Below are 144,179 nucleotides of genomic sequence, written 5' to 3' on the forward strand. Positions count from 1 at the left end.
CGTGCAAGTGAACGTGCACGTCTGTTTGCCAAAGTAGAACCAGACTCAAATGTTTTATCGACCAAATTCTTTGTTTTCTTTATGGTATAATTTTGGTGGAAGTTAAAGACAAAAGATAACAATTTGATTTACATATAAATTGAATAAAAAAAAACAAATCAGATAAATCTCCAAACAATCAACTTGTGGATACTCTGCATGATGTGTTATTTTCATGCTGATTTGTAGAAGATTCTGCACTCCAATCATTCTAATTTTTTGCCTTTTGATTTGTTACTTCAAAACTCCCATTTAAAGTGGTCAATGGGGAGGACCAAAGACTGAGATTGGTTTGTAAATTGACAAACCTATCTCGATAAATGGTTTGGTGAAAACATCAACAACTTGTGATAATTGTCATGTAATGTTATCTCATCATCATGTCTTGCATCTGATTTTCCAGGTCATGTGACATATGATTATGGACATCGTAACTTGACCTAATTTTCCATGTAATGCTATATAATTGCGTTTGGTTGTCTTGATTTATTGTTAAAATATGATTGGATACGATAAAATATGACATGAATTTTGCCACATTTGATCTACTTTTTGGTGAATCGCAATAATAAAACTGATACTTTCACATCTTATCTTGTCCCTTAATTTGTATGAATGATATATCAGTATAAATGAAACTAAAAATGTATAAACGGAGATGGTAAGAAGCTATCCTGATCCACTAATAAAGAAACCACAAATAAACAAATGGAAATAAATGTAAACCCACATGTTCAAAATCTATCCTGATCCACGATTATTGTATGATCAAAATCTTAAACAACAAAGAAACTCATTGTAGCATTCGAAACCCACATGTTCAACTATGACAATAAATGTAAACGAATTACAACAACATCGATGAGGTAGATTAGCCAATGAATGTCAAATTTAGTTAGAGAGAGAAGGCACAATCATTCACATTCGCGATTAAAAAAGTATAGTACTTCCATACTATTGCCTATTTCATTTATTTTAACTTATTTTTTATTCTCTTTTTTATTTCTTTGTTATGCTCATCCATCATTCATTAATAAAATTTTATTAAATAAAACTATACTAATATACCTAAAATACTTGTGCTCTTGCCTTTTATGGCTTTTACGCGGCTCCCTTCCACTCTTGTGCTCTTGCTTCTAGAGTGTAAGCTTTTGGTGCCGTTTTTTTTGTACATTTGTCCTAAGCTATCAATATATTCTTACCTTTACCAAAAAAATATACCTAAAATACTAAAACATGTAATAAATATAAATACTAAGCATATATTGTACATATGTATATATTATAGGTTAAAAAATTTAAATGCATAAATAAAAATAGAAATAGTTAAAAATAAAAATTGTTGTTATTTTTTTGTTATTTAAGAATTTATATTAAAATTCAAAAAAATATTTATAATTAATATTTTAAATTATTAATCTAAGAAGTTTGTTAATCAAGAAATATAGGTTTTATACTATGAATATAAGATATCCTATTCATCTTTATCTCACTTCTCCAATAGGGTATTTTTATCCGGATTAGATCTCCTTTATATCCGACTTTATTTTGTTTTGGACAAAACACAACATAGGATAGAATAAATTTATTCGGGCTGTACTGATCACTATCCCACAATCAACGTTGTTTTCAATTTCCAACTTTTTGTTCATTTTTGTCCTTTCTCGCATGATTAGAGCTTCATATACCTTACTAATTCAAAGCTGAAAGTATCAGTTATTGATCGTGGCACTTTAAATTAATTTTCTCTCTACAATTTTTTTTCTGATTATTTATTTATTGTTTTTTGGATTCATGTAATAGCTGACTTAATCTAAAACAATTCAGTGTCCTCATTTACTCATTTACCCAATCCTTTTAAAATTGCGGGCCATTAAATACTTATTAAGCTAGCTGACTGATGAGGTTTCTTCCTTTGACCTACAATTACTTCTTTCTTTTTCCATCTGCACAATTTCGTCATGCATGACGTTTGTGGTGCTGACATGTGTCTGGTCTGACCACCCCCATTTTTCGCTCCTCTCTGACTCATTCTTGCGGGATGTACAGATTTCGCAATAATGCAGCTCGAGTGTTTGATGCTTTTAACTGCAAGAGAGGATCATGATAAGGTTATGCTCTGACTCCACATCATCTGGGTTGACTGTCACGCCCCGGACCCCGAGCGCGTGCCCATCCCTCTCTGGTCGATAAAAATTTGCGACTTCCCGGACGAGTCGCCGACCCTTTCCATTTTATTGCACATGCGGAAGCGAAAAGAAATCCCCGACAAAGAATCATCTCGGGATAGAAAAGCGAGGATACGAATTCATAAACAAACATGCCTTTATATATACACCGAGTCATGAACACAAGTCTATGGCCAAAAGACTACAAAAGACTGGCCTTCCAAAAGAAGCGGTCCTAACGACCTACACTTCCGATCACCTCCTCTCGGCTCCAGTCCTCCACTCGACGACCCCGAAATGTTGTCCCACAACGGGGTGAGATATCATCTCGCCGAGTCTAAGCTCTAAACCCCAATTAGGAGGGAAATACGCCAAGAAGCGTCCTAAGCACGCAATCACACAATCAAGGAGACTCACCTCGTCTCAGATCCACCCTGCAGGTCAGTACAATTTATCTCACAGACAACACGAGAGCATGAGCAACAAATAAGCTCCAGTAATTGAAACGCCACACTCAATTAATCATGCATTCTTAGTTTTGATCTCGGCATATAGCACGGCCTACTCTCAGTTCGGCGGTCTTCTGGCATTGCCAGGCTTCGTCTCACCCCATTGAGCACGGCACGTCTCTTTATCAGACGGCTTTCCCGAAGGAGCATAGGGTCCCGAGAATCAATCTGCGACCGGCTTCCGTTGTCCGGGGTATCCCAAATAAGGATAACGTCCCACCAATCAACAGCAGGGACGATTTCTCATAACCATCACACGATCACTCAAATATGGCCTGGGCACCGTGCATTGCACTCAAATGCTTCAATTAAAATGGTGAGCCCGGCCTTTTTTCTTCGTATTAGAAATTCACATGAAATTACTCGTGTGTGGGTACACGGTCAACTTGATCCGAAAAATTGATATTCCTCCTTTTTGAAATCCCACTATTTCATATAGTACTAAAAACCATTTTCGGTGTCAAAACCCGACACCAGGATTTTCGAATAAAAATTGGAAATTCACAATTTTGGAATTAAATACCAAAAATCCAATCGCACTCAATTTGCATAATTTAGCACTCAATTGCGAAATTAACCATACCATTGCAATCAAGACGAAATTCCGGTCACCGGCTATCCCTACCTAATTTCCGGAAAATAATTAATAATTAAATAATTACTGAAATCAATTAAATAAATCAATTTAAATTCTACAAATAATAACCTAGGCCAAAATCATTGAATTAATAACCAATATGGACTCGGAGAAATTCCCGAACCCTTCTAGATAAATAGTACAATTTGTTTAGGCCTTAACTAAACCATGCTAACCACCTAACATGCTCAATTAAATAATTCAATTTCTAATTTAATCTAACTAGCCACCTAATTCCTAATAAAATAAATCTAACACCCTTAAACGTCATTAACCTACTAGCGAGTTTAGAGTATAAACTCACCGGTGTATCGCGAAAACCGGTTCGCGCGATGACGACGCGACGACGGCCGAAATCTTAATTTTCGGCGGTGTCGGCGAACTCGGACCGGGCCTAAAACGGGCCCAACACAACTCAGCAAGGCTGAGTTTAGGTCTTGGGCTTCTACAAGCTGCTGGTCGCAGGCTTGGGCCTTCTTCTTGGGCCCAAAATGGGCTGCTAAAACCAATTGAACTTGGGCCTGAACTTCAAAGACTGAATTCTGCTGGGCTGATTCTTGTGGGCCAGACTTGCGTGAAGATCAACGGCGAAGGAGCAGCTGCTTCGCTTGGACTTCACGCGGCTGGATTCGTTGGCAGAGGAGACCGAAGATGCTGAGCTGCTCGCGGACGGTGGGCAGACAACCAGAAGACGCACGGTAGCAGCTTCGCTTGGTCTTTGAGCTGGCCGAAATCCACAACGTTGAAGTCAGTTGGTTGACCAACTCTGGTAGCTGGAAGACACGTGGGCTAGCGTGGCAAAGGGGAACGGAGGAGAAGGCGAGCTGGCTTCGCTGATCTTCGGCGGACGCATGGGGATTTCTTCGGTGGGTTTGGAGTCAACAGCGGTGGTCCTTCGCTGGGGGTTCTGACCGAAGAAGCTGAAGACGCGTGGACTGGTGAAGATGCGGACGAGAGGAGCTGCTTCGTGGACGTTGGTGGGGATACAACAGCTTCAATCTTCGAAGGAACGAATGGAAAAACAGTAGAGGCAGCTCGAAAGTGGATTGGTGGCTGAGAATTGGTGTTGGTTTGGCGAAGGTGCAACGAGGAAGACTAAGATGAAAGAAGGCAGAGGCGGTTCGTTCTTTAGGAAGGGGAGTCGGCTTCAATCCGTTTTAAAAGGAGACAGCAAAGGGGAAAGAACCGGTGAAGATGACATGCGAAGGAAGATGAGCAAAAATCCAAGCAAAATATCTTCAACAATTAATGCTTGGTCCCCCCTCTTGCCTCAAACCTTATCTTATATTTCCTCAATACTTTCTAGTCTAAAATCCACCAATTAAACCCAATTTTGAGGCTAAAATCCAGTCCTCCTCCTTAACTCCGAATTTTACTCACATAGCTTCAATCTCTTTGACAAATTCCTCAAATTTCATATCCAATGTTGATGAAGAAAAACCCATATAATATTCTATACGTCCCCAATACCCTATAGCTCGGCTTGGAAGTTAAAACTCGCTTAAATTCGGCCCGTACGAATTTCCATTTATTTTCCACGACATCCGAATCGGATTTCCGTAAAAATCTCGGAATCTCTGAAAAATCTTCGGAGGATGAGTCGACGTTCCTAAAATAGGTCGTGACACCACAGAACTTTCAATTTCTGAAATCGGATTCAAATTCACGATTAATTTCAATCTGGCGCGCTTTTAGCGTGACCTAGTCTACCGGGTCACTTTTAGGAATTTTTGGTACAATTGACCCGTGATCGATTTATCTCGAGTCACAAAGTACATCTTCGACACATTAGCGACTCTCAATTGTCGTGAAAATCTCGAGGAATCAAATACGAGCACCGGTACCAAAACGATAGAAAAATCGGTCTAGTGCCGATCGATGAGTATTTTGAAATCGGGTGGAATCACCCACACTCGATCACATATCTCAATCGAATTGACCTATCTCCGATCTCTAATCGATTTCGACAAGGTCCGTAATGATCTCGGCAGATGGACACGGTCGAGTAGTCGATTCCTGGTCGAATTCTCAAGTCCATTGCATTTAGATTCCTTAATTGCTTTCCCAAATAGACCAGTTATCTCGTGAGTGGCCAACTCAGAGAATAGCACTATAGACGCGTCGACGAAAAGCCCGATTTATTTAATCAAAAACAAATCTGAAAATTCAGGCTGTCACATTGACTATGAAGTTTCTTGGACATACCCTGCTTATAAGATGAGCATATCTGATCTGTCACGCATGGTTCAGGAATGAAGAGCATGCTGCTGGTGTTCGGGCTCATAGAATGTTAAAGTCATCAGTGATTTACCGTTCTTATGTTCCGGGATTCGCAAGATCAGTCCTTAGTTTTGAATATCGTTGCTTCTTCTTCTAGTTTCATTTTTATATGCCACAATCTGGTACTGTCCCCCAACATGTCTTGGTAAATTGTCTGGTGAGATCTTATCAGAATTTGGTCATCCTATGAACTTACAGGAATTGCTATATGCCTGCTAAGTAGAAAGGAGAACGTCAAATTTCGATAACTGCAACAAAGGTTTCATGCAAAGTAAAGAGGTAATTTTTTGGGAAAATTTGCGTTGAAAGCTCTAAGTCGGCACCAAATAAAATCAAGTCCTCAACCTTTTAAGTGGTTTGATTAAGGCTCCATTCGTTTCGTATAAAAAAATGATTTGGAAAACATTTTCCTAAAAATAATCACTTGTTTCGCTTAAAATAATTAATTAATGAAAATATTTCATTTTTTGATGGCAATTTATGCTTAAATATTTTCGCAGAAAATGAAGTCAGAGACTTGATAGGACCAATTGAAAGGTTTCATACTCAATTGCTTTCATACATAAGATCTAGGACTTATGGGTTTCAACTCTCCCAATCTTTTATGTATGATGAGCCATATCCAAAAAGCTGAAGAACACGCAACATAATTTCACAAATTAAATTTCATATACCAGTTTTTGCATCTCTAGCATAATTTCATTTGCAATTGTATTTTAGCCATGAGCAAAATTTAGTGGCCACCATCGTGGGACACATTAAGGGCGCGTTTGGTAACGATTCATTCTCTTAATAATTTCGATCATAAATAATTATTTTTCATTATGTTCTTGGGAATAATTTCTAAGCATTTTAAGCCGCTTGGTAGCTATCCAAAATTTTTGATTTTGGAATAGAATTGTGTTTGGTACCGTGCTCAAAATTTCTACCGCAAGTCATTTTCTTTTAATTTTTAAATATATATTTTTACTTTTTCCTTTTTTTCTTTTTTTTTTTTTTTTTGGCAACCTCACCGGCGCGTCGCCGACCCTCGTCAGTCGAGCCTCATCGGCAGCTGGCGAGGCTCGGCAAAGCCCGCTTGGCCACCGGTGAGCTCGTCGAACCGGTGGCGTGGCGGCGGACGGCAGCGGACGGCAACCGCGGTAGTAGCAGTAGATGAAGAAGAAGAAAAGGGAAAAAAGAATAAGAGAATATGAGCTTGATTCTTAGATTTGTTCTTGGAAATAATAATCAACTTTTTTTTAATTTTTGATTCTATTCCAAATCTACTTTTGGGAACAAAAAATATAAATTTATTTATGGGAACAAAAATTTTACCAAACACGATTATGTTCCAAAACTACTCTCGAAAAAGAAAAAAAGAATAGAATCTAGCACTGTTTGATTGGTTACCAAACAGGCTCAACGCATTAATAATTGGGTTAATACCCTAAAAAACTGCAAACTAGTACACATATGACAAATTTACCCCAAACTATTTTTTTGACCATGAAAAACCCTAAACTGGTATATCTGTAACAAATTTACCTCGACTAACTATATAAAAAAAAAAAAAAAAATAGACCATAACCTAGGTACATTTATGACAAATTTATCCCAAACTAATTTATTCGATCGCAAAAAACCTCAAACCATTAAATTTGTGACAAATATACCCTTCTCTAATTTAATAATTTGACTGTAAAATTTAACAAAAATTAACAGAGGGTAAATTTGTCACAAGTATACCAGTTTTGGGTAAATTTGTCAAAGGTATACCGGTTTGGAGTTTTTAGAGGTCAAAAAAATAGTTTGGGGTAAATTTGTCACAAATGTACCAGTTTGAGATTTTTAAAGTATTAACCGTTAATAATTTATAGCAGAAAGTATTGATTTAAAAAGAAATTTATTTCCATTAGGAAAATGAGTCAAAATGCATCGATTCTCGATCCCGGCACTTTAAATTAGTCGTTTTGTTGACTCATGTCATATCCGAGTTCACCTAAAAACTTAATCTTCTGTCTCCATGTACTCATTTACCCATTTTTTTCTAGATTGCATGCCATTAATTACTTATGAACCTAGCTAATTAATAGGGTTTATTCAACCTATATTTACTCTTATTTCTTTTTCTCTCTCACTAATTCTTCGATCTTGCGGTAAAGCGGCGCTTGTGTTTTATGCCATTACGAATATAAACATTCCTCCAAATCAAATGGTTTGACTATGCAGCTTCTTGGACATACCCCGCCTTTCAAATGAGCATATTTGACCTGTCACGGTTTAAGAACGAGGTATATTCCATATGTGTTTGGGCTCATGGATTGTCAAAGTCATAGCTGATTGGCATCCTTATATTCCCTGACTCGCTGGATAAGACCTGTCACGACCCTTTGCCACTTTCTTTTGGTATTTTATTAGTATTGGGAGTTTGGGTTCATAGAATGTCAAAGACATTAGTGGTTGGCATTCTTATATTCCGTGATTCGCAAGATTAGACCTCGATGTTAGATATTTTAGCCTTTCTTCTGGTATACTACTCTATATTCCACTACTTGCTGATGTCTGCACCGTGTTATTGGATTCTAATTAAATTTTCCCCCTAAACCTGCGGTTGCGCCTTGCTATTCTTAGTTGCTAAGTTCTACCATCTAATGCCATTGCCTTAACCTTGAAGTCTCTACATGATTTTGCTATGTCGTGGATCAAATCAGTGACTCAAGTTTAATTGGTGCTGGGTGAAAATATGGGTGTGAGTTTAACACTCTTGAAATGAATTTGTGGTGTGGAGGCACAGATTCACTTAATTGATAAGGGCGTAGAGGCAATGATGTGGAACAGAGCTGCTTCCGTATGCATATAATGTTATTTTTTTGTGATGCAGTTTTATGAACATATCACACCGATTGAACCGTATTGATGCCTGAGTTATTTTATTTCTATATTCACTTTTTCACGAGAAGCCTAATGAACAAAGTTGAACGTTGCTAATTCATTCCAAAAGAGGGATTGCCTTAGATATCTTGACCTTGGTTCATTATTTGGGAAAGTATTGCCTATTTGACCAAGGGAAGAGAAGAGACATAAGACGTGAGAGAGAAGCATGCGCCATATACCAGCCTAAACTACTCAGTGGTCTCATGCTCGGTTACTTGAAAAGGCAACAATACTGTGCCAAATCAGATGTTTGCGGGCTTATATAAACTTAATTAACTGACATATCTCTTACTTCCCCTGCCGGCCACAAAAAAATGAGTTACTTTATCAGTTCAACGTTCCTCGTGCAGCAATGATTAACTGACCCCTGCCGGCCATAAAAAATGAGTTACTTTGTCAGTTCAACGTTCGTCATGCAGCAATGATTGACTGACCCCTGTCGGCCACAAAAAATGAGTCTACTTTACCAGTTCCGTGTTCCTCTGGGGCAAGCTTATGAATGGCGTATTTGATTGCTTCATCTTCATTTGATACCAGTACCGTTGGTCTATATATACGTATAAGCATATATAGCATTCCAGTTTTTCTTCGGAGTTGACATTTGTGCCTACACTCTCACATATGGCTGAGCTAATTGGAACAGAATCAGATGGTGCAGATTCCATTAGAAATGAGTCATCAGAGCTAGAAAGGAGCCTGAGATCATCATTTCGGCTTCAGGGATCGAGTTTTCGAAGCACTTCGGCTATAAGCACTACAAAAGATGATACCAATGATGAATATGATCTCCAATGGGCTGCCATTGAGAGGTTACCAACTTTTGAGCGGTTGAGGTCGTCACTGTTTGAGTGTGAGATTGATGGAAGGGCAGTTGATGATAAAGGAAAGAAAGTGGTTGATATTTCCATGCTTGGTGCATTGGAACGTTATTTTTTCGTAGAGAAGCTCATCAGGCATGTTGAGAATGACAACCTTAATTTGTTGCGCAAGATCAGAGACAGAACGGAAAAGTAAGCTAATTCTTCTCCTCTTGATAATGGGAGTTGCATCTATATTCAGAAAGTCGAATGGCTATGGAGTTACCTGGATACATTAAACCTGTGGCGGCATAAAAGATTTGTGCAGACCTAAGCAGCATGAGACCCCAAAAGTTCATTAACAGATGAAAACACTTCTGTTCATAAAATGTGTTCCAATATACATGCTTCTATTTGATCTTGGTAAGAGGCCACACCATGCCTGCCCATTTTGGCCAACTTATTTGAATGAGGTTTTGCTTTCTTCTTGCTTTTTTCTTTCCTCGTTTACTTCCTCAAACTCATCCCATGGGTGTTATTTTTCATGTAGTAAGGAAATAATTGCTGTCAAACTGTCTTTGACAGGGTTGGTGTCAAATTGCCCACCGTAGAAGTGAGATATCTGAATTTATGTATTGAAGCAGATTGTGAGATAGTTCAAGGAAAGCCCCTGCCTACTCTCTGGAATTCCCTAAAGAGCACGCTTCCTGTGAGTACTTTTTTTTTTGGGGGGTCGATTATAGTACTACTGTAAGTATCTTTCTTGTGGAGTAGATTGTAGGAATTCTTGCCTTTCCCCATTTTTGAACAGGCGGCTAAATATTAAAGATTGAATTTATTTCATGTGAACTGCTTTCCAACATGTATTTCTATGCCATCGGCAAATATATTTGCAAGTTCTTTAACTCCTGTCATCTGGAATTTGGTTTTTGTTTGTGTACAGATGCATGTTCTTTCTTTTATTTTTTGAGAAAAAAATCAGGCTAAGAAGGAGCTTGTCCTTCTTGAAGAGATTAAGTGTTACCGATAATTTCTCACGTTTGTTCAAATATACTATTGCCAATTAGAGGCTATATTTTGGAAGTGCGGCAAAACCATGTACATCTCTATGTTCTGATTTGCCAAACACTGCTTTTTTGTTCCCATGCCCATTCTTTCATCCTTCTGCTGCTGTAACACTCATCCTGTAATACTTTAGTCTGTCATAAGACTGAACTACTCCTCACCGTTTTGTGTGTTGCAGAAAAATTTCAACAGATGTTTTTGGCATCATGTCAATTTACCTTAAATGGTTGGTGTTTCCTAACAATTTACTAATTCAAGTAAATTTAACATCTTGTCCAGGGTATTCCTGCAATGCCAGGTTCAGAGTCACGTAAGGCCAAAATAAGCATCATTAAGGATGTCGGTGGAATTATAAAGCCTGGAAGGTTTGTTATCCTGTTACAGCTCTTCCAATCCCATCATCTCTGGGAAATTGTGCCTCACCCTTCATCTTTAGGCAGTCTTAGTGTCTTCAACTATTTCATTCACTTCACCCACCAGTAGGTAGTTGTGATGGTTCAGAGCTTGGGCCCGGTCCTTTAGGTGCTGTCCGGGCACGGGGGGCCCATGGTGGAGTCCTCAGTTACAAAAAAAAAAAAAAAACTATTTCATTCACTTCTAGCTGCAATTGTTTGCATCACCTACACTCAAATTAATATCCAGACTTGATGTAGGTTGTAAAAGGCTAATTACTTAGCTTTTACAATGAACTTTTCCAAACTTGAGCATAACCTCATCACCCACTTCGTAGCAAGTGATGAAGTTTGTGAGCATTGGCCGATTCTTTATATTTGAGAGGAGCGCCAAACTTTGGCAATTCGCATCGTACTTGCCCACAGTGGAAAGTTTATGAAGTTTGAGAAGCTTGCTAGCATAACCTACCTTTTAACGGGAATGGTTATCTGACGTATTACCAATCTCATTATCACACCTGCAATTCAAGAAGATTATTGTCCTAACAGTTTTAAGAGAGCAGCACAAGCTTGATGATAGAAGAGTACATAATATTCATTGTGCCTTTTCTTGCCACAGAATGACTCTATTGCTTGGACCGCCTGGATGTGGGAAAACTTCCTTTCTAAAGGCTCTTTCAGGGATTCTAAGCAAATCACTCAAGGTTTTATGCTCGCTCTATGCTTAAGAACTTCTATCTCAAACTGCACTAGGCTTAAAGGCAATACCAACTTACGGCATGTATGGTTTACAAATGACATGTAAACTGAGACAGAATCATGCTCAAGGGAACGCATGCTCATCCAAGTTCTTCTTTATATAAAAAATCAACATCAGCATCCTAGCAGACATGGACTCAGCGAGTTTTCATGAAGTCAACACTGAGGCGTATTGTGCTATTCTATTTGATGAAAGTGCTTGGAGGGTGCTGAGAAGTGAGAGATAATATTGTGTGCATTTGTCTTCTTTGCATTTTGTAGCTAATTGGAACAGAACTATTCTCTAGTCTATGGTTAATTGCACAGAACTTGAAGTTCGAACTAAGCGAATTGAGTACTGTCAAAGCATCTGGAATCTCTTATTAATCTGTCTTTGAGTTTAATATTCTCTCCTTTTCCATCTCTTATCTGACAGGTCACTGGAGAAATAACATATAATGGCCACAAGCTCGACAAGTTCATCCCCCAAAAAACGTCTGCTTACATAAGCCAATATGATCTGCACATTCCAGAAATGACCGTGAGGGAAACACTGGACTTCTCTGCCCGTTGTCAGGGTGTTGGAAGCCGAGAAGGTGAATATCCTTTGTGAAGAAAAAACTGATTTAGTATTATTCAATTAAGTTTAATATATACACATCAAAATAAACCCTAAAATTCCTAAAGACCAATTTACCTCTGTACCCCTAACATCCTTCAAAGTGGTTTTTGTTGATGCTGGTTTTGGATTTGTCACTTGGATTCTGTGTTAAATGATGGTCTTCTTGGTTTTTCTGGTTGCTAAGATATCATGATGGAGATCAGCAGAAGGGAGAAGGAAGCAGGAATTGTTCCAGATCCTGATACAGATACTTACATGAATTATGACAATCTCAATATTTTTCTCTCTACCCATTATAAGGTACAATTTGAGTCTCTGTTTTGATGCTGGAAAAAAGCTTCGAATCTCAGCATTGAATTATTACTAGTTGTAAATCATAGTTTGGTTATTTTCTGGAAGACAAATTCGCTTTTGTGCTGTATCATATAAAAGAGGATATAAACTGATTTTCTGCATTAAAATGTAATTTCAACAGTTAAGTGGTGGGTAACAGTGAGTTTCTGAGCTCTTCTATTCCTTCTCTGCCGAGGAAACAATCTTTGAAAACTGGGATGGCTGGGATGTAACATTTGCATTAGATTGTTTCTTAGCCAGGTTACTAGAAGTTCTACTTTGAGTGTGGTGCAACTAGTGCAGTTAATAGTCACAGATTCCACTGAAACATAAATAACAAGTTAAAAAGTCCAACTCAAAAGCTTAAGCTGTTAGGTGGAGGAGACTACATGAATAAAAAGAGTATTTAGGTCTATGCATATTCATGTGGAATTTGACCAAGCACATTTACGAAAGAAATAGCACTGGCTTTGATATTATGTTGAGAGAAAAAAAAAATTGAACTGAATGCTTGATTAGGTAAATATGACTCCAAGCCATCTATTTATAATGAATCCAAGAGGCCAAAACTACTATATCACCATTATTGTTTCCATACATAAAATTATAAAGGAAATGGACAAATATGCTCCCGTCGGCCAAATACTCTCCACTCGTTAAGACCATGGCATTGGCTTAAGGGACGGAATAGTGTGCGTAGCATAGGCGGAAAACACAGGTTTGAGTCCCCACACAACTTGTTCAAACGAACCATGTTGGGGCCACCGACCCAGTCTTGGGCTTGTGTCTCACTTGATCTATTGGAATGATGGGGGGTACTTGATGTGTCCAACCAATCCAATGTGAGCTCGTTATGATAAAAGGAAATATTGGCCACTTCTAGAACTTTTGTCGACAATAATCATGTCTCGTTTACCAGGCAATTGCTCTCAAAGGACTTAAAAGAACTCTTCAGACGGACTACATTTTAAAAGTAAGCTCTTTTGACTGAGTCGACAGTTAATTAATTTGCTGTAAATCAAATATTTAAGCAGAAACTTCCGTCTTTATTTCTTCAACTTCTTTGCAGATCCTAGGGCTGGATATCTGTGCAGACACGTTGGTTGGAAATCCCATGAGAAGAGGAATCTCAGGTGGTCAAAAGAAAAGATTGACTACAGGTAGTAGAAACACAGAATGCAGCAAATCTCATCAAGAATAAAATTCTATGTGATTGAAGTGAAACGATGTTTTACTATCATTTCCCAGCTTGGCTACTTAAGTTTCCAAAATCTTATCTGCGAAGTCAACTTTCTGGTAAAAATTGTACAGCGGAGATGATTGTTGGCCCAAATAAAGCTCTATTCATGGACGAGATAACGAATGGCTTGGACAGTTCGACGGCCTTTCAGATTGTTTCTTGTCTTCAGCAACTAGCACATTTGACAGATGCCACTATACTGGTTTCGCTTCTTCAGCCTGCCCCAGAAACATTTGATCTGTTTGATGACCTTATTCTGATGGCTGAAGGGAAAATCATGTACCAAGGTCCTCGTGACCAAGCTCTAAAGTTTTTTGAGGACTGTGGATTCAGGTGTCCTGAAAGAAAAGGGGTTGCCGATTTCCTCCAAGAGGTAGCAAACACTCAGCAGATTGTGCACTGCAAATTAGCTACGTTGGTCGACCATTTATTACGTTGCCTGCTGATATGCAGGTTATATCAAGAAAAGACCAAGCACAATATTGGCAGCGTCCGGAGCTACCATATAGCTCTATGTCAGTCAATATGTTCTGTAAAAAGTTCAAGGAATCTTATTGTGGGATGAAGCTAGATCAGGAGCTTTCAGACACATTTGATAGGTCCAAAATCCACAAAAATGCTGTTTCTTTTAATGTATACTCTCTGTCCAGATTGGAACTTCTGAGAGCATGCATGGCGAGGGAACTTCTTCTCATGAGGAGAAATTCTTTTATCTATGTTTTCAAATCAGTACAGGTCAAACTAAACTCTCATACATCTCTAGCAGCTTTATGATGTATATCACTTTCAACGTTCATGCCTATAATAATCTAATTTTTAATCTATCTCCCTGATTCTAATTTCAAAAAGGACCTTGGAAGTTGATTATTGCCATTGCATCATGCAGCTCATTTTTATTGCATTTATCACGATGACTGTATTCTTGCGGACTCGGATGGGAATAGATGTTCTTCATGCCAACTACTATATGGGCTCTCTGTTTTATGCACTAGTCATACTCCTCGTTGATGGATTTCCGGAATTGGCAATGACTGTTTCGAGGCTAGAAGCCTTCTATAAACAAAAGGAGCTGTACTTTTACCCTGCTTGGGCTTATGCAATTCCAGCATCTATACTGAAACTTCCTCTTTCACTGCTGGAATCTGTGGTTTGGACATCTCTTACATATTATGTGATTGGATACAGTCCTGAAGTGGGCAGGTAAGTTTTAATGTGAGAGTTCTTCAGTTTAGGACCTTTCATTACCTCACCTCCATAACCTTCTTTTACATTTCATTATCATCTGTAAGTTTTACTACCATTTTACTCATAAGCCAGTGCTTCTATTGTTTTCTGCTTATTTATGCAGGTTCTTCCGCCAATTATTACTTCTTTTCTCTGTTCACTTGTCCTCAATATCCTTGTTCCGTTTTCTCGCCTCAATCTTTCAAACTGTGGTTGCCTCCACCGCAGCTGGTGGTGTTGCATTACTGATTTTGATGCTATTCGGTGGTTTCATCATCCCAAAATGTAAGGATGTCAGAATTTCTATTTGGTTTGATCCTGGATGTATAAGTGTGGCTTAATATTTCGCTTTGTTGCTGCAGCCTCTATGCCTGCTTGGTTGAAGTGGGGTTTCTGGGTCTCTCCACTAACATATGGAGAAATTGGACTTTCTGTCAATGAATTTGATGCTCCACGATGGCAAGAGGTGAGGGCCTTGTAGAAGTGAGAACAAGTATTTGGCTCCTGTAGCTCCTTAAGTTGCAGAAATGCTTAAGCACTTCTATCTAGAAAAGTAGTCTGACATGCTAGCACTCTTGGTCAGCTAAACTGGCTTGGCTATTCAATGTCTTTTGTTTGTGGTGCTCTGAGTATGCGGGCAAGACACAAGTCCATCTGTTTATAAATCTGAGGGCTTCACTTAACAAAAGATGTTGACAATCTTTACATCCTATGGTCTCATTCTTGTAATTTCTCTGTGCTACCTTCTTGCCTAAGATCAGTGCATCTCTTGATGTTATAGCTTCCAGTTACTTGACTTTGATACAACACAATTACTGGATCAATGATAATATCAGCAAGACAAGTATTTGGGTACTCGTATTCTTTCAGAAAACAAAATATCCTCAAAAGTGGGTACAATTTTGTAATCAATAGGAAAAACTAACTTCCTCTGCATTTCTCCATGCATTTTAACTTGTTTTTGCTTAAATGAATCATTGATTTAACTAACTTTCTTCTTCATCTTTTTATGCAAGTGGATTAGTTCTTACTGTTAAACGTATATTCACAGATACTGTCATCAAACACTACAGTAGGGAGTGCAACCCTTGAAAGCCGAGGACTAAACTTTGATGGGTATTTCTTTTGGGTATCAATCGGTGCCTTATTGGGATCTACTTTAGTGTTCAACATCGGTTTCACTTTGGCCTTAAGTTTCTTGAAGCGTAAGTTTGTCATTTCTGCATCTGGACCTCACTTTTGCAGCAATAGTGCCAAGGGTGTTCACGAATCTTTTTAAAACTTACAGCTCCAGGATCATCACGTGCTATCATTTCACGTGAGAAGTACTTGCATAGTCGTGAAACTGAAGATTCTCATGACGGCATAAAGCATGAAGGGACAAAGAAAGTTGCTGCTGAAACTATGCAAACAAAAAATGGTCGATTCCGGAATTCTTCCTCACCCAATTATAGTCACGCAATTATTATTTTTGATGTTTCTTTAAAATTATTAAACCAACTTCTGTATTTCAAACAGGCAGGATGGTGTTACCTTTCACACCGTTGACGCTCGTTTTTAACAATCTGCAGTACTACATAGACACCCCTGTGGTAACCTGGAACTCCTCTTTCCTCCTGAAGTTGCAAGATTGAACCTTTCAGATCCAATAAATGATGATGTCTCTTCTCACTACATTCTCCCTTTTCGAGTTTCTCAGGAAATGAGAGAACGAGGATTTGCACAGAAAAGACTGCAACTTCTATCTGATATCATAGGCGCATTCAGACCTGGTATTCTTACTGCGTTGATGGGTGTGAGCGGAGCTGGGAAAACTACTCTTATGGATGTCCTTTGTGGGAGAAAAACTACCGGCTATATTGAAGGAGAAATAAAAGTTGGTGGTTATCCCAAGGTTCAAGAAACATTTGCAAGAATCTCCGGTTACTGTGAGCAAACAGACATACATACCGCACAAATCACAGTGGAAGAATCTGTCATATTTTCCGCATGGCTTCGTTTGGATCCTCAGATTGACTCAAAACGTAAAATGGTAAGATTACAGTCCTGGCTTCTGATAATTTGCTTTATTGAGCTACCATCAGGACAATCATGAATTGCCTGTGTAGGAATTCGTTAATGAAGTCTTGGAGACAATCGAGCTTGATGGAATAAAAGATTCTTTAGTGGGCATACCTGGCATTAGTGGTCTATCCACAGAGCAACGAAAACGACTCACAATCTCTGTAGAGCTTGTTGCAAATCCTTCCATAATCTTTATGGATGAGCCTACAACAGGACTTGATGCTAGAGCTGCTGCGATTGTCATGCGAGCAGTGAAGAACATAGTTGATACAGGAAGAACAATAGTTTGCACCATCCACCAACCCAGCATTGACATATTTGAGGCTTTTGATGAGGTAAAGCGTGTTAATCTATATATGTATACACACACTATCTCCATCAGTTGGCTTTCTTCCAACATGCTAGAACGATTAAATGAATAGGTTTCATATGGATCACAAGTGAAGATAACAGTATTGAATCACTAGAACATGTTAAAAATTTTGAATGTGCATGTGCGTGCGGAAGCATGGTTTTGGTATTAGTTATAGTTTTTTGTTAGTGATGTTGTGTGTAAGTATATGATATAATTTGTAGTGGATGGACAAGGGATAAACTATGATAATTGAAGGACAAAGAACATGGGATATGGGAAATAGTTTCATTAGTTGGATAAAATAATTTTACAATAGTTGAAGGAAGTGTTGGTGGAGGAGCTTCATGATATGGAGTATTTTCTCATACTCCTCTCACTCTCTTACATTTGTTGTTTTGCTACGCTCCCCCTCTTTCCTATTTATAGAGACTAAATACAACATTCTAGAATAATGTGGAATGTTGTCCACTTAGGCTTATTCTAGGAAATTCTAGATTGTAGTTCTTCTAGAGACTTCTCTTACATGATTTTCCTCTTTCTTCCAGAAACTTCATCTAGGGAATTCTAGAAGTTTAGCAACTCTAGGAAATTCTAGAAAATGGATCACCATTTCCAACACTCCCCCTTGATCCATTTTTAGGATACTTCGGACATTGTATCATAAAGTTGCTGACATACCTTGAAATCTCTCTTCTAATTTGTCCCATGCCTTTTGTGTTGTCTTCGTTCCACGATCCCTTGTATCCTTTTGTCAAACCACTTGCACTTGCCTTCGAATGTGCATGTCTTTTCTTTAATGATATCCCATATGTCTCGAGGCATCATAGTTGTAGTTGTTAGATCGGGCTTTGGCTCTGGCTCTCGTAGGCTTTGGCTCCGGCTCCGGCTCCGACTTTGGTTCTGGCTCTAGCTCCGGCTCTGGCTCTGTTGGCTCTCACTCGGGCTCTAGCCTTTTTAGTTGAGGATGGTGAGGACAAACGCCCATAACCATCCGATATGGCTGGCTTTGATACCATGTTAAAAATTTTGAATGTGCGTGTGCGTGCGGAAGCATGGTTTTGGTATTAGTTATAGTTTTTTGTTAGTGATGTTGTGTGCAAGTGTACGATATAATTTGTAGTTTAGAAGTTTAGCAACTCTAAGAAATTCTAGAAAATGGATCAGCATTTCCAACAGAACAGAATCTTATTTTAATTTCATTAAATAATGGTAGCTCTTAAATCACTATGAGCAGAATCGTATTTTTATTTCATTTTGATTGAAGAAAATCTTTAAAAAAAGCCACATCTTAGCCGGTAATTTCTTGTGTAAAAGATTTTAGTACTTCTGGTTAGATATTGGAAGGCCTAATCTCTCTCTCTCTCTCTCTCTCTCTCTCTCTCTCTCTCTCTCTCTCTCTCTCTCTCTCTCTCTCTCTCTCTCTCTCTCTGAGCAGTTGGTTTTATTAAAAACTGGTGGACGGCTGATTTACTCAGGACCCTTGGGACATAACTCAAGCGAAATTATAAAATACTTCGAGGTCAGTTTGATGCCCTAACACAAAGATTTGAGAATTGCTTCCATTTCTTGAAATGTAATTTGACTACATAATTCTTATCAAAACAACTGCTAATAATTAATAGCTCCAATAAACAACTTCTGTTGGACAGAGTATTCCAGGGGTGCCAAAGATTAAGAGCAACTACAATCCAGCTACATGGATGCTAGAAGTGACTTCTACCTCAGCTGAAGCTGAACTTGGGATTGATTTTGCTCTAATATACAGAGAATCAACATTATATGAGTAAGTTCATCCTCTACTACTATTGAGTGCCCAATAACAGTGTGCACGCTTGATAATTTCCTGAGATGGTCCATGATATCCTGCAATTTTCTATCATAGTCAACATACGGCAATGGTTTCTTTGGTCTTTTCCTTCAGGCTGTATAAGCTCCTGGAGTCTTAAGATTTTAGACTGAGGGAGCTGATATGCCATATCATGTGTGAGAAGCTTAAGTCGTTAAGTGAAGACGTGGTTAGTCTAGTCTTTTTTGTCTAGTACTAAGCATGGAAATTTAATTGGGGAGGCAAATGGGGCCTTGAAAGATTCAAACTCAGTAGCTCCAGCTGTGATTCTAGTTAAGATTTTGTAGAACAACTGCTAACTGTTCTTAAAGCTTTAGCTGTTTGATGAAGGCGTGGTTATTATTTGAATATTCTAACACCATATATATGATAATCCACAGCTTTGTCTGCTGTATCTTGACCTTGCCTTCCAGTGTCTCTAGTTGTCTTCGGACTTAACCAGTGTTCTTGCTCCGATCTCAGTTAACAGATGTGAAGTTTGATCGATCCATTGACAAAATCCATTTTGATCAACCTTTTGTTGTTTTTGCTTCCAGGACCAACAAAGAACTTGTAAACAAGTGGAGCACTCCACCTCCCGGTAGTAGTAACTTGCACTTCACCTCCCAATTCTCGCAGAACAGCTGGGGACAATTCAAGTCATGTCTCTGGAAGCAGTGCTTGTCCTATTGGAGAAGTCCTCCTTACAACTTGATGCGTATCCTTTACACAATTGCCGCGTCTTTTCTGTTTGGGGTACTGTTCTGGAAGCAAGGGAAGAAATTGTGAGTAACTATCCCTCTCGGTTAATTTGAGACTTGAGTCTGCTGGAGTTTTGGAGCACAAGCTTATTGAGATGATCTAAGGTCTCTATCTGGCTAACTGAACTAACACTTCTCTCATCTTTTTAGCATCTAATCTTCAACAAGGAAGAAGTAAAAGCAAAGTGCATACCTTCTAGGCTGGCAATTGTTTGGCTGGGTTTTTCAGTTATAAAAAGTTGCATCGATTGGCACAATTAACTAGCATATATTCAGTCATATAAAATCATTTATTTTCTTATTTTTTTATTTTATGATCTGGTATGGTTAAGAGCCTGGAATATCTCCTGACGCCATATCCTCTTGTTGATAGAAACAACCAGCAGAACTTATTCAATGCAATTGGTTCGACGTATATAGCCGTTATCTTCTTGGGCATAAACAATTGCTCATCAGTACTACAGTATATTGCTATGGAACGGACGGTCATGTATCGTGAGAGATTTGCAGGGATGTACTCTTCATGGGCTTTTTCACTAGCACAGGTATAGAAATCTTGGAAGCTGATTGAGTAGGTTAATGTAGTAGTTAGTTAGGATTCAACCTTCTTAACAGATGCACAAATATAGTTCAATAGAATATTCCAAATTCTCAACATGTTATAAGACATATAGAAAGAAGTAGAACAATTTAATCAGATTGTATTGCTATGCTGATTTCACAGGTTGTTGTTGAGATACCATATATACTAGCTCAAGCAATTATATTTGTGATCATCACCTATCCGATGATCGGTTATTTTGGGTCAGCATACAAGATTTTCTGGTACTTCTATGTCATGTTCTGCTCATTGCTGTCATACAATTACCTCGGAATGCTGCTCGTGTCCCTGACACCAAATTTCACGGTGGCTGCAATTCTACAATCTGCCTTCTATGCAAATTTCAATCTTTTTGCTGGGTTTTTGATCCCAAAACCGGTAAGCCATCTGTGTCATTGACCATAGTTTTATCTATTTTTCTTAGCTCTTTGCACAAACATTTTGTCCCTTTTCTTTTCTTTGTATATGTGGAGTACCAAATTATGAAGTTCATGAATCTTACAAGATATAGATATCTTATGCATGTATCAGCAACTACTAATTAAAACTATTCCCTACATCTCAAAATTTAGTGCTTAGGGAATTAATAGTGCTCTACTATCACTGTGGCAGAGAATTCCAAAATGGTGGATCTGGTTGTACCATGCGTGTCCAACATCATGGGCACTTAACGGTATGCTAACTTCGCAGTATGGAGATATTGATAAGAACATATCGGCATTTGGAGATACTAAAACCGTGGTGGCCTTCTTGAAGGATTATTTCGGATTTCACCATGATCAATTGTATGTTGTGGCGATTGTCCTTGTCACCTTTCCTGTTGTTCTAGCAACTCTTTTCGCGTACTGTATAGGGCACTTGAACTTCCAGAGAAGGTGACGTCATAATTCTCTATTAGTATCACAGTGTAAAATTTAGTTGTATAATCCTCAAAACTAGTTGAATAAAGTGAATAAGTTTTTGTGACATTGGAGTGGCCGCATTGAAACTGTTAGCATTGTGGATATAGAAGTGTGCTAGTTCCAGTATGGCCAATTTGTATAAAGTTTCGAGGAGGATTCAGTGCTAGACAATATGGACTATTATTTCATGTGAAATCTCTCCAAGTTCTTGGAACTCTCTCTTATCGTCAATTTGTGGCAATGAAGGAGAGTGGGAGTGCCTCTCTTGGCTTCAGCCCCTTTTATGTCATGTCCCGAATCCCGAGCGCGCACACATCCCTCGATGGTTGATAGAATTGCGACTTTCCCAGGATACGTCGCTGACCTAATCATTTTATGTACATGCGGAAGTGAACTAATAAACTTCAGACAACAATCAAACACATAAGATAGGAAAGTAGGACAACCAGTTAACACAAACCACACTTTATAAACACATCAGGTTTATATACAAAAAGATCTAGACTCAAAAAGAAGCTACCAGACTAACTCTACCCTACTTAGGATTCGGGTCTACTATGACACCATCTGGGATGTCGATGTCTAGAGGGTCAACTACCTCTACTTCGGGCTCCTTAGCCTCGAGCAACTGGTTCGTTGCGATATTTGCAATAATATCGACGTCCACGACAGGGTCGAGCACCATCTCATACTTGGCATCGATGGTAGGTCCATCAAAACCATCTAAGGGGCCCTCCCGAACCCCGTCATACCCATGATGGAACCACGCTTTGAATTGATGAGGTACCAACTGGGGTAGGCCCTCATCGACTCAAATGGTGGTAATGACGGGCCAACGGGTCCAAGGGGACCCATGGATAGGGAGAATGGTACGCTCGGTCTCTGCCTCTCGCAACCACCCAAAACGGATAGGTCGCACCTCCATCTAAGAACCTGTAAAAATTTAAACCATGACGGGATGAGATAAATTCAACGAGCTACACCCTAAACCTTGATTAGGACGAGAATTCACCTAAAGGCAGCCTAAACACGCATTATATAAGACTTACCTCGCCTCAGCACCTCCCTACACATTAGTATATCGCATATATCATATGTAAAAGCAGCACGTGCAAACCATTAATTGGAACACCTCATATCATATATTAATTAATCACATGGGTTCCGATTATAAGGCCAAATTGTTATAACACGTGATGTTCCGTGCCACACAATTTTGTCCATTAATCAAGTGCGGCTATTTCAATCACTCAAGCGTGTCCCAATTATTTACAACCCACGGCCACAGCCAACTCAATAGTTGGTGGTTATCCAGCATAACCGAGCGTTGTCTCGCTTTGTCGGACACGGCAACATCTACATCTAGAAGGCATTCCCACATGAGCATCGGCCTAACCTCCACTATGACCGGCATTTGTTGACATGGGGCATTTGAACTTAATCAAGTATCGTCCGACACAAACGCATCGTGACGATTTCCGATAGTGACCACACGCGCATCCATGCTCGGCCAAGAACATCATACTTTGCACTCAAATACTTCTATTTCAAATAATGGACTTGATCAATTTTCTTCATATTAAAAACACCGAGTAAAATAATTGTGCGCGGTCACACAGTCAAATTGAACCATAAAGCGTGACATTTTCTCTTTTCAAAAATCCATGATTTTATTTAGTACCTAAAATATTTTTGGCGTCAAAATCGACACCCGGTATTTTTCTAATTAAATACCAAAAATTCCTATTTTTGAAAAAATAATTCAAAAATCATTACGAAGCACTCAATTGCACAAATTAGCAATCAACTTCACAAACCAATACAACCATGACGATCAACGTAAAATTCTAACAACCGGCTATCCCGGTATAATTTACACTAATTAAAAATTAAATAAATAAATTGCAAATTATTTAAATTAAACCCTTAATTAACCTACCTAAGCTAATATAACCACTTAATTGAACTAATTAACTAATCTACTAAGCTAACTAATTTAATCTAATTAAACTAACTACATAATCTAATTAATCCCTAACTAAGCTAATCTAACCACCTAATTAATCTAATTAACCAAATAAATAATTACACTAACTAAATTAACCTTAATCCTAATTAAGCCTAACTAAACTCCCTTAAGTGCAATTAGTCCCCTAATTAGAGCTTAGGATGTTAACTCACTGGTTAAGCAAGCTAACGGGTTCACGATGACGATGACGCGAGGGCGACCAAGACCCGGGCCTACAACGACACCAAAGGAGGCTCGAAAAGGGCTGAAATCGGCCTAACATGGCTCAGCCCAAGGGTTGAAATCTGGTTTTGCTTGAAGGTTGAAGAGGCTGGCTCAAGGGGCTAGTCGAGCTCAGTTTGGTGGGCTAGACCGAGCCGAGGCTGAACGGATCTGGACGGGGGCAAGCGGTTGGTCAACGGCGGCAACAAGCTGATTGTTGTTGGCCGAGCGGGCAACCAGGCGGGCGCGGGGACGACAGTGACAGGCAAGCTGGAAGAGCTCGAACAGTTAGGCCGGTGTAGTCACGGAGGAGGAGGTGTGAGGGCGGTGGCTAGTGAAGTGGTTCGGTGCAGGAGATGGCAACAACAACAAGTAGAGGAGATGAAGAAGAAGAATAAGAAGAAGAAAGGAAGAATGAGCTTAAACAAAAGTAGATGGTCAGCTGGCAAGGGGGATACGCACAAGGGAAAGAAGAAGGAAGAAGAAGGGAGAGAGGGGGGGGCAAAGGGTCTTGAAAGTCTTTGCATGAACCAATGAGATTTAAAGAGAAATATCTCATGCAATGGTCACTTTGGGCACAAAGTCTTCTGCCCTTGCTAGCTAAGCTTCCTCCACAAGCCATTTTCCCTTCAAAATCTCCACAAACATAGCCAAATTGAAGTCCAAATGCAACAGCCCAGCAGCCCTACGAATTTCTTCATTTTCTTCTTCAATTCCTCACTAAATCAACTCAATTAGATGGCCAAAATTGCTAGGGAGGTTGCCCATACCAATTTTCACAATCTCCTTCACAAACCAATCCACTTTGGTAGCCAAAAAGTCCCTCAATTTTGTCCATCCGAATTTCCACCATTTAATTTGCTGATTTTGATTTTTCTGCCAAAATTATGGGCTCGCCTAAAATTCTTCAAAGGATGAGACGAAATCCTAAAAATAAATCGTGACACGCTCAAACTTTCGATTCTAGAAATCGAGTTCAATTTCGTGGTTAAAATCGATCGGGCGAGATTTTAGCGTGACCTAACCTACCGGGTAGCTTTTAGAAAATTTTAACACCTTTAACCCGTGGTCGATATTTTTCAATCCACATTTGTGCATCTCCGACTCATTGGCGACTCTCAGTTGTCGTAAAAATCTCAAGATTTCAATTATGGACACTAGGTACATAATCAACAAAAAAATCGGTTTAGTGATGTATTTTGCAATCATATGGAATCACTCATAATTTAATTACGTGCTTATATCAAATCGACCTATCTCCGGTCTCTAATCGATTATAACGATGCGTATTGACCCTTGCCGATTAGCACGGTCGAGTAATCGATTTCTGGTCGAATTCTCAAGTTTGTTGCGTTTATATCCCTTAATGGCTTCACCCGATAAATTAGTTATCTTGTGAGTGATCAACTAAGAGAAAAATGACCATAGGCGCGTTGATGAAAAGCCCAATTCATTTAATCGAAACGGGATCAAAAATCAGGATGTCACATTTTAGGTCTCCAATTGTTACACAATGCAGCCACTTCTCCAATTATGAGAGCTTAGAGAAACAAAAGTATGGCGCCTTTGAATATCGGTATGATGCTAAACACCCACATGTCTGTGATAGAAAAAAGTCTGGATCTATAATGATAATGTACAGATAAAGTGAAGCTAACTAAAGCAACTATGTGTCCAAGCATGACAAGAAAATGTCAAGTAAAGAAAAGGCGGTGAACTCTGAAGATGAAGTTTAGAGCACAATGATAAGCACAAACTGGTTGTTTCCGATGCAATTAAGACAGACATCCAAGTGGAACAGGCCAAAAATGGGATGTGAAACAACATTCTTGGCACTCTTGCAACACCAAATCCACAGATATTGGCACACAGTTAATCAGGTTTGAAGCAGTAGAATCTGCAAAGGGACAATAATGAACATAGGAAGAAAAACAAAAACAAAAAAGGCGCGTCATTGTCATCTCCAGAAAACATAAGACCCTTCACCATTGGATGTTTAATCAGAGTAAGCACTGCCTGTCGGGCAATTGTGTCAGTCTCTCATTGCTCTCATTCTGCTATACTTGTCGAGCAATTTGAAGTGTTCATGGTCTGTAAATCACATACGTCATGGAGAATTGACTTAAAGCTAATTTTGCTGCAACTGCACTAGCCTCTTCCATTTTCTCTCTGTTCTGTTTCTTTTGGTGGCTGCTGCACTACACTTTATTATACAGGCACATGTTTTCTAATTACAGTATCACTACCAATTTCATGAGGAAACATAGAATCTTTGCGACTCGTTTGTTTCCTCAGCTTTTTTACGGATGTTGGAAATTGTCTCTCCGATGCCTCCAGTTTTTCCTCCTCTGCCTTTAAATTTGCATTCATTGACTCTACTTCTTCCCTTAAATGTTCAGTTTCTTCAAGTAGTTTTGTAACAGAGGGGTCCTCTTCATCAGCTCCAGTTCGCCTGAGGAGAAGAGATGGCCAGATTCTTTTAGTAATTTTCCAGAATTTTCAGACGTACGGAAATAACTTCATAGATAGTTTCGCGTGCTTACACTTTTGACCTTTGTGTTGAAGATGACATCTACTGTGTTTGCTACATTGTTTATGATCATTGATGCACTGAAAAAATTCATTTTCTTAAAACTCACATTACCCTCCAATCCGTCAGCTTCTCTCTTTGTTACTCATTCATCTGAACCTCTTGTTTAAAGCGCAACCGAGGTTGTCTTAGAAAGAAAGCAGCTATATGATGGTGGTTTGCAGGAGATACAGCACATTTGAAGTGACAAACTAACTGGCATTCGCTACAATAGTGGACCCACAAGTCCGGGTTTCTGTCCAGTTCAGAAATCATGCATTAGTATTTGCCGGAATCATCTTCACTGGAGGACTTATCTAGGGTTACCAGATCGATGTGATGCTTACTTTTTATAGTCTGTGGTAAGTGAAAGCCTATCATGGTGAAGGTTGAAGTTGCCTCGGGACAATGGTGGAAGTCGACGATACAATGCACTGCATGTAGCCAGCCTTATGCAGACAAGACTTGGTCTTTGGTTATAGAGAGGATGCAAATCGAAATTCACATTCTATACAATAAAAGCTAGAGGTGAAAGTGATTAAGGGCGCGTGATATGTATTCATAAAAATGATTAATGGTAGTTAGGGTACAAATAGAAATGTAATTATATACAAATATCATTATACATACCAATCGCACATTAATTTCGCTTGCCTGCTGCTCCTGAACTCATCATAGTTTTTAATTCCAGAGTAGGAGAATATAATAAGAGCAGACTTGTGACATTCTCTCTCCTGAAATTGGGATCATTTGTAGTGTTATACAAGGAGAAGATTGCCTCGGTTCAACTTGATAATACCCAGATTTCAAGAAAATCATCTCAGAAGTGTTCTGGGGCAATTCGACTTTGACGCCTTCGTATCTGCAGCAACATGATATACGCAGGAATGTGCTTTGAAACTATAGCATTGTACACCATGTATGTATTGTACTGTTGTAGAAGAAGCGTGTCTTGAAAACATATTGAAGTGGTTAATGACATGAAAGGTAAAAGAGTCGATTTTGGATTAGCCAAACAACATATGTCGCCTTGTAACACTTTCTGATACATTAATGTGGGATGCCAAGAGAAATGTCAATGAGGCCCATTTTAGAACACCCACGTGTTAATTGGCGGTTGACGATCCAGCCCCGCCATGTTGATAGATGAAAAATTAATAACTTAGTAGTGGCGGCGGGAAATTACGAGGCACTATAAATCTCAGCTTCTAGCGCTGAACTCTCTCTTTATTTTTGTTTGAAATTAGTGCACTAAAAATACTAAAACTTATTACAGAAATGCAATTAAGTTTTAAAACTTTCAAAAAATGTAATTAAGTGCTAACATTTATTAGAAAATGTAATCAATTCCTAAAACTTTCAAAAACTACAATCAAGTCCTAAAATTTATTATTAAAGTATAATCGAATCTTAAAATTTTCAAAACGTGTAATTAGCGAAATGACTTGACTGGACCAATTCAACAAAATGTAAGACTTGATTGCATTTTAAAAAAAATTTTATAATTTAATTGTACTTTTGTGACAAATTTTATAACTTACAATGCACTTATCCCTTTGTGTTGAGAAAATATTTAGTGATTTGCTCTCACCACGTCATTAGCTAACGTGGCAAGCTTTTTTTGCTTCCATCCAATTATAGCTTGATCCATATTTGCTGATATGGAATTAAATAAAGAATAGAAATTCTCTCTTTCCACCACTTTCTCTCTCTTCCTCGTCTGTTTCTCCTCCGTCCACGCCACCTCTTGGGCTTGACCTTCACACCTCACATCCCAAAATTTGGCCCCGTTTCGAATATATAAAATTGTTATTTCATCGATGTGCTTATGGTTATTATACTCGAAGCTGACTACTCACGAATTAACTAATCTATTATGTTAGACCGTTAAGGGATATAAGCGCGACAAACTAGAGAATTCGATTAGAAATCGACCGCTCGACCATAATAATCGGCAATGGTCAATACGAAACTATTATAAATCGATTAACGAATGGATATGAGTCGATTCAAGGAAAGTACGTAGTCAAATTGCGGATGGTTCTGCACAATTGCGATATTCGTGTCAAACAGCAATAATCCGATTTTTTATCGATATTATACTCGGGACACATAATTGAAACCTCGCGATTTTATGACAACCAAGGGTCGTCTACAATTCGAAGATGCACAAACATGGATCGAAAATTATCGACCATGAGTCAAACATACTAAAATCCCTAAAAGCTACCCGATAGGTTATATCGTACTAAAGTCGCGTTCAGTCGATTTTAACCATGAAATTTAATTCGATTTCGGGAATCGGATGTTCAAGTATGTCACAATTTATTTATTGGATATGGTCTCATCTTTCGGCAAATTTTCGTCGAGTCCGAAAATTTTACGGAAAAACAATTTTCGAACAAAAGAAAAATAAAAGGGAATTCAAATTAAGAAGCCAATTGGGATTTGGCTTCCCAAAAAGGCTTATTTCCAAAGTGTTGTGATTGGCTAGATTTCTCTTATTTTCTTCCTCCTTTCTCTCTCTCTTTCCTCTCTCTTTTCATGCCTGCAACCCCTCCCCACCAGCAGAACAGCCCTCAATTTCTCTTTTCCCTCACACTCACTCTCTTCTCCCCCACGCTTCTCCTTCTTTCCCTTCTGCCATTCCCTTCTTCTCGTATACCCCCTCCCCCACCAACGGCAGCCATCCAGCTCCTCATCTTTTGCTCACCCACTGCCACATCCAGCAGCTTCATCACTGCTTCACCACTTCCACGCCATCTTTTCCCCGACTCCAGCAGCACCACGTCCACCACACAACCGCCTCACCAGAACTCCACTAAGCAACCACCACCCTCACGCCAACATCACCACCGTCACACAGCCACCTCACCAACTCCAGCACTTCCCCACATCCCCACTTCACCGTTCAGTCATCCCACCAGCAGCCGAGCCCCCCCCCACCCCCCTTTCCTCACGCCACACCACCTCATCTCCAGCACCCATCAGCCCTCCACATCCAACACCACCACCAGCTCACCGTCCGACTGTCCAGCACTGCTGAGCAGCTGCCATCCACCAAGACCAGCCCAAGCCGAGCTAAGCTCCCCCTTTGGCCGAGAGCTTGTGGGGCCGACATCGCCACCGTCGAGCCTCCGTTCGAGCCATGGTTGTCTCGTGTTTTCGTCGCCATTGCGTTACCGTCACCGCGAGCCTGCCGCCGTCAAAAACCGTGGTTTAACTCCCTAATCATTGATTAGACCGTTAATTGCCCTTAGGGGTAATAGATTAGTGCTAATAAGGATTAATTTTAGTTAATCCTCGATTAGTGTTAACTAAGCTTTGTTAGGTTAGTTAACCTTGGTTGGGTTAGTTAATCCATGGTTAACTAACCTAATCGTTAATTAACCTTAGTTAGGTTAGTTAACCATGGTTAGGTTAATTAAGTTGGATTAGCTTAATTGATCGTAATTTACTTAATTAATCACAATTTATTTAATTAATCATAATAGGTTAACCATGGTTAGGTTGATTAATCTCGGATTGATTTATGCGTGATTTTGATAGCTTATATGTACCATAATGTGCAATTGATTGCTTGATGGTAGTTATTGATTTTTAGTATAAAACTTGGTTTTACGGGCCTTTAAATGGAAAAATGTCAGGTGTCGGATTTTGATGCCAACTTCTATGTACTATGTAAAACCATGGAGTTTTAAAGTAGGAGCGTACTAAGTTTGATGGTTCGATTTTGAATACGTGACTACGCACGATTATTTTACTAGGATTTTTAATAAGGAAAAAAAATTGGTTAAGTTCATTATTTGAAAACAAGGCATTTGAACGCAAAGTATGGTGTTCTTGACTAAATATGTGCTTGTATGATCACTTAATGGAACCTATCACCCGACGAGAGTTGGGGGCGATGCCCAATTTTTATCGGATGCCCGATAGGGGTTCAGAAGCTGAGTTGCGGTTGAGGCCAGATCGATGCTCCTTTATGGAATGCTGTCTAGGTGGGGGTTCTAGATGTTGCCATGCCTGATGGGGCAAGACGATGCCCGGTTATGCTGGATGACCACCGACTTTTGAGTTGGCCATGGCCGAGGGGTCGTAATAGTCAGAACACACCTAAATAGTTGGGATGCTTTGCGCTTGATTATGGAGCAAAATTGTTAGACGTGATATGGGACGTGCCATAACGGTTTTACCTTATAATCGAGACCCATGTGAATGTTTGGAGGGTGAGAATTATGTGTTCTAGTTATTGATTATGCTTGTTGTATTTATAATGACATATGTGACGCGCTAATATGTAGGGACGTGCCGAGGCAAGGTGAGTTTGTTTGTGATGCCTATTTAGGCTGCCTCCGAGGCGAATTTGCGTCTAATCAAGGGCTTAGGGTTTAACTCGCTGAGATTTTATCTCACCCCGTCGTGGTTAAACATTTTCAGGGCTATAGTGGGGAGATTTGCTGAGTGCGTATGTGGTGGGCACGAGATGCGATACCTTTTGGCTAGCCCTGCCGCTAGTGAAGTTTAGGTTGACCTTGATCCTTGAAGGTTTTTGAGAGGGTCGATAGAGCGTGGCCGTAGAAAGGCTTGTACATATTAAACTTCCTAGGCATAACAATGGATAAATAACGAAGTTGTTTTCAACAACGTTTGTCGTGTTTTTACTATTCCTATGTTTGTTTGTTGACAAGGGGTTTATTTAATTCGCTTCCGCATGTGCTTAATTGAAAAATAAAAAGAATGGGTCGGCGACGCGTCCTGGGACGTCGCATTTCAATTGACCATTGAGAGATGTTCGAGCGCTTGGGTTCAGGGCGTGACAGTAAGCATAATTAATAATTAGAACACATTCCATAATATTCATGCACATTGTCAACACACGTGTTTCAATTATTATGACTTCTCAAGCCATGGCCAATACAATAGTTGGTAGATTTTTGGGATAACCGGGCATCATCCCACTCTATTGGGCACGATGTTGTCTAAAACTCTTGCCTAGACGGTATTGCATAAAGAGCATTGGTTTAGCCTCAACTACAACTTAGCATTCGGACTCCTGCCAAGTATCCGATAAACATCGGGCATTGTCCCCAAACTCCCATTGGGTGATGGGTTTAATTAGGTGATCACTCAAGCATGCCAACACTCAAGCCAATTTTATTTGCCATCAGTTAGCCTAATGCAATAATGTTTGTGCTCAAATAACAAACCTCGGAAAATTTTACACTTAAAATTGTGGTAAAATAATTGCACGTCTTCACATACATAAAATCAACCTGCTAAATTTTGGACACTTTCATTTTAAAATCACATTGCCCCATTTAGCATGTAAAACACAATATCCAAACACCACACCTTCAAATTTGTCATTTTCTTGCCAATAAAACCTCCTTTAAAAAAAAAGTATTTAAAGTTTACAACTTGGACAATCAATATCATAGCGTAACAAGCTTGATCAACAAGAATCATGCATAATTTCATCCAATAAATTAAGCATAAATTTCTACTTAACATTAATTCGTCATTAATTTGCACTAATCACAATTAATTAGCTTCAAACATGAAAAAAAATAGGCTAACGGTGATTAATTACACTAACTGCGATTAATTAAGACTAACTGTTATTAATAATATAACTATAATTAATCAAGACTAATCATCATTAATTAATATAACTACGATTAATTAAACTAATTGGGATTAATTAAATTAAATTGCAATTATTTAAGCTAACCATCCTTAATTAAGACTAATTTCAATTAGCCTTAATCTAATCCACCCTTAACCATAATTAAGGCTAAACTATAATTAACTAACACTAACCGCCATTAACCTAACTAAACTTACCCATAAACGCAATTAACTCCATAATCAAGGATTATGAGTTAATTCATGGTTTTTCGATGACAATGAGCTCACAAAGATGGCGACGCAATGGCATCGAGAACGCAACATTCTTGGCTAGAATGTAGACATTAACAGTGGTGGCTCGGCACTTGAGGCTCATGGCCTCCTTAGTTTGGGGCGACTTGGCTTGGCAGTGGTGAGGACTAATAGAGAGAGACAGAGAGAGATTTTTCAAAAAAAAAATATCATCATTGAAATCCTACAAAATCCCCAAAGTCCTCCTTAAATTGCTCTCCTCTATTCACTTATTTCTTTTGTCATTTAGTCCATAGTCATTTCACACACTTTTTGACCAAAAATTCCAAATTTGCTCTGGGGCATGTTTGCTTGAGTTGGACTTGAAATGGGCTTGGTGGGCTTGGCTTGGCCCACTTAGGCCCTCATGGCCGAATCCCGTGGGTGTGAGGCCTATTGGCCTTTGCTTGGGCCAACTTCTCTTTCCGATTTCCAATTCTGGATCGATTAGTCCTTTTTTTTTTAAAATTATAAACTTGTTGATAAATCGTAGATAAATGAGATGACGTCCAATAAGTTAATCTTGAAATACTCGAAAGTTTGATACCTGAAATTGAATTAAATTTCACGGTTAAAATTAATCATATGTGACTTTAGTATAATGAAATACTCGAAAGTTTGATACTTCTATCAAAGTTCATTAATTGACTCATAACACGTAGAATTGACCATTGTCAAATCGAATTAAATTTCACGGTTCAAAATTAATCATATGTGACTTTAGTATAATCTAAACTATCAAGTGGCTTTTATGCATGACATTCTCAATAGAAAAAAATCAGAGGAAGACAGATTGTCGCAAGGATTGAAGGTTTTTGGATGTTCTATACGTGCTTCATCAGTGCTTTGCTCGCGGGGGAGAGAGAGAGAGGAAAAAAAAAGGGGGGATTTGGGGGTGTTGGAGATTTGAATGTGATGTGATGTTGTGCGGGAGAGTGTGAAATGGGCCGGGCCGGTAACGGCCCATCAGACTAGCCTGGCATGGCCCTCATAGTGGCCCAGGCCTGGGCCCGCCCATGCATTTAATGGGCAGGCCCGAAACTTGAACGTGATGTGATGTTTCGGGCTTTTGTTTTGCAACTGTGGTTCAAGGACAGAAAGTCACCGAACGATGTTTCTGAGATCACCACTGTCCAGAGCTTTAGTACCAGGAGAATATTGTTCCTGTTACAAATCTGAGATTATAATTGCCGAAGTTCTCGGAAATGGCTGTAATGGTAGTTGCGACTAGCAATGTTCCGGGACTGAGTTCGCTGGACACCTGCCAGATTTTGGGTCGACGGGACTTTGGGATTTTTTTTAGTGCTTTGAAAAACCTTTCTTTTGACATAAAACTCACTGGAAATGGAGTTTGGCAAAGAGATGCGACACGTCTAAATTCGATGTCTTACTATTCTGTTTATAGCAGCAAATTTGGTGCTTGTGTGACCCTTTTGCCGATCCATAGTGGACGTAGTAGTAGTAGTAGTAGTAGTAATAATAATAATAATAATAATAATAATAATAATAATAATAATAGTGGAGTTTTAGTTGTGGTTAGATGACACATAAGTTGGAGTTCAATTGATGCTTTGTTGGTGACCACACATTTTAAAGTTTAAACTCGATTCGTTTCACAAAATATTAATGAGTTAGAAAATATCATATTAAAAGTAACTTTTTGTATGGCCTGAATTAATTAGTCAATAAAAAATATTTCATTATTGACAATAATTTATATTTAATCATTTTCATCTAGGATGCAATTTTTTTTTTATTTGTTTATTTTTATTAGCAACATAATTAATTATTTTTAAAAGTATATTATCCAAATCATTCACTCTCTACAAAACAAATACACCCCAAATTATAATTACAAATGTGTTGTTTTAGCCTCTCTTTGTGTAATATTTTTGGCAAAAGCATTGTTAGTACATAATTGGTGTTCAATCCCTTAGAGAGACAAGTGTTGCTCACTAGTAGGCTACTAGTGAGACAAGTGTTGCTCACTAGTAGTAGCAGTTTATTCACTTCTTTTCTTTAAAATTTCAGATTTATTTAACCCACAATGCGACTCTTACGAGGGGTGTTCGATGCAGTGATTTTGGGACCGTATTCTTTTGGTACGAGTTATTGGGCAAGATGTACATGTTATATTTTTATGTACATTGTTGTTTTTTAGAAATAGATAGTTTTAGGAAATGATTTTTTTTTGTATTTCCCATACCCTAAAATGTTGAAACCAATTAGGGCGTTCGTCGTGTAAAGTTAACCCGAGGCTTTAGCCTTTTCTGGACAGACAGCCAAGTCATCCCTTTCCCTGGTGTGGATTTATGGAGCGACACTGTGACTCGAGCCTAATGTTGTGAGCTCTTTATGATGGCGTTCAGGGAGGAATGCTAGCGTTGATATCCCTGCCTCTTTATTTATTTATTTATCTATTTAAAAAAAATTAGGGCTAAAAATCGAGCAAAGGTGACCACATAAAGTGGCAATTTAGTGTTGACTTGGAGCTTGGAAATAGGACCCACGAGAACCTTTTAAAATAGCAGAATTTATTTAATCGAGTCACGCGGTAGACTTCCTTGTCGGTGCAAATGCCATGAAAAAATCTTAAATTTTCGGCTGGATATCACAGTATCTGATCTTATGCCAGTCAAGCCTTACGCCAATCTAGACTTCATCTGGATCTATATATATATTTAAAATAATTACTTGTATTACCTAAAATAATTAAAAAAGTAGAAAATGTTTTAATTGTTGACGGTGATTTATATTTTAAACATTTTCATTGATGGTGAAAATATTTATTATTCATTCATTTTTGTAACAGATACAAGTTATCAATGTTCTAAATTATCTATTTTGCAAAACAAACGGAGCTTAATTTTAATTGTTTAATACATGCATTTATGTGTATGTACTAATTTTACATAAATATAAGATGAAAGACACTAATTTTAATTACTAAATACAATATATCGCGACAAAATACACTTGAATATTCAAACAAACGAGTCGTATTCATAATCCCAAATAGTGTGTCCCATGCCATCTCGTAAATCAATTTGGTAATTTGGGTTTTGCATCTCTAGTATTATTCAATTTGTACATGTACTTTAGGCACGTACGTCAATGGCAAATACACGTGCAATCACATGGCCGTATGAAAAGAAGTTGGAGGCCACCACCGTCGTGGGATACGCTAACGCATTCATTTGGCACGTCTTGCAATTTTAACATTATCAAGTGAAAATTGAAATTTCTTGTCCTCTTTTGTCCATAATTATAAGTTTGTGAATCTATTTCTTGTTTTTTTTTCCGAGCTAAAAAATTAATTTTCAAGATATTTCAAGGATAGGAACAAACACAATCTTGATAGAATTCTTGCTCATTTTTATTTTGAATTAATATCATTAAAATTTCAAATCGGTGCCCAATGATACATTTATTCAAAACGAGATGAAAATCCTCAATTGGTAACCAACTCAAGTCAACACTCCATTAGTTGTTGGATTTGAAATGAATGGTAGATTGGGATTAGGCTGCTAATTTGTAATTTCTCATGTGACAAAAATTAGTTTATGATAAATATGTTGTTAGAATCAATTTGAAATTTTTAATTGTATTAATCCTACGAGTTTTGCGGTTACTTGGTTTTGATGGTCAGAATGGTAATTCATGTCGTGGCATCAAACCTGTATTAATCTTTATTATATTATGCAAAAAATTATAACAACTCAAATTTCGATGCGTGTTAAAAAATTGGATGGTGGTTGGAAAAGCGAGTAAAATATTTTAATTTTATCAATTTAAATTAACTTTGTTCGAGTCAGTCTTGTACAGAATCTCGTCAGTTTCTATAGGTCATGTCATATTGTGTCGGTTTTCGGTTCCCACCCAAATTTTCTACTTTTTTTATGAGATTGGAATTTGGAAGCCATTGACTACTCATTAACCGACCAATAAGGTTTCTTCAACCATGAATTACTTCAATTTCTTTATTTCATGGTTCCCAATCACGCTACGCAAGACAGCTATGATGCCGCCAAATGTCTGGCCAAGTCCATTTTTCAGCTCTCTCATTCCTCTGGCATACAATTCATTGGCATCTCCAACACTGCAGCTCTTGCGTTTGATGCTTTGACCCAGAGAAAGATCATCCTGCTGCTGATCTATCGTTATCATCCCTCCGCCTCAACTGGGTTGACTTTTGAGGCATTTCCCTGACTTCTCAGATGAGCAGATTTGAACTGTCAGGCTCATAAATGGTCAAAACTCATCGGCGATTAGGAATTCTCAATATATGGTTGCTTGCAAGATTAGACCTTATTTATATACAATAAACATGAATTACGTTATAACTCCGTTGTTTTGCGAAAAATAAATAATTTGTTTTTAAGATCTATCATTATCATCCCTCCACCTCAATTGAGTTGACTTTTGAGGCACTTTTGGGGATACCCTGGCTTGTCAGATGAGCAGATTTGAAACTGTCTGGCTCATAGATGGTCAAAATTAATCGGTGATTGGGAATTCTCATATACAAGATTTGACCTTCTTTATATACAAGAAACATTAATGACGTTATGACCCCGATATTTTACGAGAAATAAATAACTTATAAAATGATTTCTTAAAATGATGATTTATATTGCTTGAAATTATTAAATAATGAAATACATTTTTTGTTTATTTATTTTATAAGCGATCATTTTTTAAATTATCCATTTCACGAAACAAATGAAGCATACATGTATGTGTCTATCAATGCTCATATACTTATTTACATACATATAAGATTTAAGACCCTAATTTTAATTACTTAATACAAAATATTGCGACAAAATGCACTCGAATATTAAGACAAATGAGTCATATTCAAAATCCCAATAAGTGTATACTACACAATCTCATAAATCAATTTCGATTCAGGTATTGCATTTCTAGTATTATCCAATTTGTACATGCTTTTTAGCCACGTACGACAATGGCAAGCAAATGCAAATACGTGTGCAATCACATGGCCGTATTAAATGAAGTTGGAGGCCACCACCGTCGTGGGATACGCCAACGCCATCATTGGCATGTCTTGCAATTTTCACATTATCAAGTAAAAATTGAAATTCCTTGTCCTCTTTTGTCCATAATTATAAATTTGTAAAACTATTCCCTTTTTTTTTTTTGCCGAGCTAATAAAATATTTTTATGAAATCTACAAGATATTTCGAGGAAAGAAACAAAGACAATCTGGATAGTATTCTTGCCCATTTTATTTTGAATTAATACTGTTAAAAATTCTTGATCGGTGCCCCCACGACCCATTTATTCCAAAAGAGACAAAATCCTAAAAGCTAAATGGTACCCAACCCAAGTTGACACTCCATTAGTCATTTGGATTCGAGATGAGTGGTAGATTTGGATCAGGGTACTAATTTGCAATTTCTTATGAGAAGAAATTTAGTTTTAGGATAAATGTGTTGCCATGATCAATTTGGGAATTTTAACTGTATTAATCCCTCATTTGGGGCTACTTGTGCTTATTGGTGAGAATGGCTATTCATGTTGCAACATCGAGCTCGTTGTAGTAATCTTTATCATCTTATGCAAATCTTATAACATCTCAAATTCTAATCGGTGTTATGAAAACCTTGCATGAAATTAAGCCCGTCCGAGTCACGTCCCGTGCGAAATTTCATTGATCTTTTTTATATGTCATGTTATATCGTGTTGGGTTTTCGTTGCCACCCAAAATTTCTACTTATTTGTGAGATTGGGAGCAGTTAACTACACATTAACCGACCTTAGGAATAAGGTTTCTTCAACCATGAATTACTTCAATTTCTTTATTTCATAATTCACAATCACGCTATGCACAACATCTATGCTGCCGACAAATGTGTGGCCACCTCTATTTTGCAGCTCTCTCAATCTTCTGGCATACATGCACTGGCACCTGCAACACTGCAGCTCTTTCGTTTGATGCTTTGACTCAGAGAAAGATCATCATGCTGCTGATCATGATATCATTATTATCCCTCCACCTCAACTGGGTTGACTTTTGAGGCACTTGTGGTCAAAGCTCATCGGCGATTGGGAATTCTCATATACCCTTGCTTGCAAGATTAAAACTCAAGCTTAAAATATTGTTGGTTGCTTTCTTTTGGCATAATACTTGTGATGGTCACTATCAGCTGATGTACCCACCATGTCATTGAATTCAAATCAATATTTTTTCCCCTTCCCTGTCAAGAGAAAATCCGCAGATGTACGCTATTTATGCTTGGGGATCATGGAGTTACTAGTTCATTTCAAAAAATTTCCCATAGAAGGTGAGGGGGTGTATGCACCCAATTTAAGTTCAATTATATTGGTTTTCTTGAGCTTGGTCTAATACTTGGGAAAGTATCTGCCTATTTGACAAAGGGAAGAGAAGAGATCCACGTTGTCATGACTTGGTCCAATGAAGGTGGCAAGCGGTCGTCGAGGCCAGAGGGTTTGGATAAGGAGCGGCTCTTGGTAGGCTTTTAGAATGACGAAAGAGGCGGGATAAAACAAATTATGCATTGAGCATGAATTTGCCAATTGAATTATGAATATTTTCACTTTTTGCCAATTAAGTCTATTCGGCTAATTTTTGGCATGAATTTGCTAATGTGGGTAGATGTTATTATTATTTTTATAAATTTTTATTTTTTTTGATATTTTTATTTTTATTTTTTCTCCTTTTCTTCCTCTACTAGTTGCCCAAACTCCAGCAACCGACCAAAGGCTATGATTGACAAGGGGCAACCTCGAGCGAGGCTTGCCCTCGCTAGGATTTGGCGAGGTATGACCTCGTTAGCCCTGGGAGAGGCTCGTCCTTGCTGGATCTTGTGAGGGCAAGCCTTCCTTATGGTCGGCGAGGCCACCCCTCACCTACTTTGGGCAAGGCCGTGCTTCGCCCTCACTTGCCTTTGGTGAGGGTCACCCTCATTAGCTTATGGTGAGGCTTGACCTTGTCTAAGGTTGGCAAAGTCGTCACTCGCCAAATCCCAATGAGGCCCACCCTCGTTGGCCTCCGGTGAGGCTCAACCTTGTTGAGTTTGGCATGGGTGAGCCTCGCTTGAGGCCGACTCTTGCCAGTTGTAGCCTCTGGTTGGTTGCTGACGATCGCCAAGGTTGGGCGATCGGTAGAGGAAGAAGAGGGAAAAAAATTAAAATATAAAAAATAATTAAAAATTCAAATATATATTAAAAAGTAGTATGGCCAACTAGTGTCCATATCAGAAATTTTTTATCAAAATTGGCTAGATGGACTCAATTGGCAAATGCGAAAAGGTTTAGGATTCAATAGCAAAATTGAATGATTTAGGATTGAATTGGTAAAAGTGCAATTGGTTTAGGATTTTTGGACAATTTTTCCAATTTAACTATTGGTTGGAAGTGTTTACAATAGCAACTTATTTGATAAATCGGCTTCATTCAACTGCACTAGGTAACTGAAGTCCACTTTTGGTCTTATTCAAGGACCTTGATTACTCATTACTTTGAGGTTTGGCTCTCGTTATTATCCATATTTACGCAACTACACAATGAACAAATTTGACAAGTGTTCTTTGCCGGGCGTATTTTTGGGATATAGTGAAAAACACAAAGGATATCATTGTCTTCATCAATCTACTTGAGTGTTTATATATCTTGACATGTTTTTATGAGCATTTTTTTTTTCCTTTTGCCTCTTCTTCTCAGGTTACTTTTATGACTAAGGGGGGGCTATTTCAATGGAATTCAACTTTAAGTCCATCAAAGACAAAAGCTTCCAGTGATCATTGGACTATACCCCAACCCAGTCAAGAAGTTGATCAAAATGATCAGATCTTAACCGTGCAAGTGAACGTGCACGTCTGTTTGCCAAAGTAGAACCAGACTCAAATGTTTTATCGACCAAATTATTTGTTTTCTTTATGGTATAATTCTGGTGGAAATTAAAGACAAAAGATAACAATTTGATTTACATAGAAATTGAATAAAAAACAAATCAGATAAATCTCCAAACAATCAACTTGTGGATACTCTGCATGAGTTATTTTCATGCTGATTTGTAGAAGATTCTGCACTCCAATCATTCTAATTTATTGCCTTTTGATTTGTTACTTCAAAAATCCCATTTAAAGTGGTCAATGGGGAGGACCAAAGACTGAGTTTGGTTTGTAAATTGACAAACCTATCTCGATAAATGGTTTGGTGAAAACATCAACAACTTGTGATAATTGTCATGTAATGTTATCTCATCATCATGTCTTGCATCTGATTTTCCAAGTCATGTGACATATGATTATTGACGTAGTAACTTGACCTAATTTTCCATGTAATGCTACATAATTGTGTTTGGTTGTCTTGATTTATTGTTAAAATATGATTGGATATGATAAAATATGACATGAATTTTGCCACATTTGATCTACTATTTGGTGTATCGCAATAATAAAACCAATACTTTCGCATCTTATCCCGTCCCTTAGTTTGTATGAATGATATATCATTATAAATGAACCTAAAAATGTATAAACAGAGATGGTAAGAAGCTATCCCGATCCACTGATAAAGAAACCACAAATAAACAAATGGAAATAAGTTCCATCAATAAATCCATGATTATTGTATGATCAAAATCTTAAACAACAAAGAAACTCATTGTAGCATTCGAAACCCACATGTTCAACTATGACAATAAATGTAAACAAATTACAACAACATCGATGAGGTAGATTAGCCAATGAATGCCAAGTTTAGTTAGAGAGAGAAGGCACAATCATTCACATTCACGATTCAAAAAGTATAGTGCTTCCATACTATTGCCTATTTCATTTATTTTAACTTATTTTTTATTCTCTTTTTTATTTATTTGTTATGCTCATCCATCATTCCTTAATAAAATTTTATTAAATAAAACTATACTAATATACCTAAAATACTAAAACATGTAATAAATATAAATACTAAGCATATATTGTACATATGTATATATTATAGGTTAAAAAATTTAAATGCATAAATAAAATAGAAATAGTTAAAAATAAAAATTGTTGTTTTTTTTGTTATTTAAGAATTTATATTAAAATTCAAAAAAATAATCAATATTTTAAATTATTAATCTAAGAAATTTGTTAATCAAGAAATATAGGTTTTATACTATGAATATAAGAGATCCTATTATCTTTATTTCACTTCCCCAATGTGATATTTTTATTTGGATTATATCTTTTTATATCCGACTTTATTTTGTTTCGGACAAGAACACAACATAGGATAGAATAAATTATCATTGTCATGATGGCACCAGATTTGCCATGTCATGCTATCCCACAATCAATTTTGTTTTCAATTTCCAACTTTTTGTTCATTTTTGTCCTTTCTCGCATGATTAGAGCCTCATATACCTTACCAATTCAAAGCTGAAAGTATCAATTATTGATCGTGGCACTTTAAATTAATTTTCTCTCTACAATTTTTTTTCTGATTATTTATTAATTTTTTTTTTGGATTCATGTAATAGCTGACTTAATCTAAAACAATTCTTTGTCCCCATTTACTCATTTAAATCCTTTTAAAATTGCGGGCCATTAAATACTTATTAACCTAGCTGACTGATAAGGTTTCTTCCTTTGACCTACAATTACTTCTTTCTTTTTCCATTTGCACAATTTCGTCATGCATGACGTTTGTGGTGCTGACATATGTCTGGTCTGACCACTCCCAATTTTCGCTCCTCTCTCACTCATTCTTGCGGGATGTATACGGGGAATTTATCCGGCTGCTATCATCCCAAGATGCGCGCCCTACTACTATAGGGAAGTAGAGCTTGGTCAAGCCGGGGGTGGGGTGAGTAAATTCCCCGTTAGGACACCCCCCCCCCCGGCGGATTATTATTACTGGGTTTAAGGTCTTCAGTTGACTCCGACGGACCCCCAGTGTTTCACGCCCCCTCCTGGGAATTTTCCCTGGGGGAGGTTCCCTCACATGGGCTTGAGGGAAGCAATTTAAAGACCTACTTATGTCTAACCTAGCTGCTATCATCCCAAGATGCGCGCCCTACCAATGTAGGGGAAGTAGAGCTTGGTCAAGCCGGGGGGTGGGGTGGGTAAATTCCCTGTTGGATCCCCCGCAGGTTGTCATTATTGGGTTTGAGGTCTCCAGATGACTTCAACAGACCCCAGTGTTTTACGCCTCCTCCTGGGAATTTTCCCAGGGGGTGGTTCCCTCACATGGGTTTGAGGGGAGCAGTTTAAAGACCTACTCAAGTTTAGGATTTCGCAATAATGCAGCTCGAGTGTTTGATGCTTTTAACTGCAAGAGAGGATCATGGTACGGTTATGCTCTGACTCCACATCATTTGGGTTGACTATGAAGTTTCTTGGACATACCCTGCTTATAAGATGAGCATATCTGATCTGTCACGCATGGTTCAGGAATGAAGGGCATGCTGCTGGTGTTCGGTCTCATAGAATGTCAAAGTCATCAGTGATTTACCGTTCTTATGTTCCGGGATTCGCAAGATCAGTCCTTAGTTTTGAATATCGTTGCTTCTTCTTCTAGTGTTTCATTTTTATATGCCACAATCTGCTACTGTCCCCCAACATGTTATTGCATTCAAATCAATTTTTTCCCCCAACCCTCTCGAGATAGCCTGTGGTCGTGCCTTGCTATTATTAAAATGCTGCGTTCAGCCATATGATGACATTACCTTAGCCCTTGAAGTCTCTCCTTACTATTATTAAACCTTAGCTCTTGAAGTCTCTCCTTACTATTATTAAACGCCACGGCTATTCATTTTTATAAGTGATATAAATGATAATATTTTTTAAATTATTTATTTTTCGTGAACAGAGCCTTAGTAGCAAAATGGCCGAGTTCGTGACTTGATAAATTGTCTGGTGAGATCTTATCAGAATTTGGTCATCCCATGAACTTAGAGGAATTGTTATATACCTGCTAAGTAGAAAGGAGAACGTCAAATTCGATAACTGCAACAAAGGTTTCATGCAAAGTAAAAAGGTAATTTTTTGGGAAAATTTGCGTTGAAAGCTCTAAGTCGGCACCAAATAAAATCAAGTCCTCGAGCTTTTAAGTGGTTTGATTAAGGCTTCATTCATTTCGTAGAAAAAAAATGATTTGGAAAACATTTTCTAAAAATAATCGCTTGTTTCACTTAAAATAATTAATTAATGAAAATATTTCATTTATTGATGGCAATTTATGCTTAAATATTTTCGCAGAAAATGAAGTCTGATACTTGATAGGACCAATTGAAAGGTTTCGTACTCAATTGCTTTCATACATAAGATCTAGGACTTATGGGTTTCAACTCTCCCAATCTTTGATGTATGATGAGCCATATCCAAAAAGCTGAAGAACACGCAACATAATTTCACAAATCAAATTTCATATACCAGTTTTTGCATCTCTAGCATAATTTCATTTGCAATTGTATTTTAGCCACGAGCAAAATTTAGTGGCTACCATCGTGGGACACACTGATGCATTAATAATTTATAGCGGAAATGACACCGAGACCCTTGGAATGCCAAAAGTTGGCACAAATAGACATTTAAATACCAAAAATTACGAAAATGATACTTAAGTGCTAAAATTGGAGCAAAATAGATCACTTAAGTATTAATCCGACCAAAATGCTAATATAGTGATTTTCCAGCGAAACAAATGCAAAACGACATCATTTTGTACTAACATGTGGTAAAAAATTAATATAAAAATAATTAAATAAAATTTAAAACTAAATTTATTATTAAAAAAATTTTTTTTTTTTTTTTTAAAAAAGAGGCTACTAAGGGTTGAGCCCTCATTGCTATCGAAAGGGCCGGCGATGAAGGGGAAGGTTGGCGAGGGTCGCTGGCCCTCACCCAAATCCGGCGAGAATCGGCAACCCTCACTTGATCAAGCCAAAGGCCGCTACTCGCTAGGTGACCCCTAGTAGGCGGTGGCCCTTAGCCGGCCCGAGTGAGAGCCATTGACCCTTGCCCCAAATGGGGGAGGGCTCGCGGCCCTTGCCGCCCTGCCACCGTCGACCGGCTAGGGTCTAGTGACCCTAGCCCCCTCCCCCTTCGTCACCAGCCCTTCCTAGCGACGACGGCAAGGGCTCGGCTCTTGCATTTTTTTCATTTTTAAAATTTTTAAATTTAATTTAATTAATTTTTATATTAATTTTTTATTACATCAACATCAAAACAACGTTGTTTTTGCATTGTCTAGCCACGTCAACATGTAAAATGATGCCGTTTTACATGCACTTCGCCAAAAATTGCAGACATCAACATTTTGGCTGGATTGGTACTTAAGTGATCAATTTTGCTATGATTTTGACACTTAAGTGTGACTTTCATAACTTTTTGCACTTAAATGTCCATTTGTCCCAACTTTTGACACTTGAAGCATACTTTTTCCTAGCTGAAAGTATTGATTTAAAAGAAATTTATTTCCATTAGGAAAATGAGTCAAAATGCATCGATTCTCGATCCCGGCACTTTAAATTATTCGTTTTGTTGACTCATGTCATATCCGAGTTTACCTAAAAAGTAAAAACTTAATCTTCTGTCTCCCATGTACTCATTTACCCAATTTTTTTTTTTCTAGATTGCATTCCATTAATTACTTATGAACCTAGCTGATTAATAGGGTTTATTCAACCTATAGTTACTTTTATTTCTTTTTCTCTCACTAATTCTTCGATCTTGCGGTACAGCGGCTCTTGTGTTTTATGCTATTGCGAATATAAACATTCCTCCAAATCAAATGGTTTGACTATGCAGCTTCTTGGACATACCCCGCCTTTCAGATGAGCATATTTGACCTGTCACGGTTTAAGAATGAGGTATATTCCGTGTTTGGGCTCATAGAATGTCAAAGTCATAGCTGATTGGCATCCTTATATTCCCTGACTCGCTGGATAAGACCTGGACTGTAAATATTGTGCCACTTTCTTTTGGTATTTTATTAGTATTTGGTGTTTGGGTTTATAGAATGTCAAAACATTAGTGGTTGGCATTCTTATATTCAGTGATTCGCAAGATTAGACCTCGATGTTAGATATTTTAGCCTTTCTTCTGGTATACTACTCTATATTCCACAACTTGCTGATGTCTGCACCATGTTATTGAATTCAAATCGATTTTTCCCTCTACCCTCTCAAGGTAATCTGTGGTTGTGCCTTGCTATTCTTAGTTGCTAAGTCCTACCATCTAATGCCATTGCCTTAGCCCCGAAGTCTCTACATGATTCAGCTATGTCGTGGATCAAATCGATGACTCATGTTTAATTGGTGCTGGGTGAAAATACGGGTGTGAGTTTAATACTCTTGAAATGAATCTGTGGCGTGGAGGCACAAATACACTTAACTTAATAAGGGCGTAGGGGTGCACCCCCCGCAAGGACGTGGAACGTGGCTGATTCTGTATGCATATAATGTTATTCCTCTGTGATGCAGACTATGAATATGAACCACATTCGCAAGAAGCTTAATAAACTAATTCATTCCAAAAAAGGAGTCGTCTTAGTCATCTTGAGCTTGGTCTATCATTTGGGGAAGGATTGCCAATCTGAAGAGGGAAGAGAAGAGAATTAAGAGGTGACAGAGAAGCACGAATTCCATGCCGGCCTAAACTACTTAGTGGTCTCATGCTTTGATTTGGAAGAGAGAGAATGCAAGTCGCTAGAATATGAAAGTCAACTCCCCAATTTGGTTACTTGAGAAGGCAAAATACCATGTACCAAATCAGATCTTTGCGGGCTAATTAAAACTTGATTAATTGACACGACTCTCGTGCTTCCTCTACCGCCCACAAAAGACTTGTAAATTTATCATTTCCACGTTCCTTGTGCAGCAAGCGTATGAATGAGATATTTGATTACTTCATCTTCATTTGATACCAGTACCGTTGGTCTATATACATGCATAAGCATATAGCATTCGAGTTTTTCTTCAGAGTTGACATTTGTGCCTACACTCTCACATATGGCTGAGCTAATCGGAACAGAATCAGATGGTATAGAGTCCATTAGAAATGAGTTATCAGAGCTAGGAAGGAGCCTCAGATCATCATTTCAGCTTCAGGAATCGAGTTTTCGAAGCACTTCGGCTGTAAGCTCAACAAAAGATGATACCTATGATGAATATGATCTCCAATGGGCTGCCATTGAGAGGTTACCAACTTTTGAGCGGTTGAGGTCGTCACTGTTTGATTGTGAGATCGATGGAAGGGCAGTTGATGATAAAGGAAAGAAAGTGGTTGATGTTTCTAAGCTTGGTGCGTTGGAACGCCATTTTTTCGTAGAGAATCTCATCAGGCATGTTGAGAATGACAACCTTAATTTGTTGCGCAAGATCAGAGACAGGAACAGAAAAGTAAGCTTATTCTTCTTCCCTTGATAATGGGAGTTGCATCTATATTCAGAAACTCGAATGGCTGTGGAGTTACCTAGATAAATTAAATCTGTGTGAGCATAAAAGATTTGTGCAGACCTAACAGCATGAGACCCCAAAAGTTCATTAACAGAGGAAAACACTTCTGTTCATATAATGCATTCCAATGTACATGCTTGCATTTGATCTTGGTAAGAGGCCACAACGTGCCAGCCCATGTTGGCCAACTATTTGAATGAGGTTTTGCTTTCTTCTTGCTTTTTTCTTTCTTCGTTTACTTCCTCAAACTCATTCCATGGGTCTTATTTTTGGTGTAGTAAGGTAATAATTGCTGTCAAAATGTTTTCCACAGGGTCGGTGTCAAATTGCCCACCATAGAAGTGAGATATCTGAATTTATGTATTGAAGCAGATTGTGAGATAGTTCAAGGAAAGCCCCTGCCCACTCTCTGGAATTCCCTAAAGGGCATGCTTCCTGTGAGTACTTTTCTTCTTTTTTTTTGGTCGATTACAGTACTACTGTAAGTACCTTTCTTGTGGAGTAAATTGTAGGAATTCTTGCTTTTCACCATTTTGTAACAAGCAGCTAAATATTAAAGATTGAATCCATTTCATGTGAACTGCTTTCCAACATGTATTTCTATGCCATTGGCAGATTTATTTGCAAGTTCTTTAACTCCTGTCATCTTGAATTTAGTTTTTCTTTGGGTACGGATGCATGTTCTTTCTTTTATTTGTCCTTCTTGAAGAGATTTAAGTTAAGTGTTGCTGATCATTTCTCACATGTTTGTTCAAATATACTAGGGCCAATTAGAGGCTATATGTTGGTAAGTGCGGCAAAACCATGTATATCTCCATGTTCTCATTTGCCAACACTGCTTTGTTTGTTCCCATGCCCATTCTTTCATTCTTTTGTTGCTGTAACACTCATCCTGTAACACTTTAGTCTGTCATAAGACTGAACTACTCCTCACCATTCTGTGTGTTGCAGAAAAATTTCAACATATGTTTTTGGCATCATGTCAATTTACCTTAAATGGTTGGTGCATCCTGACAATTTACTAATTCAAGTAAATTGGAACTTTTTGTCCAGGGTATTCCTGCAATGCCAGGTTCAGAGTCACGTAAGGCCAAAATAAGCATCATTAAGGATGTCAGCGGAATTATAAAGCCTGGAAGGTTTGTTATCCTGTTACAGCTCTTCCAATCCCATCATCTCTGGGAAATTATGCCTTACCCTTTGTGTTTAGGCAGTCCTAGTGTCTTCAACTATTTCATTCACTTCTAGCTGCAATTGTTTGCATCACCTACACTCAATTTAATATCCAGACTCGATGTAGGTTGTAAAAGGTTGAATACTCAGCTTTTACAATGAACCTATCCAGACGTGAGCATAACCTCATCACCCACTTAGTAGCAAGCGATGAAGTTTGTCAGCGTTGGCTGATTCTTTATATCTGAGGGCAGTGTCAAACTTTGGCAATTCGCACCATACTGGCCCACAGTGGAAAGTTTTATGAAGTTTGAGAAGCTTGCTAGCATAACCTACCTTTTAAAGGGAATGATCATCTGACATATTGCCAATCTCATTATCACACCTGCAATTCAAGAAAATTATTGTCCTAACAGTTTTACAGAGAGAAGCACAAGCTTGATGATAGAAGAGTACATAATATTCATTGTGACTTTTCTTGCCACAGAATGACTCTACTGCTTGGACCACCTGGATGTGGGAAAACTTCCTTTCTAAAGGCTCTTTCAGGAATTCTAAGCAAATCACTCAAGGTTTTATGCTTGCTCTATGCTTAAGAACTTCTATGTCAAACTGCACTAGGCTTAAAGGCAATACTTACCGCATGTATGGCTTACAAATAACATGTAAACTAAGACAGAATCATGCTCAAGGGAACATATGCACACCCAAGTTCTTCTTTATATAAACAATCAACATCAGCATCCTAGCAGACATGGACTCAGCGAGTTTTCATCAAGTCAACACTGAGGCACGTTGTGCTATTCTATTTGATGAAAGTGCTTGGAGGGTGCTGAGAAGTGAGAGATAATATCGTGTGCATTTATTTTCTTTGCATTTTGTAGCTAATTGGAACAGAACTATTTTCTAGTCTATGGTTAATGGCACTGAACTTGAAGTTCGAACTAAGGTAATTAAGGACCGTCAAAACATCCATAAGCTCCTATTAATCTGTCTTTGAGTTTGATATTATCTGATAGGTCACTGGAGAAATATCATATAATGGCCACAAGCTTGACGAGTTTATCCCCCAAAAAACGTCTGCTTACATAAGCCAATATGATCTGCACATTCCAGAAATGACCGTGAGGGAAACACTGAACTTTTCTGCCCGTTGTCTGGGTGTTGGAAGCCGAGAAGGTGAATGTCCTTCAAAGTGATTTTAGATCTGTCACTTGGAATCTGTGTTAAATGATGGCCTTTTTGGTTTTTCTCGTTGCTAAGATATCATGATGGAGATCAGCAGAAGGGAGAAGGAAGCAGGAATTGTTCCAGATCCTGATATAGATACTTACATGAAGGTACCTTTAGTGACAATCTCCCACTTTTTTCTCTCTACCCATTATAAGGTACTATATGAGTCTCAGTTTTGTTACTGGAAAAAAGCCAATTTGAATCTCGGTATTGAATTATTCCTAGAAGCTGAAGAGCTGTAAATGATAGTTTGGTTGTTTTTCTGGAAGACAAGTTTGACTTTTGTGCTGTATCATATAAAAGAGGATATAAACAGATTTTTCTGCATGAAAATGTAATTTCAACTGTCAAGTGGTGGGTAACAGTGAATTTCTGTGCTCTTCTATTCTTTCTCTGCCAGGAAAACAATCTTTGAAAACTGGGATGGCTGGGATGTAACATCAGCATTAGATTGTTTCTTAGCCAGGTTACTAAAAGTTCTACTTTGAGTGTGGTGCAACCAGTGCAGTTAATAGTTACAGATTCTATTGAAACATAAATAGCATGTTAAAAAGTTCTAACCCAAAAGCTTAAGCTGTTAGGTGGAGGAGACCACATGAATATAAAGAGTATTTAGGACCACTCATATTCCCGTGGAATTTGACCAATGTGACTCCAAGCTATCCATTTATAATAAAGCCAAGAGGCCAAAATTACAATATCACCATTATTGTTGCCATACATAAAATGATAAAGGAAATGGACAAATATGCTCCCATCGGCCAAATACTTTCCACATGTGAAGACTATGGCATTGGCTTAAGGAATGGAACAGTGTGCGTAGCATAGGAGAAAAACACAGGTTTGAGTACCGCCACAACTTGTTCAAACGAACCCATGTTGGGGCCACCCACCCAGTCTTAGGCTTGTGTCTCACTTGATCCGTTGGATCGATGGGGTATTTAATGTGCCCAACCAATCCAATGTGAGCTCGTTATGATAAAAGGAAATATTGGCTACTTCTAGAATTTTTGTGGACAATAATCATGTCTTGTTTACCAGGCAATTGCTCTCAAAGGACTTAAAAGAACTCTTCAGACAGACTACATTTTAAAAGTAAGCTCTTTTGACTGAGTTGACAGTTAATTAATTTGCTGTGCATCCAATATTTAAGCAGAAACTCCTGTCTTTATTTTTATTTCTTCAACTTCTTTGCAGATCCTAGGGCTGGATATCTGTGCAGACACATTGGTTGGAAATCCCATGAGAAGAGGAATATCTGGTGGTCAAAAGAAAAGATTGACTACAGGTAGTAAAAACACAAAATGCAGAAAATCTCATTTAGAATAAAATTCTATATGATTGAAGTGAAACAATGTTTTACTATCATTTGTGAGCTTGTCTACTTAAATTTCCAAAATCTTATCTGACAAGTCAACTTTCTGGTAAAAATCGTACAGCGGAAATGATTGTTGGCCCAAATAAAGCTCTATTCATGGATGAAATAACGAATGGCTTGGACAGTTCGACGGCCTTTCAGATTGTTTCTTGTCTTCAGCAACTAGCACATTTGACAGATGCCACCATACTGGTTTCACTTCTTCAGCCTGCACCAGAAACATTTGATCTCTTTGATGACCTTATTCTGATGGCTGAAGGGAATATCGTGTACCAAGGTCCTCGTGACCAAGCTCTGAAGTTTTTTGAGGACTGTGGATTTAGGTGTCCTGAAAGAAAGGGGGTTGCTGATTTCCTCCAAGAGGTAGTAAACACTAATCAGATTGTGCACTGCAAGTTAGCTACCTTGGTCGACCATTTATTAAGTTGCCTGTTGATATGCAGGTTATATCTAGAAAAGACCAAGCACAATATTGGCAGCATCCTGAGCTACCGTATAGTTATATGTCGGTCAATATGTTCTGTAAAAAGTTCAGGGAATCTTATTGTGATATGAAGCTAGATCAGGAGCTTTCAGACACATTTGATAGGTCCAAAATCCATAAAAATGCTCTTTCTTTTAATGTATACTCTCTGTCCAGATGGGAACTTCTGAGAGCATGCATGGCGAGGGAACTTCTTCTCATGAGGAGAAATTCTTTTATCTATGTTTTCAAATCAGTGCAGGTCAAACTAAACTCTCATACATCTCTAGCAGCTTTTATCATTTTCATTTTCAACGTTTGTGCCTATCAATCTAATTTTTAATCTATCTCCCTGATTCTAATTTTAAAAAGGACCTTGGAAGTTGATTATTGCCATTTCATCATACAGCTCATTTTCACTGCATTTATCACAATGACTGTATTCTTGCGGACTCGGATGGGAATAGATGTTCTTCATGCCAACTACTATATGGGCTCTCTGTTTTATGCACTAGTCATACTCCTCGTTGATGGATTTCCGGAATTGGCAATGACTGTTTCGAGGCTAGAAGCCTTCTATAAACAAAAGGAGCTGTACTTTTACCCTGCTTGGGCTTATGCAATTCCAGCATCTATACTGAAACTTCCTCTTTCACTGCTGGAATCTGTGGTTTGGACATCTCTTACATATTATGTGATTGGATACAGTCCTGAAGTGGGCAGGTAAGTTTTAATGTGAGAGTTCTTCAGTTTAGGACCTTTCATTACCTCACCTCCATAACCTTCTTTTACATTTCATTATCATCTGTAAGTTTTACTACCATTTTACTCATAAGCCAGTGCTTCTATTGTTTTCTGCTTATTTATGCAGGTTCTTCCGCCAATTATTACTTCTTTTCTCTGTTCACTTGTCCTCAATATCCTTGTTCCGTTTTCTCGCCTCAATCTTTCAAACTGTGGTTGCCTCCACCGCAGCTGGTAGTGTTGCATTACTGATTTTGATGCTATTCGGTGGTTTCATCATCCCAAAACGTAAGGATGTTAGAATTTCTATTTGGTTTGATCCTGGATGTATAAGTGTGGCTTAATATTTCTCTTTGTTGCTGCAGCCTCTATGCCTGCTTGGTTGAAGTGGGGTTTCTGGGTCTCTCCACTAACATATGGAGAAATTGGACTTTCTGTCAATGAATTTGATGCTCCACGATGGCAAGAGGTGAGGGCCTTGTAGAAGTGAGAACAAGTATTTGGCTCCTGTAGCTCCTTAAGTTGCAGAAACGCTTAAGCACTTCTATCTAGAAAAGTAGTTTGACATGCTAGCACTCTTGGTCAGCTAAACTGGCTTGGCTATTCAATGTCTTTTGTTTGTGGTGCTCTGAGTATGCAGGCAAGACACAAGTCCATCTGTTTATAAATCTGAGGGCCTCACTTAACAAATAGATGTTGACACTCTTTACATCCTATGGTCTCATTCTTGTAATTTCTCTGATCGACATTCTTGCCTAAGATCAGTGTATCTCATTGATGTTATCAATTCCAGTTACTTGACTTTGATACAACACAATTACTGGATTAATGATAATATTATTTGGGTGCTCGTATTCTTTCAGAAAACAAAATATCCTCAAAAGTGAGTACAATTTTGCAATCCATAGGAAAAGCTAACTTCCTCTGCATTTCTCCATGCATTCTAACTTGTTTTTGCGTACATAACACGTTGATTTAACTTTCGCTTCATCTTTTTATGCAAGTTTTGAACTAGTTCTTGCTATAAACGTATATTCACAGATACTGTCATCAAACACTACAGTAGGGAGTGCAACCCTTGAAAGCCGAGGACTAAACTTTGATGGGTATTTCTTTTGGGTATCAATTGGTGCCTTATTGGGATTTACTTTACTGTTCAACATTGGTTTCACTTTGGCCTTAAGTTTCTTGAAGCGTAAGTTTGTCATTTCTGCATCTGGACTTCACTTTTGGCTCAGTAGTGCCAAGGGTGTTCATGAATCACTTTAAAACTTACAGCTCCAGGATCATCACGTGCTATCATTTCGCATGAGAAGTTCTTGCATAGTCGTGAAAGTGAAGATTCTCATGACAGCATAAAGCTTGAAGAGACAAAGAAAGTTTCTGCTGAACCTATGCAAACAAAAAATGGTTGAGCCCAAAATTCTTCCTTGCCCCAATACAGTCACACAATTATTATTTTTGTTGTTCCTTTAAAATTATTAAACAGCTTCTTTATTTCATACAGGCAGGATGGTGTTACCTTTCACACCATTGATGCTCATGTTTAACAATGTGCAATACTACATAGACACTCCTGTGGTAACCTGGAACTCCTCTTTCCTCCTGAAGTTGCAAGATTGAACCTTTCAGATTTAATAAATGATGTTGCCTCTTCTCACTACAACTCCCTTTTCGAGTTTCTCAGGGAATGAGAGAACGGGGATTTGCACAGAAAAGACTGCAACTTCTCTCTGATATCACAGGCGCATTCAGACCTGGTATTCTTACTGCATTGATGGGTGTGAGCGGAGCAGGGAAAACTACTCTGATGGATGTCCTCTGTGGGAGAAAAACTACCGGCTATATTGAAGGAGAAATAAAAGTTGGTGGTTATCCCAAGGTTCAAGAAACATTTGCAAGAATCTCTGGTTACTGTGAGCAAACGGACATACATTCCCCACAAATCACTGTGGAAGAGTCTGTCATATTTTCCGCTTGGCTTCGTTTAGATCCTCAGATTGACTCAAAACGTAAAATGGTGAGATTACAGTCCTGGCTTCTGATAACTTGCTTTGTTCAGTACTATCAGAAGAATCATGAATTGCATGTGTAGGAATTTGTCAATGAAGTCCTGGAGATGATCGAGCTTGATGAAATAAAAGATTCTTTAGTAGGCATACCTGGTGTCAGTGGTCTGTCCACAGAGCAACGAAAACGACTCACAATCGCTGTAGAGCTTGTTGCAAATCCTTCCATAATCTTTATGGATGAGCCTACAACTGGACTTGATGCTAGAGCTGCTGCAATTGTCATTCGAGCAGTGAAGAACATAGTTGTTACAGGAAGAACAATAGTTTGCACCATCCACCAACCCAGCATTGACATATTTGAGGCTTTTGATGAGGTAAAGAGTGTTAATATATATATGTGTGCACACACACTCACTATGTCCATCAGTTGGCTTTCTTCCAGCATGCTGGAACGGTTAGATGAATAGGTTTCATATGGATCACAAGTGAAGTTGACAGTATTGGATCACTAGAGCAGAATCTTATTTTAATTTCATTAAATAATGGTGGCTGTTGAATCATTATGAGAAGAATCGTTTTTTTGTTTCATTTAGATGAATAAAATATTTAAAAAAGCCTCATGTTAGCCAGTAATTTCTTGTGCAAAATATTTTAGTATTTCTGGTTAGATATTGGAAGGCCTAATCTCTCTCTCTCTCTCTCTCTCTCTCTCTCTCTCTCTCTGAGCAGTTGGTTTTATTAAAAACTGGTGGACGGCTGATTTACTCAGGACCCTTGGGACATAACTCGAGCAAAATTATAGATTACTTTGAGGTCAGTTTGATGCCCTAACACAAATATTTGAGAATTGCTTCCATTTCTTGTAATTTGACTCCACAATTCTTATCAAAACAACTGATAATAATTAATAGCTCCAATAAACAACTTCTGTTGGACAGAGTATTTTAGGGGTGCCAAAGATTAAGAGCAACTACAATCCAGCTACATGGATGCTAGAAGTGACTTCTACCTCAGCTGAAGCTGAACTTGGCATTGATTTTGCACAAATATATAGAGAGTCAACATTATATGAGTAAGTTCATCCTCTGCTACTATTGAGTGCCTAATAACAGTGTGCATGCTTGACCATTGTCTGAGATGGTCCATTATATCCAGCTATTTCTATCATAATCAACATAGAGCAGTGGTTTCTTTAGTCTTTTCCTTCAGGCTGTATAAGCTCCTGGAGTCTAAGATTTTAGATTGAGGAAGCTGAAATTGTTGTTACTGATCAAAACAGAACACAAACTTGCGTACGTCTTGTGCTTAAAAAAAAACTGTCGAGTACAACCACTAAATACAAAACAAAAACTGCTCACGTACGTGCAACACATAACTGCACACAAACGTGCTATTAACTTCCTAGAAAATAACAAAAACACTAAATACATAACAAAATGAACCTGGCTGTTTTTTAATAAAAAAAAAAACAGAGTAAAACAGAGCATAAAACAGAACAGAAAACAGCAGAAAACAGAGTAAAAAAAAACAAAACAGAAAATAGCAACTGAGACATTATAATCCAACAAACTCCTCCTTGGATCAGTTGCTGCTGCATACTCCAATTTGCTTTCTTAATACTTCAAATCTTCCAGCTTGAAGAAGTTTTGTGAACATATCTGCAAGCTGATCTTCAGATCTGCAATAGACCAACTTAACTTCGCCACTTTGTTGCACCTCACGCAGAAAGAAAATTTTGACTTTGAAATGCTTGGTTTTGCCATGGAAAACTGGATTCTAAGATATTGCTAACGCCGCCTGATTATCCACATTAACTTCAATGCAATCACTAGAATTCAACCACAGATCCTTCATTATCTTTTTCAGCCACAAAGCTTGATTTGCAGCTGCAAAGAGTGCTATAAACTCAGCCTGCTGTGGATCGAGTTACAATCTCTTGCTTTTGGAACACCAAGAGAAACAAGCAGAACCAAAACTGAAACAATATCCGCACGTACTCTTCATGTCCTCTATTGAACCAGCCCAGTCACTATAAGAAAATCCTTGCAAATTAAATTTCTGACATTTCTTAAACTTCACACCAAAGAACAATGTTCATTTGAGATATCTCAATACCCTTTTTGCTGCAATCAAATGTAACTGACTAGGACTACTCATAAACCTAGATAAAACACTCACAAGAAATAAAATATCTGGTCTGGTTGCTATAAGATACATGAGACACCCAATCAGACTTCTATACATAGAAGCATCTACTGCATCCGTTCCATCATTCTTCTGCAGCTTTTCTTTAGCAGCCATATGAGTGCTTACATTTCAACAATCTTCCATCTGAAACTTCTTCAGAATTTCCTTCATGTATTTTTTCTGACAGATGAAGATCTCATATGAAGCCTGTTTGACTTCCAAACCCAAAAAATAAGCCATCTTTCCCAAGTCTGACATCTCAAAAACTGCAAATAGATCTTGCTTCACCTTCTCTATCAATTCCATATCATTATCCGTCACTAATAGATATCTACATAAAGTGACATAATTACAACACTGTGATTCACCTTCTTGACATAAAGAGTGAACTCACTTAAGCTTTTTACAAAGCCAAAATCCTGCAAATATCGATCTATCTTCCCATACCAAGCTCTTGGAGCTTGCTTCAGTCCATATAAAGCTTTCTTCAACCTGTATACACTCTCTTCTTGCCCTTTGATACTGAAGCCTTCAGGTTGTTCAACAAAATCTCCTCCTCAAGCTCTCCATTCGAAATGCAGACTTGACATCTAACTGAAATATAGGCCACCCATTCTCTCGCCGCAATAGCTAACAAGTAGCCTTATTGTATTAAGTCGTGCAACAGGAGCAAATGTTTTAGAATAGTCTACTCCCCATACTTGTGCATAGCCTTTCACCACCAGTCTAGCTGTGTGTTTATTGACAGAACCATTAGGATTAAGTTTTGTTCTAAACACCCACTTAACCCCAATCACATTCTTATCAGATGGTCTATCAACAAGCTCCTATGTGTGGTTTTTCTAGATCATTGCAATCTCCTCCTGCATTGCTACAATCCACCTCTGATCCTCCTTAGCTTCCACAAAGTTAGATGGTTCGAGCATTGCCACATTGCTTATTTCATAGATTTCAGCAAGTGACTTTGTGCCCCTCACTGGTAAATCATCCACACTGTCTTCCAATCCATCTATAACTTCATCAACCTCTATATATGTTGCAGGTTGTTTTTCGAACTGCTGCTTTTCTGCACTCTTTCCTTCCATCCAATTCCACTCATCTTCCTCTAGAAAAATAACATCTCGCTACAATCACTTTCCCCCGTCATAGGGTGAAAAATTCTGTAAGCCTTTGATTGGAGATTGTACCCAATGAAGATTCCAAGCTCTGCCTTCTTATCCAGCTTGTCCCTCTTGACCTTAGGAACATAAGTGTAACAAAAACACCCAAAAACCTTCAAATTTTTCACAGAAGGTTTAACACCATACCAGATTTCAAAAGGTGTTGACCTCTCTAAGGCCTTTGTGGGCAATCTGTTCAACAAGAACACTGCAGTATTAGCTGCTTCAGCCCATAACTTCTTAGGCAACATCTTCTCCTGCATCATACATCTGGCCATCTCCATAATACTTATGTTTTTCCTCTCACTGACCCCATTCTGTTGAGGTGAATAGGGAGCAGTGAACTGTTGCACAATTCTTGCTTGCTCACAATTCACCTTAAACTTGTGAGCAGTATACTTAGAACCATTATCATACCTGAGCATTTTAATTTTCTTCCCACTCTGATTCTCAACTACGGCTTTAAACTTCACAAACACATTAGAAACTTCAGACTTGGCTTGCAGAAAATAAATCCAACTCATCCTAGTCATATCATCAGTGAAGGTAATGAAATACCTGCTACCATTGAGAGAAGACTCAGACATAGGTCCACATAAATCTGTGTGGACTAATTGCAGCTTCTCACAAGCTCTCCAGCCTCCTCTTTTGAAAGGAAATCTAGCTTGCTTGCCAAGAATACAAGTTCTGCACTGTGGAAATTCCTCATCCAAACTTGGCAAGTCATCTCGCTGCTATTTCTGCATAAACGACATGCTCTTCCTATGAACATGCCCAAGTCTTTTATGCCATATCTCCGCATTTTCTTCTTTTTGCACTTTAAAGCCATTTGTTGCATCTCTTGTGGCTTGAACATGAAACTCTTGTCCTCCATTGGAATTCTTAACACTTCTTTGCTATCTGCATTATTAATAAGACATTCCTTCCCTTCGAACTTCACTTTATAGCCATTCTCAACTAATTGACCAACACTTAACAGATTATGGTCAATATTTGGCACAAAGAGAACATCACTGATCAGCTTCACCTCCTGATTTCCTTCAATAGCCACTGTACCCTTCCCTTGCACTTCGATATACTGTCTGTTGCCAATTTTGACTCTGGACCTGACTGACCTATCTAGACTCCTAAACAGCTTTGAATTGCCAGTCATATGATTGGTACAGCCACTATCCACCAGCCATGCATCATTCCCAACAAAAGATTCAGAAAAAGAAGCTACAAACAAGTGCTCTTCCTCAGTTTCATTCACTGCTACCTGTGCTTTTCCTGCTTGCTGGTAATTTTTTTCTTTGCAGATGGCTTCCATGTGACCCAACTTGTGACATCTTCTCGCATCTAGTATCAGGCTTTCTCCAACATCTAAAAACCGATGATTAGTTCCACCACGTATTGACAAGGCTTTTTGTTTATCTTCCATTTGCTAGACCCACTAGAATTTCCTTCTTTTGCTACAAACTTGGAGTCACCAACATTTTCTCTAGACTGAATCCACTTCTTCCCTTTACCTCCATCATTTGATTTCACTCTAGCTTGCAGCACACCCTCTACAAACTCTTCTCTTCTCATCAGTCTTCTGTGCTCCTGTGCCTGTAGAGCATTTATCAATTCTGCAAGCTTTATATCAGCTAAGTCTCTTGTATTTTCCAGAGATGCTATGGTGGCTTCGAACTTCTCTAGAAGAGACACTAGGATTCTGAACAAGCCTTTCATCCTTCAAGTCAGTCCCTAAAACTCTGATTTTTTCAGCTATCCCAACCAATCTATCAGAGTACTCCTTCACTGACTCTGAATCTTTCATCTGCTATCTCTCAAACTCCCTCAAGAGATTCAGCACCTTCATGCCTCTTATCTTCTCATCTCCCTCATATTCATCATTCAAGAAATCTCATATTGCCTTTGCAGAATCACATCTCATGATCCTTGTGAAGATAGTGGGTGAAACAGCAGCGTACATGCATGACTTTGCCTTGGCCTTCTTTGTGATTCTCTCTTTATGGTACTTTATCTGATTCAAAGTCGGATTGTCTGGAAGTGGAGCCACCTCATAATCATTCTCCACAGCTTCCCACAGATCATGACCCTCCAAAAATGCTGTCATCTTAACAGCCCATGCTTGATAATTCTCTCCAGTAAATACTGGAGAAGCCATTGCAGAGAAACCACTCGACCCTGTCTCCATCACCCTTTAACTTCTTTACACTTCAATACTTGCTTCACTTCACAGTCCCTCAAGATCATTCACGCTTTGATACCGCTATTGTTACTGATCAAAACAGAACACAAACTTGTGTACGTCTTGTGCTTAAAAAAAAAACTGTCGAGTACAACCACTAAATACAAAACAAAAACTGCTCACGTACGTGCAACACATAACTGCACACAAACGTGCTATTAACTTTCTAGAAAATAACAAAAACACTAAATACATAACAAAATGAACTTGGCTGTTTTTTAATAAAAAAAAACAGAGTAAAACAGAGCATAAAACAGAACAGAAAACAGCAGAAAACAGAGTAAAAAAAAAACAAAACAGAAAATAGCAACGGAGACATTATAATCCAACAGACATGCCATATATATGATAACCAACAGCTTTAACTGGTGTTCTTGCTCTGATCTTACCTTACCTTACCTTCCAGTGTTTCTAGTTGTCTTCAGTCTTAACTGGTGTTCTTGCTCTGATCTCCTCAGTTAACAGATGTGCAGTTTGATTGATCCATTGACAAAATCCATTTTGATCAACCTTGTGTTGTTTTTGCTTCCAGGACCAACAAAGAACTTGTAAAGCAGTTGAGCATTCCACCTCCAGGTACTAGTGACTTGCACTTCTCCTCCCAATTCTCACAGAACAGGTGGGGACAATTCAAGTTGTGTCTCTGGAAGCAGTGCTTGTCCTATTGGAGAAGTCCTCCTTACAACTTGATGCGTATTCTCCACACAATTGCTGCATCTTTTCTGTTTGGGGTACTGTTCTGGAAGCAAGGGAAGAAACTGTGAGTAAAACTATCCCTCTCGGTTAATTTGAGACTTGAGCCTGCTGGAGTTTTGGAGCACAAGCTTATTGAGATGATCTAACGTCTCCATCTGGCTAACTGAACTAATATTAGCATCTAATCTTCAACAAGGAAGAGCTAAAAGCAAAGTGCATTCCTCCTAGGGTGTCAAATGTTTGGCTGGGTTTTCCAATTATAAAAAATTTCATTGGTTAGCATAATTGGCTAGCACATATTCAGTCATATAAGATCATATATTTTTTTTTTTCTGATCTGTTATGGTTGAAAGACTGGAATATCTCCTGATGCCATATCCTCTTGTTGATAGAAACAACCAGCAGAACTTATTCAGCGTATTTGGTTCGATGTTTATAGCCGTGATCTTCTTGGGCATAAACAATTGCTCGTCAGTACTACAGTATATTGCCATGGAACGGACTGTCATGTATCGTGAGAGATTTGCAGGGATGTACTCTTCATGGGCCTTTTCACTAGCACAGGTATATAACTCTTGGAAGCTGATTGAGTTGGTTAATGTAGTACTTAGTTGGGAGTCAACCTTCTTAATAGATGCACAGATATAGTTCAATTGAATATTCTAAATTCTTAACATGTTATAAGACATATAAGAACAAGTAAAACAATTTAATCAGATTATAATGCTATGCTGATTTCACAGGTGGTTGTTGAGATACCATATATACTAGCTGAAGCAATTTCATTTGTGATCATCACCTATCCGATGATTGGTTATTTTGGGTCAGCATACAAGATTTTCTGGTACTTCTATGTCATGTTCTGCTCATTGCTGTCATTCACTTACCTCGGCATGCTGCTTGTGTCTCTCACACCAAATTTCATGGTGGCTGCAATTCTACAATCTGCCTTCTACGCAAATTTCAATCTTCTTGCTGGATTTTTGATCCCAAAACCGGTAAGCTATCCATGTCATTTACCATAGTCTGATCTAAATTTTTTATGTTCTTAACTCTTTGCACAAACATTTGTCCTTTTTCTTTTCTTTGTATATGCGGAGTGCCAAATTATGAAGTTTTTGAATCTCACAAGATATAAATATCTTATGCATGTATCAGCAACTACTAATTAAAACTATTCCCTACATCTCAAAACATAGTGCTTGGGGAATTAATAGTGCTTTATTATTACTGTTGCAGAGAATTCCAAAATGGTGGATCTGGTTGTACTATGCGTGTCCAACATCATGGGCACTTAATGGTATGCTAACTTCACAATATGGAGATATTGATAAGAACATATCGGCATTTGGAGAAACCAAAACTGTGGTGGCCTTCTTGAAGGATTATTTCGGATTTCACCATGATCAATTGTATGTTGTGGCTATTGTCCTCATTGCCTTTCCTGTTGTTCTAGCCACTCTTTTGCATTCTGCATAGGGCACTTGAACTTCCAGAGAAGGTGACTTATCACGGTGTAAAATTTAGTTGTCCAATCCTCAAAACTAGCCAGATAAAGTGAATGGGTTTTTATGACAATGGAGTGGCCGCATTGAAATGATTAGCATTCTGGATTTAGAAATGTACCAGTTCCAGTATGGCCAGGAGGATTCAGTGCTAGACAGTATGGACTATAATCCCATGTGAAATCTCTCCAAGTTCCTGGAACTCTCTCTTGTCGTCAATTTGTGATGATAAAGGGAGTGGGAGCACATCTCTTGGCTTCAGCCCATTTTAGGTCTCTAACTGTTACACAGTACAAGAACTTCTCCAATTCTGGGAGCTTAGCGAAACAAAAGCATGGTGCCAGTAGAATCTGCAGTAGAATCTGCGAAGGGATGCTACCATAGAAATAAAAAAAAAAACAGCACGTCATTGTCATCTCCAGAAAACAGAAGAGCCTTCACCATTAGATGTTTAAATAGAGTAAGCACTACCTGTCAGGCAATTGTGTCAATCTCTCATTGCTCTCATTCCACTATGCTTGTCAAGCAATTTGAAGTGTTCATGGTCTGTAAATTACATATGTCATGGAGAATTGACTTAAAGCTAATTTTGCTGCAAATGCACTAGCTTCTTAACATTTCCATTTTTCTTTCTGTTCTGTTTCTTTTGGTAGCTGCTGCACTACACTTCACTAGACAGCACATGTTTTCTAATTACAGTATCACGACCAATTTCATGCAGAAACATAGAATCTTTGTGACTCGTTTGTTTCCTCCTTAGCTTTTTTTTAAGGATGTTGGGTAATGTCTCACTCATGCCTCCAGTCTTCCTTCCTCTGCCTTTAAATCTGCATTCATTGACTCTACTTCTTACCTTAAATGTTCAGTTACTTCAAGTAGTTTTGTAACGGTCTCTGTCAGCTCCAGTTTCACATGAGAAGAAGAGATGGCCAGATTTTTTTAGTAATTTTCCAGAATTTTCTGACATACAGAAATAACTTTATAGATAGTTTCACGTGCTTACACTTTTGACCTTTGTGTTGAAGATGACATCTACTATGTTCGCCACACTGGTTATGATCATTGATGCACTGAAAAAATTCACACCGAAAAAATTCATTTTCTTAAAACTCACATTAAGCTGGAAATTGAATTTTTATTCAGCTTCTCTCTTTATAACTCATTCATCAGAACCTCATGTTTAAAGCTCAACCGAGACTGTCTTAGAAAGAAAGTAGCAATATGATGGTGGTTTACAGGAGATACAGCACATTTGAAGTGAGAAACTAACTGGCATTCGCCACAATAGTGAACCCACAAGTCCGGGTCTCTATTCAGTTCAGAAATCATGCATTAGAATTTGCCCAAATCATCTTTGCCGGAGGACTTATCGAGGGTTATCAGATCGATGTGATGCTTACATTTTATGGTTTGTGGTAAGTGAAAGCAATATAGGTGAAGGTTGAAGTTGCCCTCGGGACAATGGTAGAAGTCGACAATACAATGCACTGCACGTAGCTGGCCTTTTCCAGAAAAGACTTGGTCTTTGGGCACCGAGAGGATGCAAGTCGAAGTTCACATTCTACATAGCGGAAGCTGGAGGCCGAAGTGATTAACAGCGCGTGATATGTATTCGTAAAAGTGATTAATCATAGTCATGGTACAGAAAGAAATATGATTACATAAGGATCTCATAATATAAATCAATTACAATTAATGTCGTCGAAATGCTCTTCCTGAACTCATCATAATTTGTAATTCTAGAATAGGAGAATATAAGAAGTGTAGACTTTTGACATTCTTCCTTCTATCATTTGGATCATCTGTAGTAAAATACAGAGAGAAGATGGCCTCGGTTCAACTTGTTAATACCCAGATTTCCAGAAAATCATCTCAATAGTGTTCTGGGGCAGTTCGACTTCGATGCCTTCGTGTCTGCAGCAACATGACAAACGCAGGAATGTGCTCTGAAACTATAGCATCGTACACCATGTAAGTATTGTAGTAATGTAGAAGAAGCGTGTCTTGAAAACACATACGAAATGGTGCTGTTCTTTATATAATGGGTTTCTTTCCAACAAGAGACTGTGCTGCCTTGACACGCAGGATAAACATCACGACGAAACCGAGCAGGCGTGCAGCAAATTCAATGGCGAGGTTGCTTGGGCTAAGTAGGCTTAAAAACACGAGAGACGAGAAAGACTCAATTTCGGATCAGCCACGTGACATCTGTCGCTCTGCAAACCCTTCTGATACATGAATGCGGGATACCAAGAGAGAAACCATTGAGGCCGCATTTTAGAATGCTTGCATGTTTATCGGCGGTTGACGGTTCAGCCTCACCATGTTGAAAATGAAACATTAGTAGCCCAGTATTATTGGCGGGAAATGACGAGGCACTATGTTGATATTTCAAATCCTAACTTCCAGCGCCAACCTCTCTTTTTCTCTTCATTTTTGTTTGGGATTAGTGCATTGAAGGTCTTCAAACTTATTACAAAAATGCAATTGAATTCTAAAATTTTTAAAAAAGTGCAATTATGTCATGAATATTGTGTTAAAAGTGTAATCGAGTCCTAAAATTTTCAAAGAATACAATCAATTCCTAAATTTTTTTCATAGAAGTGTAATCAAGTCATAAAATTTTCAAAACGTGCAATCAACAAAATGACTCGATTGGATTAATTGGACAAGATTTAGAACTTGACTATATTTCTTGACAAGTTTTAGAACTTTCCGATGCACTTATCCCTATTTGTTTATTATAGAAAGAATTATAATTTTTGCTCTTCTACTTTCAATATTTTCAGATCACCTCTCTACTTTTTATTTATTTCTAATCAAGTTACCCTTTGTAGATTTTCTAATTAAGTCTCTCCAATACCAAATCTAGACGAATCCAACTGACATGGCCATTGAACCATGTTCAAGTGTGAAGTGGATAAATTCTTCCAATGTAGACATCCACATGGGCTTTCGCATTAGTTAAATTTATTTACATCATATTTTCAACGTCGTCTTCATCGACTAAGTTTGTCCACGCACGTCCATGTGAGCATCTGCATATTTTATCCACTCATACTTTGGCGTTGTCCAACAATATGCCGAATTGAACTTGATAGATTTGTTGATGGAGAGACTTGAACATATAATTTGAGAAAGTAGGACTTGATAGACAAATTAAACAAATAGAGACATTATTAAAAAAAAACGTGCACGTACAATGAGAAAAGAGCATAGTCTTTCCTTTATCATATGAAAATCAATATGAAAATCAAATTTAGGGTGAGAAATTGGAATATCACGATATATTCCAATTTTCAATTGAACCTATATAGCACGGATAATTTTGACTTTATTATATATAATTAAATTTTAACAATTTTTTTTTTAAAATAAAGGCTATTTTGTCAAAATAATGTGTCGATTGAAAAATATGGTAAAAAATATTAATTTTTGTCGACGGGATCGTGCAAGTCCTATTCTACTTAAAGTACAAGATATTCACAATTGTATTTTAGCCACGAAAAGAACTTAGTAGCCACGGTCATGGGTGTACCCTTGCTCCCTCACTCACACGTCCCTATCCTAGCTCCCCTGACCTCTTCATTTCCATGTGGAAAGAATGGCCATTGGGGGAACCACAATGGTTCACTGTTGTTTTTCAATTATACTTTTGTTCATTTTTTCCTCTCTTGATTATTAGATTCGGATACCTTACCAATTTCTAGCTAAAAGTATCGATTTCCTAAATATATATATATATATATATTTATTTATTTATTTATTTATTTTTCAGAAAAATGGGAGAATACTATTAAAATTTTTAAAATGGTATGATGACACATTTATCATATATCAATTTTCGTCTCCCAAAAGTTTCAAAGTGGTAGCCCATGACATATTTACTCCAATGGAATTTCATCTTACGAAAAATTCTGAACTAGAACTTTGACCCAAGTCTCCTTCCCATCAGCTCCCAAACTACTAACATAAGATAGATTTACATCAAGGGTATTGGTTTAGGGTGGAAAATTTGTCCAAAAAGTTGTAAACTTATTGCATTTTTGTCAATTCAATCCTAAATCTTTCAATTTTGCCAATTGAGTTATAAACATTTTCATTTTTTGCCACTTAAGTCCATCTGACCAATTTTGGCAAAAAATTGTTGACGTGGGCACTGAGCATCCTACATGGCACGGCTAGCATTGAGGTGAACAAAATTTATTATTTTTAAAATTTTTTTTTAATTTATTCTTTTTTTTCCCTCTCTTTTCTTCCTCTCTACTGATTGCCTAGCCTACGACGAATGACCAAAGGCTACAAGGGTCAACTACACCGACCTCAAGCAAGGTCACCCTTGCCAACTAGAGAGGGTTAGCCTCACTTGCCTCACGTGAGGTTGCCCCCATCAAGATCTAGTGAGGGACGACCTCGCATGCCTTAGGTGAGGCTCGCCCTCGCCGAATCTGGTGAGGGCAAGCCTCCTTGCTTTGAGTGAGAGTGAGGGTCGGCCTCCCTGGCCACGAGTGAGGCTCACCCTTGCCAATTTTAATGAGGGGAGCCTCACCCGAGGCCTACAAGTTTGTCCCTTGCTAGATCTCAACGAGGGCGACGAGGCTAACCCTCGCCAATTCCCAATGAGGGTGACCTCGCCTGAGGCTAGCAAGGCCAATCCTCATTGGTTGTGGCCTCTAGCCGGTTGCTGAAGGCTACACAGTTGACAAAAAGGAAGAAGAGAGAGAGAGTGGAAAAAAAGAAATTTTTTTTTTTAAAAAATGAAAAAAAAAAAATTTTTTGCCCACCTCACCATCACCGTGTCACATATGACAATCAAGCATCCATATTAGCAAATTTCAGCCAAAATTGGCCAGATGGACTTAATTGGCAAAAAATTGAAAATGTTTGAGACTCAATTAGTAAAACTGAAAGGTTTAGGATTAGATTGGCAAAAGTGCAATAGGTTTATAACTTTTTGGACAATTTTCCCATTTTAGGGTGAATGTGTCCAATGGTATCACTTTGGGATTTCTTATGAAATAAATATTAGTTAGGAGCAAAAGTTGAGTTTTTCTTTATGGGAGGAAAATTAGGTTAGGATTAATGTGTCATAGGGTACCGGTTTAAAATTCTTAACATATCAACTCATTTTAAAAGAAACAAAATGTATCTATTCGCGATCAAAACACGGTAAGAGGTGTTTGTTTCCTGCATAAAGGAAGATATTTTTCGTAGAAATCATTTTCAAAGAAAAATGATAAGTTTTTAATTGTTTGGTAGTTTGCTTAAAAATACGTAAAACACTATCTTAAGTTAGAAGGCAGAAGAAACTAAAGGACGTTTGTAGAAAGATACTTTTTACATTTCGGAAAATGATTTCCATTATTCAAACCGATAATTCTTTTTTCCTAATTTGAAGTGGTATATTTTCCGGCTCACTAACCACTTCCAAAAAGCTAAACACGTGATTTGTCTTGTAGAAGTTTTTTTCTCAGTATTGCTTTATTCCTTGGATTCATGCTATACCTGAGTTTATAATCTACGAAAATTTTCTGTCCTCATGTACCCATTTACATAAATTTTCTACTATTCCCTACAATATCGCGGGCCATTAACCTAAGTATAAGGTTTATTCAACCTACAGTGACTTTTTATATTTTGTTTTCCATATGTACAAATACGTCATGCATGAGGTCTATGGTGCTGGCAGATGTCTGACCACTTCTATTTTTGGGAGGTGAACTAGATCTTGCAATAATGCAGCTCTTGTGTTTTGTGCTTTGAGTATTGAGAGAGGATCGTGCTGTGATTGTGCTATTATTAATATTATCATCCTGCACATCAGCTGCGTTGACCATGAAGTTTGTTGGACTGTCAAACACGCTAGCGATTGGCATTTTTGCATTCTGTGGTTCGCAAGATTAGACCTTGATTACCACCGGCCTTGGTAGCTCTGCTGGATAAGAACCCATTGCCTTGGGGGAAATGTGAGGGGATCAAACCCCAGGGGAAGCATCGGCGATTTAAGCGTGACGTTGGGGTGGTGGGTCCTCCGCTAGCGTCGCTCTAGGGTTTACTTGGCGGCTATGTACCGCCACAAGGCGACGAACGGCTGACAGGGTTCCCTGGGTATCAAAAAAAAAAGAAAAAAGATTAGACCTCGATTTCAAATATTGTGGCCATTGTTTTGGTAATATTTCTGTGATGCTAAAAATCTGCTGACGTACATGCACCGTGTTATTGGATTCAAATCAAGATTTTTTTCCCTACCCTCTCAAGATAATCCGTGGTTGTGCCTTGCGATTCTTAGATGCAACGTTCTACCTTCTCATGCCATTCCTTAGCCTTGAAGTTGCTACATGAATCAGTTATGTTGTGGATTAATGACTCACGTTTAATTGGTCTCGGGTGAAAATATGGACACGAGTTAAATACTCATGAAATGAATCTGTGGCGTTTAGGCACAACTTCAGTTAACTAGATAGTGGCGTAGAGGCGCGACACCAACATTGATGTGGAACAAAGCTGATTCCGTATGCATATTATGTTATTCCTTTGTGATGCACTTTAATAACAGATCACACCGATTGAACCAAATTGATGCCCGAGTCCTTTTTATTTCTTTACACTTTCTCACAAAATCCTAATGAACAAGTTGAAGTTACTAATTCATTCCAAAAGAGGGATTGCCTTAGTTATCTTGAGCTTGGTCTATTATTTGGAAACGTAATGCCTATTTGACAGAGGGAAGAGGAGAGACGTAAGACGTGACAGAAAAGCATGCGCCAGATACGAGCCTAAACTTCTCAGTGGTCTCATGCTTTCATTTGGAAGAGTGAGAATGCAAGTTTCTAGAGTATGGAAGTCAACTTCCTACTTTTGGTTACATGAGAAGGCAAAATACTACGTGCCAAATCTGATGTCTTCAGGTTTATCTAAACTTGATGGACTGGCACGACTCTCTTACTTTCCCTGCCGCCCACAAAAAATGAGTCACTTTATCAGTTCCCCACTCCCTATGCAGCAAGCGTACGAATGACTGACGTATTTGATTACTTCATCTTCATCTTATACCAGTACCGTTGGTCTATATATATGCTTTATCATGTTCATTTGATACCAGTACCGTTGGTCTGTATATATGCATAAGCATATACAGCATTCCATCAGCATTCCATTTTTTCTTCAGTTTTGACATTTGTGCCTCACTCTCACATATGGCTGAGCTGATTGGAACAGAAGCAGATGGAATACGGTCGATTCAAAATGAGTTATCAGAGCTAGGAAGGAGCCTCAGATCATCATTTCGGCTTCATGTTTCGAGTTTTGGAAGCACCTCGGTTGTGAACACAATAAAAAATGATACTAGTGATGAATATGATCTCCAATGGGCTGCCATTGAGAGGTTACCAACTTTTGAGAGGTTGAGGTCGTCCCTGTTTGATAGTGAGATCGATGGAAGGGCAGTAGATGATAAAGGAAAGAAGGTGGTTGACGTTACCAAGCTTGGTGCATTGGAACGTCATTTTTTCATAGAGAAGCTCATCAGGCATATCGAGAACGACAACCTTAATTTGTTGCGCAAGATTAGGGATAGAACTGACAAGTGAGCTTATTATTCTCTTGATAATGGGAGTTGCATATATATTCAGAAAGTCTAATGGCTATAGAGTTACCTAGAAACATGAAAAACCTGTGCGAGCATCAAAGATAATTGCAGACATAAATAGCATAAGACCCCAAAAGTTCATTAACAGATTTGAAAAAACAACACTTTTATTTATAAAGTGCGTTATAATTTACATGCTTGCATTTATCTTGGTAAGAGGCCACATCGTGCCTGAACCATGTTGGCAAACTTATTTGAATGAGGATTTGCTTTCTTCTTGTTTTCGTTTCCTCTTTTCTTCCTCAAACTCATGCCACGAATTTTGCTTTTCATGGAGTAAGGAAAAAATTGCTGTTAAACTCTTTTCCTCAGGGTTGGTGTCAAATTGCCCACCATAGAAGTCAGATATCTGAATTTATGCATTGAAGCAGACTGTGAGATAGTTGAAGGAAAGCCCCTGCCCACTCTCTGGAATTCTCTAAAAAGCATGCTCCCTGTAAGTACCTTTCATGTGGAGTAGATTGAAGGTATTCATGCTGAGTCTATCTGATTCATTGCAATTCCCCATTAAAGAACAAGCAGCTACGTAATGAAGGCTGAATCCATTTATGAGCACTGCTTTCCCACAATTATGTATATACCCTCAGCATATATGTTTGCATGTTCTATAACTCCTGTCATCTTGCATGTAGTTTTCCTTTGGGTTGCAAATGCATGTTGTTTCCAACAATCAGGCTAAGAAGGTATTTGTCCTTCTTGAAGAGGTTAAGGAAGTGGTGTTGATCATTTCTCGCAAATTTTTTCAAATATACTAGAGTCAATTAGGGGCCACATGTAGGTAAGTAAAGCAAAACCATGTATATCTCCATGTTCTCATTTTCCCACACTGGTTTTTTGTTCCCACACCCATTCTTTCATCCTTTCACTGCTGATACTCATCACGTAATATGCTTTATTCTGTAATAAGATTGAATGACTCCTAACCGTTGTGTTTGCTGTAGAAAAATCTCAACAGATGTTTTCGGCATTATGTCAATTTACCACGAAGGGTTTCTGCTTCCTGTTATTCACTAATTCAAGTAAATTGGAACTTTTTTACAGGGTATTCCTGCAGTGCCGGGTTTAAAGATACGTATGGCCAAAATAAGCATCATTAAGGATGTCAGTGGAACTATAAAGCCTGGAAGGTTTGTTTCACTGGTTCAGCTCCTCCCATCTCTCTGGATGAACTCTGGAAAATCATGCCTCACCCTTCATCCTTTAGGCAGTCCTAGCGTCCTCAACCATTTCATTCACTTCTAGCTGCAGTTGTTTGCATCAACTACACAGTTCAGTATCGAGACTTGATGTAGGCTGTAAAAGGCTAAGTACTAAGCTTTCATGATGATGTATCGAATGTGAGCATAACCTCACGAGTCATGATCAACTTATTAGCTAGCAATATATTTCATGACCATTGGCTGATTCTTTATATTTGAGAGCGGCATCAATCTTTGGCAATTTGCATCATTCTTTGCCACTTTGTAAAGTGTTGCATACTTTGAAAAGTTCATCCATCTTCCGCATGCAGGTGAATTCAGCCTAAAGAAACTTGTATTTTACCTTACATATATCACCAATCTCATCATCATACCTGTAATTCAGGAAAACCATTGTCTAAAGTTCTATTATAGAGAAAAGCACAAGCTAGATGATATAAGAATGCAGGGTATTCATTGTCTTTTCTTACCACAGGATGACTTTATTGCTTGGACCTCCTGGATGTGGGAAAACTTCCTTTCTTAAGGCTCTCTCAGGGACTCTAGGCAAATCTATCAAGGTTTCATGCTTGCTCTATGCTAAAGAACTTCTATGTCAAACTGCACTAGGCTTAACAGCAATACCAACATACCACATGTATGGCTTGCAAATAACGTATGAACTGAGACAGAATGAAGCTCAAGAGAACCCATGTCATCCAAATTCCTCTTCACATGAACACTTTAACATAAGTATCCTTGCAGGCATGGACCCAGTGAGTTTTCATTGAGTCTCCACTGAAGCACATTGTGCTATTTTACTTGACAAAAGTGCTTGAAGGGTGCTGAGAAGCGAGAGATCATACTAGTGCATAGATTACTTTTGCATTTTATAGCTGACTGGGACAGAACTATTTTGTAGTCTATGGTTAGCTTAAAGCATAGAACTTGAAGTTCCAAGTAAGCTAATTAGGTACAGTCAAAACATCCATTAGCTTTTATTAATCTGTCTTTGAGTTTGATGATATCATCTCCTGTTCCCTCCATTATCTGATAGGTCACTGGAGAAATTTCATATAATGGCCACTATCTTAACGAGTTCATCCCCCAAAAGACATCTGCTTATATAAGCCAATTTGATCTGCACATTCCAGACATGACTGTAAGGGAAACACTGGACTTCTCTGCCCGTTGTCAAGGTGTTGGAAGCAGAGAAGGTGAGTATTCTTTAAAGTGATTGTAGATCTATCACTTGGAAACTGTGTTAAATGACAATCTTTTGGCTTTTCTGGTTGCAAAGATATCATGATGGAGATCAGCAGAAGGGAGAAGGAGGCAGGAATCTTTCCAGATCCTGACATAGATACTTACATGAAGGTACCTTTAGTGACATTCTCCAATTTTCTTCTCTCTATCCATTTCAGTGTACAATTTGAGTCTGCATTAATTGCTTTTCAGTCTGGTTACTAGAAGTTTTACTTTGAGCATGGTGCAACCAGTGTGGGTTAATAATTACAAATTCTATTGAAATATGAAATGTTAAAACCATGGCGTTGGTTTACTGGTTAGGGAATGAAATAGTGTGTCTGGCATTGGGGCAACTGGTGCAGGTTAATAGTTACAAATTCTATTGAAACATGGAATGTTAAAACCATGGCATTGGCTTACTGGTTGGGGAACGAAATAGTGTGTCTGGCATAGGTGTAAACACAGGTTTGGTTTCCTACACAATTAGTTCAACAATCCCAGGCTTGGGCTGCTCACCTGATCTTATGCTTGCATCTCACTTGATCCATTGGATTTATGGGGTAATTTAGTGTGCACAGGTTTACCAATCCAATGCTTGCTTGTCAAGGAAAAAGGAAATATGCTCTGTGTAGCCTGTTTAATTTATGAGTTATCACTGAATGTATGTGACATTGTTTGAACTGCGTAATTTCTTACAACTATTTACCACTTCAAGAACTTGTCTCAACAATAATCATGCCTTGTTTACCAGGCCACTGCTTTCAAAGGACTTAAAAGAACTCTTCGGACAGACTATATTTTAAAGGTATGTTCTTTTGACTGAGTTGATAGTTAATTATTTTTCTTTGCCTCAAACATTTAAGAAGAAACTTCTGTCTATCTGTTTAAATCTTTCATAGATCCTAGGGCTGGATATCTGTGCGGGCACATTGGTTGGAGATCCCATGAGAAGAGGCATATCAGGTGGTCAAAAAAGGAGATTGACTACAGGTAGTACAGCAAAAAAATGCTGACAGATGCAGCAAATCTCATTAAGATTAAACTTTTATATGACTGGAGTTAAACAATGTTTCACTGTCCTTTCTGATCTTGGTCCTTGAAATTCCAAAAGATTAACTGACAAGTCAGCTTTCTGTTAAAAACTATACAGCGGAGATGATTGTGGGCCCAAAAAAAGCTCTATTCATGGACGAAATAACAAACGGCTTGGACAGTTCAACAGCCTTTCAGATTGTTTCTTGTCTTCAGCAGCTAGCACATTTGACAGATGCCACTATACTGGTTTCGCTTCTTCAGCCTGCGCCAGAAACATTTGATCTTTTTGATGACCTCATTCTGCTGGTTGAAGGGAAAATTGTGTACCAAGGCCCTCGTGACCAAGCTCTGAAGTTTTTTGAGGATTGTGGATTCAGGTGTCCTGAAAGAAAAGGGGTCGCCGATTTCCTCCAAGAGGTAGTTAAAACTAGACAGGTTGTGCACTGCATGTTAGCTTCCTTTATTAACCTTTTGTTATGTTGTCTACTGCCATGCAGGTTATATCTAGAAAAGATCAAGCACAATATTGGCAGCATCCTGAGCTACCGTACAGTTATATGTCAGTTGATATGTTCTGTAAAAAGTTCAAGGAATCTTATTGTGGGATGAAGCTTGATCAGGAGCTTTCAGGCATATTTGATAGGTCCAAAAGCCACAAAAATGCTCTTTCTTTTGATGTTTACTCTCTGTCCAGATGGGAACTTCTCAGAGCATGCATGGCGAGGGAACTTCTTCTCATGAGGAGAAATTCTTTTATCTATGTTTTTAAATCAGTACAGGTCAAAATAAGCTCTTATAAATCTCTTGTACTTTTTATGATATATATCTCTTTCAACGTCAGTGCCCATTACAGTCTAATTTCTAATCTTGACTCCCAGATTCCATATATATAAGGGAACTTTAGAAGGTGATTATTGTTGTTTCATCATGCAGCTTATTTTTGTTGCATTTATCACGATGACTGTATTCTTGCGGACTCGGATGGGAATAGATGTATTTCATGCAAACGACTATATGGGCTCTATGTTTTACGGGCTAATCATACTCCTTGTTGATGGATTTCCGGAATTGGCAATGACAGTTTCAAGGCTCACAACCTTCTACAAACAAAAGGAGCTGTACTTTTACCCTGCTTGGGCTTATGCAATTCCAGCATCTATACTGAAACTTCCTCTTTCACTGCTGGAATCTGTTGTTTGGACATCTCTTACATATTACGTGATTGGATACAGTCCTGAGGTAGGCAGGTAAGTTTTAGAGTTCTTTGGTTTATGACCTTTCATTACCTTGCCTCCATGAATTTCTGTTACATTCAGTATCATCTGTAAATTTTAATACTATTTTACTCCTAAGTAATGACTCTTATATTTTTCTTCTTATATATGCAGGTTCTTCCGCCAATTACTACTTCTTTTCTCTGTGCACTTGTCGTCCATATCCATGTTCCGTTTTCTGGCCTCAATCTTTCAAACTGCAGTTGCTTCCAACTTAGCTGGTACTGTTGCATTACTGATTGTGATGCTATTTGGTGGTTTTGTCATCCCAAAATGTAAGGATGTCAGAATCTCTATTTGGTTTGATTTTGGATGAATAAGTGCATTTAATATTTCACTTTGTCACTGCAGCCTCTATGCCTGCTTGGTTAAAGTGGGGTTTCTGGGTCTCTCCACTAACATATGGAGAAATTGGACTTTCCATTAATGAATTTCATGCTCCACGATGGCAAAAGGTGAGTGCCTTGTAGAAATGAGAACAAGTTTTTGGCTCCTGTAGCTCCAAATACAAGAAGCCACTGTAGTTGCAGAATCAATTAACCCATTTTATTCTAAACAAGTATTTTGACATGCTAGTGTTGTTGGTTAGCTAAATCAGCTTTGCTACTACACATTCTTTTGTTTATGGTTCTCCAAGTATGAGGACAAGACATGAGTTGAGCTGTTCAATATATCTGAGGGCCTCGGTTAACAGATAGATATTGACAATTTTAAATCCTATGATCTCATTCTTGTAATTTCTTTGTGCTAACTTCCTGCCTTAAATCAGAATGTCTCATTGATGATTATTATATCATCCAGTTACTTGACTTTGATACAATGCAATTACTGAATCAATAACTATATGGGCACTAGTATTCTTTCAGCAAATGAAGATGTCCTTTCCTTGAGAGTGGGTTTAATTTCGTAGTTTTTAGGCAGAACTAACTTCCTCTGCATTTCTCAATGCACTAACTTGTTTTTGCTTACATAACCCATAGATCTAACTAACTTCCTCATCTTTTAATCCAATCTGACTTGTTCTTGCTTTTAATGCACACTCACAGATTTCATCGTCAAACACTACAATAGGGCATACAATCCTTGAAAGCCGAGGACTAAACTTTAATGGGTATTTCTTTTGGATATCAGTTGGTGCCTTACTGGGATTTACCTTACTGTTCAACATCGGTTTCACTTTGGCCTTAACTTTCTTGAAGCGTAAGTTTTTCATTTCTGCAACTGGACTTCACTTTTGGATCATTAGTGCCAAGGATGTTCCTAAAATCACTTTAAAACTTACAGCTCCAGGATCATCACGCGCTATCGTTTCACGTGAGAAATACATGCATAGAAGTGGAACCGAAGATTCTCAAGACAACGTAAAGCATGAAGAGCCAAAGAAAGTTCCTGCTGAAGTAGTGCAAACAAAACATGGTTGAGTCCTATATTCTTCCTTGCCTAATTATAGTCACACAATGATTATTTGTGTTGTTCCTTTAATAATTATTAAAGTGGGTTCTTTACTTCATAAGTAGGAAGGATGGTTTTGCCTTTCACACCATTGACCCTCGTGTTTAAAGATGTGCAGTACTACGTAGACGCCCCTGTGGTAACTATTTGAGCTTTCTTTCCTCCTGAAGTTGCAAGATTGAGTCTTTCAGATCCATTAGATGATTTTGTCTTTTCTCACTGCACTCTTCCTTTTCCGGTGTCTCAGGAAATGAGACAACAAGGCTTTGCACAGAAAAGATTGCAACTTCTCTCTGATATCACAGGCACATTCAGACCTGGTATTCTTACCGCATTGATGGGTGTGAGTGGAGCTGGGAAAACTACTCTGATGGATGTCCTTTGTGGGAGAAAAACTACCGGCTATATTGAAGGAGAAATAAAAGTTGGTGGTTATCCCAAGGTTCAAGAAACATTTGCAAGAATCTCTGGTTACTGTGAGCAAACGGACATACATTCCCCACAAATCACTGTGGAAGAGTCTGTCATATTTTCTGCTTGGCTTCGTTTAGATCCTCAGATTAACTCAGAACGTAAAATGGTAAGATTACAATCCTGGTTTCTAATAATTTGCTTTGTTCAGTACTATCAGAAGAATCATGAATTGCCCTATGCAGGAATTTGTCAATGAAGTCCTGGAGACGATTGAGCTTGATGGAATAAAAGATTCTTTAGTGGGCATACCTGGTGTGAATGGTCTATCCACAGAGCAACGAAAACGACTCACTATCGCTGTAGAGCTTGTTGCAAATCCTTCCATAATCTTTATGGATGAGCCTACAACAGGACTTGATGCTAGAGCTGCTGCGATTGTCATGCGAGCAGTGAAGAATATAGTTGATACAGGAAGAACAATAGTTTGCACCATCCACCAACCCAGCATTGACATATTTGAGGCTTTTGATGAGGTAAACAGTGCTAAACACTTATATGAATAGGGTACATATGGATCACAAGAGGAGATAATGGTTATTATTGAATCACTATGAGTAGAATCTAATCTTTATTTTATGCTGATTAATTAACATAATACCTGGTAAGTTCTTGGCAAAGCTTTTTGGTACTTCCAGTTAGGTTTTGGAAGGTCTAATCTCTCTCTCTCTCTCTCTCTCTCTCTCTCTCTGAGCAGTTGGTTTTATTAAAAGCTGGTGGACGGCTGATTTACTCAGGACCCTTGGGACATAACTCAAGCATAGTTATAAAATACTTTGAGGTCAGTTTGATGCACAAAATGAAGATTTGAAAATTTCTTACACTCCTTGTAATTTTACTACATAATTCTTAAAATATTTAACTGCTAATTAGTAATATCTCCAATAACCAACTTCTGTTGGACAGAGTATTCCTGGGGTGCCAGATATTAAGAGCAACTACAATCCGGCTACATGGATGCTAGAGGTGACTTCTACCTCAACTGAAGCTGAACTTGGCATTGATTTTGCTCTATTCTACAAAGAGTCGACATTGTATGAGTAAGTTCATCCTCTGCTACTCTTGAGTGCCCAATAACAGTGTGTGTGCTTGATAATTTCTGAGGTGGTCCATTATTAGAAAACTTTGAAGATATCCTGCTATTTTCTATGGTAATCAAGATACAGCAATGGTTTCTTTAAACTTGTCTTTCAGACTGTATAATCCCCTGGAGTCTAAGATTTCAAATTGAGGAAGTTGATATGCCTTACTTATTGTATACCCCAAACCTTAACTACAGTATGTTGACCTTACTTTCCAGTGTTTCTGGTTGTCCTCAGAGTTGACTGGTGTTCCTGCTCTATCTCCTCTTAGTAAACAGATTTGCAGTTTGATCAATCTGTCGACAATATCCATTGTTATACAGCCTTGCATTGTTTTTGCTTCCAGGACCAACAAAGAGCTTGTAAAGCAGCTGAGCACTCCACTTCCTGGTACTAGTGACTTGCACTTCTCCTCCCGATTCTCCCAAAAGTGGTGGGGACAATTCAAGTCATGTCTATGGAAGCAGTACTTGTCCTATTGGAGAAGTCCTCCTTACAACTTGACGCGTACACTCCACACAATCGCTGTGTCTTTTCTCTTCGGGTTACTGTTCTGGAATCAAGGGAAGAAACTGTGAGTAACTATCCCTCTCAGTCAATTTGAGACTTGAGTCTGCTCAAGTTTTGGAGCACAGTTTATTGAGATGATCTTAAGTCTGCATCTGGTTAATTGAATGAACACTTCTTTGATCTCGTTAGTATCTAGTCTTCAACAAGGAAGAAGAACTAAAAACAAAGGGTATACCTTCTAGGTTTCAAGCGTTTGGCTGGGTTTTCCAATTATCAAGCTTTGCAATGATTGGCACAATTAGCTACCACATATTCAGTCATAAATTATCGTGTGAATTTCTTTGACCTGTAATGATGAAGAAACTGGTGCTTCTCCTGACCCCATTTATTCTCATTGCTAGAAACAACCAGCAGAACTTATTCAATGTGTTGGGTTCGATGTATATAGCCGTGCTCTTCTTGGGCATAAACAACTGCTCATCAGTACTACACTATGTTGCCACGGAACGGACTGTCATGTACCGTGAGAGATTTGCAGGGATGTACTCTTCATTGGCTTTTTCACTAGCACAGGTAAAGAACTCTCGGAAGCTGATTGAGTTATTTCCCGTAGTAGTTAATTAACATTTAACCTTCTTAACAGATGGGCAAATCTAGTTCAACTGAATGATCCAAGTTCTTAACATGTTTTAAGACACATAAGAACATGTAAAACAGTTTACTAAGACTATAGTACTATGCTGTTTTGACAGGTTGTTGTTGAGATACCATATATACTAGTTCAAGCAATTTTATTTGTGATCATCACCTATCCGATGATTGGTTATTTCGGGTCAGCAGACAAGATCTTCTGGTACTTCTATGTCATGTTCTGCTCACTGCTATCATTCAATTACCTCGGAATGCTGCTCGTGTCCCTGACACCAAATGTCATGGTGGCTGCAATTCTACAATCTGCCTTCTACGCAAATTTTAATCTTTTTGCTGGGTTTTTGATCCCAAAACCGGTAAGCTATCAGTGTCATTTACCACAGTTTGATCTAAACTTTTTTATGTTCTTGATTCTTTCCACAAACATTTTGTCCATGTTCTTTTCTTTGTATATGTAGAGCACCTAAATATGAAGTTTATGAATCTTGCCAGATTTAGATATCTTATGCATGTATCAACAACAACTAAAAACTATTCCTTCCATCTCAAAACTAAGTGCTTGGCAAATTAATAGTGCTTCATTGTCATTGTTGCAGAAAATTCCAAAATGGTGGATCTGGTTGTACTATGTGTGTCCAACATCATGGGCACTTAATGGTATGATGACTTCGCAGTATGGAGATATTGATAAGGAAATTGAGGCATTTGGAGAAACCAAAATTGTGGCGGCCTTCTTGAAAGATTATTTCGGGTTTCACCATGATCAATTGTATGTTGTGGCCATTGTCCTCGCTGCCTTTCCCATTGTTCTAGCAACTCTTTTCACATACTGTATAGGGCACTTGAACTACCAGAGAAGGTGACACCATAATTCTCTGTTAGTATCAGAGTGTAAATTAAGTTGTACAATCTTCATAACTATCCAAATAAGTGAATTGTGACAATGAAGTGTCTGCATTCAAATGGTTAGTATTCTGGATTTAAAAGTGTACTAGTTTCAGTATGGCATGAGTTTAGAGGAGGATTCAGTGCTAGACAGTATGAAGGACAATCTCATGTGAAATTTCTCCAAGTTCCTGGAACTCTTGTCTTCTCGCCAATTTGTGATAATGGAGTGTGGAAGCGCATCTCTCAGCTTCAGCCCATTTCAGGTCTCTAAGTGTCGTACAACAGAAGCACTTCTCCCAATCTCAAGCTTAGAGAAACGAAAGTACTGCATCTTCGAACATCATTTTCATGCCAAACACCCATGTCTTTGTGATTAAAAAGAGTCCAAATCTATCACATACAAAATCAAAACTAACTAAAGCAACTACTTGTCCGAGGATGACAAGAAAATCTTGAGTAATCTCTAGTAACAGAAAAGGCTACCTTTTACAATTGTTTAAGTAACATTTGTTATAAATAACAGTTATTCAAAGGCTGAACATCCAATTCAGGGAATTACAAGACACTCTGAGGGTAAAACTTAGAGCACAATGACATGCAGAAACTGGTTGTTTCCAACGCAGTCAAGAAAAAAAATCCAATTAGAACAGACCAAAAATGGGATGTGAAAAAACTTTCTCAGCACTCTCTGGCAACACCACATCTGCAGATAGTGTGGCACACAAATTTACCAGGTTTGAAGCAGTAGAATCTGCAAAGCGATGATGATGAACTTAGAAAGAAAATAACAAAAGGGGCCTTACAGTGTCATCTCCAGAAAACAGAAGGCTGTTCAACATTAGATGTTCAATCAGAGTTAAAACTGCCTGTCGGGCAACTGTGCCAAACTCTCATCACTCTAATTGGGCTGCACTTGTTAATCAGTTTGAAGTGTTCATAATCTGTAAATTACAAATGTCATAGACAATTAAATTAAAGCTATTTTTGCTGCAAATGCACTACACTCTACATTTCTAATTTCTCTCCGTTCCTTTTTTGGCAACTGCTGCAATACACTTCATTATAGAGGTACATGTTTTCTAATTGTCGCGACCTCCCCGAAGTGGGTTGGACCACCTAAGGGTTCGGCTAATGGATTGTTAAGCCTAGACTTAACTCGGGCTCTCCCAAGCCCATACCAATTCACGACTTAAGGTTTGAGTTTTTAACATGCGGATGATTTTTATCCTGGAGTCGCCACTAATCTATTTTTGGTGGGTCGATTAAAAACCCAAGTAAAGTAATGGGAGAATTACTTTACTCCTACGAACCAGAGATTAAATGAGTTCGGGGACTTGATTACGCTAGATTTCTCTAACGCCCTTTCGGTACCTTTTCTCTTTTTATTTCGGAAAAATGTTTTGCAGGCAGCTTGAATTGATTTTAGCCTAAAACACTAAAAGTGATCATACGGGTGCACAAACATTAAAGATAACATTCAAAAAGAAAAAAAAAAACATTGCAGAATTAAACACAATAAGGCAATCAATTATTTTTGGGATTTTCTCTTGTTTTAAAATGAAAACTTACCTATATAACATGCATATGATATTTTTTTTGGTATTTTTTTATTGAAATTCAAATAATTACTGAAAATTGACTACAACACCCGACAAGTTATCCTACTCAAGCTAGGAAATAATTTAGATTAAATCCCATTTTAATTCGAAACTCATCTTAATTAATTATCCATAACATGCAATCTAACAAATCTAACTAGATAAATTCTAAACATGCGGTCCTAACCTATTTAATAAATCATCCTAATTTGTCATGCAATCTGATTTTTTGTGTGTTTTCCAAAACAAGCATTTCTCAAATATACACATTATATCCAACAACTCAAGATATTTATCAAATGAAGGATTAAAATAATTGAAAAATAATCCGTTGTCTCACGGATTAAATTAACGATTATTTTATTCCTAAACATCACAACAAATCCAAGAAAATCAAAATAATTAAAAAATTAATCCGAAGTCTCTCGGATCAACTTAATAATTATAATGATTTTAAAGCCAAGATATCATCAAAATCAACATAATTAAAAAAAATGGTCCGAAATCTTACGAACCAAATTAATAATTATGGTGATTTTTACCAATAATATCCTATTAGGTAATGCCTAAAACCTCAATTAACATCAAACATTTCAGTTTATATAATAATATTTAAAAAAAAATTTGGTTAAAGAAAACTACCTTATTTGGATCGGCGCCAAGGGTTCGCGAACAACGGCAATTACTCGGCTCACGGTGTGGGCGAGCTCGCGCAGATGGAGCTTGCGGCTAGTGATCTCGCGGAAGTTGGCAAGGGACGAAAGTTGAAATCAATGGTCAAGGGTGACTCTCGTTTGGCCTCAACCAAAGACAGTCCCACCAAGTGCTTGTTCCACGTGCCTCTCTTCCCTTCACTACTCAACTATATGAATTATGTTGTCCACACGTGAAAGCTCAACATGCATGGAAAATATTTAAAGGAAAAACTCGGCTGGTCGTGTGGCGAGGGTGTCAATAGCAGCTTGGGACGCCGGGGGGGAGTGCAGGCGCGGGCAGCGGCGACTTCACGGGCTGCTGGTGTCGCGAGGAACTGAGCGGCGGTGGAGAGCAATGGCGTCGGGCAGCAGCGACTTCACAGATGGACGGGATGAGGGGCAGCAGGAGCGGCGTCGTGGCTGGGTTGCGGTGACGTGCAGAGGCGCGGCAACAACAGGGACGGTGGTGCTGCGACGAAGGAGCTGGGGCGCGGTGACGGGTGCTCGCGGCGTCGGGCGGTGGTGCAGGCGCGGGCAGAGGTGGTGGTGCGGCGAGGAGGCTCGCAGGCTGCTGCAGGTCGCGTTCGGGACGGTTGCAGCAGGAGGACCAGCAGCAAGTCGAACGGAGGCGTGGCTCTTCGTGATCCCGGGAGTGGCGGTGACGCTCGAGGTTCCAGCGACCGCAAGTCAGCAGCTGTGGCGGTGTAACAGCGTGCGCGGCGATGGGCAGGACTCAGTGACGGGTGTTGCAGCTTGCGGGCGTCGCTCGTGGCTTCGAGATGTAGGAGGCGGGCGAGCGAAGGCACGGAACTACAGCGGCGCCGGCGTTCGGAACTCGCCGGAAGGAGGGAGTCGGCAGCAGCAGGCGTTGGTGGCGGGCATGGAGCTCGCCGGAAGGAGGAAAGCGGCGGGTGGGCGGCTGCAGCGCCGGGCGACCAACAGCAGCGAGGAACTCCCGAAGAAGATGAACAGTAGGGGTCTTTTCTTTCTTTCTATTTTTTTCTCTGCTGTTCGGTCACTTCTTTTCTGTCTCTCTCACGTCTCACTCTCTGCAGTCTCTCTTTCTGCTTTTTCTCTTTTTTTAATCTCCTCCCCTGACTTCATATTTTTCTTGTCCGAAGGAGAAGCCCTTCACAATGAATATTTATTTTAGCTTTTTCGCTCCCCTCACAGACCTCTCGAGTGAATTTTTTTTCTTCCTCTCTCTGCCCCCCTTTTAAGCCGAGGATCCTTGCTTATTTATATGCAACAACCGACTTTGGTGTGAACAGGTGACCAGGAAGCAGCCGTAACTTTTCCTTGTTGTTCACGTTCGGTTCTTTTTTTCCACCGATCTGCTTTCTTCAGCAAGGATAACATTATAAAAATGTTAGTCCATCTTCTTGCAGGCGTCTGTAGAATTTTCACGTCCCCAATTTAATGCGTGCATGTGCAGGCATTAATGAGGGGGGGAGAAAATGGACGTTGGATGGTTATTTCTTCTTCATGCTTGGAGCTTCTTATACGGCTACTTGTCCCTCCCTTCTATAGGATAGCCACAACTTTTGACTTTTCTTGCTTGTTATTTGCTTCCTCCTTCAGCAAATTTCTCGTTGCTTCTCCTGACAACCCACACTTGAGAGAGAGCATATTATATAATATTATTTCATGGGCTCATTTTGCTTCTCTAAGGGTTCCTCTAGAATCTGCACGTTCGCGGAATTTGTGCATGCATGCGCATGCATTAATGAGGGAGAGACAACGGACGTGCAAGAACTCTTCTTTCTTCTATTTTTTGACTTTCATTGTGTGTTTTCATACCAGCAAGAGAGAGACTACCTTTCGCGCATCTTATTGATCGAGGGCCCCTACCACATCCGCCGAATTAATGCATGCATTGATGAGAGAGAGACAATCCTTTTGTGAATATTATCGACCACGAGCCGCTGCGTCTTGTTGCCCTTTTAGTACCGATGCAAATGTGACTACATGAAATGCAATTCTACTATTTTTTTTTTTTTAGGGGTTAAAGATTAATCCTAATTTTTTTAATTACTGAATGATTAATCAAAATTTAGGTGTCAACACTAATTACAGTTACACTGAAAATTTATGGGGAGACAGAGAACCTTTACTACTCATTTGTTACCTCCTCAGCTTTTCAATGCAATTGCTGCAAATTGTCTCTCCAATGACTCCAGTTTTTCCCCCTTCGCCGTCAAATCCGCTTGTAACATCCCATCAGCTTTAGTTTCACCTGAAAAGAAAAGGTGGCTAGGTTTTTTTGTTAATAATTTTCCATTATTTCCTAAAGTAAGAAAATGACTCCTAGAAAGTTTCTTGTGCATAAGCTTTCAACCTTTTTGTTGAAGATGACGTCAAGATTGTGTTAGCTACATTGGTGCACTGAAAAGATTCATTCATTGAACTGAAGTTGTTCATACAAAGAACCTAATCTCTCTCTCTCCCTCTCTCTCTCTCTAGATTTGAACTTTTTTGCAGTAGGTTATTGCTTTCAACTTCTCCTTATAGTTCATTTATCAGAACCTCATGTTCACAGTTCAACCAAGGTTGCCTTTGAAAAATATAGCAATATTGATGTGGCATATCGGAGCTATAGCAAATTGACATGAGCAACTAATTGGGATCCTCCACAATAGCAAACCCCCCAAGTCCAGGTTCTTCTTTCATTTTCAAAATGTCGCGTTAGTTCGCCTGAACCATCACCCCAGAGGACTTACAGAGGGTTAACGATTGATGTGATGTCTAACTTTTTATAGCTCGTGGTAGGTGAAAGCAGTCAGGGTTAAGGTTGAAGTTGCACTTGAGACAATGGCAGACGTTGACGATGCAACTATTACCACAAGCAGTGTTGGGCGTGTCATTTCCAGTGTAGACGTATGGCAAGTATCTGGCCTTCTTGAGACTGTGCTCCTGGAAGCTATGTTTTGCAGTTGGTGATTGGGCGCACGAACGATGCAGATTGACCATTCTCATGCTCAAATATCTAACCTTGGTCACTCCCTCTGGCCTTGGCTTCTCCTGCTCGGCGTCTCTCCCTCTCGGGCTCGCTCACCGCCGGCCTCCCCCGATGTCTCTCGGAGGGAGGTCGTTTGAGCTGGCGACCCGTTCTCTCTCTCGCTCGCTCTTCGATCTTCCCCTAGAGTCTCTCCGGGGAAGGTTTCTGAGCTTGCTATTTCGTGTCCGTCGACGGAGGTTGCACCGGCCTATTTATAGGCGAGGGGGTCGGTCGACGGGGCTTTGGCCGCCGGTCCTCCGCGCGCCGACCGGCCTTGGTGCCGCCGGACCGGCGTCGCCTCAGCTGCCCACCTGCTCTGCTTTGAAGGCGCGTCCCATCCGTCGCCAGCTGCTCCACGTGCGTCGGCGTCCGCCTGCCCGTCCGGCATCGCGCGCGTCCGGCTTCCGGCGCGTGCGTTGCAGAGGAAGGGGAAGAAGATGATAAGGGAGCAGGGGGGCTGGGCCAGGTTAGGTAGAGATCCTGGGGGGCCCGCACGAGGGGGGGGAAAGAAATGGGCTGGACCTCGGGCCCAGCCCCAATCGACTGTTGCTTCTTTTTTTTTTTGTTGTTATTATTATTATTTTTTGTTGTTTTTATTATTATTATTACTATCCGAAAAAAATAGAAAAAAGGAAAATAAAAGCTAAGCCTTAATTAGAAAAACCTAGGCGAAATTTAGGTGTCAACAACTTGAAAAGTGGGAAATATTTTCTCCTCTTTTGAAGACTTTTTTTCCTTGGTGGAAAATGTTTTCCATGACTAGTCCATTTTTTGTAAAATAAACATTGGAAAATCTAGAAAACATTATCCTGGAAGTTGTTTTCCGCAAAACAAAGGGAGCCTAAAACATTGATCATTAGACACATTAAAATACCCAAATATAGATTAGTTTTATTAAAAAAAAATGTGATTCTAGCTGAAAGTCAATGTTGTTTGAAAAATCAATATACACATAGTCAACGTTGTCGAAAATCTCCTCTCTTGTCAATAGTCATACATTTATGATAAATATACACATAGTGGATATTGTTTGAAAAATCTCATTCTTTGTTCATTTTTGTCCCCTCTTGCATGATTTGAGACTCGGATAACTTACCAATTTCTAGCTGAAAGTATCGATTTCCTAAAAAGAAATTGATTTTAATAAACAAAAATGGCAAAATGTATCAACTTGCAATGATGGCACTTTAAGTTAATTTGTCTTCTTCAAGTTTTTTCTGGGTATTTATCTATGTTTTGGATTCATATTATTTTTTGTGTTTCACCGAAAGTGTAAAATCTTAAAATGAGGATGATATTGATGGATTTATAATAAAAAAAGGTATTCTCTGTTCATTTGGTGCCCGAAGCAAATATGTGAAAAGTAAAGAAATTGATATTGCAGGTAGTGCAATCGAAGGTTGCGGGAAAGGTCAATGGTACGGAGAATTTAAAAGTATTGGAAAAGAAAATTTGAATGAAAATTTATTATAAGTAAAATTGAAATTGATTGATTGAGCGAAACTCTACAAAGATTACAACGTAGGTATTTGTATTTCACCCTCAGTGGTTAATTACGAATAGTTACGAATTTTGAATCTACAAATAACTTCCTAGTATCATTTACAGTTATTAAGCAATTATCTTTTTTGAGACCTTAAGTACAATCTCTTGCCATCTAACAGTGGTTATTCAGAAAGACTTATAAATTTCCAAATCATAGGGTTAATCAACTGGCACTCGTGTACTCTTGTCGACCCATCATCTTTGTCTTCGAGCTCCAAGATTTAGCAAAATTCGCGATAGTTGACTACAAATAACCCTTGTTGACTGGTGAAGGCTTTCATTCATAACTTGGGTATTATTTGCTCGTGACGACTTTATAGGTGAATTATCGATTCTCTTCTAGTTGTCAAATGTTTATTTCCTTTTGATTGGACTTTGCCCTAATGAGGAGCTTACGACTTGTCAGTAATAACTAGAAGCTAGTCATTTTTCTTTGTCAACTATCTGAGTTAATCTAAAAAAATTTATATCCCATGTACTCATTAATCACAAGTCTTTCTAGTATTCCCTACAAGATTCCTGAGCCATTAATTACTCATTAACTTAGCTGGCCAATAAGGTTTATTCAACATGTAGCTACTTTTTATTTCTTTTTCCATACAATCACATCATGCATGAGTTCTATAATGTTGACAGACGTCTGACCATTTTCTCTTCTCTTCTCTCTTACTGATTCTTGGATGGATGTATTGGAATTTGCAAGAATGCAGCTCCTGTTTGATGCTTTGATTCTGAGAGGGGATGGTGCGTTGGTTATGCAGTTATTATTGTTATTATCATTCCTTCACATAAATTGGGTTGACTTTAATGCTTCTTGGACATACTCTTCTTCCGAGACAAGCATATTTGATCTGTCACGGTTTAAGAATGAAGTATATTCCATATGTGTTTGGGCTCATAGAATGTCAAAGTCATGACCGATTGGTATCCTTATATTCCCGGACTAGCTAGACAAGACCTCAGTTGTAAATATTGTGCCACTTGCCTTTGCTATTTTATTAGTGACATCACAATCTGCTGCATGTATGCACCGTGTAATGGGACTCAAATCAATATATATAATTCCCCCTACCCTCTCAAGCTAACCGGTCGTTAAGCGTTACTATTCTTAGATGCCACATTCTACCATCCAATGCCACTGTCTTAGCCTTGAAGTCCCTTAGCTTTTCTTTTTTTTTTTCCTTAATGTTGTGGTTTGAATTCATGATTCTTGTTTAATTGGTGTACGGTGAAAATAGGGGTGCGAGTTAATACTTGTGCAATGAATTTGTGGCGTGGAGGCATTGCCACACTTGACTTTATAGAGGGGTACAGGCGCAGCCCCCACATCGATATGGAACAAAGCTGATCCTGTGTACATATAAGATTATTAGTCCGTGATGCAGTTTTTAGGAATAATTCATTGATTGAACCACATTGATACTCTTGTTCTTTTATTCCTATATTCACTTTTTCCCAAGAAGCTTAATGAACAAGTTACAGTTACTAATTCATTCCAAAGGAGAAAATGCCTTAGTATTCTTTAGCTTGGTCTATTATTGGGGGAAGCATTGCCTATTTCACAAAGGGAAGAGAAGAGATGTAAGAGGTGCTAGAGAAGCATGAAAACCTATACCAGCCTGAACTACTTAGTGGTTTCATGCTTTTATTTGAAAGGGAGAATGCAAGCTGCTAGAATATGGAGGTCAACTCCCTAATTTTTATTAACCGAGAAGGCAAAATACATGAACCCGGAATAAGATTTTGGCAGATTAAAACTTGATTACCGGAGAGGACTCTCTTACTTCACCTGCTTTCTCAAAAACCGAGTTATTTTTATCAGTTCCGCGTTCCTTGTGCAGCAAGCATATAAATGGTGTATATGATTACTTCATCTTCATTTGATACCAGTACTGTTGGTCTATAGGTATGCATAAGTATACAGTATTCCCAGTTTTTCTTCAGAGTTGACGTTTGTGCCTACACTCTCACATATGGCTGAGCTAATTGGGTCGGAATCAGATGGAATAGAGTCAATTAGAAACGAGTTATCAGAGCTAGGAAGGAGCCTCAGATGACTTCACGCTTCGAGTCTTTGAAGCACTTCATCTGTGAGCGCAACAAAAGATGATATTAACAATGAATATGATCTTCAATGGGCTATGAGTGACAGGTTGCCAACTTCTGAGCGGTTAAGGTCCTCACTGTTTGATAAGGAGAACAATGGAAGGGCAGTAGATGATAAAGGAAAGAAGGTGGTTGATGTTACCAAGGTTAGTGCACTGGAACGTCATTTTTGGTGGAGAAGCTCATCAGGCATATCGGGAATGATAACCTTACTCTGTTGCGCATGATTAGAGACAGAACAGAAAAGTAAGCTTATTCTTCTCCTCTTAATAATGGGACTTGCAACTATATTCAGAAATCCTAATGGATATAGAGTTACCTAGAAACATGATGAACCTGTGTGAGCATAAAATATTTCTGCAGACCTTAACAACATGAGAGCCTAAAAGTTCATTAACAGATGAGAAAAAAAAAAAACACTTCTGTTCATAAAATACATTACCAGGGACGAGCTTGCATTTGATCTATGTAAGAGGCCACATTGTGCCTGTCCCATGTTGGCCAACTTATTTCAATGAGGTGCTTTCGTATTTGTTTTTGTTTCTTCTTTTCTTCCTCAAATTCATCCAACGGTTTTTATATTTCATGTAGTAAGGAAAAAATTGCTGTTGAACTGTTTTCCACAGGGTTGGTGTTAAATTACCCACCATAGAAGTCAGATATCTGAATATATGTATTCAAGCAGATTGTGAGATGGTTCAAGGAAATACCCTGCCCACTCTCTGGAATTCCCTAAAAAACATGCTTCCTGTAAGTACCTTTCATGTAGGGTAGATTGTAGGAATTCTTGCAAAATCCTTTGGATTTCTTGCTGATCTCCATTAATGAACAAGTAGCTGAATATTCAAGATTGAATCCAATAAAATGTGAACTGCTTTACAACATGTATGTATATAGTGTCACCAAATATATTTGCAAGTTCTTAACACCTGTCATCTTGCATCTAGTCTTTCAAGGGGTACAACTGCGTGTACTTTCTTTATGCCTAAATAAAATCAGGCTAAGAAGGTACTTGTCCTTCTTGAAGAGGTTAAGGAATTGTTGTTGATCATTTCTCACACGTGTTATATAAAATATATTAGTGCTAATTAAAGTCTATACGTTGGTAACTACAGCAAAACTGTGATATTACTGAAATTCAACCCATTTCAAAAAATATGAAATGGTTTTATCTAATCAATGCACTAATAAGTAATTTACTCTGAACTGATTACTCATCGTTTAACTAAACTATTGGAAAAAGTCATAAATGATTAAAACGCAAAAGACTAGAGAATTCAATCAATGATCAACCACTCAACCATAAGGATCAATAATGGTTAATACTATGTTGTTATAAGTGAATCAGCGGACGGATATAAATTGATTCAATAGAAGTACGTAGTTAGGTTCGCGGGTGATTTTGCACCATTACGATACTTGCTGTGAACAATGATAAATCGATTTTATATTAATTTTGTACTTAGGGTACATAATTGAACTCTCATGATTACATAACAACCGAGATTCATCCAAAATTCGAAGAGGCACAAACGTGAATCGAAAATTATTGACAACAAGTTAATCACGCGAAAATCCCTAAAAGCCTCATGATAGTTTAGATCATATCAAAGTCACATTTGATTGATTTTAACCATGAAATTTAATTCTATTTTGAAGATCGAACTTTGGAGGATTTCAAGATTAAATTATTGGATGTTGCCTCATTGTTTGTCGAATTGTCAGCAAATGTTAAAATTTTCGGATAAGGACTATGCGGGTCGAGAATTGCAAGCCAGACCAAGCGAAAGCCAATGAACCTCATGTCCATGTTGTTTGGCCAAGAAGGCCCAATTGGGCCCGCAAAGCCCAATCAAGAAATCGGGCCCAAGGGCAAAATTGAAAATTTTGGCCAAAAAGTTGTGAAATGTCCAAAACGCCCCTTCAAGAAACTTGACATTTATGGACAAGAAGACAAAATAAGTAATTGAATGGAGGAGAATGAATTGGGGAGGATTTTGGAGAATTTTGTTGGATTTTAGTGATGGAACTTTGGGGAAAATATCTCATCCCTCCCTCCCTCCATTCCCCCTTGCTTTAGCCGAACCTCCCCTCTCACATTTCTTCATCTTCCATCTTCTTCTTCTTCTTCATTTTCTCTCCCAAAGCAGCCACCTTGTTGCCCCTTTGCCGCACCACCACTACCGCTTGTGCCACGCTGCCGCTCCTCGTCCTCACCGCCGCAAAACAGCACCACCACCATCACCACTGCCCCCAAGCCAACCCAAGGTAACCATGAGCTTCAAGCTCACTATGCCGCGTTGTAGTGCCGCCGTTAGTTCCATGGCCCCTTTTTTCTCGCCGTTGTCATGTTGCCGTCACCATGAGCTTGTCGCCATCAGAAAGCCGTGAGTTAACTCATAACCTTGATTATGGAGTTCATTACGTTTAGGGGTAAGTTTAGTTTAGGGATACTGATGGTTGTGGTAGATAATGATGGTTTATTGTTAACCATGGTTAAGGGTAGTTTAGATTAAGATTAAGTGCAATTATTTTAATTATTTGTAGTTAGTTTAATTAATTAAGTTAGATTAATTAATGGCAGTTAGTTTTAATTAATCACTATTAGTGTAATTAATTGTCGTTAGCTTAATCAATCACAATTAGTCCTAATTAATGAAGATTAGTGTAAATTAATAATGGATTAGTCATTAATTGAAATTTTATGCTTAAATTTTTGGATGAATTTATGCATAATTCTTATTATTTGAGCTTGTCGTGCCATGTAAATGATTGTCCAATTTATAAGCCTTAATTATTATTTTTAAAATAAGGTTTTATGGGTATCTAAATGGTACTTCATAAGGTATCATGTTCAAATGCTAGGATAAGAGGTTTTAGAATGAAAGTGTGCAAAATTTGACGGGTTGATTTTATGTATGTGACTACGTGCGATTATTTTACCACAATTTTAAGTGTCAAAATTACCAAAATTTGTTGTTTGAGCACGAACTTTGTTTGCATTGGCTAAGTTAGAAGATAAAAATTTGCTTGAGTGGTTAAGTGCTCGTGTGGTCACATAATGGCCCAAATGTATGATTACGCAAGGTAATGGTTCCATCTTGATGTGTATGAATATGTGAGACCATAGCCGATTTTATCGGATGCCTAGTGGGGGTTTGGATACTGAGTTGCGGTTGAGGCTAGAATAATTCTTGATGAAATGCCTCTTGATGCGTATGAATATGTGAGACGATGTTGTGCCTCTTGATACTTGGCCAAGCCGGAAGATCACCAACTCATATGTTGGCCATGGCTTGAGGGTCGTAATAATTGGAATATGTGTGATTGCAATGTGCATGGATGTATATGAGATGTGTTTTGATTATTTGTTAAACTTGTTGCATTACTATTGACATATGTGAATTACTAACACATGGGGGTGTACCAAGGCAAGGTAAGGATTTGTGATGCTGCATATTTAGGCTGTTTCCGAGATGAATTAGCTTCCTAATTGAGGTTAGGTCCTTGACTAGCTAAGATTTTTATCTCACCAGTTGTTGTTTATTGTTTTTCAGGGCTGTGGTATGGAGAACCATCATGTGGGGTTGTGATGGTGCGAGATGTGTCACTTTTTGACTGGCCCTACCGGTAGTGAGGTTTGGGTTAACTCTGACCCGGCTGCGTTTGGCAATCGGGATAAAATTCGGGATATGATATAATTTATCAAATCCTACGTTTGGGCTTCACGGGATAGGATAAAGTCGGATATAAGGGGGATATAGACAGATAAAATTATCCCATGGGGAGGTGGGATAAAGGTGGATAGGATTTCTAATGTCCATAATAGGAAAGTTATTTTTCTTGAATAACAAATTTATTAAATTAACAAAATTGAAATTATATTTCAATATAAATAATATTTGAATTCTAATTTAAGAAAATAAAAATAAAAAATAAAATTTAATTAATCTTATTTTAATTTATATATTCAATTTTAATTCTATTTTATAATAAACATTCAATCTATAAATTAAATATTTATATTTATTATATATTTTAGGTATTTTTTATTTTAAATATGTTAGTACAAATTTACTATTTGATAAATTTTTATTAAAGAATGATGAAAGGGAAAAAAGAAATAATAATGAAAATAATATAAAAAAAGAGGAACAATAAAATAAATAATAAATAAGTTAAGGAATAGTGTTACGAGATATTTTCACCATCTTCACTTACGAACATATAGGTTCATTTATAATGATATGCTGTTTATATAAAAAAAAATGTACATGATGTGAATATATCCGATTTTAATACTGCGATTCACCAAACACTAGACGGGATATAAAAAAATCCAAGGATTTCATATCCTATCCTATCCAATCCTATCCCGATTAGAAATCCGGACGACTAAACGTAGATGGTCGGCAAGAAATGGCCGTGAAAGGTTTGTAATTATTAAACTTCCTAGAATTAACAGTTTAGAAATAAAAATGGTGTTTTGGAAATGTTTGTTGTGTTGATACTATGCCTATTATGATGTTTGAATGGGTGGTGTTTAGAATATGCTTCCGTTTGTGTTTAATCGAAAGATAAAAAGAATGGGTTGACGACGCATTCTTGACATCACAACTAATTGACTGTTGAGGGATGTATGCGCGCTTGGGAGTTTAGGTCATGACAAAAACCATGCATATCTCCAAGTTGTCATTTACCAACATTGTTTTTTTTTCCTCTGCCGCTGTAACACTCCTTTTGTATTATGCTTTACTTTGTAATAAGACTGAACCACAACTAACCATTCTGTGTGCAGCACAAAGATTTCAACAAATGTTTTGGGCATTATGTCAATTTGCCTTAAATGGTTACTACTTCCTACAATTCACTAATTCATGTCAATTGGAACTTTTATCCAGGGTATTCGTGCAATGCCGGGTTCAGAGTTACGTAAGGCCAAAATAAGCATCATCATATATGTCAGTGGGATTATAAAGCCTGGAAGGTTTGTAATACTGTTTCAGCTCTTCCAATCTCTTTGGATGATCTCTGGAAAATCGTGCCCCATTATTCATCCTCATAGCAGTCCTTCTACTGTCCTCAACTATTTCAATCACTTCTAGCTGCAGTTATTTGCATCACCTGTGCACAATCTAATATTCGCACTTGACATTGGGTTTAAAAAGCCAAATACTTGGCTTCTACAATGAACATATCCGAAAGTAGGCATAACCTCAAGACCCATTTATTAGCTAGCGATAAATTTCGTGAGCATTGACTGATTAGACAAAACTTCTTCTACTCCTTTTGGTTCTATTTCAGAAAGCACTTGAGTCTCCTTTTGCTTTAGAGTCAAACTGCACATCTGTTAACCAATGGGAGATAGAGCATGAACACCAGTCAACTCTAAAGACAACCAGAAACACTAGAGAGTACGTCAAGATACTGCAATTAAGGTTGCGGGTATATGATAAATAAGGCATATCGACTCCCTCAATTTGAAATCTTAAGACTCCAGGGGCTTATATGATCGGAAGGACAAGATTAAAAAAGCCATTGCGGTACCTTGATTACGATAGAAAATGGCAGGATATCTTCAAAGTATCCTAATAATGGACCACACGCAAGCTGTTATTGGGCACTCGAGAGTAGCAGAGGATGAACTTACTCATATAATGCCGATTCTCTGTAGATTAGTGCAAAATCAGTGCCAAGTTCAGCTTCAGCTGAGGGAGAAGTCACCTCTAGCATCCATGTAACCGGATTGTAGTTGCTCTTAATCTTTGGCACCCTAGGAATACCCAGTCCAACTGTCACAACCCCAACTCTATCTCTAGAGTCTTGAGTGGCATGGGTTACTTTTGTGACGTCTCAGGCTCGTCGCAATCTCAATTCTTTTTACCTTGTGATCATGCACATGCGGAAACATGAATAAACAACACCCCATACAAGCAACAACTGGAAGACTAGGACCTACATTAAGCAGAACACACTAATTTATATTATAACAGTACTTTTATAAGCCCTTTCACTATGGGCCATTTTTTCTTTTTACATCATAATACAAGTTTTCCACATAGGCCAAGGAAAATCCTATTTCCTCTAGCGTGACTACAACTTCCAAAACTGACGTGAGACATCTATACCTACAAGACTGAAAGATGAGAGATGAATTTTAGGGAAATTTGGTAATTAAAATTCCAAGTTCTCTACTAGAAAAGCATCTCATCATTGTTAAAGTCTAGCAAGTACAATACTCGCAAACAGTGTCAATGGCAAATCAATCGCAAATCTATTGCCACCTCTCAACTATTTGTATGTGATCCATTTTCAACTTACCAAATAACCTATTTTACCAAACAAGCTTATCAACAACACATAATAACATGTTCAATAAGTTCAATAACCGTATAAACAGTTCTTTCGATACTTTCAGGGATTTCCAACCACAGGTTGGACATCCGACCTTGGACTAGGCATCCTATACTCTCAAGAGCTTCCCATACTTTCAGGGGCTTTCTAACTCAACTATGGCATCTCATTCAATGAATGAGGCATCGCCACCAACGCTATGTGACGACGAGCGCTTTTTCCTCTTTAAGTGCACACACACAAATGCATCGCACAAGTTGATTCTCATCCTTTGTTGACACATGCATGACCCAAAAGCGTGCTCACTCATTCGCATCGTTTAAAATTTTTATGACTCAATTACACTTTTGTGACAAATTTTATGATTTATGATACACCTATTCCTTTGTGTTTAGTATAGGAAAAATTCTACCTTTCGCTCTTGTACTTTCAATCTGTTCAAATCATCTTTATACTTGTTATTTTGTCTAATCAAGTTACCCTTTTTCAAAATTTTCTAATTAAGTCTCTCCAACACCAAATCTGGCTAAATCCAACTGACGTGACCATAAGACCACATCGTAGTGTGACATGATAAATTTTTTCCAATGTAAATATTAAAATTTTTCCAATGTAAATATTCACGTGAGTGTCCACATTGGTTAAATTTTTTACACCACATTTTTTACGTCATCTTCATTGGCTAAATTTTTCCTAACACGTCTATGTGAGAATTTGCATATTCTATCCACATCATACTTTGGTGTTGTCCAATGAATATGCCAAATTGAATTTGATAAGATTTGTTGTTGCAGAGACTTAATTACATGATTTGAGAAAGTAGAAGGACTTGATTAGATAAATTAAAAGTATACTAACTTGATTAAGAAAATGTGAAAATACAATGGCAAAAGAGTGTATAGTCTTCCTTTATTGTATCAAAATCAAATTTAGGAGGAGAAATTGGAATATTACGACATATTCCAATTTAACAATTGAACCTAGATAGCATAGCTAATTCTAACTTTTTTGATATATAATTAAATGTTAACATTTGTTTTCGAAAATGAAGGCAATGATGTCGAAATAATCTATTAATTGAAAAATATGGAATGAATAAGCATTTTTTTGGTCCCGCGCAAGTCCCATTCCACTCACCGTCGTGGGACACACTAACGCATTCAAGTTATGTGCGAAAGTGAAATGCCTCCTCTTTTTTCCATAATCATATGTTTGTGACTTAAATTTACATGCACACATAGTCAATGTTGTTTTCAATTCCTAATACTTTTGTTCATCTTTTTTCCCCTCTTGCATGATTGGAGACTCGGATACCTTACTATTTTTAGCTGAAAGTATCAGTTTCCCAATCGTTAAAAAAAAAAAAAAGTTCCAAAAAGAGGGCTAATACAATTAAAAATCCCAAATCAGTATGATAACACATTTATCTTTATGTCTTTTTGGTAAGTCCTACTCTAACTCTCAATTCATTTTCAAACTTTTGCCTTACTTTTTTACAGGGTGTGGTAGTCGAAACCCATACCTGAAACTAATCGTCCCTAATCCTCTTGAGAAAGTAGAAATTCAAACCTTTCACCTCCCCCTTCTCATGTGAGAAGAATGGTCACTGGGGTATGATATCACATTTATCATAAATAAATTTTTGTCTTGCAAAATATCTCAAAGTGGTAGCCCATGAGATATTTACTCAAATCTAATTCAGACGAAAAGCCCTGAACAAGAACTTTGACCCAAATATCCCTTCCAAATCAGCTCCCAAATTCATAATATATGATAGATTTGTGTCAGGCTACTGGTTTAGGTGAATGTGTCAAACGTTTTTACTTTTGGATTTCTTATCAAATGAAATATTAGTTCAGATTGAAGTTTGAGGTTTTTTTTTTTTTTTTTTGGAAAATAATTAGATTAGGATAAATGTATCATGGGACACCGGTACAAGATTTTTAGTCATATTCACTCATTAAAAAAAAATTAAAATGTATCTATTCGTGATCGAAACACTATGAGAGTATGTTTGTTTCCCATGTAAAGGAAAATGCTTTTCATGGAAATCACGTTCAAAGAAAAATAGTTAGTTTTTAATTGCTTGGTAGTGTTTTAGAAAGCATGTAAAACTCTATCTTAAGATAGAATGTGGATGAAGCTATTGAGCGCATGTAGAAAGATATCATTACAATTGGGAAAATGATTTCCTTCGTTCAAAACCGAGAATTCTTTTTCCTAATTTGAAGTGTGGTATATTTTCCGGCCAAATAATAATCCTTAACGAATTAAGTACATGAAAATCTGGAAAATTAACTGATGAAAAGCACTTGAAGTGGAAGAAATACAGCATAAGTAGATTTTGTCTTGTACGGTATTGCTTTACTCTTTGGATTCATGTTATACCAGAGTTTATAATCTAAGAAAATTTTCTGTCCCCATGTACTCATTTACATTAAATTTTGAACTTTTCCCTACGAGATTGCGAGCCATTGAACTAGGTGACTAGTAAGGTTTATTCAGCCTATAGTTACTTTTATATCGTGTTTTGTGCTTCGAGTATTGATAGAGGATCGTTCTGTGGATTGTGCTATGATTAATATTATCTTCCCACACATCAACTGGGTTGACCATGAAGCTGCTTGGACTGTCAAACACATTAGTGATTGGCATTCTTGCATTTTGTGGTTTGCAAGATTAGACATCGATTTCAAATAATGTGGCCTTTGTTTTGGTAATTTGCTTGTGATGCTATGATCTGCTGATGTATATGCACCATGTTATTGGATTCAAATCAATAATTTTTTCCCTACCCTCTCAAGATAACCTGTGGCTGTGCCTTGCGATTCTTAGGTGCAACGTTCTATAATCTCATGCCATTGCCTTAGCCCTGAAGTCTCTACATGATTCTGTTATGGTGTGATGAACGACTCATGTTTAGATGGTCGCGGGTGCAAATATGGGCACGAGTTTAATTCTTGTGAAATGAATATGTGGCGTGGAGGCATGTGTCACGGGCCTAGAAATGGACGACCCGAGAGGTTCCCCAAGGTCGACCCCAACTCGCCCGTGGACTTCCTGCTGTCACTCGGATTCCCACCAAGCCTTCTCCCCGAATTGCAAGGGCGGGCGAATATGTCATTAAGCTAAGATTACGGGAGTCTGTTCCCTTTATTTATGTCAGTAGTTGGTAAACGACATTATGTCGGTAGTTGAGGCGGTGCGATCTCGTCCGCGGATAGAGTTCTAGATCAATGGTTGTAATCCGAGGCCCTCAACTATAAAAGGGGTGTCCTCCTTCATTTCAAAACATCCACTACTTCCGCAATACAAAGCAAGTCTTCTTTCTAGAGCTCTTCTCTCTAGATACTTTCTCTCTCTACGATCCGGGTAAGGCGAGCGAGTGAGCGTTCGACTGTGCAAGGCTTGGCTTAGGCGCTTTGGCGATCCATTCCGAGCCAAGAGTGCCCGAGTCGCCGCGCGGTTACGATCACAATCGATCGGCCCGTGACAAGTGGTATCAGAGCCAAAGAGAGATCCGTATCCAAGAGATTGAAGAGCACCAACTGTTCGAGAGAATGTCGAGCCAAGATGCGAATATAGTTGGAGAAGCTGCTACCAAGGACACGCGCAGCAAAACAAAGAAAAGAGATCACTCGGTGGATGCTGCGGCTACGTTCGATGAGAAGATCGGGAAGGTTCGAAGTGCCGTGCTCGAACTCATGGAAGGTCTTGACGATGTACGAGACCGGATCATGGAAGTTGAGGGCTCGCTCCGTGAAGACTTCACGACCGGCATCAACCAAGCCACGGCTCCACTATTCAATAAGGACGAAGTTCTCGAAGCATCGATCGATGGTTTGAACGAGCGCGTCCAAATAATCGAAGAGGTAAGCCCGTGTAGGGACGAGGTCGAAGCCATGAAGGCGGAGATCCGAGAGCTCAAGACCGAGCTCGCCCTATGCAAACTTAGCATCACGAATGGTGCGGTGCCTGCTCAAACGGTGACCAAGATTGAGGTCCCGAAGCCAAAGGAGTTCAAAGGCAACCGGTCCGCCCAAGAGGTGGACAACTTCGTGTGGAGCATGGAGCAGTATTTCGGCGCCGTCAACATAAACGATGAGTCGATCAAGGTACGGACCGCTTCCATGTTCCCTGTTCGATACGGCAATGCTATGGTGGCGCAATAGGTGTGACGAGTGTAGACGCGGCGCTGATCCCGTGAACACGTGGGACGACTTCGTGAGGGAATTCCGCGACTACTTCTTCCCTAAGTTCGCTCAACAAGAAGCCCGAAGCAAGCTCCATCGCCTCGAGCAAAGAGGTACAATCCGAGAGTACGTGAAGGAGTTCACGGAGCTCAAACTCCAGATTCGCAACCTGAGCGAAGAGGAGGCTTTCGGAGCGTTCATGGATGGGCTCAAGCCATGGGCACAACTTGAGCTGAAGCGGCGGGACGTGAGTAGTCTTGCGCGTGCGCTGAGCATGGCCGAGTCACTCGTCGACCTCACCAGAGTTGAACCGAGAAACAACCGAGCAAGAGACTGGAGGTCGGATCGACCCGAAGACGACACGAGAGGCACTCCCCGAGGCGCGCCCGATCAAAACATCCGAGCCAAACCGTGGGGAGAAGGGACCCTGCCGTCCTTCCAAAGAGGTCGACCACCGATCGACTACGCGAGTAAGTTCGATCAACCTCCGCCTCTCCTTGCTTTATTTGCAAAGGTCCACACGACCCGGGAAGTGCCCACAAAGGGGCCGTGTCAACGCCCTCCTTGCCATCGAGGAAGAGAAGGAGGCACCCAAAGAAGACAAACGGCAGATTCGGATCGGGGCTGTGAAGATGATCAACTCCGGCCAAGCCCGATCGCCGACCAAAGGAGAAGAAATCACTCCAAACACCGACATGTTCTTCGTGGAGGTCGAAGTGGGCGGCCGAACGCTTTACGCTTTGGTCGACACCGGCGCCTCCAACATGTTCATGTCGACCGAGGTCGCTAAGGTCTTGGGTCTACGCGTGGAGCCATCCGGGAAGTCGTACAAGCCCATCAATTCGGGCGACTTCCATGGCGTTGGAGCAACACCCGACGTGGACGTCAAGATTGGCGGATGGAAGGGACGAATGTCGTTCGAGGTAATCCCTCTTGACGATTACGATCTCATACTTGGCATGCAATTCTTCGAGAGTGTGGGAGCCATGATCGACATGAGGACAAAGTGTATGATGATCCTCGACAAAAGTGCCCGTCGATGATCCCCATGATCAAAGGGGTGGTCGACACCAAGACCATCGCGTCGATCCGACGCCTCGACAAGAGCTTGAAGGCCGTCATGCGCATCAACAAGCTGTCCGAGGTGAAGCCACCGATCAAGTTGGATCCGACTCCAACACACGCCATGCCTATCCAAGCACTCTTCCCCGAGGTTGAGTGTGCACCGCGTGCTCCGTCCAAGCCAAAGACCGCGCCGCGCGCATCTGACTTCATCATCGAAGGTTGTGGTCCTTCGTTCATGAGCGTCCGAGCAAAAAGAAACAAACACAAGAAAGATCGTGCCAAAGCCCGCAAGGCTGCTCGCCGAGCCGAGAGCGACGAGGACGTCGCTCGAATGAGTGGGGGAGAATGTCACAGCCTAGAAATGGACGACCCGAGAGGTTCCCAAGGTCGACCCCAACTCGCCCGTGGACTTCCCGCTTTGTCACTGGATTCCCACCAAGCCTTCTCCCGAATTGCAAGGGCAAAAGCGAATATGTCATTAAGCTAAGATTACGGGAGTCTGTTCCCTTTATTTATGTCGGTAGTTGGTAGACGACATTATGTCGGTAGTTGAGGCGGTGCGATCTCGTCCGCCGATAGAATTCTAGATCAATGGTTGTAATCCGAGGCCCTCAACTATAAAAGGGGTGTCCTCCTTCATTTCAAAACATCCACTACTTCCGCAATACAAAGCAAGTCTTCTTTCCGAGCTCTTTTCTCTCTAGATACTTTCTCTCTCTACGATCCGGGTAAGGCGAGCGAGTGAGCGTTCGATCGTGCAAGGCTTGGCTTAGGCGCTTTGGCGATCCATTCCGAGCCAAGAGTGCCCGAGTCGCCGCGCGGTTACGATCACAATCGATCGGCCCGTGACACATGACTACACTTAACTAGATAAGGACGTGGAGGCGCAACCCCCGCATTGATGTGGAACAAAGCTGATTCCGTATGCATATAATGTTATTCCTTTGTGTTGCAGTTTTTTGAATAGATCACACCGATTGAACCACATTGATGCCTGAGTTATTTTATTCTATATTCACTTTCTCACAAGAAGCCTATTGACAAAGGTAAGAGTTACTAATTCATTCCAAAAGAGGGATTGCCTCAGATATCTTGAGCTTGATCCAGTATTTGGGGAACTATTGTCTATTTGACCCACGGAAGAGGAGCAAAAGACGTGAAAGAGAAGTGTCACGCCCTAAACCCCGAGCGTGCGAACATCCCTCAATGGTCAACTGAAAATGCGACGTCCCAGGACGTGTTGCCAATCCACTCTTTTTATCTTTCAATTAAATGCATGTGGAAGTGAAGTAAATAAATCCCCGGCCAATATACAAACAATAGGGATAGTAAACACAAGGAACAATTTTCCAAAAACCACAATTTATTTGTCAACTGGTTAACCCTAGGAAGTTTAACAATTACAAGCCTTTCTATGGTCACTTCCTATCAACCCTTTTCAAAAACCTTCAGAGATTAGGGTTAATCTAAACTTCACTAACGGTAGAGCCAGCCAAAATGTGACATTCCAAAATTTGGCCCCGTTTCGAATATATGAAATGGTTGTTTCGTCAACACGCCTATGGTCATTTTATTCGGAACTGATCACTCTCAAGTTAACTAATCTATTAGGTGAGGCCGTTAAGGGATATAAACGCAACAAACTAAAGAATTCGATTGAAAATCGATCGCTCGACCATAATAACCGGCAAGGGTCAATATGACACCGTTATAATCGATTAGCGAATAGATATCGGTCGATTCGATGGAATCACGTAGTCAAATTGCGGGTGATTATGCACGACTGCAATATTCGCATCGAATGGCAGTAATATGATTTTCTATCGATATTATAGTCGAGACACATAATCGAGTGTTAAATTGTGAAAATTGAGTGATGATTGGAAATTGAGTCAATTATTCCAAAATGTGTGAATTTTGACATTTATCCATAAAAGACTAGGTGTCAGGTTCTAAACACCAAAAATGATTTAATATACTATATAAACCAGTGGGATTTTGAAAAGAAAGGATATTAGTATTCTCGGGTGAATTGATCGTGTACTCACACATGACGATTTCCATGGGTATTTCTAGAAAATAGGCGGGTTCACCATTTTAATGGAGATATTTGAGTGCAATGCACGGTACCCTAGGCCATGTTTGAGTGATCATGTGTTGGTTAAGAAAACTCATCCCGTGCTATTAAGTTAGACGTTACCCCTATATGGGATGCCCTACCAATGGGTGTGGGTCACGATAGATTCTGGACCAATGCTCATTTATGGAATGCCGTCGACGTAGTGATGATGCCGTGCACAATGGTGTGAGACGATGCTTGACAATGCCAAGGACTGCTGAACAGAAAGTAGGCCGTACTATATGCCTAGAGTAAAACTAAGAACGCATGATTGATTGAGTGTGGCGCTCCTGTTGTTGGAGCTTAATTGTTGCTCATATCTGTATGGCTATATGTGATATAAATTGTACTGACCTGTAGGGTGGATTTGAGGCGAGGTAAGTCCCTATGATTGTGTGATTGAGTGATTAGAACCCCTCTAGGCGTATTTCCCTCCTAATCGAGGTTTAGGGCATGAAATCACTGAGATTTATATCTCACCCCGTCGTGGGTTAAATTTTCAGGGTTGTCGAGTGGAGGACCTGGAGTTGAGAGGAGGTGATCTAAAGTATAGGTTAGTTAGGACCGCTTATTTTTTTTTGAAAAGTTAGTCTTTGTAGTCCTTTGGTCATAAACCTTGTACATGACTCAGTGTGTATATAAATGTGTGTTTTGTGTCACGCCCCGAACCCCGAGCGCGTGTCCATCCCTCTCTGGTCGATAATAAATTGCGACTTCCCAGGACGAGTCGCCGACCCTTTCCATTTTATTGCACATGCGGAAGCGAAAAGAAATCCCGCAAATCATCTCGGGATAACAAGCAGGATACGAATTCACAAACAAACATGCTTTTATATTCACACTGAGTCATGTACAAAAGCCTATAGCCAAAAGACTACAAAAGACGGCGCTTTCCAGAGTTAGCGGTCCTAATCGACCTACGCTTCCGATCACCTCCTCTCGCCTCGAGGTCCTCCACTCAACGACCCCCGAAAATGTTGTCCCACAACGGGGTGAGATATCATCTCGCGAGTCTAAGCTCTAAACCCCAATTAGAGGGAATACGCCAAGAAGCGTCCTAACCACGCAATCATACAATTGACATATAGACTTACCTCGCCGCGCTTTCTTTCCCCGCATGTCAAGATAGTTCATAACGCAATGCATATAATCAATGCACATAACAACTGGAACACCTCATCAATTCAATTAATCATCGAGGTCTTGATTATAAGCGCCAAACCATTATGACACGTTCCATTCCATGTCACACGCTTTGGTCTCATAATCGGTGCATCAAACTCAACAATCATGCGTTCCAATTGTTAATTACACCCCTCAAGGGTACGGCCAACTCTATTGGCGGTCTTCTGGCATTGCCAGGCGTCGTCTCACCTTAATTTTCGGTGGTGTCGGCGAACTCTCGGACCGGGCCTAAAACAGGCCAAACACAACTCAGCAAGGCTGAGTTTAGGTCTTGGGCTTCTGCAGGGCTGCTGGTCGCGGGCTTGGGCTTTCTTCGCGGGCCGGTCTTCACTTGATTTGCTGCAATAGGGCCGAGTAAGTTGCACAAAGGAAACTGGGCTGATCAGTGGGCTGAAGACTGCTGGAGATGGGCCGAATTTGGACTGACTTCACTGTCTTAAGGGCTGGATGGACTCACCACTTTTGGGCCCGCGAGACAGAAGGAGCTGGGCCGAAACCTGAAGACGCTGGGCTGATGGGCCGCTCAGTTGCACGCGTGCAGCTTCGCGCAATTGCGGGCAGCTGGGATCGGGGCATGCGGGCGCTGGAATTCTCGAAGATGTTGAACCCGCTTCACGAAGATCAACGGATGAGGAAGCAGCTGGCGGGTGGTCTTCGAACGGTGCTGCTCGAGGTAACGGCAGGAGGTGTCGCACGTGAAGTTGCTGGGTTGGGCCGCTTCGCACGAGCTGAAGAAGACGCCGTGAAGAACGGAGCTGCTTCGACTTCGTTCGGTGCTCAACCAAATGGGAGCAACCTGCGGCTCTTGACCAAAGAGTCGCGGTGCAGGGACAAGTGGCGCGGACATGCGGACAATGGAGCAGCTTCGTGGACGTCGCTGCTGCTGGGCTTTTGCGGTCAACCGAGGAGCTTCAGTTGTTGCTGCTGTTGACCGAAGCAGATGGAGAAGCTGGCAGGTGGCAGCGGCGGTGAGGAGAGACCACGATTCTGGTCTTCGCTTGGAGAAGGCTTTGACCGAACAGCTTGAAGATTCGGCAGCTTGGAGGAAAAATCATGGGGGCTTCAAGCAGCTTCGACCGTGGGTGCGAGAGAGGGTCTACCAAGGAAAATAAAGAAGAAAAGCAAGGTGGAGACGTGCACAGGAGGAGTCGGTGGATGGGCGTGCGGTGCTCCTGGCGTTTCTGGCTGCTCCTGCTTCCGCTGGCTTCTTGGTCGCTGCAGGCGTGCGGAATGGAGCAAAGAGGAGAAGCCTTGGACGGCAGCCGAGTGAGAGGGAAGAGAGATGGATAGAGATGAGGTTGAGGAGCCCACAAGCCTTCATTTTCCACGTGATTATCCCCTTGAACCCTTCCTACCAAGTTTCTCTTCCTGGCCACCAGCCAACAATGCACTCTCCATAACATCTCAATTGGCCAAAAACGCTATCCTCCCTTAGTTCCGAATTTCACATTTTGAGCTTCCAATTTCTTCGACGAATTCCCAAATTGAGATCCATCTCGATGAAGAAAAAATCCCGAACAATTTTCTATAAATCCCCGACACTCACCTGGCTTGGCCTCTAAGTCCCAATTTCCATCGTTTTAGCCCATCTCGAATTTCCATTACTTTTCCGCAACGTCCGAACCGATTTTCCGTAAAATCTCGGAATCTCTGAAAATTTCTTGGAGAGTGAGTCGATGTTCCTAAAATAGCTTGACACCTCGTAACTTTCAATTTCGAAATCGGGTTCAAATTCGCGGTTATTTTCAATCCGGCGCGCTTAGCGTGACCTAGTCTACCGGGTAACTTTTAGGAATTTTTGATGCAATTGACCTGTGATCGATTTATCTCGAGTCACAAAGTACATCTTCGACACATTAGTGACTCTCAATTGTCGTGAAAATCTCGAGGTTTCAATTACGGGCACCGGGTACCAAAACGATAGAAAATCAATTTAGTGCCGACCGATGAGAATTTTTCAATCAAGTGGAATCACCCACAATTTGATCACATATCTCGCCGAATCGACCTATCTCGATTTCGATCGATCTCGACGGTGCCGTAATGACCCTTGCAGATCAACACGGTTGAGCAAGTCGATTCTTGGTCGAATTCTCAAGTCCAATTGCATTTAGATTCCCTAATTGCTTCCCGATAGTCCAGCTTATCTCATGAGTGATCAGCTCAGAGAATAGCACTATCGCCGCGTCGACGAAAGGCCCGATTTATTTAATCGAAAACGAATTCTGAAAATTCAGGATGTCACATTTTGTTTTGTGAAATTGTTATCATGCTTTTCTATCTCGAGATGATTATTGTCAGGGGATTTATTTTTGCTTCCACATGTGCAATAAAATGAAAAGGGTTGGCAACTCGTCCTGGGAAGTCGCAAAATTTATCGACTAGAGAGGGGTGGGCACATGCTCGGGGTTCGGAGCGTGACATATTAGCGCATTACATATGCCATTATAAACACAATAAGCATAATTAATAACCAGAATACATGATTCTCATCCTTCAAACATTCACATGGATCCTGATTATGAGGTAAAACCGTTACATAACACGTTCCATACCATGCCATACAATTTTGCCCCATAATCAGGCGCAAACTATCACAACCATTCAAGCATGTTCCGGTTATTATGACCTATTGGCCATGACCAACTCAACAATCGACAGTCATCCGGCATAACTGGATATCGACCCACCCCGTTGGGCATGGCAACGTCTAGCATCCTCCGCCTAGACGACATTCCAAAAAGGAGCTTCGTTCCAAAATCCATCCGCGAACGACAACGTCTAGCATCGTCTGCTTGGATGTCATTCCACAAAAGAGTATCGTCCCGTGTAAACGCATCAAGATGGGTTCACTTAATGACCATACGAGCACATGTTTAGCCAAGAACACCATGCTTTGCGTTCAAATGCCTCCTTTTCAAATAATGAACTTGGCCAAATTTTCTTTTTATTAAAAATCCCGGTAAAATAATCGTGTGTGGTCACGTATTTGAAATTGAATCATCAAACATAGTACACTCCCATTTCAAAACTCAACGGTTTTATATAGTACATAAAAGTTGGCGTCAAAACCCGACACCTTGGATTTTTTTATTTAAAAGCCCATAAAACTGATTTTTATACTAAAAATCAATAACTAACATCAAGCAATCAGTTGCATAACATAGTACATAGAAACCATCAAAATCACGCAAAAATTCTCAGCATGCCAAAAATCAACCAAATCACAAAATATACATTTTCCAGCAAGCAATACACTAAGAACAACCACAAGACCTCAACTAGCCCTCACCGGTAGAAACTGAGTCCACTTGCACGTCTCTAAGATTAATTCCATAAACATAACCAAACGAGTTTAGAAAATTCTCAAATTTAAATATGTTATAAATGACACTTAAATGGACACTTTTTATAAGACACCTTGACTCAAATCTTTCTAGAATAGGAGTAGTAAATTGCTCAAATCATTTCTAAAACTGTGTCAGTGTCCAGAAATTATGTTTTCCAAAACTAGCTTGGTTCGAAGTCCCAAATTCATTCGTTTGCTCTGAAATTTGACTATGTTAAACTTTAAGATGTGATGAAAAACTTTTGTGAAAAAGCTCTTTCGCAAATCAAACCCTAAGAGTTGATAAAAATTCTTTAAACATCAAAAGGTCACAGTACAAAACGAGATTCTGCAGTGCATGCAATGAAACTGAAATCTTTTTTTTTTTTTTTTTTTTTAAATCTAGAAAATATTGAGTAAAATATATGTCATAAATGAACATGTTTAGAACATTTTTCAAGAAGGAAGTAACCTCAAAATCATAGCACATTTTAACCAATGAAAATAGCAAATAGCGAGTATCCAGTAAACAGATCTGAAGATCCAACTTAATTAACCTAACCATGGTTAATTGACCTAACCATGATTTATTAACCCAACCATGGTTAACTAAACTAATCAAGGTAGACTAACCTAACCATGCTTGATTAACACTAATCCATCTTAGCACTAATCTAACCATGATTAGCACACCCCTTAAACGCAATTAACGGCCTAATCAAAGATTAGGGAGTTAACTCACGGTTTTCAACGGCAGTAGGCTTGCAATGATGGCAACGCAATGGCGATGAAAACACGAAACAATCAAGGCTCGCACGGAGGCTTGACGGTGGCTGTTACGGCTCCTCAAGCTTTGGCCAAAGGAGAGCTTGGTTGCTTGGGGCTAGTCTCGGTGGCTCGGCTGGACGTTGGGACAATGTTGGTGGTGGTGGTGGGACGCTGGCTGGGGTGGCCTGTGGCAGTAGCAAAATGGAAGGGGATGCTGGAGGGGCTGTGGTGGAGGTATGCAGTGCTGGTGGCATGTGGCAAAGGAGTTGCTAGCGTGAGGTTGATGGATTATGGGTGAAGATGGGATGAAGTTGGCGTGAGGAATGGTGCTGGTGGTGTGACAGCCCAAGCGGCGGTGCGTGGGGAGGAGGGATGGCGGTGCGTTCATGCCTCGGTCCTCGGACGTGCGCAATGAAGGGGTCCCTCTCTTGTCCCATATCGCCCTAGGCTAGCTTATAAGGCAATGGGCTCACTAATTGTACATATGCGTTTTCTTGGGGTAGTATGGGCTGCCCCAAGAGGAACAAAACCGTGAGAACTTAGTGTCCAAAGCGGACAATATGTGTATAGTGGAGACTTAGGGTGTTACAAATGGTATCAGAGCCGACTCACAACTGCGTTTGGGGCCACGGCGAGGACGAGGTGCCTCCAAGGGGGGGAGAGTGTGACGGCCCAAGTGCGGGGGCGCGTCTCCTGTCCCACATCGCTTAGGGGGAGTCTAGGGGCTAGTTTATAAGATTTAGATCCCTCGAAGGGAGTCCTGAGGCTAGTTTATAAGGCTTAGGTCCCTCTAATTTATGTGAACGAGTTTTAAAACAATGAGAACTCAATATCCAAAGTGAACAATACTACACAGTGGGGCTCGGATCGTTATAGGTGGGGTGTGGGCGGTGAAGATGGAGTTTATGGTGGGATGGTGGGTGAAGAAGACGATGCTGAAGGTGGAGAGGAGAAAGGGAGCTGGCGGCGAATGGAGGAAAATGGAATGTGTGAGGAAGAAAGAACGTGGGAAGAAAAGGAGAGAATGGCAGAAGAAGAGAGTTGACTGCAGGGGGTTCACACCTAGAAAAAGAGAGGAGAGAGAGAGAGAGAGAGAGAAAGAAAATGAAAGGGAGAGGCTAGCCAATCACAACCTTGGACAAATATCTATACCATCATCACGTGGCCTCCAAAGTTTTCATGCCTCAAAGTCCTATGCCCACCAAATCACCATTTTCCTCTAATTTCTCGCAATTAAGCCATTTTAGGGTAGAAAAATCCAAATTGGTCTACCCATCCGAATTTCCTTTTATTTTCTTATTGTCCAAAAACCGTTTTCCGCAAAATTCCGAACCCTATGAAATTTCTTGGAAAAATGAGATGACGTCCTATAAATGAATTGTGACATGCTCGAACGTCCGATTCTTGAAACCAAATTCAATTGCATAGTTAAAATAGAACGAACGCAACTTTAGTACGATCTAACTTATCGGGTATATTTTAGGAATTTTAGCATGTTTGACCCATGGTCGATAATTTTTTATCTATGTTCGTGTATCTTCGAATCGTAGACTACTCTTGGTTGTCAAAAAATCATGAGGGTTCAATTACGTGTCCCGAATATAATATCAATAGAAAATCGGTTTATTGCCGTTCGACGCGAATATCACAATCATGCGGAACCACCCACAATTCGACTATGTACTTCCATCGAATTGACTCATATCCATTCGTTAATTGATTTATAACGGTGTCATATTGACCCTTACTGATTATTATAGTCAAGTAGTCAGTTTTTGATCAAATTCTCTAGTCTGTCACATTTACATCCCTTAATGGCCTCACCAAATAGATTAGTTAACTTGTGAGTGGCCAGCTTTGAGTAAAATGACCATAAGTGCGTTGACGAAACAATCATTTTGTACATCCGAATGAGGGGCCAAATTTCGGGAGGTCACAAGAAGCATGCGCCACATACCAGCCTAAACCACTCAGTGGTCTCAGGCTATGATTTGGAAGAGTGAGAAGACAAGTTTCTAAAGTACGGAAGTCAAATTCCTACTTTCGGTTACTTGAGAAGGCAACATACTGTGCCAATCAGACGTTTGCAGGTGGATATACGAAATGATTAACCACTCAGTGGTCTCAGGCTATGATTTGGAAGAGTGAGAAGACAAGTTTCTAAAGTACGGAAGTCAAATTCCTACTTTCGGTTACTTGAGAAGGCAACATACTGTGCCAATCATACTGTGCCAATCAGACGTTTGCAGGTGGATATAAACTTGATTAACTGACATGTCTCTTACTTCCCCTGCCGGCCACAAAAAATAAGTTACTTTATGAGTTCGACTTTCCTCATGCAGCAAGCGTATGAATGACGTATTTGATTAATTCATCTTCATTTGATACTAGTACAGTTGGTCCATATATATGCTTAATTATCTTCATTTGATACCAGCACCGTTGGTCTCTATATATGTATAATCATATATAGCATTCCAGTTTTTTTCCAGGTTTGACATTTGTGCCTACACTCACAAATGGCAGAGCTGATTGGGACGGAATCGGATGGAATGCAGTCGATTGGAAACGAGTTATCAGAGCTAGGAAGGAGCCTCGAATCATCATTTCGGCTTCATGTTTCGAGTTTTCAAAGCACTTCGGCTGTGAGCACAACAAAAGATGATGCTAACGATGAATATGATCTCCAATGGGCTGCCATTGAGAGGTTGAGGTCGTCACTGTTTGATAGTGAGATCGATGGGAGGGCAGTTGATAAAGGAAAGAAGGTGGTGGACGTTACCAAGCTTGGTGCATTGGGACGCCATTTTTTCATAGAGAAGCTCATCAGGCATATCGAGAATGACAACCTTAATTTGTTGCGCAAGATTAGAGACAGAACTGACAAGTGAGCTTTGTTCTTCTCCTCTTGATAATGGGAGTTGCAAATATATTCATAAAGTCTAATGGCTATAGAGTTATCTAGAAACATGAAAAACCTGTGCGAGCATAAAAGAGAAGTGCGGGCATAAATAACTTGAGGCCCCAAAAGCTCATTGACAGACTGAAAAAAGGCACTTCTCTTTATAAAATGCGTTACAATGTACGTGGTCACATTTATCTTGGTAAGAGGCCACATTGTGCCTAAACCACGTTGGCAAACTTATTTGAATGAGGATTTGCTTTCTTCTTGTTTTTTCTTCCTCAAACTCAAGCCACAGAATTTTGCTTTTCATTGAGTAATTATAAAATTGCTGTTGAACTCTTTTCCACAGGGTTGGTGTCAAATTGCCCGCCATAGAAGTCAGATATCTGAATTTATGCATTGAAGCAGACTGTGAGATAGTTGAAGGAAAGCCCTTGCCCACTCTCTGGAATTCTCTAAAAAGCATGCTCCCTGTAAGTGCCTTACATGGGGAGTAGATTGCAGGAATTCATGCTGAATTCATTTGATTCATTGCCATTATCCATTAAAGAATAAGCAGAATATCGAAGATTGAATTCATTTGTGGGCACTGCTTTGCCACATTTATGTATGTACCCTCAGCATATATGTTTGCAAGTTGTTACCTACTGTCATCTTGGATGTAGTTTTCCTTTGCGTTACAAATGCAAGTACTTTCTTATATGTTCCCAACAATCAGGCTAAGAAGGTACTTGTCCTTCTTGAAGGGTTTAAGGAAGTGGTGTTAATCATTTCTCACGTGTTTTTTCAAATATACTAGTGTGAATTAGAGGCTAAATGTAGGTAAGTGCAGCAAAACAATGTATATCTCCATTCTCTCATTTGCCAACACTGGTTTTTTGTTCCCACACCCATTCTTTCATCCTTACGCTGCTGTAATACTCATCATATAATATGCTTTATTATGCAATAAGACTGAACTCCTCCTAACCATTGTACGTGCTGTAAAGAAATCTCAACAGATGTTTCTGGCATTATGTCAGTTTACCACATAGGGTTGCTGCTTCCTAATTATTCACTAATTCAAGTATATTGGAACTTTTATACAGGGCGTTGCTGCAATGCCAGGTTTGAAGTTACGTAAGGCCAAAATAAGCATCATTAAGGATGTCAGTGGAATTATAAAGCCTGGAAGGTTTGTTATACTTGTTTAGATCCTCCCATCTCTCTGGATGACATCTGAAAAAGCATGCCTTACCCTTCATCCTTTAGGCAGTCCTAGTGTCTTGAACTATTTCATTCACTTTCTAGCTGCAGTTGTTTGCATCAACTACACAGTTTACTGTCTAGACTCGATGTAGGCTGTAAAAGGCCAAGTACTTAGCTTTCACAATGAATGTATCGAACGTGAGCTTAACTTTACGATCAAATTATTAGCTAGCAATACATTTCGTGATCGTTGGCTGATTCTTTATATATGAAAGCAATGTCAATCTTTGGCAATTTGCCCCATACTTGCCCATTGTCTAAAGTGTTGCATACTTTATGAAGTTTTGTCCATGTTTCGCATGCTGGTGAATTCAGCCTAAAGAAAGGCATGTTTTACCTTACATATATCGCCAATCTCATCATCACACCTGTTAATCAGGTCATCACACTTGTAATTAAGGAAAATCATTCTCCTAAAATTATATTATCTAGAAAAGCACAAGCTTTATGATATAATAGTGCATGACATTCGTTGTGCCTTTTCTTGCCACAGAATGACTTTATTGCTTGGACCTCCTGGATGTGGGAAAACATCCTTTCTAAAGGCTCTTTCAGGGACACTAAGCAAATCTCTCAAGGTTTCATGCTTGCTCTATGATAAAGAACTTCTATGTCAAATTGTGAGCACCGGACACCAGAAGTGCCAAAACTTAGCATGAAGAGACACTTTACCAAAAGTTAGGAAAGTGATAGTTAAGTGTTAAAATCATAGCAAAATGGATCACTTAAGTGCCGACGATGAGAAGATCTAGATAAAATGCTTACATGATGATTTTCCGACAAGGCAAGTGCAAATCAACGTCGTTTTGCATGTTGACATGGGCTAGACAAGTGTAAAAACAACGTTTTGTTGTTGACGTGGGTAAAATTACCACGTAAGATTTTCGGCAGGGTTTGCTGGAGGTAGCATTCAAGTGTCTCATTTTTTTTAAAAGAAGTGGCACTTTCCTAACTTTTGGCACTTTAAGTGTCCTCTCGCAACAAGTTTTGGCACTTTGGGTGTATTTTTGCCATCAAACTGCACTAGGCTTAACACAAATACCAATATACCACACGTGTGGCTTACAAATATGTATAAACCGAGATAGAATGAAGCTCAAGAGAACCCATGCTCATCCAGATCCCTCTTCACATGAACGCTTTAACATAAGTATCCTCGCAGATGTGGACTCAGTGAGTTTTCATCAAGGCACCACTGAAGCACGTTGTGCTATCTATTTGACAAAAGTGCTTGAAGGGTGCTGGAAAATATCAGTGCATAGATTACTTTTGCATTTTATAGCTAACTGGGACAGAACTATTTTGTGGTGTGCTTAGCTAAAGGCATAGAACTTGGAAGTTCAAAGTAAACTAATTAGGTACAGTCAAAACATCTATTAGCTCCTATTAATCTGTCTTTGAGTTTGATCTCATCTCCTGTTCCCTTCATTATCTGATAGGTCACGGGAGAAATTTCATATAATGGTCACAATCTTGACGAGTTCATCCCCCAAAAAACGTCTGCTTATATAAGCCAACATGATCTGCACATTCCAGACATGACTGTGAGGGAAACACTGGACTTCTCTGCCCGTTGTCAAGGTGTTGGAAGCAGAGAAGGTGAATATTCTTCAAAGTGATTGTAGATCTGTCACTTGGAAACTGTGTTAAACGATGACCTGTTGGTTTTTCTGGTTGCAAAGATATCATGATGGAGATCAGCAGAAGGGAGAAGGAGGCAGGAATCTCTCCAGATCCTGATATAGATACTTACATGAAGGTACCTTTAGTGACATTCTCCAACTTTCTTCTCTCTACCCATTTAATGTACAATTTGAGTCCGCATTAATTGCTTTTTAGCCTGGTTACTAGAAGTTCTACTTTGAGCATGGTGCCACCAGTACGGGCTAAAAATTACAAATTCTATTGAAACATGAAATGTTAAAACCATGAAATCGGCTTACTGGTTAGGGAATGAAATAGTGTGTCTGATGTAGGGGCAACCAGTGCGGGTTAATAATTATAGACTCTATTGAAAAATGAAATGTTAAAACCATGGAACTGGCTTACTGGTCAGGGAATGAAATAGCGTGTCTGACGCAGGGGCAACCAGTGCGGGTTAATAATTACAAATTTTATTGAAACATGAAATGTCAAAAGCATGGCACTGGCTTACTGGTTAGGGAACGGAATAGTGTTTCTGGCATAGGTGTAAACACGGGTTTGATCCCTACACAATTAGTTCAATGATCCCTGGTTTGGGCCACTCACCCGATCTTATGCTTGCGTCTCACTTGATCCATTGGATTAATGGGGTAATTTAGTGTGCACAGGTTACCAATCCAATGCTTGCTTCTCATGGAAAAAGGACTTCGTGTGTAGTCCGTTTAGTTTATGAGTAACCGCTGAATATATATTACATTCTTTGGACTGCGGAATTTTTTACAACTCTTTGCCACTTCTAGAACTTGTCTCGATGATAATCATGCCTTGTTTACTAGGCAACTGCTATCAAAGGACTTAAAAGAACCCTTCGGACAGACTATATTTTAAAAGTAAGTTCTTTTGACTGAGTTGATAGTTAATCAGTTTTCTGTGCCTCAAAGTTTAAGCAGAGACTTCTGCCTCTATCTCTTTAACTCCTGCACAGATCCTTGGGCTGGATATCTGTGCAGACACATTGGTTGGAGATCCCATGAGAAGAGGCATATCAGGTGGTCAAAAGAGGAGATTGACTACAGGTAGTAGAGAGACAAAATGCTGGCAGATGCAGCAAATCTCGTAAAGAATAAACTTTAATATGACTGGAGTTATACAATATTTCACTGTCCTTTCTGATCTTGGCCCCTTGAAATTCCAAAATTTTATCTGACAAGTCAACTTTCTGTTAAAAATTATACAGCGGAGATGATTGTTGGCCCAAATAAAGTTCTATTCATGGATGAAATAACAAACGGTTTGGACAGTTCGACAGCCTTTCAGATTGTTTCTTGTCTTAAGCAAACAGCACATTTGACAGATGGCACTATACTGGTTTCGCTTCTTCAGCCTGCGCCAGAAACATTTGATCTGTTTGATGACCTTATTCTGATGGCTGAAGGGAAAATTGTGTACCAAGGCCCTCGTGACCAAGCTCTGAAGTGTTTTGAGGATTGTGGATTCAGGTGCCCCGAAAGAAAAGGGGTTGCTGATTTCCTCCAAGAGGTAGTAAACAATAAGCAGATTGTGCACTGCAAGTTAGCTTCCTTTATTGATCTTTTATTATGTTGCCTATCGCCATGCAGGTTATATCTAGACAAGACCAGGCACAATATTGGCAGCATCCTGAGCTACCATACAGTTATATATCAGTTGATCTGTTCTGTAAAAAGTTCAAGGAATCATATTGTGGGATGAAGCTTGATCAGGAGCTTTCAGACATGTTTGATAGGTCCAAAATCCACAAAAATGCTCTTTCTTTTGATGCATACTCTCTGTCCAGATGGGAACTTCTTAGAGCATGCATGGCGAGGGAACTTCTTCTCATGAGGAGAAATTCTTTTATATATATTTTCAAATCAGTACAGGTCAAAATAAGCTCTCACAAATCTCTTGCACTTTTTATCATATATATCTCTTTCAACGTCATTGCCTCTTATAGTCTAATTTGTAATCTTATCTCCTGAATTCCACATATATAAAGGAACTTTAGAAGGTGATTATTGTTGTTTCATCATGCAGCTTATTTTAATTGCATTTATCACGACTACTGTATTCTTGCGGACTGAGATGGGAATGGATATATTCCATGCCAACTACTATATGGGCTCTCTGTTTTATGCACTAACCATACTCCTCGTTGATGGATTTCCGGAATTGGCAATGACCGTTTCAAGGCTCCCAACCTTCTATAAACAAAAGGAGCTGTACTTTTACCCTGCTTGGGCTTATGCAATTCCAGCATCTATAATGAAGCTTGTTCTTTCGCTGCTGGAATCTGTGGTTTGGACATCTCTTACATATTATGTGATTGGATACAGTCCTGAGGTAGGCAGGTAAGTTTTAACAGGAGGGTTCTTCATTTTATAACCTTTCATTACCTCACCTCCATAATCCTCTCTTACATTTCAATATCATCTGTAAATTTTACTACAACTTTACCAGAAAGCCAATACTTCTATCATTTTCCGCTTAATTATACAGGTTCTTCCGCCAATTATTGCTTCTTTTCTCTGTGCATTTGTCCTCGATATCCTTGTTCCGATTTCTCTCCTCAATCTATCAAACTGTGGTTGCTTCCAACTTAGCTGGTAATGTTGCAATAATGATTTTGATGCTATTTGGAGGTTTCATCATCCCAAAACGTAAGGAAGTTAGAATCTCTATTTGGTTTGATTTTGGATGAATTAGTGCATTTAATATTTTTCGTTGTCGCTGCAGCCTTGATGCCTGCTTGGTTTAAATGGGGTTTCTGGGTCTCTCCACTAACATATGGAGAAATCGGACTTTCTGTTAATGAATTTGATGCTCCACGATGGCAAAAGGTGAGGGCATTGTGGAAGTGAGAAAGTTTTTTGCTCCTGTAGCTCCAAATACAAGAAGCCACTTTAGTTGCAGAATCACTTAACCCACTTTATTCTAGAGAAGTATTTTGACATGCTAGTGCTGTTGTTAAGCTAAACCAGCTTCGCTACTAAACATTCTTTTGTTTATGGTGCTCCAAGTACGAGGACAAGGCATGAGTCGAGCTGTTTAATATATCTGGGGGCCTCAGTTAACAAATAGAAACTGACAATTTCAAATCCTATGATCTCATTCTTGTAATTTCTTTGTGCTAACTTCCTGCCTTAAATCAATGTGTCTCATTAATGATTATCATCTCATCCAGTTACTTGACTTTGATACAGTGCAATTACTGAATCAATGATGACATCCCCTCTATAAGTATATTTGCACTGGTATTCTTTCAGGAAACGAGACAGTTCTTTTCTTGAGAGTGGATTTAATTTCGTAATTTTTAGGCAGAACTAATTTCCTCTGCATTTCTCAATGCACTAACTTGTTTTTGCTTACATTACCCATAGATCTAACAAACTTCCTCTTTCATCTTTCAATGCAATCTGACTTGTTCTTCCTTTTAATGCGTACTTGTAGATTTTGTCTTCAAACACTACAATAGGGCGTACAATCCTTGAAAGCCGAGGACTAAATTTCAATGGGTACTTCTTTTGGATATCACTTGGTGCCTTATTGGGATTTACCTTACTGTTCAACATCGGTTTCACTTTGGCCTTGACTTTCTTGAAGCGTAAGTTTGTCATTTCTGCAACTGGACTTCACTTTTGGATCATTAGTGCCAAGGATGTTCCTGAAATCACTTTAAAACTTACAGCTCCAGGATCATCACCTGCTATCATTTCACGTGAGAAATACTCGCATAGAAATGAAACTGAAGATTCTCAAGACAACGTAAAGAATGAAGAGCCAAAGAAAGTTTCTGCTGAACCAGTGCAAACAAAAAATGGTCCAGTCCCAAATTCTTCCTTGCCCAATTATAGTCTCACAATAATTATTTGTGTTGTTCCTTTAATAATTATTAAAATGGGTTCTTTACTTCAAAAATAGGAAGGATGGTTTTGCCTTTCACACCATTGACGCTTATGTTTAAAGATGTGCAGTACTACGTAGACACCCCCATGGTAACAATTTGAGCTTTCTTTCTTCCTGAAGTTGCAAGATTAAGTCTTTCAGATCCATTAGATGATGTTGTCTTTTTTCACCACATTCTTCCTTTTCGGGTGTCTCAGGAAATGAGACAACAAGGCTTTTCACAGAAAAGATTGCAACTTCTCTCTGATATCACAGGCACATTTAGACCTGGTATTCTTACTGCACTGATGGGTGTGAGCGGAGCTGGGAAAACTACTCTGATGGATGTCCTTTGTGGGAGAAAAACTACTGGCTATATTGAAGGAGAAATAAAAGTTGGTGGTTATCCCAAGGTTCAGGAAACATTTGCAAGAATCTCTGGTTACTGTGAGCAAACAGACATACATTCCCCACAAATCACTGTGGAAGAGTCTGTTATATTTTCTGCCTGGCTTCGTTTAGATTCTCAGATTGACTCAAAACGTAAAGTGGTAAGATTACAGTCCCGGCTTCTGATAACTTGCTTTGTTCAGCACAATCAGAAGAATCATGAATTGCCTGTGTAGGAATTTGTCAATGAAGTCCTGGAGATGATGGAGCTTGATGGAATAAAAGATTCTCTGGTGGGCATACCAGGTGTTAGTGGTCTATCCACAGAGCAACGAAAACGACTCACTATCGCTGTAGAGCTTGTTGCAAATCCTTCCATAATCTTTATGGATGAGCCTACAACAGGACTTGATGCTAGAGCTGCTGCGATTGTCATGCGAGCAGTGAAGAACATAGTGGATACAGGAAGAACAATAGTTTGCACCATCCACCAACCCAGCATTGACATATTTGAGGCTTTTGATGAGGTAAAGTGTGCTAAACGGTTATATGAATGGGGTACATCTGGATCAAGAGAGGAGATATGGTAACTAGTGAATCACTATGAGCATAAATTTACTTTTATTTTATTCCGATTAAATAACATAATACCCAGTACTTTCTTGGGCAAAACTTTTTAGTACTTCTGGTTAGATTTTCAAAGGCCTAATCTCTCTCTCTCTCTCTCTCTCTCTCTCCTCTCTCTCTCTCTCTCTCTCTCTCTCTCTGAGCAGATGGTTTTATTAAAAGCTGGTGGACGGCTGATTTACTCAGGACCCTTGGGACATAACTCTAGCAAAATTATAGAATACTTTGAGGTCAGTTTGATGCACAAAAATGAAGATCTTTCCCCTCGTTGTAATTTTACTACGTAATTCTGATCATATTTAAGTGTTAATTAGTAATATCTCCAATAACCAGCTTCTGTTGGACAGGGTATTCCTGGGGTGCCAAAGATTAAGAGCAACTACAATCCGGCTACATGGATGCTGGAGGTGACTTCTACGTCAGCTGAAGCTGAACTTGGCATTGATTTTGCTCTAATCTACAGAGAGTCGGCATTATATGAGTAAGTTTATCCTCTGCTACTCTCCAGTGCCCAATAACAGCCTGCATGTGGTCCATTATTGGGATACTTTGAAGATATCCTGCCATTTTCTATCATAATCAAGGTACAGCATTGGTTTCTTTAATTTTGTCCTTCCGACCGTATAAGCCCCTGGAGTCTAAGATTTCAAACTGAAGGAGTCGATATGCCTTGTTTATTGTATACCTGCAACCTTAACTACGGTATCTTGACCTTACTCACCATTGTTTATGGTTGTCTTCAGAATTGACTGGTGTTCCTGCTCTATCTCCTCTTGGTTAACAGATGTGCAGTTTGATCGGTCCATTGACAATATCCATTGTTATACAGCCTTGTACTGTTTTTTTCCTTTCAGGACCAACAAAGAGCTTGTAAAGCAGCTGAGCACTCCACCTCCTGGTACTAGTGACTTGCACTTCTCCCGATTCTCCCAAAAGTTGTGGGGACAATTCAAGTCATGTCTATGGAAGCAGTACTTGTCCTATTGGAGAAGTCCTCCTTACAACTTGACGCGTAACCTCCACACATTGGTTGTGTCTTTTCTCTTCGGGTTACTGTTCTGGAATCAAGGGAAGAAACTGTGAGTAACTATCCCTCTTGGTCAATTTGAGACTTGAGTCTGCTCAAGTTTTGGAGCACAACCTTATTAAGATGGTCTACAGTCTGCATCTGATTAACTGAACAAACACTTCTCTGATCTTGTTAGTATGTAGTCTTGAACAAGGAAGAAGAACTAAAAACAAAGTGTATACCTTCTAGGTTTCAAACGTTTGGCTGGGTCTTCTAATTATCAAACTTTGCAACGATTGGCACAATTAGCTACCACATATTCAGTCATATAAGATCATATGACTTTTTTTGACCTGTTATGACGAAGAAACAGGCACTTCTCCTGACCCCTTATATTCTCATTGCTAGAAACAACCAGCAGAACTTATTCATCATGTTGGGTTCGATGTATATGGCTGTGCTCTTCTTAGGCATAAGCAACTGCTCATCAGTACTGCACTATGTTGCTATGGAACGGACCGTCATGTATCGTGAGAGATTTGCAGGGATGTATGCTTCATTGGCTTTTTCACTAGCACAGGTATAGAATTCTTGGGAGCTGATTGAGTTGTTTCCTGTAGTAGTTAATTAAGATTCAACCTTCTTAACGGAGGTGCAAATCTAGTTCAACTGAATGATCCAAAGTTCTGAACATGTTTTAAGACACATAAGAACAAATGAAACAATTTAATCAGATTATAGTGCTATGCTGATTTCACAGGTTGTTGTTGAGATACCATATATACTAGTTCAAGCTATTTCATATGTGATCAGGGTCAGCAGACAAGATTTTCTGGTACTTCTATGTCATGTTCTGCTCATTGCTGTCATTCAATTACCTCGGAATGCTGCTTGTGTCCCTGACACCAACTTTCATGGTTGCTGCGATTCTACAATCTGCCTTCTACACAAATTTCCATCTTTTTGCTGGGTTTTTAATCCCAAAACCGGTAAGCTATCTCAGTCATTCACCATAGTTTGATCTAAACTTTTAATGTTCCTTGACTCTTTCCACAAACATTTTGTCTATGTTCTTTTCTTCATCCATGCAGAGCACCCAAATATGAAGTTTATGAATCTTGCCAGATTTAGATATCTTATGCATGTGTCAACAACTAAAAAAACTATTCCTACATCTCAAAACTAAGTGCTTGGGAAATTAATAGTGCTTCATTGTCATTGTTGCAGAAAATTCCAAAATGGTGGATCTGGTTGTACTTTGTGTGTCCGACATCATGGGCACTTAATGGTATGCTAACTTCGCAGTATGGAGATGTTGATAAGGAAATTGAGGCATTTGGAGAAAACAAAACCGTGGCGGGCTTCTTGAAGGATTATTTCGGATTTCACCATGATCAATTAAATGTTGTGGGCATCGTCCTCATTGCCTTTCCTTTTGTTCTAGCAACTCTTTTTGCATACTGTATAGGGCACTTGAACTACCAGAGAAGATGACATCATAATTCTCTGTTTGTATCAAAGTGTAAAATTTAGTTGTACAATCCTCATAACTAGCCAAATAAATTGAATTGGTTTCTGTGACAATGAAGCGTCCGCAATAGTATTCTGGATATAGAGGTGTACTAGTTTCAGTATGGCCAATTTGCATGAGTTTAAAGGAGGATTCAGTGCTAGACAGTATGGAGGACAATCTCAAGTGAAATTTCTCCAAGTTCCTGGAACTCTATCTTCTCACCAATTTGTGATGATGGAGTGTGGAAGCGCATCTCTTGGCTTCAGCCCATTTTAGGTCCCTAACTGTCGTACAACAGAAGCACTTCTCCCAATCTCAAGCTTAGAGAAACAAAAGTACTGCATCTTTCAGTTTCATTTTCATGCTGAACACCCATATATCATTGTGATATAAAAAAGAAAAAAAGAAAAAAGGTCTGAATTTATCACAATAATGCAGAGACATAATCAAAAGTAACTAAAGCAACTACTTGTCCAAGAATGACAAGAAAATCTCGAGTAATCTCCAGTAACAGGAAAGGCTCCCTTTCACATAATTACTTCTTGTGTTTAAGTATTATAAGGTTATGAATGACAGACATTCAAGGGCCAAAAATCCAATTCAGTGAATTATAAGACACTCTGAGGACAAAACTTAGAGCACAATCATATACAGAAACTCGTTATTGCTGATGCAATTAAGACAAAAATTCAAGTGGAACAGTCCAAAAATGGGATGTGAAACAAAATTCTCAGCACTTTGGTAACACTACATCCACAGATAGTGGAGCACAAGTTACCAGGTTTTAAGTAGTAGAATCTGCAAAGCAATAATGATACACTTAGAAAGGAAATTAACAAAAGGGGCATTACGTTGTCATCTCCAGAAAACAGAAGACCGTTCACCATTAGATGTTCAATCAGAGTAAGCACTGCCTGTTAGGCTGCACTTGTTGATCAGTTTGGAGTGTTCATGGTCTATAAATTACAAACGTCATGGATGATTGAATCAAAGCTAATTTTGCTGTAAATGCACTACACTCTACCTTTCTATTTTCTTTGTTCTTTTTTCGGCAACTGCTGCAGTACACTTCAATATAGAGGCACACGTTTTCTGATTACAGTTTTCTGATTACAGTTGCACTGGAAATTTTCATGCTTTTCTTCCTTTGCCTTCTGTCACACCCCAAAACCACAAAGAATGGGAATGACACAGACGTCCTTCTTTACACAAGACGCAGCCTCAAACACAACCAACAAACTGGGGCGATAAACCATAGAATAATCCACCAAAAGAGAAAAGAGATCTTTAAAACTCAGATGATCCAATTACTAGTAAGTATTATTTGCTAAACCATACTCATTTATTACCTTCCCAGTTTTTCAATGGAATTGCTGCAAATGCATGTATACAAAGCAATACCAAATTTCATAACATCAATTCAATATCTAAAATACATATCGAATCATATAAAAGTTATTTCTTATCATCAAAAATTTATACTAATATGGAAAACTCATTCGAATCGCCATCAAAAGTCAAGTATCAATGGTCGAATCCATTGAATAATCTCCATCAAAAACACATAGCAATTCTATCCATTGATCAATCTTTTGCTTTGGTCCTTGACAAGGCGACCAAGATTCTCCCCTTGGTAAGGTCTCCACCTACAAAGCCGGTGGCTAGGCCCACAAGGATATCCTAAACCTGGTATGCATACTCCAAAACCCCTCACGGGTTCACAAATATTGAGCATAAATAACCATTATCCAATACCAGAAATCCAATCCAAAAATCAATATCTTAAACCAAACAAATAACATTTTGCAACATAGCCCATCATCCATTTCATATCCGTTTCTCAAATCATCATAAAATTTTCCATAAATCAGTCGCAAAGCAATTTTATATATGTTTCTCCACAAACCTTGTATAACGTGCTTTTCAAAGATTCATAATCAACCAAAGGGTAGCAATTGCTCGATCTGGCTTTTATGCAATAAAAATGCTCTTCTCAATTCAATATATACAGATATATATACTTCAAGACATGATTTTATAAAACCAAAGAAGATATAGTACCACTCACATTGTCGTCTATGACCAAACGACGAACAATACTTGTATCGTCGAACTCAAAGCCCTATCAAATAACCGAAAAATAATGTTAAAATCTATTCTATCTCGACTACAAAATGACTAAGTTATGCCTTAACTCTAACAAAAGGACTTCTGCGTGCTAACAAATCGCATAACCAAAGCGATTGTTCAAGCCATTCGCAACATGAAGTTTAAACGCAAAACTTGATCAAGCCTTAACTTTTTCTTCCGAACCCCAATCTGAACGTACTTATATTCGATAGAGAGCCCTTGAAACATATCACAAGAATCCCAACTTGGCCATCCCAAAATCAAGCCGAAAAATGACAAAATACGGGCCCAAAGCTGCTGGACGCGTACTGTTCACTGCGAGCGGGAACTTTGAAATTTTGTTTCGGACAAACCATAAACTCAAATCACGATCCGTAAAATCCCACGGCTCCACAACACCCTAAATTACCATTCTTGAAAAAATACGCGGCTCAATGACTCCAAAATTAGACTTTGCCGCTCAGTTTTCCAAAAATTTCGAATTTAAGTCCTAAATCCAAAAATTACTTCAATCGGACAAACAAGAGGCTTGATCTCTTACCGGGTGCTGTGTTATGGAGTCGAGTCGGCTTGGCGAGGCATCCGAGAGTGCATGTGCCAAAATTCCTTTCCTTTTTTTTTTTCCTTTTCTCTTCTTCTTCCTCTTCTTCGTCTTTTCTTTCTTTTCTTTTTGGTCGAGGGAACTCTCAGCTTCTATTTAGCCGAGCCCTCTCCCTGTCCTTTTGTTTTACTGACTTTTCAGTTTCTTTTCAGTTTCTTCTTTTGGGGCCCACTAACATAATATTACATTATTGCATAAAATTACATTGAAATTTTTGGAAAACTGAGCGGCGAAGTCTAATTTTGGAGTCGTTGAGCAGCGTATTTTTGTAAGAATGGTAATTTAGGGTGTTGTGGAGCCGTGATATTTACAGATCGTGATTTGAGCTTATGGTTTGTCCGAAACAAAATTTCAAAGTTTCCCGCTCGCAGTGAACAGTACGCGTCCAGCAGCTTTGGGCCTGTATTTTGTCATTTTTTGGCTTGATTTTGGGATGGCCAAGTTGGGATTCTGGTGATATGTTTCAAGGGCTCTCTATTGAGTATAAGTACGTTCAGATCGGGGTTCGGAAGAAAAAGTTAAGGCTTGATCAAGTTTTGCGTTTAAACTTCATGTTGCGAATGGCTTGAACAATCGCTTTGGTTATGCGATTTGTTAGCGCGCAGAAGTCCTTTTGTTAGAGTTAAGGCGTAACTTAGTTATTTTTTAGTCGAGATAGAATAGATTTTAACATTATTTTTCGGTTATTTGATAGGGCTTTGAGTTCGACGATACGAGTATTGTTCGTCGTTTGGTCATAGACGACAATGTGAGTGGTACTATATCTTCTTTGGTTTTATAAAATCATGTCTTGAAGTATATATATTTGTATATATTGAATTGAGAAGAGCATTTTTATTGCATAAAAGCTAGATCGAGCAATTGCTACCCTTTGGTTGATTGTGAATCTTTGAAAAGCACGTTATACAAGGTTTGTGGAGAAACATATATAAAATTGCTTTGCGACTGATTTATGGAAAAGTTTATGATGATTTGAGAAACGGATATGAAATGGATGATGGGCTATGTTGCAAAATGTTAATTGTTTGGTTTAAGATATTGATTTTTGGATTGGATTTCTGGTATTGGATAATGGTTATTTATGCTCAATATGACTGTGAACCCTGTGAGGGGTTTTTGGGGTATGCATACCAGGTTTAGGATATCCTTGTGGGCCTAGCCACCGGCTTTGTAGGTGGAGACCTTACCAAGGGGAGAATCTTGGTCGCCTTGTCACAAAGCGTTGTGTCGTGACCATGGTTAGTTATTGAGCAAAAGATTGATCAATGGATAGACTATTGATATGTGTTTTTGATGGAGATTATTCAATGAATTTGACCATTGATACTTGACTTTTGATGGCGATTCGAATGAGTTTTCCATATTAGTATAAATTTTTGATGATAAGAAATAACTTTTATATGATTCGATATGTATTTTAGATATTGAATTGATGTTATGAAATTTGGTATTGCTTTGTATACATGCATAGTGGTTGTTCGATCTTCTTAGAAGATATGTACTACTCACTGAGCTGTGGTTGCTCATCCCATTCCTCCTTTAATCTTTTCAGGTTCCTCAGCTAGCGGCGAATAGAGCGAGTGCGTAGTAGGTGGAACTTTGGGGAGTTCTATTTTGTTTTTGGTATGGTTTAAGGAAGTGGTGCAAATAATACTTACTAGTAGTTGGATCATCTGAGTTTTAAACGTATTATCTCTTTTCTCTTTTGGTGGATTATAGAAACTCTGATGTTGAAACCAATTTGTTGGTTTATCTTATATATATGGTTTGAGATATATATAAGTTAATATCAGTTTGTTGGTTGTGTTTGAGGCTGCGTCTTGTGTAAAGAAGGACGGCCGTGTCATTCCCATTCTTTGTGGTTTTGGGGTGTGACATTTTTTGGTATCGAGCCTAAGTTTTAATCTTTTGGGTGTAGTTATGGGACGTTGTGAGGTTGTGTGATAGATTTTATTTTTGCGTTAGTCTTCTACATTCTAAGGTGTAGTTTCATTCTTGGATTCAGGTGATCATGAGTACCGACTCTGAGACACTTGCCTCGCTTCGTAGGAGTCGCAAAGGCAAACAGGTCGCTACCCTTGAGGCTAGAGACATGCCTCAAGCTTCTCGAGGTGCGTCTTTGAGAATGAGACTTGAGGACCACTATGATAGGAGTCCTGACTTACGTGAAGTCAGAGAAGAAGATCAAGAGCCAACCCGTTCAACTGAATTTGAATAGGCAATGATCCATTGGTATCGCCAAGCAAAGGAATTAATTGGAGATAGAACGACAGGTTCAGGCACTTTTGCCCATTTTAGAAAGGCGAAACCACCCACTTTTGATGGGAAAGCTGATCCTCTTGCGGGCGAGCGTTGGATTAAAAAGATTGATGGGATCTTTGAAGTCAAGAGGTTCCCGAGGATCGAAAAGTTAAATTTGCCACCCAATACCTGGAAGGTGAAGCAGAGTTTTGGTGGGATGGAATGAAGCCAAGTCTTGGAGGTAGGGATGTTATTATATCCTGGGAGGACTTTAAAAAGGTGTTCAATGCTCAATTCTTCCCAAAGTCATTCCAGGCAAAGATGAAGGGTGACTTTGTACATGTATCTCAAGGTGACTCCACTATTTTGGAGTATTCAGTCCGCTTTAATCAGTTGAGTAGATTTGCAGAGCACTTGGTAGCAAATGAATAAGATAAGGCCAACCATTTCCTAGGAGGGCTACGACCTGAAATTAATTCTGCACTTGCACCTTTCGTATTAACAACTTATAAGGATGTGCTAGAACGAGCAATCAAGGTGGAACAAAGCATTCTGAAGCACGGCACACAAGGAATGCCTCAGCCCAAAAGGTTTAAGCCCACAAATGTGCAAGGTAGCCATACTGATGATAGTGGAAGGCGAAGAGGCTTCACCGGGGGACAGTTCAAAAATCCAAGTAACCAAGGCCCTTGTAATACATGTGGAAATTATCATCACGATGAGTGTTATCGGAAAATGGGAGTATGCTTCTCATGTGGGAAAGCGGGACACATGCTGCGAGATTGTCCTACACGAAGGAATCCTCCTATTGGCAATAGATCATGTAATCTATGTGGGCGACAAGGGCACCTAGCACACCAATGTTTCAGGCGGAGGAATACCCCTTTCGTTGGTAGGCCCCAAGAGAACCAACAAAGACAAAGTACAAGTGGGAAAGTTTTTGCAATGACGAAGGAGGATGCGGCAGCATCTAACGCAAGGTTGCAGGTAATATTTCTATTGCCTCGCATTGTGCTTATGCGTTATTTGACCCTGGTGCTACGCACTCCTTCATTTCAACTGAATTTGCAAAGAAGCTTGATGTGTTGCCTGACCCTCTTGAATGTGAATTGTGTGTTGATACTCCTACTGGCGATTTCTTAGTTGGTCATCATGTGTTTAAGAGATGTGTGATTCAGATTAACAATGTTGAAATGCCTGTGGATCTAGTGGAGTTAAATATTCGAGATTTCGATGTTATTATAGGGATGGATTGGTTATCTACCTATCGTGCGATTGTTGATTGTTTTTCAAAGAAATTTATATTTAGACTTTCGAATCAACCCGAATTCTCTTTTTCGGGAAGTTGTCAAAACACTTCTCCAAGGTTGATCTCGGCTTTGCAAGCAATGAAACTTTTGAAAAAATGGTGCTATGGTTATTTGGCTTGTGTAAAGGACACAAGTAAGGTCATAGTAAAGTTGGAAGATGTTCCTGTCGTTAGAGAGTTTCCAAGTGTATTTCTTGAGGATTTACCAGGCTTGCCTATTGATAGAGAAATTGAGTTTTGCATTGAATTGATGCCCTGTACAACACCAATCTCTAAGGCACCATATCGGATGGCACCCACTGAATTGAAAGAATTGAAAACGCAGCTACAAGAGCTTTTGGATAAGGGTTTCATCAGACCCAGTGTTTCACCTTGGGGAGCTCCTGTTCTATTTGTGAAAAAGAAGGATGGTAGTATGTGGCTTTGCATAGATTACCAAGAGCTTAACAAGGTAACGGTAAAAAACAAATATCCTCTGCCCCGGATTGAGGATTTATTTGATCAACTTCAGGGAGCTCAGGTATTTTCCAAGGTCGACCTTCGTTTTGGGTATCATCAATTGAAGATAAAGATAGATGATGTGCCTAAAACTGCTTCCAAAACAAGGTATGGCAATTACGAATTTCTCGTCATGCCTTTTGGATTAACAAATGCACCTGCTGCCTTCATGGACTTGATGAACAAGGTGTTCAGGGAATATCTAGACAAATTTATTGTGGTGTTCATCGATGACATCCTAGTATATTCGAAGAGTTCGGAGGAACACGAACAACACTTGAGGTTTGTCTTGCAAACTTTGCATGAAAAGAAGTTGTATGCCAAATTTAGTAAGTGTGGCTTCGGCTTGATCATATAGAATTCTTGGGTCATGTGATCTCGAAAGATGGCATATTAGTGGACCCAAAGAAGGTTGAAGCAATTGTTAAGTGGAATCGTCCAACGAATGTTACAGAAGTGAAAAGTTTTCTTGGGCTAGCCGGCTACTATAGGCGATTTGTAGAGGGGTTCTCAAAGATTGCTGGTCCACTTACCCGTCTAACTCAGAAAAAAGTTAAATTTGAATGGTCAGACCAATGTGAACGCAGTTTTCAAGAGTTGAAGAGACGGCTGGTGTCAGCTCCTATTCTAACTCTACCTTCTGAAAGTGGTGGCTTCGTAATCTACTGCGACGCATCCAAAGAAGGTTTAGGTTGTGTTCTTATGCAAGATGGCAAAGTTGTTGCCTACGCTTCGAGATAATTGAAATTATATGAGAAGAACTACCACACTCATGATTTGGAATTAGCGGCGGTTGTGTTTGCCTTGAAGATATGATGGCACTATTTGTATGGTGAAAAATGTGAAGTCTTTACCGATCACAAGAGTCCGAAGTATATCTTTACTCAAAAATAACTAAACATGAGGCAAAGAAGATGGCTAGAACTTTTGAAGGATTATGACTTGTCCATTAATTACCATCCGGGTAAAGCTATTGTGGTAGCGGATGCTTTGAGTCGTAAATCATTTGGAAATATGGCAGCTTTGCTCACTTCTCATAAATCTATTCTTGAAGATATGAGGAAGTTAGACTTGGAGGTGTTGGTGCAGCAGCTTGGTGCTCAATTAGCTAATCTTCAAGTACAACCTATATTGATTGACAGAATTAAGGCTAAACAGAATGAAGATCCACAATTACAAAAAATTAGAGAAGGTGTGGAAGCTGGAAGACAAGCGGATTTTAGTTTACATGTAGATGGATCCTTGAGGTTTTGTGGTCGACTATGTGTTCCTGAGGACTCAAAGCTGAAAAAGGAGATCCTAAAATAAGCTCACAGTACTAGATTTTCAATTCATCCGGGAAACACTAAAATGTATAGGGACTTGAGAGAAAACTTTTGGTGGATCAACATGAAAAATGATATTATAAAATTTGTCGATCAATGTTTAGTTTGCCAGCAAGTGAAAATTGAGCATCAGAAACTAGGTGGGCAGTTGCAACCTCTAGAGATACCTAAATGGAAGTGAGAGCATATTGCCATGGACTTTGTAGTCGGTCTACCGAGGACACCAAGTGGTAAGAATGCTATATGGGTGATTGTTGATCGATTAACTAAGTCTGCTCACTTTTGTCATATCGATTTGGCCTTTCAATGGAAGATATGGCAAAGCGATATGTTAATGAGATAGTGAAGCTTCATGGAGTTCCAAAGAAGCATTGTTTCTGATAGGGATCCTAGGTTTGTGTCTAACTTTGGAAGAGTTTACAAGGAGCATTGGGCACTAAACTCAATTTGAGTATAGCTTTCCATCCACAAACAGATGGACAGTCAGAGATAACGATCCAGACATTAGAGGATATGTTGAGATCATGCATCATTGACTTTGGCGGTTCTTGGGATGAACATCTACATTTGGCAAAATTTTCTTATAACAACAGTTATCACTCCAGCATTAAGATGGTACCCTTTGAAGCTTTATATGGCCGAAAATGCAGAAGTCCTATTTGTTGGGACGACGTTGGTGAGAAAAGACTAACTGGCCCCGAGTTCATTCAACATTCGAAGAGAAAGTTAGGTTGGTTTGGGAACGTCTTAGAACGGCTCAAAGTCGTCAGAAAAGTTATGCGGATCTGAAAAGACGCAAGCTAGAATTTAATGTGGGGGATCACGTATTCTTAAAAGTTTCTCCTACGAAGGGTGTAATGAGATTTGACACACGTGGGAAGTTAAGTCCAAGGTACGTGGGACCATTCTTGATCTTAGAGAAAATTGGTGAACTCGCTTATAAATTGGCTTTGCCACCGGCATTATCAGGTGTCCATAATGTGTTCCATGTCTCTTTGTTGTGGAAATATGTGTCAAATCATGATCATGTGCTAGACTTTACACCATTGAGATTACAGGAGAACTTGACGTATGAGGAGCATCCTATTCGCATTGTCGATAGGAAGGATCAGGTATTGCGGCGACGAACCATTCCTTATGTAAAAATACAATGGCAAAACCATACCGAGAGGGAGGCTACTTGGGAACTCGAGGAGGAGGCAAGACACAAATACCCTCACTTGTTTCATGATTAAAGTACATGTAAATTTCGAGGACGAAATTTTTTTTAAGGATCCGCGCCAGGGCGGGTGACCCAAAGCGGACAATATTACACAGTGGGACCAGGATGTTACAAGTGGTATCAGAGCCGACTCCCGACAACGTGTGGGACCACAGCTTGAATGCTGTTCTGATGCCCGTGGGGCCACAGTGAGGATGATGTTCTGTTAAGAGGTGGAGAGTGTGATAGCCTCCTCTCTTGTCCCACATCGCCTAGAGAGAGAGGTCTTGGTTAGCTTATAAAGCTTGATCCCTCTAATCTGTGTAACGCATTTTAAAGCCGTGAGGGAAAAGACCATGGCTGGGATGGCAGTTCGTCCGCGCTAGGGCGAGTGACCCAAAGCGGACAATATTACACAGTGGGGCCCGAGATATTACACCTTCGATTCTGCTTATAACGGGGGGTTCTCTCCTGTCAAATCTAGTTTCACCTGAAAAGAAAAAGTAGCTATGGTTTTTTGTTAATAATTTTCCATTATTCTCTAAAGTACGAAAATGACTCATAGAAAGTTTCTTGTGCATAAGCTTTCAACCATTGTGTGGAAGATGACATCGATTGTGCTTGCTACATTGGTGCAGTGGAAAGATTCATTCATTGAACTGAAGTTGTTCATCCGAAGAATCTCTCTCTCTCTCTCTCTCTCTCTCTCTCTCTCTCTCTCTCTCTCTCTCTCTCTCTCTCTCTCTCTCTCTCTCTCTCTCTCTCTCTCAACTTCTTTTTATAACTCATTTATCAGAACCTCACGTTCAAAGTTCAATCAAGGTTGTCTTAGAAAGAAATAGCTATACTGTGGTGGCATGCCAGAGATATAGCACATTTGACATTAGCAACTAATTGGCATCCTCCACAACAGGAAACCCCCAAGTTCAGGTTCCTTTTTTCATTCACAAAATGTCGCATTAGTATTCGTCTGAACCATCATCCACAGAGGACTTATGGGGGGTTAATGTCACGACCCCAACTCTATTGATAGGGTCCTAAGCGGCCCGGTTTACTTTTGTAACGTGTCAAGCTCGTTGCCATCTCAATTCTTTTTATCTCGTTATCATGCACATGCAGAAATGTGAATAAACAACTCCTCAAACAAGCAACAGCTGGAAGTCTAGGACCTATATCAAGAAAAATACACTAATTTATATTATAACAATACTTTTACAAGCTCTTTCTCTACAAGCCCTCTTTTCTTTTTACATCACAATACAAGTTTTTCACATAGGCCAAGGGAAATTGTATCTCCTCTAGCGTGACTACAACTCCCAAAACTAATGTGAGACTTCCATGCCTATAAGACTGAAAGATGAGGGATGAGTTTTGGGGAAACTCAGTAAGTAAAATTCCTAGTTCTCTACTAGGAACGCATCTCATCATCATTAAAGCCTAGTAAGTACAACACCTGCAAACAATGTCGATGGCAAATCAATTGCAAGTCTATTGTCACCTCTTGACTATGTGTATGTGATCCACTTTCAATTTATTAAATAAACTATTTCACTAAACAAGCTTATCAACAACATGTAGTAGCATGTTCAATAAGTTCAATAACCGTGTAAAGGGTTCTTCTCATACTTTCAGGGCATTCCAGTTGCATCTGGCTTAGGCATCTCATACTCTCAAGGCATACTTTCAGGGGCTTCGAGCTCAACTAGGGCATCTGGCCATCAAGCTAGGCATCCCATACTTTCAGAGGCTTTCTGGCTCAACTAGGGCAATCATGTTCAATGAACGAGGCATTGTCACCAATGCTATGTGACAACAAGCACTTTTTCCTTTTTAAGTGCACAAACACAAGTGCATCACACAAGTCAATCATCATCTTTTCTCTTAGTCGACACATGCATGGCCTGAAGGTGTGCACATTTATCCGTGTGTGTTATAATTTTTGACATTTCACTAGCAAATATGTCATGAATAATCTTTGGTCTATAATTTGAACCAATCACTTAGCACCAATCCCCACACCGGATAAAGCTCGGAAACGGTATACCTCAATATTGATCCAAGACCTTGAGACTTGGGTACACCTTGATTTAGTGACGATCCTAAGCTTGATGGACCTCGGCTACGATCCAATGTGAATACACATGTATCGAGAATGACCTTTGGCTCGCAGTTTCATTCAATGCCAAGCACAAAGTCCTTGCATCATTTGGACTATGGAAATCGGCATACTTGGTGCCTTGTGGATATGGGCGATCCCTATACTAATCAAGGCGTAAGATCGACACGCCTCAATGTCAACTTAGGACCTTGCAGCCTCGGGCAATTCCTACACCAAGCGAGATTTGGACTTGGCATCCTATTTATGCCAAAACCAAGGCTTTATGGCTTCAGCAACTTTGTCTTGCAATGAACTCAATCCAAATGAACCTCAGCTCCATTCTGAACATAAATGACTCAAGCACACGATCATGTCCCATAGCAAGCAAGATCAAACAAAAGATATTGCACACTACCCACGGCTTGACGGGTGAGCACTTAACTAGTCTCAATATTGCGATCTACTTTCTTAGAGGAAAAAGAAGAATCTTACTTACCTTGGCAAACTTGAGAACCGACCTAGATAGCTTGGTGGGTTGAGGATGCAAGGCTAGGAGAAAGGAGAAGGGGGAGGAGGAAATTGATGACAAGGTGAGGAAAGTGAGCAAGGGCTCCTCCTATTTATACTACTCGATGTCATCATTACCGAGCCAAGTGGTCCAATCTTAAGTTTCCATGTGGCCTGCCTAAATTTTTGGGTGGCAAGTCTACTTGCCCCATGATTGTACCTAAAAGGTGAGTCTGCACGGTTAAAAAGTTTTGCTTGGCAATCTAGCTTCTAGGCATCATCGACGATAGCCTACTTTTCACTCTTCCATTCGTCCACCTATACCCTGCATTTAATGAGTATTTAATGAAGTTTAATGAGGATGGAATTCTAGGTTGCTAACTCGATATCTAGATTCTTTGATCATTAATAGGGGTGCATGTATCATTCTCCAATTTTTCCACGTGTGTGCCGCCTTTCTCTAGAACATTCAACATATTTTTGATTGCCATCATGATGTTTGAATTTTCAAAGGACACATCACCCCTTCATTTAATGAGAGGGTTCTAACATTTTCTTCACTTTGTCACTTTCTTCCTCAAGAAGGCGATCTAGAAAATTCTATTGTCAAAGTTGGTTTCGAGACCAGAGAATGGATCATTAGGTATACCTCAAAAAATTGAATTGCATACACCTGGGATTCGGTCACCGTACCCCATGTTGGCCCAATTCGTCCCCTTGGAGGCTTGGTCGGCTTAGAGGGTCAACTCATTGGTCAACACCTTGGCCGGCCTTGCAATCAGCACGGTTGTGCCCGTCCAGGTCTAGGATTAGCCCTTGGTTGGTCCCTAGCCTGTCACTAAGCCTACCATGACCAATTTCTTTATTTTCAGTCCGTGGTCATTTGGTCGGTTCAAGGTCAATCCTAGAGTTATCCATGCCTAGCACTAAGCCAAGGCACTCATGGACCTTAGAATTTATGACAAAATAGCCGGTTCTATCCCGAGGCTCATTCCGATTGGTACTTGATTCATCCATATGATTCATGGTCGGTGCATTACTGATCCAAAATCGAACATCACCAATTCAATAATCATTTTTGATCACTAAGAATTAAATAGGGAATGATGCATTTTTGGTTGGAAGACGATCACATTTGATTGAGTCAAATCATCCGTGTATTGGTGCATAGCCAAGCGGAATCACTCGCAGCTGGGCACTATGATTGATCATAACCATCTACCATTCCAAAATCATTCCATGACTAATTCTCGTGAACCAAAAGTCATCTTATGAGCTAGTAATCCGATCCCACTAGTATGGTTGGTAGATACTTCACAGTGGATACCTCGACCAATTCGTGACTGGTCAATCGGTCGGACCATGATCGGTTCTTGACTCCTTACTGATTGAACTAATCGATCCCATGGCCAATGGCCCATGGTCGATTCATGCAGGATCTTATGGTTGATCCTCATGGGGTCGGTATTGAGGGTGTTACAGTTAATGTCACACCCCAAAACTACAAAGAATTGGGATGACACGGCTGTGGAAAGACGTAGCCTCAAACGCAACCAACAACCTGATATCAATATACATATGTATATCTCAAAAAAATTTATATAAATATGAAATAAACCGACAGATTGATTGTAACATCAGAGTTTCTATAATCCATCAAAAAGAAGTATACAATTAAAGCTCAGCCAACCCAACCGCTAGCAATAACTATGTACACCATTTCTTTAATTCATACCCAAAAATAGCACTTCCAAAAGTTTCTCACCGACAACGCTCTCGTTCTACTCACTACTAATCAAGGAACCTAAAAAGATTAAAGGATGAGTGGAATGAGCAACAATAGCTCAATGAGTAATACATATCTTCTAAGTAGATCGAGCAATTACTATGCATGCATACAAAACAATACCAAACTTTATAACCCAAACTCAATATATAAAATACATATTGAAGCATATAAGAGTTATTTTTTATTGTCAAAACTTTATACTAATTTGAAAAACTCATTTAAATCACCATCAAAATTCAAGTATCAATGGTCAAGTCCATTGAATAATTTTCATCAAATATCATGTATCAATGGTTCATCCATTGACTAATCTATTACTCAATACCCTACCATGGTCATGACACAACATCTAGTAATTAGGCGATAAAGATTCCCCCCTTGGTAAGGTCTCCACCTACAAAGCCGATGGCTCAACTTAGAAGGATATCCTAAACTAGGAATGTATACCCCAAAAACCTCTCATTGGGTTCACAATTATATTGAGCATAAACAATCCTCAATACCAGAAATTCAATCCATAAATCAATATTTTAAACCAAGCAAATAACATTTTGTAACATAGCCCATCATTTATTTCCTATTAATTCGTCAAATCATCATAAACCTTTTCATAAATAAGTCGCAAAGCAATTTCCTATATATTACTCCACAACTCCACGACCAACAAAAAGCCAGGCTTGTTTGTCGTTGGCTTTCTATTGGTCGTTTTGTTGCTTTTCCGTGGCTTCCTTCCACTCTTAATGAGCATGTTCATTTTGAGTGTAAGTTTTTGGAGCCGTGTTGTTTGTACAGTTTAACCCTTACTAATATATTGCTTACTCTTACCAAAAAAAAAAAAAAAAAAAAAACAAAAAAAAAAAAAAAAAAAAAGAACTTCGTATGACATGCTCTTCAAACATTCATAATCAACCAAATAGTAGCAAAAGCTCGATCTAGCTTTTATGCAATAAAAATACTCCTCAATTCAATATATATATATATATATATATGGCATATCCTAAAAAATCCCAAACTGGTACACCTGTGACAAATTTACCAAAAATTATATTTTTTACTATGAAAAACCTCAAAGTGCTACACTTGTGCTAAATTTACCCCAACTAACTATAAAAACCCTAAATTAGTACTTTATGATAAATTTACCATAAATTAATTTATTTGACTGTAAAAAATCCCAAACTGATAAATTTGTGACAAATATACACTTCACTAAATTGGATTAATACAAAAAAAAAAATTGGATTAATACCACAAAAAAATCACAAAAATTGTAAATTGTGACAAACGGAGCGTAAAATTTCAAATTGGTATACCGAGTCAACTGTCACGTGTTTTTAAATTAATTTAATGAAAACTAACAATGGGTAAATTTGTCACAAGTGTACCAATTTGGAGTAAATTTGTCAAAGGTATACCAGTTTGGGATTTTTGGTGGTCAGAAAAATAGTTTTTGGTAAATTTGTCACAAATGTACTAGTTTGAAATTTTTCAAGGTATTAACCATATATATACACACATACATATATATATATATATATATATATATATATATCAAGACATGGTTTTACAAAACCAAAGAAATAGTACCACTTATTTCGCCGTTTATGACTAAACGACAAATGATACTCGTATCGTTGAACTCACGGCTCTATCAAATAACCGATGAATAATGTTAAAATTAAATAAAACTCTATCTCAACTATGAAATGACTAAATTATGCCTTAACTCTAACAAAATGACTTCTACAAGCTAACAAATTGCATAATGGAAGCAATTGTTGAAGCCATTCGCAATGCTGATTTTAAGTGCAAAACTTAGTTACATTATAACTTCCTCCTTCGAATCCCGTTCTGAATGTATTTATTGTCAAAAGAAAGCCCTTGAAACATACTACAGGAATCCCAACTTGACTGTCCCAACATCAAGCCAAAAAATGACAAAATAGGTGCCTAAAGCTACTGGATACGTACTTCATGCGAGAAACTTCAAAATTTTGCTTCGGACAAACCATAAGCTCAAATCACGATCCGTAAAATCCTATGACTCCACAATACCATAAACTATGATTTCTATAAAAATGTGCAGCTCAATGACTCTAAAATCGGACTTTGTCGCTGGATTTTCCAAAAATTTCGAATTTGAGCCATAAACTCGTAATTACCTCAATTGAATGAACGAGGGACTTACTCTCTTATTGAGTGCTGTGTTATGGAGTCAAGTTAGCTTGGCGAGGCATCCGCAGCATGCACGTGCCAAACCCCTTTCCTCTCTCCCCCTTTCTTCTTCTTCTTCTTCTTCTTCTTCTTCTTCTTTTCTCTTACTCCCGAAGTGGTTCAGCTCTTTAAAGTGAGCAACCATTGCTCACCCCTTTCTCTCTTTCCTTTCTTTTTTTTTTCTCACTTTTCAACCCTTCTTTTGTTTTCTTCTTTTGGGCCCACCGACCAAATATTACAGTTTAAGATTGATGTGATGTGTATTTTTATGGTTTGTGGTAGGTGAGAGCAATCGGGGGGAACGTTGAAGTTGCACTCAAGACAGTGGTAGACATTGACGATACAACTATTACCACAGGTAGTGCGGGGAATGTCATTTCCAATGTAGACGATTGACAAGTATCTGGCCTTTTTGAAATTGATCTCATGAAAATGATGTTCCATAGTTGGTCTTGGGCATAGGAATGATGCAAATTGACCAATCTCGTGCTCAAATATCTAACATTGGCCAAGCTTAACCCCCATGACAAAGGAGAAGAAGATTTCCCTAAAGAGGTCTCCACCTATATTGCTGATGGCCAGCCTAAAAGGATATCCTGAAACTAGTATGAATACCCACAAACCTCTCAATAAGCTCACAAAGACACTAGACATTAATGCAAATTGATAGCACCATCCTCCAACATACACAAAGTCAAATTCAAAATTTATATCACAAATCGTTTTCACGAATGAAAACATATAATCCTTCTCAACTCCATTTATCAAATAAAATACGTTGCACAAGGCATTTTTCAAACCATTTAAGAATTCTCATAAACTAATTTCACAAATTGATATGTATATTTATTTGTAATGCCTTCCATAAAACGTTTCTCAAACCCTTCACAAATAACAAAAATGTAGTAAATGAAATGTCATTTTATAACTCATACTATATATAATCCAAGTGGCTTTTGAAACATGAGTTTACAAACTTGAATAAGAGATAGATCACTCACCTAAGAATGCTAACCAAATGACGTAGCTATATGAGTAGCTATATGAGCTGATGATCTCATAATCTTATCAATTAAAGGAGATTCGATATCAAAACCAAGTAAAACTCTATTTTCACTAACAACTCAACTAAACTACGCTATTTCAAGCTCAATATAGGTCAACAAAAGTCCTCAAGATGGCCAACAAAAAGAGGACCTCGTGCGTACATGCCACAGGGGCCTTGCCAAGCCAGATTTACTTCAATTTGCAACGCTCGGTATGGATGTGAACTCTTTGTTGGTCTAATTGAAGTAGTTTTTGGAATTAGGGCAAAAATTCAGAATTAAATGAAATTTGAGTTGTGAAGTCCAATTTATGAGTTGTAAAGCTGAGAAATTAGGGGGATTGATAGTTTAGGGTGATGGGTAATTGTATGATTTTGTAGATATCAATTTGGACTTATGATATGCTTGAAATGAATTTTCGGAGTCGAGCGTGCATGATGAACAATACGCAATTGCAGCTTTCAGGCCAATTTTTTTCAATTGTCGACTAAATTTTGGGTTGGCCGAATTTAGAGTCTTAAATCACTAACGAGAAGAATTACCATTCGTATGACAAACTTTCTTGCAATGTACCTTTCTTTACCGAACTCCGTTTCAAGCAAGCTTACTATCAAAAGAAAGCTATTTCAGAGTATAACTTGACCAACCAAAAATTTAGCCGGAAACCGACGAAATTCGGCCTCAAGTTGCTGGTCGAAACCTGTTCATCACACGCGCGCCCGACTTCGAAAACTAGTTTAAGGCAAACCCTAAATGCAAACTAAGTTCTGTAAAATCATACATTTCCACAACAATCTAAATTATCAATTCCTAGTAATTTCTCAGCTTAACAACTTCTAAATCAGATTTCGTAATTTAAATTTCACTTTATTCTGAATTTGTGCCCTAATTTCAAAATATAATCCGATTAGATGAACAAAGAGTTTAATTCCTTATCGGGCGTTATGAATCGAACCAAATCTGACTTGGCGAGATTCTCGTGGCTTGTACGCGCGAGCTCCTGTTTCCCTTCCTTCCTCTTTTTTGTTATTTCCTTGCTTCTTCTTTCTTTGCATTTCTGTCGTGCGGTTCTCTCTATCCCCTTAAAAACCCGAGTCCACTTTTTCCACTTTCTTTTTGACCGGTCAACTTTTCCTTTTTTATTTGCTTTGACTGAGTCAAAGTCTATATTTTACAGAACTTATTCGGTAACTTCACATAGCTAGTCAGGGGATGTTCAGGATGATGAACAGAATGTTGAACAACCTGAATCTCCTCCTCATCCACCTTGTGGAGCAAAGTTTCGTTTGCACAGCCGATATCCAATGGTAGTTGCAGTTTCGCATCGGAACATCATCTCATACGACACTCGACAAGAATCACATGAGTGGAAGTGTCCATCCATTTGAAGAGCCATGCTTGTATATGCGAAGGTAGTTGTTTGGTACATGGTTGATGAACCAAAATTTGGCATTCCTCATAGGAATCCATGTACATGGAAACGTTGTAGGTGTCTACATGTGTGTGTGTCTGTATATATATATGACTTCTACATTACAAACAATAGATGTGCATACATAAATTTATAGGTAAAGTAAAATATTTAAAAGAAGAAAAGTTCATATTACCCTATGCAATTTGTTAGATATATTATTAATATAGTTCAAAATAATATGTTCACATACAAGCCCAATAGGTAAAAGCATGGTTATTTGGGTCCATATGGGCCGGAGCCTAATAATATACATATAAAAACTATAGGGTTTCCTTATGCTTGAGGTAACATTGTTGAGTGTTCCAAATTTGACGTCTCTTGATGTAATACTTCAAGCAACCGCTTTTTCTCTCTCAAACCTATAACCTCCGACAACCTTGAAGTATTATGTTCGTGTATTGGATTTGAGCGAGTAAGGTGTCTTCTTGAAGATTTCGTCAAGAAGAACTCACGGTTGTAATTTACTTTCGATTTTGATGATGATATTGGTTGGGATCTAAGTTTGAAGATTCGGGTGACCAAAATCTTTGATTCAAAAACCCAAAAATTATAGCCAATTTTAGTGGGTGAAACCACTTGGGCTTTGATCTACTCATTGATACGAACATTTTGAGTGGTCACTCGCGTCAATTGGAGGTTGGACGGAGAAGTTACGGCATCCGGAGGTTTCTATCTGAATTTCTAGCGAATTTCAAGGACAAAATTTCTAGCGAATTTCAGGGGTGAAAATTTCCAAAGAGTTTAGCGACAATGGCAGTCCATCTTAAGGTTTTTGGGCATTTCAGATCTGTTTATGGGGTTTGTTTTGGCAAATTCCATCTCTACAGAGCAGTTTGATCAAGGTTAGGAGAGTTATTCGACTTTGTTGCTCTGAGGACTTCAAGGTGCACTATTTCTAACACTTTGCTTTGATTAAAATGGCAAACCATAGTTCCTATGATATTATAAAGTTGCAATCTTTTAATGTAACTGATTTTCATTGCTGGAAATTACATGTCCAATTGGGCATGAAAGAACGTGACATATTCTATACTCTATTGAGTGATTTTGCATCTACCACTGAAGATGTAGATGAATATCAATGGAACAAAGATGATGATTTTTGTAGAGATTACTTGTTGAACTCTCTAAATCTTAATCTAGTTATGACTTATAGTGAGTATAAGACGACGAAAGAGATATGGGATCACTTGAACGCTCAGTTCCAAAAACAAGAGGGGCTATCTAAAACTCTCCTAGTGGAGAAATTCTTTGACTTTAAATTCACTATGAATTCAAGCATTACCTCTTAGTTAATTGAATTTGAGAACATGAGGAACAAGCTGAAAGATGATAATTCTGATATGTCCGATAATCTCTTTGTCGGTCTTGTGTTGAGCAAACTACTAACTGAATGGAATTCTTTCAAGACTGAAATGCACAAATTGAAGGTACAGATGGGATTGGATGAATTAAAGAGGTATATTCACATTGAGGATCAAAATATTACTATGAAGAGTTTAGAATAAGTGGGACAACAAAAGTCAGCTGCCAACTTAGTTTCACACTCCAATAAACCTTAGAAAAAGTCCAAGTCACCAAAAGGTGAATCATCTTTATAGTTAGAGGCCAAAAAGACTATCTTCAAAAAGAAGAAGAAGGGCAAGTGCCATAACTGTGGAAAGTGGGATCACTGGGCAGCAGAGTGTAAGTTGCCAAGGAAGCCAAATAATGACACCACATAATGAGGCCAATATGCTAATTAGAGGATTTGAGCCTCGAGCCTTCATTAGAATGATGAAGAATGGAAAGGCCAACATCTCTTCTGAGTGGTGGTTGGACAGTGGCGCTACTTGTCATGCTACAAATGACTAGAACTTACTCACTGAGGTCACAAAAGTGAAAGACACTGTGGAAAATTGCAATGGTGGTGAGGCAAATGTGACTCATGCAGGAACTGCAAATTTGATGCTAACTCTGAAACACATTAGAGTAGTATCTTTACTTAAGAAGAATTTGATATCTATGAGTTTACTTGATAAAGCTAATATGTCTTTTTCAACTATGAATGATATAGTAACTTTATCTGTTAACTCATTTTATTTTGGTTGTGCATTCATGGTTAATGGTATGTATAGGTTGAGTTTAAGTGCTAATAGCATAAACCATATGAATTCTACTTTGATTGATTCAAAGTTGCTACAAAATAGACTTGGACGTGTGAATTATAGGAAAATACAACATCTAGCTAAAACTCACAACATTCCATTAGATACTTCTATTCGATTTGATAAGTGTGAAGTGTGTGCATGGGCTAAAATCACTAGAAAACCCTTTAAGTTGGTTTCTAAAAGCACACAACTTCTTGAGTTAATACATTCTAATATTTGTGACTTTAGAAATTACATTACTAAAGATGGTCGGCAGTATCTAATAACATTCATAGATGATTTTTCTAGATATTGTCATGTCTATTTGTTGAAATCGAAAGATGAGGCTTTTGAAAAGTTTAAGATTTTCAAGTCTAGAGTAGAAAATTAACTCAACTTGAAAATTAAGAGGTTTAGGAGCGATAGAGGAGGAGAATATACTATGTCAAGGTTCAAGAAATTTTGTGCTTCAGAAAGTATAATACTTGAAACTACTACTCCTTATTCACCCAAATCAAATGGTATTGCAGAGCGTAAGAATAGAACATTAACTAAAATGTTAAACTTTATGTTACTTACAGCCGACATGCCTTCCTCCTACTGGGGAGAAGCAATTCTAACTGCTAATCACATCTTGAATGGGTTGCCGCACTCTAAGTTGTCTAGTTAACCTTATGAGATATGGCATAAGCGCTCTTGTAGATATGATACTCTTAAGACTTGGGATTGTATTGCTTATGTAAGTATAACAAATCCTAAGAAACCTAAGGTGGGATCTAGAACAATTACTTGTGTATATCTAGGTAGTGTAGAAGATAGTGCTGCAAATAGGTTTTTAGATCTATCTACTAATACAGTGATAGAATCTAGAGATGCAGTGTTCTTTGAAAACAAGTTTCCCAGAGATCAAAGCTTGAATGTTTCTGATTCTACATATATGATTTCAGAGTCTCTTGTAGAATCTGAAGCAGACCCTTCTGACACTAATTCCACACAGTTGGCTATTGAACCAATTCTAATTAGAGTATCTACAAGAGAGAGAATTCTCAAAAGTTTTGGTGAGGATTTTGTTGCTTACCATCTTGAGGATGATCCATTCTCCTATCAGGAAGCAATGAGATCTAGGGAATCTCTACTGTGGGCAGAAGCCATAAATGATGAAATGAGCTCTCTACTGCAGAATGACACTTGGCAGCTAGTAAATTTGTCAAAAAAGGCTAAAGCTATAGGCTGTAAATAGGTGTTGAACAAGAAACTGAATAGTGGTGGATCAATAGCCAGATACAAAGCACATTTAGTAGTTAACGGCTATAAACAATAGAGTGGAATAGACTATTTTAATGTCTATTCACCTGTGTGTCATCTATTAACTATAAAAATTCTTCTTGCTTTGGCATCTATTGAACACTTTGTAGTGCATCAAATGGATGTAAAAACAGCTTTCTTAAATAGAGATTTAAATGAGGAAATTCACACGGAACAACTGGAAGGATATATTATGAAAGGTCTTGAGGACAAAGTTTGCAAATTGAATAAATCCTTGTATGGTCTTAAACAAACACCTAAGATGTGGCATCTTAAATTTGACAAAGTGGTAAAGAGTTATGGTTTTTAGTCTAGTTATTTAGATAAATGCATTTACCATCGTTCTATGTCAAATAAAATAGTCAGCATTTGCTTGTATGTTGATGACATTTTAATTCTTGGTTCCGATCATTCTGTAGTGAGTGACGTGAAAGCTACTTTAGCTAAAGAATTTGACATGAAAGATCTTGGTATTACTAATACCATTCTTGGTATAAAAGTAAGCTTTAAACGGCAAGTCATCTCCCTTAGCCATGCTCATTATATTGAGCGGCTACTTTCTACTTTGGGATATGATAAGTGTAAACCGAGTGAGACACCATGTGATTATAATAACAGACCGAATCCTAATGAAGGGACCGGGTGAATCAATTAAAATACTCGAAACTATTTGGTAGTCTCATGTATGCTATGAGTTGCACTAGATTAGACCCGACATAGCCTTTACAGTTGGCATGCTAAGTCGTTTTACTAGTAATCCTAGTAAAGAGCATTGAGATGCCCTCGATAGGCTAATGAAATACCTTAAAGATACTAAAGATTATGCTCTCTATTATTCTAATTATCCTTCAATTGTGGATGAACATGGTACTCAGATATTGGAAATAGTAAGTCCACTAGTGGATATGTATTCACTTTGGGTGGAGCTGCTATTACTTGAAAATCCAAACGATAGACTTGTATTGCATTATCGTCTATGAAATCGGAACTTTTTGCTTTAGCCTCAACTGATGAAGAGGCATAGTGGATAAAGAATATGATTATGAATATTCCTTTGACTCAACTAAAAATTAATTCTTTAAGCCTATTCTGTGATAATTGAGCAGCTATCCAAGTCGTCAAGAATGCTCTCTTTAATTCAAAGAGAAGACATGTGAGATTGAGACATGTGTTGTTAAATTATCTAAGAGAACAAGGGGTTATCACCTTGATCGATGTGAGATCGAAGGATAACATAGCCGATACTCTCACCAAAGGTATGCCTAAAGATCAATTATTCAAAAAGGTGATAAGCATAGTTTATATGTTTCACCTTGGTTGTGGACTAAGTTTGAGATTTATTTTGGGATTTGGATTTTGTTAATTTCAGAACAGATTCATGATAAGAATGATGAGTAAATGATAATTTAATTTAATATTTTACTGCTGAAATACTCTTTGACCGATCCGAGTTGATTGTCTTGGACTAAATGTGGATGATTCATGTTTGTGTGAACATTACACAGACCACCTTATTGGATTGTGCTGTATGATGAACATAGGAGGAGATTGTTGGATATATTATTAATATAATCCAAAATAATATGTTCACATATAAGCCCAATAGGCAAAAACATAGTTATTTGGGTCCATATGGGCCGGAGCCCAATAACATGCATATAAAAACTCTAGGGTTTCCCTATGCTGGAGGTAACACTGTCGATCGTTCCAAACTTGACGTCTCTTGGTGTAATACTTGAATCAACCACTTCTTCTCTCTCAAATCTATAACCTCCAACACAATTTTCATAAGCTCACACTATTTTCACCCATCAGATAGTGAGCATGATTGCCGCGAGGAATGCCAAAATTTGCAGCTATCGATTGTCCATTAATACAAAGTTTTGACATTGAAACGTTGTGTTTTGGAAAATCTCTTTTAATCAAGTCAAGTCATGTTCAATTGTAAATACACTTATGAGGATAACTAACGAAATAGTACCTTATATAGATTGAATCCCTCTCTAAAGTTTGATAGTTCAATGTATTTCATATGTGTAGTTCATTTCTACTGTAAATCTTCGATTACATTCTGCTCAAGTAATATTACTTATGGCTGAAAAAAAAAATTGTATATAGCTCTATAAGGCATAATAATATAATTTTTCCATGAGATCGCAAGTTTAATTCACATCATTAGCTAATCTCAGAACGTCTAGTATTGTGCTTAGTTACGGTATACCTTGTGTGGCAAGACTTCATTACTATTAGCATTTTTGTGGGATCGTGGAAA

At 38.9% G+C, this 144,179-nt stretch overlaps 4 protein-coding genes and 1 long non-coding RNA gene across 14 annotated transcripts; 4 read left to right on the top strand and 1 right to left on the bottom strand.

Moving 5' to 3' along the window:
• Positions 1 to 9,033: 9,033 nt before the first annotated feature.
• Positions 9,034 to 62,152, top strand: LOC104431374 (pleiotropic drug resistance protein 3). Its single transcript, XM_039307758.1, is given in 25 exon segments — positions 9,034 to 9,559; positions 9,932 to 10,055; positions 10,691 to 10,776; positions 11,423 to 11,507; positions 48,816 to 48,975; positions 49,060 to 49,136; positions 50,071 to 50,124; positions 50,227 to 50,317; positions 50,469 to 50,770; positions 50,851 to 51,132; positions 51,280 to 51,593; positions 51,742 to 51,902; positions 51,980 to 52,083; positions 52,656 to 52,809; positions 52,893 to 53,024; positions 53,122 to 53,195; positions 53,302 to 53,634; positions 53,710 to 54,000; positions 54,356 to 54,439; positions 54,565 to 54,698; positions 59,742 to 59,969; positions 60,298 to 60,469; positions 60,649 to 60,903; positions 61,145 to 61,364; positions 61,367 to 62,152. Coding segments are annotated over 25 exon segments (4,350 nt in total). The 5' UTR covers positions 9,034 to 9,170; the 3' UTR covers positions 61,411 to 62,152.
• Positions 19,864 to 21,663, top strand: LOC120290914 (pleiotropic drug resistance protein 3-like). Its single transcript, XM_039307759.1, has 4 exons — positions 19,864 to 20,070; positions 20,339 to 20,510; positions 20,690 to 20,944; positions 21,179 to 21,663. Exons 2-4 carry the CDS (start codon positions 20,439 to 20,441, stop codon positions 21,443 to 21,445), a joined length of 594 nt encoding a protein of 197 aa, XP_039163693.1. The 5' UTR covers positions 19,864 to 20,070; positions 20,339 to 20,438; the 3' UTR covers positions 21,446 to 21,663.
• A 6,351-nt stretch (positions 62,153 to 68,503) lies between the features above and the next one.
• LOC104431312 (pleiotropic drug resistance protein 3) lies at positions 68,504 to 78,907 on the top strand. 6 transcript variants are annotated; one of them, XM_010043966.3, is made up of 24 exons: positions 68,505 to 68,995; positions 69,371 to 69,494; positions 70,100 to 70,185; positions 70,733 to 70,817; positions 71,294 to 71,453; positions 71,537 to 71,613; positions 72,236 to 72,289; positions 72,384 to 72,474; positions 72,635 to 72,936; positions 73,017 to 73,298; positions 73,453 to 73,766; positions 73,908 to 74,068; positions 74,145 to 74,248; positions 74,840 to 74,993; positions 75,078 to 75,209; positions 75,308 to 75,384; positions 75,493 to 75,825; positions 75,902 to 76,192; positions 76,414 to 76,497; positions 76,623 to 76,756; positions 77,145 to 77,372; positions 77,710 to 77,881; positions 78,061 to 78,315; positions 78,556 to 78,907. In XM_010043966.3, exons 1-24 carry the CDS (start codon positions 68,607 to 68,609, stop codon positions 78,820 to 78,822), a joined length of 4,356 nt encoding a protein of 1,451 aa, XP_010042268.2. In that variant the 5' UTR covers positions 68,505 to 68,606; the 3' UTR covers positions 78,823 to 78,907. The 6 variants fall into 6 exon arrangements, with proteins under 6 accessions (XP_039163399.1, XP_010042268.2, XP_010042275.2 ...); XM_010043973.3 differs by having other exon boundaries at positions 75,311 to 75,384; XM_010043978.3 differs by having other exon boundaries at positions 73,908 to 74,014.
• LOC104431357 lies at positions 78,745 to 84,554 on the bottom strand. Of its 5 annotated transcripts, none has more exons than XR_005548563.1 (3): positions 83,269 to 84,554; positions 79,651 to 79,788; positions 78,745 to 79,172 (listed from the first exon to the last, which is right to left on the bottom strand). It is a non-coding gene; the product is annotated as an uncharacterized LOC104431357 (long non-coding RNA). The 5 variants fall into 5 exon arrangements; XR_005548562.1 differs by lacking the exon at positions 78,745 to 79,172 and having other exon boundaries at positions 79,315 to 79,788; positions 83,269 to 83,376; positions 83,479 to 84,554; XR_005548560.1 differs by lacking the exon at positions 78,745 to 79,172 and adding an exon at positions 79,315 to 79,550.
• Positions 84,555 to 109,320: 24,766 nt separating this feature from the next.
• Positions 109,321 to 120,021, top strand: LOC104431301 (pleiotropic drug resistance protein 3). Its single transcript, XM_010043959.2, is given in 25 exon segments — positions 109,321 to 109,688; positions 110,056 to 110,179; positions 110,795 to 110,880; positions 111,448 to 111,532; positions 112,394 to 112,553; positions 112,637 to 112,713; positions 113,435 to 113,488; positions 113,584 to 113,674; positions 113,836 to 114,137; positions 114,218 to 114,499; positions 114,654 to 114,967; positions 115,116 to 115,276; positions 115,353 to 115,456; positions 116,067 to 116,220; positions 116,305 to 116,436; positions 116,538 to 116,611; positions 116,720 to 117,052; positions 117,128 to 117,418; positions 117,665 to 117,748; positions 117,866 to 117,999; positions 118,373 to 118,597; positions 118,936 to 119,107; positions 119,288 to 119,337; positions 119,339 to 119,516; positions 119,755 to 120,021. Coding segments are annotated over 25 exon segments (4,302 nt in total).
• Positions 120,022 to 144,179: the final 24,158 nt, after the last annotated feature.

The sequence above is a fragment of the Eucalyptus grandis genome, chromosome 2 (genome assembly GCF_016545825.1).
Source record: "Eucalyptus grandis isolate ANBG69807.140 chromosome 2, ASM1654582v1, whole genome shotgun sequence".
Lineage (NCBI taxonomy): Eukaryota > Viridiplantae > Streptophyta > Magnoliopsida > Myrtales > Myrtaceae > Eucalyptus > Eucalyptus grandis.

Excerpts from the sequence above, each read along its gene's own strand:
- LOC120290914 (XM_039307759.1), top strand. The coding sequence starts at position 20,439 with ATGGAACGGACGGTCATGTATCGTGAGAGATTTGCAGGGATGTACTCT. Across the intron at positions 20,511-20,689 it reads GGGCTTTTTCACTAGCACAG|GTTGTTGTTGAGATACCATA; the intron begins GTATAGAAATCT and ends CTGATTTCACAG. Across the intron at positions 20,945-21,178 it reads GGTTTTTGATCCCAAAACCG|AGAATTCCAAAATGGTGGAT; the intron begins GTAAGCCATCTG and ends TCACTGTGGCAG.
- LOC104431312 (XM_010043966.3), top strand. The coding sequence starts at position 68,607 with ATGGCTGAGCTGATTGGAACAGAAGCAGATGGAATACGGTCGATTCAA. Across the intron at positions 68,996-69,370 it reads ATTAGGGATAGAACTGACAA|GGTTGGTGTCAAATTGCCCA; the intron begins GTGAGCTTATTA and ends TCTTTTCCTCAG. Across the intron at positions 75,385-75,492 it reads ACTACGTAGACGCCCCTGTG|GAAATGAGACAACAAGGCTT; the intron begins GTAACTATTTGA and ends CCGGTGTCTCAG.